Raw genomic sequence first — 144,179 nt, 5'->3', positions numbered from 1 at the left:
AGGTTATCTCCATGAATGGTCCTTGGTTGGAGTATCAGTCTCAGAAAAGAACCTTGTACTCAGAATTTTTGGTTCTGTTGCTCTCCTTGTGGAGCTCTTGTACCCTCCAGGTCTTTCTATCTCTGTCTTTTTTCATAAGATCCCCTGCACTCTGTCTGCCCAAAGTTGGCTGTGAGTCTTAGCATCTGTTCCCTGTTTTCTCCTTTTTCCAATGTCTGTCGCATTTACCTTTCTGAGTGAGGATTGATCATCTTACTGAGGGTTCTCCTTGCTTAGTTTCTTTGGGTGTACAGATTTTAGTATGTTTATCCTGTATTATAGGTCTAATATCCACTTATAGGTGAGTATATACTATGTGTTTCTTTCTGCTTCTGGATACCTCACTCAGGATGATCTTTTCTAGTTCCTACCATTTGTCTGCAAATTTCATGATTTCCTTGTTTTTAATTGCTGAGTAGTATTCCATTGTGTAAATGTACCACAATTTCTGTATCCATTCCTCCATTAACATCTGGGTTGTTTCCAGATTCTGGCTATTATAAATAAAGCAGCTACGAACATGGTTTGGCAAATGTCCTTTTTGTATACTTAAGCATATTTTGGATATATGCCTGGGAGTGGTATGGCTGGATCTTGAGGTAGCACTATTCCTAATTGTCTGAGAAAGAGCCAGATTGATTTCCAAAGTGGTTGTACAATTTTACATTCCTACCAGCAAGGGTGGAGGGTTCCCCTCTCTCGACATCCTCTCCAGCATATGTTGTCACTTGAGTTTTTGATCTTAGGCCTAGGCTTCTTCCTTTTCTCTTTCTGCCTGCTGATGAGGATGTAGCTCTCAAGTACTTCTAAAGCACCATCTCTGCCATGAATGCTGCCAAGCCCTCTGCCATGGTTATTATGTGCTAAGCCTCTGAAACTGTAAGCAAGCCCTGAATTATACGCTTTCACTTATAAGAGTTTCTATGGTCATGGTGTCTCTTCACAGCAAGAGAACACTAAATGACAGTAAGGTTATAGGAACTCTGCATTATATCCTGGAGATATAGCAGAGCTTCACTTTGCTTAGCTTTCATCATCAGGGAGTTGTAATATTTGACAAATCAAACACTGTCTCCTGATGCTTTTTCTTTTTTCTTTACCTCACAGCATCATTTAGCCTTCCTTCATCAGCTGGCTGCAGGGTCCAGCTCCCAGAAACTAAGTGATCTGATGAAAGTAATCTCAGCTAAAGTGTTTATCCAGCCAGCAGGTTAATGTGTTACTCTTCCTAAGTAATGTGTTCATTTCAAAAGGGGCTCTATGGAAAACATTAAGACATGATAGCAGGAAATTTCAGGTATCATTACAGCCCAGAGTAAAGGAGACCACCTAGTTGGGACCTGGGCTTTCAGAATTAGCATCTGTCTAGTTTTGAGGATGGCCTTTTGGGAAGTTTTCCTGGGGACCAAGGTGCCTCTCTTCTTGTGGCTTTAAGTATGTCACGCTCAAAGTTTGATTAAATGAAAAAAATTTCAATACCCCTGATTTGTATTTAGAATGTGTTCTTTTTGGAGTGTGGAATAAAATTCTCTTGAACACAGATGCTGTTTGCACCTAGATAAAATCTGACAGTGCTCAGTATCTGGTAGGCAACATTCCAAAAACCTTTTATATGCCATCTCATTTCATTCTCACCAGCAACCGTGGGAAGTAGACACTATAATTAGCTTACTTTTCAAAAAGGGACCAAGATATAGAGAGAAGTAAGGTGTACAATGTCATACTGCTATAAACATGACTTTAAATCACATACAACAGCATTTGGAGTCAAGTTTCCTTTAGTTGCATAGTATCAGCAGGTAGAGCAGAAAACCATTGGCTCAGAGAGACATTCCTCCCCAGGAGGGCATCTCTTTTCATCATATATCCCGAGTAGAGTGCTGCTCTATGATTGGTAACACCAGAGACAGGTCACTAGACTCTGCTCTTAAGAGCCTATTCTGATACTTTTCCCTAAGACTCTCTAAGCATCACCCAATGTTTGGTTGTGAGTCTCAGCATCTGTTTTTATGTGCTGCTGAGTAGAGTCTCTCAGAGGACAATTTTGTCAGGCAAGCTTAGCAGAGTATCGTTTATACAGTCAGGGATTGGTACTCTCTCATAGGGTAGGACTTTGGTTGGACATTCCCTCAGTCTCTGATATATCTGTTCTTTTTTTATACTTGCGCGTAGGCAGGGAGTCCTGTGGAAAAGTGGGAAGAAAGAGAAAAGAACCTGGAGGTGACAGGAGCTCCACAACCAACAGAGCCAACTAACCAAGGTCCAGATAGTCTTGCAGAGACTGAAGCATCGACTAAGGACCGTGCACCAAAGACCTAGGTCCCCTACAAAGATGTAGTAGATGAGCAGCTTAGGCCTCATGTGTGTCCTTTAAGTGGGAGAAGTGGGATTGCATTGGGCAGGGGCTCACTTGCTGGCTTTTTTGATCAATTTCCTCTGGTGGGACTGCTTTGCCAGGCCACAAGAGAAGATGACAAGCTCAATCCTGATGAGCTGGGGTAGATGGGAAAGGGAGCTCCCCTTTTCTGAGCAATATGTGAGGAGGGAGGAAGCGGAAGGGAGGTGAACTGGTAGGGGAGAAGGGATGGGGATACAACCAGGATGTACAGTGAATAAAAAAATAAATTAACTGAAAAAAGAAAAAAGAGCCTATTCTGTTCATCACTTGTGGCACCTTCTTCTCTTGTGTTACAACAGGTTTTCCCAAGAAGTCCTGTAGCACTCTTCTTTTCTCATACCACTCTGTTTCACAGGGGAAAGGAGAGTTGTACGTCTTGTACATACCTTAAGTACCAGCACTCAGGAGGCAGAGGCAGGTTGATCTCTTTGAGATCGTGCCCAACTCCCTCTACAGAGTGAGTTTCAAGTCATCAGGAGCTACATTTATTATATAAATGGAGGCATTGTCTCAAATAAAAAGGAGTAGAGGGAATGCCTAGATCTGGTCATTGTTTTAAAGTTTGCTAAGGAATATCCAAAGCATGACTAATATAACAAAAGTAAAATTGGGGGAGGGGGAGTGTCAGTGGAATGATGGCTTAGCAATTAGGAACACTTGTTGCTCTTGCAGAAGATCTGTATTCAGTTCCCAGCACCCACATGTGTCTCACAACTGTTTATGGGATTCAGTGCCCTCTTGGATCCCAGAGAATCTAGGCACACATAGTGCACATACATGCATGTAGGCAAAACACTCATACAGATAAAATAAGATAAATAAAAACTTTTCTTTTAAAGTAAAAGAAAGTTTTGCCACATTAACCCTTCAGTGTAGTATAGTCAAATCAGGTTTTCTCACAAGGCAATTTGTATGCTGTGCCTCTGAATCTACAATGCATCTTCCTTCTCTCACTAGTAGAGCACTTACTGTGTATTAAACATTGCATTAAGTAAAAACCACCACCATTATCAGTAACAACACCCCCTCCCAAACCTCCACCTTCTGTAATCTTTAATTTCACAGTGTGTTCTTCATTTTACTTCTGATGAATAGGAAAAGAGAAGCAATTTGCCCAAAGTCACTAGAATACCAATGAATGTTTACTAGCTTCTTGCTCGTTTTCTGCATTTGCACATTGTCATTCAGTTTCATCTCAGTTTCACAGTAACAGCACCCGTGCATATTGATATTACAAGCACAATAGCACGAACACAAACTACAGTGACATCATTAATGCATCAGCATGATACCTGAGGGCTAGAGCATGCTTCAGCATGATTATAGGTAGATATTTGGCAAATCAGAAATTGGAAAAGTAAGATTTTCTGTAACTGCAAATACAAATATTCTATATATGTGTTCATTGTTTTTCCTGTGGTAATAAATCTAGTGCAATTATGATATGGAATGTGGTCTACATGACATAGTTTAGGTATTTCAGGAAGATTTGGATTTACCCATAAATAATTAAAACGTAGTTCAATTGGGGTGTTGTTTTGAAAAGAATTTAAAAGTAATGATCCAGCTCATTCACTTTTAAAATGAAGAAAAGTGATGTTTTATTTAAGAGAAAAAAATAAAATACATTCCTGGCCCACATTTTAAACATTCAAAGAAAAGAGGAACAAAAAATAACTAAAAGGAATAAAAGGAAAACAACCCTGTAAAAGTGGTAATAAAGAACGATATAGATTGCTGGAATGGGGCAGAGTGAAAAGCAACATAAAGAGGCCAGAAAAATATCAAAAAAAGAAGGGAAGTTAGTATGATATGGAAAGGATAGGAGCTCTACAAGGACCAAATATATCCGGGCACAGGGTCTTTTCTGAGACTGACACTCAACCAAGGACCATCTATGGATATAACCTAGAACTTCGGCTCGGATGTGGCCCGTGGTAGCTCAGTAACCAAGTAGTTTTCCAAAGTAAGGGGAACACGGACTATTTCTAACAGGATCTCAAGGGCAGGCTGTTTGACCCCCCCCCCCAGGGGAGGAGCAGTCTGTTAGGCCACAGAGGAGGACTTTGCAGCCAGCCCTGAAGATACCTGATAAAACAGGGTCAGATGAAAGGGGAGGAGGTCCTCCTCTATCAGTGGACTTGGAAAGGGGCAGGGAGGAGACCAGGGAGGGAGTGTGGGGTTGGGGAGGGAATGAGGGAGCGGGATACAGCTGGGACACAGAGTTAACAAAATGTAACTAAAAAGAAAAATAAAATAAAAAAAAAGAAAAAAAAAGAAGAGAACTGATCTTAGTAATGCAAGGAAAGTAAAGGAGAAATGGCAAGAACATAAATAATAAACTCTCACAGCAAATCATTTATGTTCTTAGGAGTGTCTTGTTACACAACTTATAAAACTACTAAAAATAAATACCATAGTTAACTTAAAAAAAAGAACAAGCTCTCCTAATTGCTAGTCTCATCAATACCATACCATTTTAATTATAGTATATAAATAATTTCATTATATTTATATATAATAAATAATTTGAGTATTTCTTCCATTGGTGGGTGTTTAGATTATTTTAAAGTATCCTTTTAATATTAAAACTAAAGTTGCTTATTTTCTTCTTTTAGATTATTGCTTTAGGATCATTTCCAGGATCAAAATTCTGTTCTGAAGCTATGATCCTATTTAATAATTCTTGACTCAGTTCACAATGCCTAAAGTGCCAGAAATATACCTGTTATTTAAGAGCCCATATACTATTGGGTTTTGTGAATTGCTATTTTTGCCAGCTGAGTTAGGAGTAAATAATGTCTCGTAGCTTTGAATTTATATATTTTTTTGTCCATTTGCTATCTAAAAAGCTCTTATTGAGTTATAATTCTTCTTATGCAGATTTCATGTTATGAACTTATATGTAATCATGCTAGTATTTTCATATTTGTTTCAATACTAGCCTTACACTGTTATGTTATATTCTCTGCCTTATCTTCCCTTAGTAATATTTTTAGTAAAAAAATATTAAAGCCATATAGTTAAAAGTCAATTACTTCCAGATTTTTAAATGTTAAAATTTATTATTATTATTGATGTGTCACTATGTCTATTTGTTTGTGTGCAGGCCAGAGAACCAGTTTGTGGAGCCTTTCTCTCCTTTCATTTTTACATATGTTCCAATGGTTGAACTCAGGTTATCAGGCTTGTGCTTTTTTTTCTTTTTTCTTTTTTTTTTTTTTAATACACTGATCCATCTTCAGGCCATAATTTCAGGGTTTTGAGCTTTCTTTAAGTATTTATATTTTAATTCGTGTAATAATATCACATATAGCCACACATAAAATTTTATGTTCATTTCACTGCATATTTATGACTAATTACCCTATAGTAAACTAAACCCAACTTACGAATAGTAAAGTATGAACTGAATGATTGTGATGTGCCAAGGAAGGGTCTCATTGCAGTAATGAATCACTCTGGTTGAAGATGTCAGTCAGAGAGGTGACACGTGTGGGGGAAAGATTAAATACAAAATCTCTGTATCTTCCTCTCAACTTTGATTCGGGCTTAAACTGCAAAGAAATAAAATGCTAAATGAAAAAAAATCGTTATCTTTAATTTTTTTCCTTTCTCAAATATTTGTTACTGGTGAATTTTCATACTATGCCAAAACAGAAATTTCTCAGTAACACTGGACATACAAATGAGTAAAAGAGCTTTCTCAGCGCAGACCTAACTGCCTGGGGCCTGCAGCCACTGAGGCGGAGCCCCAAGCCCTTTATCGGCAAAGGCCAGCAGTACTGTGTCTCGGAGCCCCAGATTCACTCGCGGCGGCTGCACCATCCTCCCAGGGCCCGAGTCTGCTAGACGCCATACTAGCTCCGCACGAGCGCCATCACTGACGGTACGGCCCGCCCAATCCCACAGTGACAGAGAATACGCTATATACTCACCAAAACCAGACAAAAACGCCATACAAGCTAGACACACCAGGCGCTGGGCCTCCGAAGCTTGGAGAGCACAGTAAAGAGACCCCAGGACTTCCCAGAAAGCATCTGGACTAGCAACCCAGTCTCCAGTTACAGCGGGACTTTCTAACCTGGCGGCGGAGCAGCACTGAGCTGGCGGGGCACATCAGCCCTCCAGTTTAAGACTAACCAGGGCCAAACCAGAGAACAGAAAGGCTGATTACCCCGATTCCCACTGACGTGACCACCCTGAAATCTCCAGCTGCAGCAAGACCTCATAACCTGGCAGTGACAGCAGCACGGAACTGGCGGAGCACATCAAAGAAGCAGGGCCAAACCAGAGAACAGAGAGCCCAGATACGCCAATCTCTGCCAAGTGTCCTGCCTGTAAGTGAGTGCACCCTTGAGAATCTGCAGCTCCACTGATCCTGGGTTCTGCTTAAACAGAAGCCAGGCATCGAACCCCCTCCCACCCATATACCCACTTTGGGAAACAGAGGGGCACTTGGAACATTGAAGTTCCTGCTCTGTGGGTCTAATTGAGGAGTTAAGGCAGTTAATGCCAGAAATTGCGCTGCGATCATCACTAGCGCCTGCGACATATACATTGCAGAGCCCCTCCCACACACTCAAGGGTTCAACATTAGCCATCACTCTGTCCCTCGAGACACACGCCCACACCCACTTACACACACACACACATATACACACACACGCACGCACGCTTGCATTTGCCTCTGTTTGCGCCTGCGTACTTTCCTCCCACAGGTACAGCTAGTCCTCAGCATACGCTAAGGACACGGGACCTCTCTCAACTTCCTGAAGAATTCTCCAGACTCGAGAGAGAGACAGTACCAGTCTGATTGGCAGAATCCAAAAACAAACAGGGAAGGTCTCAGACAAGCCAATGGCCAGGGGTAGGCGAAAGAACACTTCCAACATAAATCAGGACATCATGACTTCACCAGCAAACCCCAAAACCGATGGATACTCCAATTCATCAGAAGCACAGGAAAATGACCTTAAAGCCATGCTTGCTCAATTATTTGAGGCTTATAAGGAGGAAATGAACAAATCTTTCAAAGAGTTGGCCAGTCAATTGGAGGTAAAGAAAGAAGAAATAGACAAAACCCTTAAAGAAACACAGGCAAACATAGCCAAACAAATAGAGGCACAAGTAGAGAAAAAATTAGTGGCATACAAAAAGGAAATGAACAAGGAAATAGAGTCCATCGTAGAGAGACAGGAATCCAAATTCAAACACATAAAAGAAATGGTGCAAGGCATGAAAACAGAATTAGAATCAATAAAGAAAACACAAAATGAGAAAACTCTTGAGCTGGAGAACTTGGAGAAAAGATCAGGAACCACAAAAGTAAGCATCACCAACAGAATACAAGAGATGGAAGAGAGAATCTCTGGAGCTGAAGACACACTTGCAGAAATTGATACTTCTCTCAAAGAAAAAGTAAAATCAGAAAAATTCCAATCACAAAATATCCAAGAAATCAAGGATGCTATGAAAAGACAAAATCTAAGAATAATAGGAATTGATGAAAAAGAAGACTCCAGGCTCCAAGGTCCAGAAAATATTTTCAAAAAAATTATAGAAGAAAATTTTCCCAACTTAAAGAAAGAGATGTCCATAAATATACAAGAGGCCTACAGAACACCAAATAGACTAGACCAGAAAAGAAACACATCACGTCACATCATAGTCAAAACACTAAATCTACAGAACAAAGAAAAGATATTAAAAGCAGCAAGGGAAAAAGGCCAAGTAACATATGAAGGTAGACCTATCAGAATCACACCAGACTTCTCATCAGAAACTATGAAAGCCAGAAGGGCCTGGGCAAGCATCATGGAGACTCTAAGAGATCACAAATGTCAACCGAGACTACTATACCCTGCAAAGCTTTCAATCAACATAGATGGAGAAAACAAAATATTCCATGACAAAACTAAATTTACGCAATATCTATACAGCAAACCAACCCTACAGAAGATACTAGAAGGAAAACTCCAATCCAACGAAAACGAATTCACCCAAGAAAACAGGGCATACAGATAACATCCCAACAAAAATGAAAAGAAAACAAGCAATGAAACAAGGTAAGATCATCGACTCCATTACAAAAGGAACTAACATGCATTGGTCAATATTATCTATCAATATTAATGGACTCAACTCACCAATAAAAAGACACAGGCTAACAGAATGGTTACGGAAACAGGACCCAACATTCTGTTGCATCCAAGAAACACACCTATGCAACAAAGATAAACACTACCTCAGAGTAAAGGGCTGGAAAAATGTTTTTCAAGCAAATGGTTCCAGAAAACAAGCTGGAGTAGCCATCCTAATATCTAATAAAATAGACTTTCAACCCAAGTTAATCAAAAAAGATAAGGAGGGCCACTATATTCTCATCAAAGGAAAAATCCAACAAGAGGACATCACAATTTTGAATATCTATGCCCCAAATACAAGAGCACCTACATTCGTAAATGAAACAATATTAAAGCTTAAATCATACATTGATCCTAATACCTTAATAGTAGGAGACTTCAACACCCCACTCTCATCAAGGGACAGATCAACCAGACAGACACCAAATAGGGAAATAAAAGCACTCACAGAATCCCTAAATCAAATGGACCTAATAGATGTCTACAGATCTTTTCACCCAAACTCAAAAGAGTACACCTTCTTTTCAGCACCACATGGAACCTTCTCCAAAATAGACCATATAGTTGGTCACAAAGCAAGCCTCAACAGATACAAATGGATTGAAATAATCCCTTGTATACTATCTGACCACCATGGACTAAAGCTGGACATCAACAACAACAGAAACAACAAAAAGCCGACACGCACATGGAAACTGAACAACTTACTACTCAATGACAGCTGGGTCAAGGAAGAAATAAAGAAAGAAATTAAAGACTTTCTAGAATTCAATGAAAATGAAGGCACAACATACCCAAATTTATGGGACACATTGAAAGCAGTGCTCAGAGGAAAATTTATAGCACTAAGTGCCTACAAGAAGAAATCCGTAACATCACATACAAACAACTTAATGGCCCAACTGAAAAACCTAGAAAAAAAAGAAGCAGATACACCCAAGAGGAGCAGACGGCTGGAAATAATCAAACTAAGGGCAGAAATCAATCAATTAGAAACAAATAAAATTATCCAAAGAATCAATGAAACAAAAAGCTGGTTCTTTGAGAAAATCAACAAGATAGACAAACCCTTAGCCAAACTAACTAAAAAGCAGAGAGAAACCATACAAATCAGCAAAATCAGACAGGAAAATGGGGACATAACTACAGACACTGAGGAAATCCAAACGATTATTAGGTCATACTACAAAAGCCTATATGGCACAAAATTTGAAAATCTAAATGAAATGGATAACTTTCTTGACAGATTCCATCTACCAAAATTAAGTCAAGATCAGGTAGAAAGACTGAATAGTCCTATATCTCCCAAGGAAATTGAAGCAGTCATTAACAGTCTCCCCTCCAAAAAAAGCCCTGGACCAGATGGCTTCAGCGCAGAATTCTACAAGACCTTCAAAGAAGTACTAACACCAATTCTCCTCAAACTATTCCATAAAATAGAAACAGAAGGAACACTACCAAACTCATTCTATGAAGCCACAGTCACTTTGATACCTAAACCACACAAAGATCCAACCAAAAAAGAGAACTTCAGACCTATCTCTCTTATGAACATTGATGCAAAAATACTCAATAAAATACTTGCAAACCGAATCCAAGAACACATCAAAGATATCATCCACCATGACCAAGTAGGCTTCATCCCAGGAATGCAAGGGTGGTTCAACATACGGAAATCCATCAATGTAATCCACCACATAAACAAAATGAAGGAGAAAAACCACATGATCATCTCCTTAGATGCTGAAAAAGCATTTGACAAAGTCCAACACCCATTTATGTTTAAAGTCTTGGAGAGATCAGGGATACAAGGCACATACCTAAAGATAGTAAAGGCAATATACAGCAAGCCTATAGCCAACATCAAACTCAATGGAGAGAAACTTAAATCAATCCCACTGAAATCAGGGACAAGACAAGGCTGCCCACTCTCTCCATATCTCTTTAACATTGTACTTGAAGTCCTAGCCAGAGCAATAAGACAACTAAAGGAGATCAAGGGGATACAAATCGGAAAGGAAGAGGTCAAAGTGTCACTATTTGCAGATGATATGATAGTATACATGAGCGAACCCAAAGATTCAACCAGAGAACTTCTTCAGCTGATAAACACCTTCAGCAAAGTGGCAGGATACAAAATCAACTCAAAAAAATCAGAAGCCCTCTTGTATACCAAAGACAAAAAGGCCGAGAAAGAAATTAGGGAAACAACACCCTTCACAATAGCCACTAATAACATAAAGTACCTTGGTGTGACTCTAACCAAGCAAGTGAAAGACCTGTTTGAGAAAAACTTCAAGTCTTTGAAGAAAGAAATTGAAGAAGATCTCAGAAGATGGAAAGATCTCCCGTGCTCATGGATTGGTAGGATTAACATTGTGAAAATGGCCATCCTGCCAAAAGCAATTTACAGATTCAATGCAATTCCCATCAAAATACCAACTCAATTCTTTACAGACCTTGAAAAAAAGATTCTCAGCTTCATATGGAGAAACAAAAAACCCAGAATCTCCAAAACAATCCTGTACAACAACAGATCATCTGGAGGTATCTCCATTCCCGATCTCAAGCTGTACTACAAGGCAACAGTAATAAAAACTGCATGGTATTGGCATAGAAACAGAAAGGAGGATCAATGGAATCGCATAGAAGACCCAGAAATAAACCCACACACCTATGAATACTCAATATTTGACAAAGAAGCCAAATCCATTCAATGGAAAAAAGACAGCATCTTCAACAAATGGTGCTGGACCAACTGGATGTCTACATGCAGAAAAATGAAAATAGACCCATATTTATCACCCTGCACAAAACTAAAGTCCAAGTGGATCAAGGACCTCAACATAAAACCAGATACTCTAAATCAGCTGGAAAAAAAAGTGGGAAACAGCCTAGAACTCATTGGCACAGGAGACAACTTCCTGAACAGAACACCAACAGCACAGGCTCTAAGAGCAACAATCAATAAATGGGACCTCATGAAACTGAAAAGCTTCTGTAAAGCAAAAGACACTGTCATCAAAACAAATAGACAGCCTACAGATTGGGAAAGAATCTTCACCAACCCTTTATCTGACAGAGGGCTAATATCAAGTATATATAAAGAACTAAAGAAGCAGAAAAGCAACAAACCAAGTAATCCACTTAAAAAATGGGGAACAGAGCTAAACAGAGAATTCTCGAAAGAGGAACATCGAATGGCAGAGAAACACTTAAAGAAATGCTCAACCTCATTAGCCATTAGGGAAATGCAAATCAAAACGACCCTGAGATTTCACCTTACACCCATCAGAACGGCCAAGATGAAAAACTCAAGTGATAGCACATGCTGGAGAGGTTGTGGAGAAAAGGGAACCCTCCTCCATTGCTGGTGGGAATGTAAACTGGTTCAACCACTCTGGAAGTCAATCTGGCGCTTTCTCAGACAACTAGGAGTAGTGCTACCTCAAGACCCAGCTATACCACTCCTAGGTATATACCCAAAATTTGCTCAAGTACACAACAAGGACATTTGTTCAACCATGTTCGTAGCAGCTTTATTTGTAATAGCCAGAACTTGGAAACAACCCAGATGTCCATCAACGGAGGAATGGATACAGAAATTGTGGTATTTTTACACAATGGAATACTACTCAGCAATCAAAAAGGAGGAAATCATGAAATTTGCAGGCAAGTGGTGGGATCTAGAAAAGATCATTCTGAGTGAAGTATCCCAGAAGGAGAAAGACAAACTTGGTATATACTCGCTTATATAGACCTACAAGACATGATAAACATAATGAAATCTACACACCTAAAGAAGATAATCAAGAAAGTGGACACAGGCGAAGGTGATTAATCCTCATTTAGAAAGACAAATGGGATGTGCCTTGAACTTATGACAGGAGTCTACCACAAAAGGCATCTGAAAGACTCTACCTAGCAGTGTTTCAAAGCAGACACTAAGACTCATAACCAAACCCTCGGCAGAGTGCAGGGAATCATATGAAAGAAGGGAAGTTAGTATGATATGGAAAGGATAGGAGCTCTACAAGGACCAAATATATCTGGGCACAGGGTCTTTTCTGAGACTGAAACTCAACCAAGGACCATCTATGGATATAACCTAGAACTTCTGCTCGGATGTGGCCTGTGGTAGCTCAGTAACCAAGTAGTTTTCCAAAGTAAGGGGGACACGGACTATTTCTAACAGGATCTCAAGGGCAGGCTGTTTGACACCTCCCCCCAGGGGAGGAGCAGTCTGTTAGGCCACAGAGGAGGACTTTGCAGCCAGCCCTGAAGATACCTGATAAAACAGGGACAGATGAAAGGGGAGGAGGTCCTCCCCTATCAGGGGACTTGGAAAGGGGCAGGGAGGAGACCAGGGAGGGAGTGTGGGGTTGGGGAGGGAATGAGGGAGCGGGATACAGCTGGGACACAGAGTTAACAAAATGTAACTAAAAAGAAAAAATAAAAAAAAATAAAAAAAAAAAACAATTAAGTGAATAAAAAAAAAAAAAAACAAATGAGTAAAAGAATCCTTGGTTTAGGAGCCTACTATAGAGGCTCCTCTGAAAGGCACCACCAAACAAACTTTGGGCAGAGCTCAGGGAGTCTTAGGGAAGAAGAGAGGGGTTGGGATAGAGGGGCATGGAGGGGCAGGAGCCTCACAAGGAGACCAACACAGCTAAAGGATCTGAGTCCAGGGGTTCCTGCAGAGAATAATGTATCCAATGAGGACCATGCATGGAGAGGACCTAGACTCCCGGCTCAGATGTGGTTGATTGGCAGCTCAGTCTCCACTTGGATCTCTGAGTGAGGGGATCAGGGGCTGACTCTATCATGAACTCGGTTGACTGCCCTTTGATCACTCACTCTTGATGATGCAGCCTTGCCAGCCACAGAGGGAGAGGATCCAGGCAGTCCTGATGAAACTTGACAAGCTATAGGCAGATGGCAATGGTAGAGAACTCCCCCTTTCAGGGGACTAGGGGAAAAGGATAGGGGGAAGAGGGAGGGAGGGAAGGTGGGTCTGGGGGGGAGTTGAGGGGGGGAGCTTTAATCAGGATATATAGTGAATAACTTATGAAATATAATTTTAAAAAGGTAAAAAAGTAATAGTTGAACAAAAAGAATTCCTGTTTTGATTCAGTTTTTACAGGAAATGATATTTTCAAAGAAGAACATTTAGTTTTTTTTGATACATAGGTTCATTTTAGAAACCTGGTTCAAAGCTGGGGGTGGTAGCATACACCTGTAATCCCAACGCTTGGGAAATGGAGGTGGATGGATCTATCATTCCAGCCTAGTAGGGGTTACAAAAAATGAGACCCTGTCTCAAAACAAGAAAACCATCCAGAAAAGAATAGGGTCTCTGCTTTTGGATGATATTAATCATATATTGAACTAAGTTTTATCAAATACCTTCTAAGGGGGTTGAATAAACAATCAGTCATTTTTAGTGAGCACCTGAATTCATCTGCTACGTTTTGCTCATGGCACTCAATGGGAGACGGTATGGCATACTAGGTAGAACAAACTTCTGAATGAAAATCCAGTCAGACCATATACCTTTGTTAAGTATTCTGTAGTAAAGCATGCACCCTGCTGTAAGATAGAAATAATTTGGAACACTTTTCAGTTGGTTAGTTGTTAGCTTGGTTAGTTTTTATTGTGGAAAACTTTTGCTGTATCTGTTGTATTTTTTTAATTTAATTTAATTTTATTAATTACACTTTATTCACTTTGTATCCCCCCATAAGCCCTTCCCTCTTCCCCTCCCGGTCCTACCTTCCCTCCCCCTTCTTCACGCATGCCCCTCCCCAAGTCCACTGATAAGGGAGGTCCTCCTCTCCTTCCTTCTGATCTTAGTCTAACAGATCACATAAGGAGTGGCTGCATTGCCATCTTCTGTGCCCTGGTAAGGCTGCTCTCCCCTCAGGGGGAGGTGATCAAAGAGCAGGCCAATCAGATTATGTCAGAGGCAGTCCCTCTTCCCATTACTATGGAACCCACTTGGACACTAAACTGCCATGGGCTACATCTGTGCAGGGGTTCTAGGTTATCTCCATGCATGGTACTTGGTTGGAGTATGAGTCTCTGGGAAGACCCCTGTGCTCAAATTTTCTGTTTCTATTGCTCTCCTTATGGGGTTCCTGTCCTCTCCAGATCTTACTATTATTTCCCACTTCTTACATAAGATTCCATGCACTCTGCCCAACAGTTGGCCATAAAGTCTCAGCTTCTGCTTTGATAGTCTGCAGGGCAGAATCTTTCAGAGGCCCTCTATGGCAGGTTTCTAGGTTGTTTCCTGTTTTCTTCTTCTTCTGATGTCCATCCTCTTTGCCTTTCAGGATGGGGATTGAGCATTTTAGTCAGGGTCCTCTCTCTTGCTTAGTTTCTTTAGATGTACAATTTTTAGTAGGTTTATACTGTTATGTCTATATGAGTGAGTATACACCGTGTGTGTCTTTCTGCTTCTGGGACAGCTCACTCAGGATGATCTTTTCCAGGTCCCACCATTTACCTGCAAATTTCATTATTTCCCTATATTTTATTGCAGAGTAATACTCCATTGTGTAGATGTACCACAATTTCTGCATCCATTCTTCAGTTGACGGGCATCTTGGCTGTTTCCAGCTTCTGGCTACTACAAATAAAGCTACCACAAACATGGTTGAGCAAATGTCCTTATTGTGTACTTGAGCCTCTTTTGGATATATGCGTAGGAGTGGTATGGCTGGGTCTTGAGGAAGCACTATTCCTAGTTGTCTGAGAAAGCGCCAGATTGCTTTCCAGAGTGGTTGTACCAGTTTACATTCCCACCAGCAGTGGAGGAGGGTTCCCCTTTCTCCACAACCTCTCCAACATGTATTGTCACTTGAGTTTTTCATCTTGGCCATTCTGATGGGTGTAAGGTGAAATCTCAGGGTTGTTTTGATTTGCATTACCCTAATGGCTAATGAGGTTGAGCATTTCTTTAAGTGTTTCTCTGCCATTAAATATTCCTCTACACAGAATTCTCTGTTTAGCTCTGTTTTCCATTTTTTAATTGGATTACTTGGTTTGCTGCTTTTCAGCTTCTTTAGTTCTTTATATATACTGGATATTAGTCCTTTATCAGATAGAGGGTTGGTGAAGATTCTTTCCCAATCTGTAGGCAGGCATTTTGTTTTGATGACTGTATCCTTTGATTTACAGAAGCTTTTCAGCTTCATGAGGTTCCATTTATTGATTGTTGCTCTTAGAGCCTGTGCTCTAAGAGTGTTCCGTTCAGGAAGTTGTATCCTGTACCAATGAGTTCTAGGGTTTTTCCCACTTTTTCTTCTAATCGATTTAGTGTGTCTGGTTTTATGTTGAGGTCTTTGATCCACTTGGACTTTAGTTTTGTGCAGGGTGATAAGTATGAATCTATTTGCATTTTTCTACATGTAGACATCCAGTTAGACCAGCACCATGTCTTGAAGATGCTATCTTTCTTCCATTGTATAGTTTTGTCATCTTTGTCAAAGATCACGTGTCCAGAGTGTGTGGGTTTATTTCTTGGTCTTCTGTTCAGTTTCATTGATCCACCATTCTGTTTCTATGCCAGTACCATGCAGTTTTTTTTTAATTGTTGCTCTATGATACAGCTTAAGATCAGGGATGGAGATACCTCCAGAAGATCTGTTATTGTAGAGGATTGTTTTAGCAATTCTGAGTTTCTTGTTATTCCATATGAAATTGAGAATTTTTCTTTCCATGTCTGTAATGAATTTTGTTGGTAATTTGATGGGAATTGCATTGAATCTGTAGATTGCTTTTGGTAAGATGGCCATTTTTACTATGTTAATCTTGCCAAGCCAAGAGCATGAGAGATCATTCCATCTTCTGATATCTTCTTCTATTTCTTTCTTCAGAGACTGGAAATTATTTTCATACAAGTCTTTGACTTGCTTGGTTAGGGTTATACCAAGGTACTTTATGTCATTTGTGGCTATTGTGAAGGGTGTTGTTTTCTTAATTTCTTTCTCAGCCCTTTTGTCTTTTGTATGCAGGAGGGATACTGATATTTTTGAGTTAATTTTGTATCTGGCCACTTTGCTGAAGGTGTTTATCAGCTGTAGGAGTTCCCTGGTAGAGTTTTTGGGATCACTCAGGTATACTATCATATCATCTGCAAGTAGTGATAATTTGACTTCTTCCTTTCCCATCTGTATCCCCTTGATCTCCTTCAATTGTCTTATTGCTCTAGCAAGGACTTCCAGCACTATGTTGAAGAGATGTGGAGAGAGTGGGCAGCCTTGTCTTGTCCCTGATTTCAGTGGGATTGCTTTAAGTTTCTCTCTGTTCAGTTTGATGTTGGCTATAGGCTTGCTGTATATCACCTTTACTATGTTTAGATATGTGCCTTGTATCCCTGATTTCTCCAGCTGTATCTGTTTTTAACATGAGAAAATCATCGTCAGCGTCATCATCATCATCATCATCACCTTAAAGCAATTAATTGGAAGGTTTAAGTGAGCTAACACTGGCACTGGCAATGGTGGCATACACTTTTAATCTCAGTACTCAGGAGGCAGAGGCAGGAGGACCTCTGAGAGTTTGAGATCAGCCTGTTCTACAAAATGATTTCCAGGATAGCCAGGGCTACACAGAGAAATCATATTTCTCTTGAAAACCAAAAATAGATAGATAGATAGATAGATAGATAGATAGATAGATAGATAGACAGACAGATAAATGAGCTAACACAGGCCTAGTATGAAGTAGTTTCTCATTAAATGGATAACATTATAATTATTTATTTGTAAGGAAGAACTTTTCTTCTTTTTCTTTTTAATAACATTTCTACCTTTTTGTTTTTTCTTTTTCGTACCATTTATTTGTGTTGTTTTTAGCATATTTCCCTTTAAAGATTCTTTTCATTAATCAAGGATAATTCGTATCATATATTCCTCAAAGACCTGGAGGAAAATTGCCTTGTAAATCTGTTAGGCCCCAGTGTATTTTAGGAGGTGTAATTCTTCCACATTTTTCTTGACTTCTGTATCTATCAGAATGTGTCCAGGAGACTCTGACAATTTTATGTAACTGAAAAAAAAATAACATTAAAAAAATTCTTTTCAGCTTGATTAGTGCCAATCAATTTATTATCTGTGCTTACAATTATTTTAGCATTTTGTTACTTACTGGATCACTTTATCTTTTCCTGTCTAAGAAATATAGTCTGCACTGTTTTGTAAAAGCATTACCTTGAAAGCCAACATTCATTGACTGTCTAAACTTTTTTAACAGCTAGATTCTGCTTTCCTTTCTGTCTCTTTATTTAGAAGCTTTGTGTGAACCACAAACTCCAAATTCCCAACTCTGAATGAAAAAGGCTTTTCAAGAATGGGTGAATGAATAATGAATAATGCCAATAGCTCTTGAACCACCCTTCAGTGAAATGACAAGTGTTGCTTCGAAGCTGCTGCCCACAGAGCATTTCTAGAGCACAGCAATAATTAACAAATGCTACTGTTGCTGATAATATAAGGCTGGTGAGAATAGTGCCACAGATTCAAAACGTGAGGGAGATGATTTTTCTTCAGAGTATGGCCTTGCTTCTATCTCCACCTGCACAGATTAATTGTCTCTTTAAAGAGAATAATAAATGAATTATGTTGCTTAGCTGTGGGAAAAAAACAGAAAAATTTAATACAATATGATAAAAACTTTAAAAATTCTTAAAACCATGGTACACTAATAGATAAGAGAGTTTAACTGTTCACTTATCCAACATCTTTAAAAATATGACCGTATTTTTTTATGGATTATAGTAATCCTTTTGTTACTTAATCATTACATAAGTTTTTAAATTTTTCGTAGTGCACCAGTCAAAGTTAATTATATTTTATTGGAAAAAATGCTACTTGAGGCTGCTCTACTTTTTGCCTCACATTTTTATTTTATATTCATTTCAGCTTTAAGATGCAGAAACAGCTCAGAAGGAATGTTACCAAGGTATGTTTAAATGTTTACTCACATGCTTCCATTTCACTGGTTGGTGAGACAAAGGGATAGGGATTGCAATTTAGACTCAAACACTAACCTTGGAAGATCTGTCAAGGTAATGACTCCAAGAAGACCCCAAAATGAAGTTGAGGAACAGATGGAAGTATTACTATATGTGAATGTACAAACATTAATGGTAAGAAACCATTCAGAGTATTGGTGAGGACACTGCCTTATTTGTCTTTGGTTATGTCCCCTCATCATGTGTAAGTAGGGCAGAAGTGAAAATGGTGAGTAGTTTCTAACCACTCCACTAAAGTGGAAACTACTTTGAAAATACTCCCCTGTGGATCCAGTGGCCTGAGAAGTTGCATCACTTTATTTGGTGAGGTTTTGCCACCCTGGATAAAAGGAAGAGTAGCTGTTTACTGGCTAAAATTTGTTTATAAGGCTGCTTTCCTCTCCAGTGTAGGAAAGAAAAGAATAAAATCTCAAAGCAAGAGACAATATTGAAACTATACTATCTCCCAAGTGGATACATTCCTTGGGATGTTCCATAAATTCATCATGAAACATTTATTTTGGCAGCTCAAGAACAGTAAAAGTGGTTCAGTTTGTGCAGTATTAAGGAAAACCTGTGTGTCCCACAGGAGATGTGGATTGCAATGGTGGACAGAGGTGAGGAAACCAGTGTTGCCCAAGTTCATGTAAAGACTCCTTTGTTAAGTCACTGACAACAGTTCCTCATTTGTTGGGTCACTGGTTATAAAGTTATTTAATTCCAGGCTCTTCAGGTAACCAATACCTCTTCAGTGTTCTGTGATGGCTCATGTACTGGTAAAGCCACTTCTTATATGCCAGATGAGTTCGACTCTTCACAGTAGTACAAGGAACTTGGCAAGTATGAAAGAAGGCATGGAAGATGCGGTTAGGAATTGTGAAGTAACCAGGAAATTCTTATTTTGAGTTATGCTAGGATTCTAGCCATAACTCTGACATGTCAGACACTGTCCCTGCACATTGTCCTTGTGTTTTCCACAGTTCTTGCCAAATGCCATTGCAGATTTTCTCAATTATGTGAAGGGCAGTTTCTGCCCAGTCTTCTAACCCTTGCTGCCCTACTATGGTTATTTTTCAGTTAACACACAGAAATTGATTTCTTGCCTAAAATAAGCTGAATTCTATTGGATCGGTTTAGCAGAATTAAAAAGTATAATTAGCCCGAGAATTCGCTCTACTCCACAACCTAACTGCCGCTTAAATATGTCCTGTGATGCTTTTGCACTTTCTGCAGCACTTATAGAGCTGAGTTCTAGGCTGAAGCAGTTGATTGCATGCAGGAAAGCAGCCATGAATTGCTATGAGCTTCTCGTTGATGATCCTGCATATGTGTGTGTTATCATCTACAATTGTCCTCATAAAATTAAATAAAAGCACGCATTTATTATTGTGGGGCTCCAATTAAGACGCAGCTGGCGCTCTTATTATGCTTGCATTAAATTGAAACTTGTAATTTAAATGCCCAGATGCACACTTTTAAATCAAAGTATAAAACTGCATTTGCTTTGTCCATTTTCCATTCAGAAGTATCTGGGAATCTTACCTCAGGGCTCCTCCTACCTACCCTGTAAACTCCCTTGAAGGAGGGGAAGCTTTTCCTCTGATCAACATTTTTCCTCTCTCAAGTTCTTAGAGGGAAATAAAAGATCTGGGCTTGTATGGAAGGCTGGAGATCCAGGAAGGCAAACAGTGAGTATTTACCCCTCCGAGAGTTGATGTATGTATTGTTCAGCTTCATTTTTGGAATTTTTCTACTTCACCTCACCTGTCTGAGAAGTGTGTAGAATCCTATAGCTTCGTGCTACATTGCCTTTCTCATTGGTGCTTCAGTCAGTGGAGCTAAGCTCTAGAAACTTTAGAGGCAGCTCGCGCTCCCCACCGGGTTGTGTGCTCTCTTCCCTCAGGCTTTGCTTTTGTATATCCTGAGCATTACGATTTCCACTCCCTCCCACCCGCAACACACACTTAATAAGGAAATGACAAAAACCGCTCTCAGAGAGGGTAGGCTTGGTATTTTTTTTTGGAGGGGGGGGTGCGCCACACACCTCTGAGAATAAAGCCCACGCCGGCCCTCTCTGAAAACCAAGCGCGAATGGACGAATCACACAAAGACTATATTTCACGACGCAACTGCGTCCTACAGGAAGAAAGTGCCCCCACTAGGAGCGTGATCAGGAGCGCGACTTTTTGGCGCTCTTTGAGAACGAGCAGCTAGGAGGCGGAAGACAGTCCCGGGCCGGAGCGGGAATCGGGGCAACAGGCGCCTGAGTTCCTGCGCGTGTCGCTGTCACAGCGAGACTAGGCTGTTGTCGCTCGCTCCCTCCCACGGCAAGGTGAGGTCAGAGGGGTGGCTGCGGCAGCGGCCAAGGCGAAGGCGACGCGGGGTGAGTCGTGCTACCTGGCCGGGCGGGGCGGGACTGGCCTCAGGCGAAGGGTGGCTGGGGGTGGCCGCTTGCCTAGCCTCCTGGCGACTCCGCTGCTTCGCGGAGTTTGGAGCAACTTGCCTTTTTGGCGCCAAAAAGGAAAAAGAAACAAACAAACAAACAAAGAAAAGGAAGAAAGAGAGAAAGAAAGAAAGAAAGAAAGAAAGAAAGAAAAAAAAAAAAAGAAAGAAATTCTTTCTACGGATTGGCTGAGTTCTAAGCGAGACCCCAAGGTGTCTGGTGGAGAAACACGGAGAAGCCCAGAGTTCGGGCACCCCCCGGTACGGTGGACTTTTGTGTTTGGGTGGGGGTGCACGGTGGAGTACGTGCAGGTCAGAACCCAGTACACGCCTCTGCCTAGGGGCCTGGCTTGGGTTGAGGGGGCGGTTGGGGGGGGCGAGGGCCGGTTGCCAGGACAACCGGGAGTCCGGTGCCTGCTTGCTCCTGCCCGCCCGCGCGCGCTGGCGGCGGGCGGCTAGGGAGCTGGGGCGCTCGGAGGTGTGCTCCAAGTGGACTGAACCAAGCAGATGCTAGCGCGGGGGGGAGGAGGAGGGAGGGTGAGCTCCCAGCCCCTCCTCCCAGCCAGCCTGCCAGCCCAGCGGGAGGGGTTGGGGGGCCGCCGAGGGCACGCCGCAAACTAGCAGTCTCCTCGGGCGGGAGGCGAAAGCGTGGGGGCTTGGGGGCGGTGGGGTTGGGGAATGGAACCTCGGGGGTTGCGGTCTTGGTCCCCAGAGTTCTCAGTGCGCGTAGCTAGACTTGACATTGAATACCACCACTGCCTCTGAGTTGGAGCCGGATAGCGCGTCCCAGCCCTGAAGTTATGGAGGTGGGCTGGGCTTTAATTTGCTTATATCTAAGGATTTCAGGAACCTCGCTTTAAAATGGCGGCATCCACTATACATCCCCGCTAAAGGCACTCCCGGCAAGGGGACCACCCCGCGCAGCGCTGGTGCTTTTTGCTTCTCCCGCTAACAGATGGCTTGTGCCGCTGTAGCTGCCTCTGCCCCTACCGCTGCCACTGAGAGCAGGGCCCCTTAGCCTTTGGGTTTGCGCTAGCTACAGAAGGTAAGGCTGGAGATGAGCTTGGGTTCGTTAAATTGGCTGTCTTGCTAGGACGCAGATGAAATGCGCTGCTTTTTAAACTTTTCCGCTCCCGCTAAATAAGAAAAGTAACACTGACTGCAACTTGTTGCTTGTTTTTATTGTTTTGTTTCTTTTTTTAGTTTTGCTTTTCTTATTTTTCTCTTTCTCCCCTCCCCCAATTTTCTTTTTTAATTTAAAGAAACTTCTTGCATGGCATGCCATTATCAAAGGCTTTAAATAACTAACTTTCCCATTTCCATAGGATCCCTTAGCAGGGCCACATCTCTTCCTATTGGGGCAGCTTGCGTTTACCACCTGGGGCTAGAGGGCCTGAGGTTAGTACATTGTAGGGGAGTATTATAAATGGTAGCTTTAATTTTTAGCACTCAGACGGAATGCTTATATGATAAGAAAATTAAAACTGGGGTACTATTGAAATTTAACATTAGCCTATCAGTTGTGCTGTTCTCTATGGTTATGGTAGACCTACTTTGTGTTTTTCTGAACGCTATTTGTTGATAAGTTTGCACACACCTATAAACATGTGAATTTTTTCTTCTAATGTGTATTGAGGGAGTTCTTTTTCTCTAGATGTTCTTATTTGCTATTTGTAAACTGGCCTTTGATCCCCCACAACCTCTTGATATGTGTATGTAAAGTTATTGGGAAAGCATCAATTAAAATAAAACTACTGCAAGATTTAATTTTGAAATGATTGCTGATTTATCACAGTCTTAGCTTCTTGGTTTAATCAGTAAATCTTTGGGTGGTTATTGATATAGTGGTTGGAAAATAAACTGGCGATATACCTGAACAAATGACTGGATACCAACACTTAATATAATTTACCCAGATATTTCCTCCTTCTGAAGAAAGGCATATGACAATGAGCCTTACCAGAGACATTGGCTTTTTCCTGATTATAGGTACATTTTCTCTATGCCTATGCAGATTTAGTCCTTAATACACATTAAATACTAAAACAGTTTAATGTTTTTGAATTTGTAATGCTTTGGGGAAATGCTTTCATATTTACAAAACATTCTCTCAACATAGCCCAAATAGACTTTTGTCTGTAATCCAGCAGATACAGTCTATTCCTGTGTGCTTTTTGCTTCTCCCAAGCAGTAGAAGTTGAAAAGGGAGGAAAAATACCGTTTTGTCCCCAGTAAAATCTAGTGTAGTTTTTCTTCCCAGGTGGTGCTGTTTACCTAGAGACAAAGACCCAAGCTCCTTACAGTGGTATTTACTGTACAATAATTTCACAATGCTCTCAGAGATCCATGTGAAGAAAATCACATTTGAAAAAGGAGGTGCTACAGGTAGAGCAATAGATACTTTAAAAAAATGGAGGGATGACAAAAAATCAACTTCCCTCCTTTTTCATGATTCCGAACTTAGTTCCCAGTTCTATAAGCTTCACCTCTGTGGAGGCTGCCTTATGGCTGAATAACTTTGGCCTCAAAGCATCATTCTAAAAAGTGAAAGTATTAAATCTTGGGGCCAGAGCATTGTAGGTGTGAGAGCATTTCTCACTTACTGTTATGCTGCCTTATATAGGGTTGAGACTGGGGACTTCACATGAAATGTAAGTGAGTGAGAATTGGTCCAGTGCTGGCCTGGAGGTAGTGAGTGTATGCTTAGCTCTACTTGGAAGAACCACTTCATTTCTCTGATTTCCATTGCTGCTTTAAGAATGCATAATGGGTCCCAGGACTGTTATAAAATAGCTTTTCCTCAACAGTCTTCTTCAAGCATTTCATAACAGCTTCTTTTTAAGGAATATAAAACCCATGACTATGAGCCGGTAGCCAAACTAGCCTGTGACTGTATTTGTACCTATCTAATAGTTAAATAATGTTTTGCATACATTACTGCATAATAAATGTTGAACTACACAGAAAAATAGGCAGTCTATACATTCACAAAAGAACAGATTTTGTGCACAGCCTTTAATTTAAACAGAAAGCCTTTTGTACACTTGCAAGAACCTAAAATATAAAGTAGATTACAATGTACATTCTCCTAATTGTCTTTTGCTTGACTCAAATGGGTTCTCTTGCCTCTCATTGTACTTCCAGGAACTTGTGAAAGTTATCCTTTTAGCCAATAGATGTGGTATTATTTGTCCAACCTTACACAATGAAGAAATAGAAAGCAGCTTGGAAAAAAAAAAGGTTTTGTCTTTTGAGTGGCTGTACAGTACTACACATTTCTGGAAAGGTGACAAGCTCTTAGCTGTTGTGCAGATGTTGGCAATATAGCCTCAAGTACAGTTCTGTTCTCCATTCAGTTGTCTTTGCATCTAGGAAAGAAGGGAGGGAAGAAAGGGAGTGGAAAGCTTTAAAGTAATGAAGCTATTCATTTATAAAATTTTACTTGTACTGTGCTTCTAATGAAATAAATTCATGAAGATGGCAGATTTTTTTTTTCAATAAAAGATTTTATTTACCAGGATTCGGGAAAGTGCAAAGAGTAAGTTACAGTGCATGTTAGACAAATATCTTGATCCTTTCCTGTCATTAAAGTAATGGCCATAGCCATGTTAAAATGTTCAAGAGTCTGAAACAGATACAAGTTACAACTTGAAGATTGTATGGTATACTTATATCTGGCCTCATGACAACCAGGGAACCATGCTAGAAAGACAATGTTAAGGATTAGGACAGATAAGGTATCAATTACGTTGAAAACATTTTTATAGTCAATTTTAAAAGGCACAGTGTAAACCCATTATTATTTTCTAGTTGCTATTAAATTGAGTGACGTTGCTTTAAAAAGATTGATGGGGAAAATAATACAGTGCTAGATGGGACCTTATTTTTGTTTCAGTAATGAAAATATTCCACAGGTGTCTGGGAATATAGAAACAAGCATAAATTTGAACACAAATGTACAAATTTATGGTCAATTAAGAACAATATATGTAGTCACACATTACTTTCTTCCTGAAATATAGAAAAATATCTATTTACAGTATTTTCCAAGGGCAAATAAAAAAAGAAAAGCAGTTTGTCAATAAACTATAGCAAATATATTTATACCAATGATGTGCCTTTATTGCTTAGAAATGTTTAACTCTAGGCAGTACACTTTCAGAAAAAGGGTACATTTCTTAGAACTAAAGAGGAAGCAACAATGAAATGAGACTTGATATGCGTGTGTGTGTGTAGGTTTTTTTTAATTTTTCTATTTAAATAGTGCTAGAATCATTTTAATCCGAGAACTCATTTTATAAAATGTAGTTGTCACTGGACCTTACTGTTTTTCCAAGACTAATTTTAAATTCCTAGGCTTAAGTGGTCTTATTCCGTCAACCTCCTAAGTAGCTGGAACTAGACGCATGCGTCACCATGTCCAACTTCTCTTTATAACAACCATGAAAAGAAAAGTTAAGGGGAAGAGGAGCCAGATTAGAAATTTAAGACTCCATTAGTCATGCTTGTTAAAATATTACGTCCACTTTCAAGTCCTTCTTGCAGCAGTATTAAGTTGGCTGACAAGTTGAAGTGATTTCTTTATGATTTTGGGCAGGAGTTTGTTTTATACCTTTACAATGAGTGCGTTTGTGTGAGCAGAAAAAGAATGCCTACAATTAGGAAAGGGCAGTCTAGATAGAAATGCAGGGGGATAGCAGTAGAGAATTTTGCCAGGCTATTTGATCTCCTCAAGCCATGGGAACATCCTAGAGACTTATGGTTGGCTGGACTGGACTTTCCATTTTAGGTTCTTCAAATTGGTTTTAATGTGCCCCTGTCCGAGTCTGAGAATTCTGAGCTTGTGGAAATTTTGGAAAGATTTTCTTGGTCTCCTTCAGGTGTTCTTGGTTTACGAGCATATCCATGGATCTCTTTACCTTATATACTCAATACTTTATCCTCTAAAGAATAGATTTGTGTTTCTAGTTTGCTCTTGCACTTTATGTATATTTTCTCTGTGATTTCAAGTAATTTTGTTTCTCTTTTTATTACCCCCCCCAAATGAGCAATAATCTATATTTGGTTGACTGTCTTGCTGAGACCCATACTAGTGACTCAAAATCAGACCAAGGATAATGTATTTAATAACTGCTTTTAGGATAAGATCTTAAAGAATGACCTGAAAACTGTTACTTTTCTGTCACCAGAAATTACATTTAATGTACATTCTTTGTTTCTCAGGTAAATCACCTTAAGCATGAAGTTACATAGATACAGTTCTTTTTAACACGTTCCACGGATTAAAAAAAGAATAGACAAAAGGAAAACTGTTACTCAGGTGCCTCCTGACATGTGTTTTTTAGAAAGTGATAAAGACACAGGTGAAATACAAAAAGGATACTGGATACTGTCTCTTTTTCAGACACTGTCCATTTGCAGGTTGAATTTGCATGGCTTTCTATTTACCAAGCTATGGGTGTGAATGGTGTCTCTTTTTACTGTATCTAGAAAGCAAAGCCCTCACAGAAAAGACAGGAGCTGCCATTTCTGACCCTCTACAATCACCTTTTGTGCTCAAGGGACTGTTGTTTTTTAGGTAGAGCTCTTGCAGTTTCTCCTTATGTGGAAATATGAGCAAACAATTATATAAGATTGGGGAACAGAGTGGGAGGAATATCTTATTAGAAAACAATGAAAAGCTTGAATTTCACCTTTTGGTTTTTAGACTTCTAACTTTATTGACAAAACAACAGGAATAAAAAAGCAGAGCAAAAGTGTCACATGCAGTATTAGAGTGTGTGTGTAAAATAGCAGAATTCCTCAGTTATTTTTCTTTACTAATGGAGATAATAAATCTGTTGCTTTATTAAGATTAGGTTTGTGTGGTGGAGCTGGAGAGATGGCTCAGTAGATAAGAGCACATACTGCTCTTGCAGAGGACATGTATTTGGTTCTCAGTACCCACATCAGGTGGCTAGCAACCACGTATGGCCCCTCAGTCACCTACACTCTAACACACAATTCCACTCACTCATACGCACATATAATTAAAAATAATCAAAATAAGTTTTTTAAAAAGATTAGGTTTGTGATCTGAAAAAAATGTATAAAAGTACCCGAGAAACTAATTAGGAAAGTAGAAAGGAATTGGAGAAGTGGAATATTCATAAGAGGAGAGTAATAGGGGATGAATATATACTAAGTATATTTTATACATGTATAAGTGTGTACTAATGAAATTTATCACTTTGTACAATTAATATGCTCTAGTAAAATATTTTTATTATTTATTCTTTTTGATTTTTCGAGGCTGGGGTTCTCTGTGTAACAGCCTTTGGTTGTCCTGGACTTGCATTGTAGACCAGGCTGGCTTCAAACTCACAGAGATCTGCCTGCCTTTCTTTGCCTTCCAGAGTGATGGGATCACAGGCATGAGCCACTGCTCCTGGCTGAAATACTTTTTAAAAAGATTGGACGTGTGTATTACAAAGTAGTTCTTCTGAGTTCTGTTTAAATTATGCATGAAGGTATGGCTCATACTCCCCTGAGTACTAGAGTCAAAAGTCTGTCTTTGTATGTGCTTAGCTAGTGGTGTGATTGTGGATACCGATATTAAAGGGCACATTGATGTTTCTGAAGTCTTGCTGTCTGGAACTGAAGAGAATCCCAAAGAAATTGGGTACCTATTTCTTCTCAGCAGTGATTTTAAGAACTTAAACTAACGACTCATTTATGCCAATATTTCTCCAGTTACTTAGCCAAGTGCTTGGACAACATAAAATAAATCTTTTTAGTTTATGCAGAAGTATAACTGAACATAGTGCACCTTATATAACCATTCTTTATGTCTACAAGCTTCAAATACATAAAAATTTGGGGTGGGGAGCTGCTTGGGTGCTGAGCCAGTGTGATTTGATCTGTTCTATGAATGCCTGCAGCAGTGGCCTCAGCTACAGACATACTTTGTGTCAGAATAGTTTTTAAGGTAAGCTTGAGGCTGGATTCAAATTAGCATGGATCACGAGAGAAAGCTTTTTGGAGAAAACCCTAGGTTTTTGCAGGATTGTTTGTTTGTTTGTTTTTTTATTCTGGTTTTTCAAAACAGGGTTTCACTGTGTAGCCCTAGCTGTCCTGGAAATTTGTGCACCAGGCTGGCCTCAAACTAACAGATCCACCTGCCTTTGCCTTCTGAGTGCTGGGATTAAAGATGTGCTACCACTGCTCTGGTTAGCAGGACTTTTGATCACTTTCTTCCCTTTTATTATGTGTAAATCCTCTTTATTTATTAAAGAGATAAACTTTGTTCTATGGAGGAACTCCTTTACATATACTGAGAATTTCTAGGTAGCAATAATACCAAGACAATTTTTTTTTCTTTATTACTTAAACTTGTCCCCTCCCCGCCAAATTCTTGAGAACTTGACTGGCTGGGAAAATGTACTGTAGTGCTTTTCATTTCACCATGCTGATAAAGAATACCTTTGTATTCTGTGCAGACTGTGATTTTTCCGAATTTTAATAATAAGTATCTACAAAGTGATTCATTTAATATATGCATGCAATGTTGAATGTTTACAAGTCGTTTTGTAGTCTACAAGTTCCAATACCTACTGATCAGGTGTACGAAAACTATGCTGCATAACATTGATCCTGAGTTAACAGGGAAGAGCATGCTATGTTAATATTTATAGTATTTGAGCTTAAATACTTTCACTAATTTCACCTACTAGTCCAGCATTCATTAAAATGCAGCAACATGTCCAAATGACAAACTGTGACCTCTGCTAAGTGCATGATATTTTGTAAGTTACATTTTTCATTTCAGTCATAGGTCATACAATAGCCCCTCTTGTTGTCTTGTGTCTATCTCCGGAGAAATCTCAGAAATATTTTTAGCTATCTAAGAAAACAGTTCAAATAAAAGTACTTAAAATGGTGACAAGCAGTGACAGGAAATGCTGGTTGCCCTGGTCTCCTTCATAACTAAGTGAGGCCCTAGCTGCCTGACTGGCTTTAAACTTCCTGTTTGAGGGTTGCTTGGGTCAAAAGTAGCTGTGTTTTCCATATAGAGATTTTTTTTTCTTTATTCTGTAAGGCCACAATAAATCTGTCACTGGACTGCATATTTTGTATATTTTATGAACTGAATCATGTGGTTTGAGTTTAATTTGGAAGGCAGTGCTTTTACAATCAAGATTTCTTTTTTAACCCTGACATGTGCAGCTTTGGGGTCTGAGATTGCACCGGCCTTCAAAAATTTATGACTTTATTTACACAATAGTGATTGCTGAGGAGGGCATTTCCTGCTAGTTAATGACTGGCTGGAAGGCCCAACAGTCCAAATCCAGGGGGAGAGGACCATTCATTAAATGCCAAGAAGGGGCCAACCTCCTTTTTCATGAAGTGGGAGGGAGAAAGTGAAACTGCATTTTACCTTTTGAATTACCCAGAACATGCAGAGCAGGTGGGGGTGGGGCCTCAAGGAATGGGGAATGGGGCCTCTTTTTCCTGACAGGAAAATGCTAAGTCTTTCCCTTAGGTTGTCAAACAGGGTCTTGGGCCAGGAGGGCATTTCCTTTTTGTTGTCATTGCATAGGGATCCAATAAAGTTGTGGGTCCCTAACTGGCCATTAACTGCCTGAAAATGCTCAACTAGAAGGTGTTACAGCTACTGTAAAAACTTGTAATATCACATGATTGAATTACTTATTTGGTTGAATAACTGATTATGACTAAAGTAGACAAGAAGTTAGAAAGGAATGGAAAGAATGGCCTCTTTCAAGGTCACCCTTGAAAGGTACCAGTAGGTGTACACATTGTATGTTAACTCCTAATGTAATAAAGGTAAGTAATATTCATAAAGCCTGCTTTAGCATTTGTGGAAGTATGGGGGGGTTGCTGTAATAGTAACCATTTAACCCATGACATCTCCAGGAAACAGTTTTGTTCTTCTGTAATTCTTGCCTGCTGTAAACCAGCTGAAGTGTGAAGAAGTTGGCATTGATTTAGAGCAAAACAGAATTAAGACTAAGGCTGAGTTCACATCTAGGAATCCCCGACTTCCTGGCCTGTCCTTCACTCCCCTTAGCTTGTTAAGCCTCCAATTTGCCGACTAGTTCAATGTTTATAAAAGATAAACATCTGTTCTGAGTTCTTTTAGTGGGTGCATCCACATGAAATCATTTTTTTGTGACACTCACCCACACCAGCACTTGGCTTGTTCCTTTACTTGAAATTCAAGTTCTTTTATATCTTCCAAACTTGGTGGTGAGGGGTGGTAGAAGGACTGAGCTGCAGCTCTAAACTACAGGCAATCACCGAAAACCAGACACCTGGATTTCACCACAGGATCGAGTAATTTGTCAGATGAAGAGCAAACCAAATATTAAGTTTCAGTTTTGTGTCTGGCAAATGTCATCTTATACTTTTCAAATATTCAGAAATCTAGGGATTGGTGGCCATTACCAGTTCAAAAAATGAAATGGGTTTTGAAGTTTTGAATGCTCTATAAATAAACTGTGTACCCATTATAGCTGTTATTCATAGATAGTTCCTTCAGCAGATTTTTAATCAAAAATGTGAATGATGAACTAAAAAGATGTGTCAAAACCTGATTATATTGTTTAAAAAATTGATTTCAAATCACTAAATTTTTGCTAGACTGAATTAATTCTTACCTACAAAGTGTTTTGGGCTAAGAGCCAAAATTTTTTTCCGTAGTAGTTATCCTATTGGCCTGAATATTATTTTCATGAATAATTAACAACATGGCTGCATTTAAACAATGACCCCAAAACCTTAGAGGTAGCTTGCTCTACAGGTTTAAATATACCTTCAATTTTCTTGACATTATTATTTTTTTGTTATTATAACAAATTTTATGTGAAACAAAATATGAAACATGGTTTAAAAACATAAAAAAGCATTATCTGTAGCACAAATTGACCTAGAACTCATTAAGTAGCCCAGGCTGGTCTTAACCACATAGCATTTTCCCTCCTCTGCTTCCAACTCATGAATCATCAGACCTGGCTAGTACAATTCTTTGTGTGTGTGTGTTTAAAAAATATTTTTATTTTTTTTTTACAATTTGTTAATTTTATATCACGATTGAAGCCCCCTCCCTTGACATTATAATTTTGCTTAGCAAATTCTTGCTGTATAGTTAACATAAAATTATATTTTAAGGTTCAAGTATTTCAGTCTTAATTACTGGTATCAAAATGTGAAGATTTGCCCTGTACATTTTGGGTCTGATAATATTTCGTTGTTCTATTTGCTTATTCTATCCTTGTAGTTTTCAAGTGTCAGGAAATGACTGATCAGCATACAATGAAATGCATGTAGTCAGTTTCAGTTAGCATCTCTTCAGAAAAAAATTGCGTAGAAAATACAAGAACTTATTATCTAATGAAGTTAGTCATTTTGGGTGAGGCTTCAAATTCATGCATATGTATTCTGAGTTAGAATATAAAATGTAGTTACTACTATCTGTTGCTATCAATAAAAACTTTACAGGTTGGTGTTTTAGGATATGTTAATGCAATCTAGGTCAGAATATGTTTTTTCTTTTTGAAATTTTGAGAGAACAGTGATGCTGAGGCCTTTGGTGGTGACATACGGAGTGATGTTGGTTAAGTGACTTAGAAGCTATGTGCCTGTTTGCAAATATCTAAGATATTCATGAGAATTGTTACTCAGAAAAAGGAAGACAATAACCATATTGCCTTTCCAGTAATTAAACCCAGGAGCAGAAAATGAAAGAGATTTACTCCCCCACCTGATACGATTTTAAGCACTGAGTGCAATCCATCAGGAGATTTAAATCACCCTCATAAGTTTTTACATTCTGTGTATATTCCATTGAATCAAATAATTTGTGAGAGGAAAACATTGTCTTCTAGGGGACTGATGTTTGTCTTGTAGAACCATACTATCTTGTCTTCACTCTCCCTATGTCTGTGACCATGTACCTTCCCAGTGCTATCAAATCCTTTTCTGTCCTGATGTATTGAATTCATTCCCAAAGGCCTCTTTTTATGGATATCCTTCGGAGCCTTAAAGCAGTACTGATTTGTCAGCTCTGAGGGCTTAAAATGCAATTAGGCCTTTCATCACACACATTTAATTGTTAAACTCAAGTTACTGTCCTAAAAATAAAATCTCAGCACTGATGATTTAGCACCTAAACTTCATGGGTTTGTAACTCCCTCTTCATAAATGCTACATTTAAAGCTTAAGAATAGGAAAAGACATACACCTAATCATTTAGTAATTTGTAATCAATTTATGAAAAGATATGTAAAAACACTAACCACCATAATAGACAAGATATCATAAAAAACATAAAATCATTGTATATGTTACTTTATTCACAGTGATAAAACAACTAAAATATGTTGATGAGTGATATTGCTGGCATTTGCAGACCCTAAGAGTGACATTTTTCTTACTATATTTGTTAAATTTCTTTTAGAATGTGAAATTATGTATGGTTGGGACAAAGAGGCCACTTTTTTTTTTTTTTTTTTTTTTTTGCCTATACTATATCTTTTACCACCAGCAACATTTAAAGAGTAGGTTGAATAAGCGGAAGCTAAGTGTGGATTATTCAAAATTTTCAGTTTCAGCAAGCATGCAGTTGGTTATGTATTTTAGGCAGACAAGATTAGTCATTGTTTTGAGTATCAGCTACACTTTTTATTAGCTTCTCGGGGGGAATGTTATGGACTGTGGTAAATTAATAGTGAGAAGCAAAAGTTTTGAAACGACAGCTAGCATTCATGTAAATGTATCCTTTCAGTTTTTTTTCTCAATCTGTTTAAAAATGGCATCGTGATCTGTTGTGAAACATTCCTTACAAATTACATTTGAAACTTTAAGGTTGATATACGGAACTTAAAGACTTTGGAAGGTGAGTCTGCTTACTGTGTGTGGTGACTAATCTCAGTAGTCAGTCAGACTTACTGTTTTCTAGAATGGAGGAACAGGAAAGGGGAAAGTGTGTGTGTGTGTCTGTGTGTGTGTTTGTGTCTGTGCAAGATTTGCTAATTTTGTTAGAGTCATTCTTTAGATCACATTCCTCATCTTTGTTGAACTTTTCTGGCCAAAAGAATGTTCTGATGTTGCTATTGTTGTTAGTGGACATTTTGTAAATTGTTGCAAGAAGATCATCCTTTGGTTCCAAGAATTGCAGTGATTGGGCATGAGGAAAACAAAAGCCTGATATCTCAGCTTCTAGGAAGGTGACCCTTCTCGTGTTATCCCTCATTTTGGATAAACAAAACAAGAAAAACCAAACCAAAATAAAATTAAAAACTCTCTCAAAATGGCAGGTTTTCTTTTTACAGTTGGTTCCCCCAGAACCCTATAAAGAAATTCTTGTGAAACATGTTTCTATAGTTTAGAGTCTAGATTTCCTTTTCCTATCTAGAACAGAACACATTTAGGATAGGAAGTCAGACAATAAACCCAAACAGTCATTGCTTCTGTGTTGCTACAAGTCCTTTCCTGACTTGCTTAATGTGGGTACTGCTGTAGAATATAATCACTGGAATCTAGGTGTTAGAGCCCCATTCTGTGGGCTGGCAGTCATGGTGATATTAGAGCACTTGGGTGGCAGGAGAATCAGTGTTTACAACCACCTTCACCTCCAGAAATGTATTAGACTTTTAAATCAATCTTAATAATTGTAGGCAGGAGTTTATATATAGGAATAAAATTTGAACCCCCATTTTCATACCCAATAAAAATGTCCTATAATAGGTGTTTATTCAGAGTCAACTGACATTTATTGAACAATTACTGTGTGCCAGATGGTCTGCTAGGTACTTTAATTTTGTTATGACAAAATTTCTTTTAGTATGAAATATAATTTGTTCTAGCCAATCAAGATTTCTCTTTGGTGTCTAATACATACCAGGATAAAAACTATGCCCTCAAGTCTTTGTGTACTTCTTATATATACCTCCCATGCAAACAATCGATTCTTAATCATTTCTCTTAATGGTTTGGGGACTAGCTCTTTATCTTTCTGTCTTTACTTTTCAGGCACTGGGATTATAGGTTGAATCACCCCAACAATCAGAAACCTCACATCTTTGAGGTTATTGTAGAGGTACCAATGATAAAAATCAGCATTTCTCACCACATGCCCCAGGGGAAGAAATTTCCTTTAAATTTTTAATTAGAACATGATTGTTTCATTTTTCTCTTTCCCTTTTCTCCCTCCAACTCTTATCGTACACCCTTTATAAATATATAAGTGCTGCTATATGATGTTATTCATAAGTGTATGATTTCAAGGATGACCACTTGTTATTGAATAATCGATTTGGTTTCAGGGGCATTCCTGGGGAAGGATGTTTCTCCTGCTCTTAGCATTTCTTAGTTGCCTGTAGTTCTTTATATGGAACCCGGGCCCCCATGGGATTTCCCCCTTTCCATGTTAGAGTGTCAAATGGTGTTGTCCTTGTCCAGCTCATGTTTAGGCAGTCGTATTGTTGAGACTTCCTGGGTATGACCTCCCTGTCATTTCTAAAAGATGTACTGTTACAGTGGACTTTCCATTCTTCTGGCTCTTATAATCTTTTTTTATTAATTTTTATTTTTTATATTAATCACTGGTTATTTACTTTGTATCCCAGCCATAGCTCCCTCCCTCATTCCCTCTCAATCCCACTCTCCCTCCCTCATCTTCTCCTTGCCCCTTTCCAAGTCCACTGCTAGGGGAGGTCCTCCTCCCCTTCCATCTGACCCTATCTTATCAGGTATCTTCAGGACTGGCTGCCATGTCCTCCTCTGTGGCCTAGCAAGACTGTTCCTTGCTCGGGGGGAAAGGGGACGGTAAAGGAGCCAGTGGTTGAGTTCATGTCAGAAATAGTTCCTGTTCGCCTTACTAGGGAAACCCACTTGGATGCTAAGCTGCCATGGGCTACATCTGAGCAGGGGTTCTAGGTTATATCCATACATGGTTCTTGGTTGGAGAAACAGTCTCATAGAGGGCCCCTGTGCCCTGAAATATTTGGTCCTTGTGGAGCTCCAGTCTTACAATCTTTCAACCCCTTGTCCATAATATGCCTGAGCCTTGAGTGCAGGAGTTGTAAATTTACCAGTTGGAACTGGGTAACATGAAATCATTTGTTCTCTGCATTTTGGTTAATTTTGGTTGTCTGTAATGGTTGCTGTCTACTACAAAGTGAAATTCCTTTAATGAGTCATGATAGCTGTGATAGTTGTGGGGATAAGGATAATTATTTAGAATATAATGAGAAATTATGCTGGTAAAATGGTGATTATAGGTTCTCCTCTAAGATCCATGACTTCATTAACCTCAGTCAGTTACCTAAGTTTCCAATAACAAGCATGATTTCTCCCTTATTGAAAGGGCCTTAACTCCAAATTCAGTTGGTTACTGCCAAAGTCTGCATGCCATTATTATACTCATAGGGTTATCATGCCATGTTGATTGTTGTTGTGGTTCATAGGCATCATAGATGGGTAAGATTGATTATTGATTGATTCCCTCCCTCGGAAGCTTGCATGACACCTTCTGGTGCCATGAAAGCTAGTACTTAGGGATCAGTCTTTTAGGTCATATCCAATGAAGGTCCTCTGTTTCCTTTGTCTGAAGTGCATAGTATCTTCAGCAATAAGGACTTACATTCAGCATCCGAGAAGCAACCAATGGCAGTAGCAAAGCCTATGTTGTTTTGGGAGTCTCTTGCATTCCCCTGACCAACAACTCAAAATGAGGCTTTTCATTTCTTGTGTTGGGGTTTTTGTTAGGTAGTCTATGACTATTGATGAAACCACTGTTAGTACAGGAAGGAAATTTTTGTTTAATATATATATGTATACACATAGACTTATATATATAATATGTAATTTTAGATAAATACATAATATTCCTTACATCTTTTAAGACATCCTAATGGTTATTTTACTCTCTTCCATTTTTATCTATCAGTATTGGCCTCCCTCTCCCTTGCTAGCTAAAGTCTTCTCTCTAGTTTTCCCATTTCTCCCTTCAAATCACTTATATGTTAGTATTCTCCTCTCTAGTTCTACCCTTTCCCTGGTTCCTTTTTACTTTCCTGGTTTCTCCAACTTATAAACTCATATCTGAATATTTGGAGTTAGGATCTACAAATGAGAGAGAAATATTCAACTTTTGTCTTTCTGGATATGGGTTACCTTTTTCAGTATAATCTTATACTTCTATTAATTTACCTGCTAATTTCATGCCTTCATTTTAAAATAAAATCAAAAGAATTCTTTATTTTCTTCTTTTTTTGAAATTTAATTTTATTTATGTATTTATTATAATTTATTCACTTTGTATCCCCGCTGCAGCCCCCTCCCTTGTTTTCTCCCAGTCCTACCAATCCTCCCTCTTCTCCCCCTGTGCCCTTTCCCTAGTCCTCTTATAGGGGTGGTCCTCCTCCCCTTCTATCTGACCTAGCTTATCAGGGCTCATCAAGGCTGGCTGCATCATCTTGATCTGTGGCCTGGCATGGCTGCACCCCACAGGGGGAGGTGATCAAAGAGCCAGCCACTGAGTTCGTGTCAGAGACAGCATCTGTACCCTTTACTATGCAACCCACATGGAAACTGAGCAGCCAATAGGCTTGCTTTGAACAGGGGGTCTAGGTCTTCTCTATGCGTGGTCCTTAGTTGGAGTATTGGTCTCTGGAGGACCCCCTGGACCCAGGTATTTTGTCTCTTTTGTTCTCCTTATGGAGTTCCAGTCCCCTCCAGGTCTTTCTATCTCACCCTTCTTCCATAAATATTCCTGCACTCTGCCCAAAGTTTGTCTATGAGTCTCAGTATCTCCTTCGATGCCCTGCTGGGTAGAGTCTTTCAGAGGTCCTCTGTGGAAGGCTCCTGTCCTGTTCCTTGCCTTCTCCTACTTCCGATGTTTATCCTGTTTGCCCTTCTGAATGAGAATTAAGCATCTTCCCTAGGGACCTCCTTGTTCTTTAGCTTCTTTAGGACTATAGATTTTAGTATGCTTATATTATATTATATGGCTAATATCCACTTATAACTGAGTATATACCATGTGTATTTTTTGCTTCTGGGTTTCCTCACTCAGGATGATCTTTTCTAGTTCCCATCATGTGCCTGCAAATTCTATGATTTCCTACTTTTTGATTGCTGAGTAGTATTCCATTGTGTAAATGTACCAAAATTTCTGTATCCATTCCTCCATTGAGGGACATTTAGGTTGTTTCAAGATTCTGGCTACATATAAGGTGCTATGAACATAGTTGAGCAAATGTCCTTACTGAATGGGGCATCTTTTGTGCATATGCCTAGCAGTGTTATACATAGATCTTGAGGTAGCACTATTCCTAATTTTCTGAGAAAGCGCCAGATTAATTTGCAAAGTGGTTGTACAAGGGTTACCTTCCCACCAGCAATGAAGGAGGGTTCCCCTTTCTTCATAACCTCTGCAGCATGTGTTTTCACTTGAGTTTTTGATCTTAGCCATTCTGATGAGTGTAAGGTGAAATCTCAGGATCCTTTTGATTTGCATTTGCCTGATGACTAATGATGCTGAGTATTTCTTTAAGTGTTTCTCTGCCATTTGATATTCTTCTACTGAGAATCTTTGTTTAGCTCTGTACCCCAGTTTTTAATTGGGTTACTTGATTTGTTGCTGTTTAACTTCTTGAGTTCTATATATTTTTTGGATCTTAGCTCTCTGTCAGATATAGGGTTGGTGAAGATCCTTTCCCAGTCTGTAGGCTGTTGTTTTGTTCTGATGACAGTGTCCTTTGCTTTACAGAAGCTTTTCAGTTTCATTATGTCCCATTTATTGATTGTTAATCTTAGAGCCTCTGCTGTTTGTGTTCTGTTCAGGAAGTTGTCTCTTGTACAAGTGAGGTCAAGGCTCTTCCCCACTTTTTCTTCTAACAGATTTAGTATGTCTGGTTTTTATGTTCATGTCTTAGATCCAGTTGGACTTTAGTTTTGTGCAGGGTGATAAGTATGGATCTATATGTGTTTTTCTACATGTAGACATCTAGTTAGACCAGCACCATTTGTTGAAGATGCTATCCTTTTTCCATTGTATGGTTTTGGCATCTTTGTCAGAAATCAGGTGTCCATAGGTGTGTGGATTTATTTCTGGGTCTTCTATTCAGTTCCATTGACCCACCAGTCTGTTCCATGTCATTTTAATTGCTATTGCTCTATCGTATAGCCTGAGATTATGGATGGAGATACCTCCAAAAAGATGGAGATATCTCTTATTGTAGGGAATTGTTTTAGCTATTCTGGTTTTCTTGTTATTCCATATGAAGTTGAGATTTTTTTTCAAGGTCTGTAAAGAATTGTGTTGGTAATTTGATGGGAATTGCATTGAATATGTAGATTGCTTTTGCTAATATGGCCATTATTCACTATGTTAATCCTCCAAAACCATGAGCATGGGAGATCTTTCCCTCTTCTGATATCTTCTTCTGTATCTTTCTCCAGAGACTTGAAGTTTTTTTTATACAAGTCTTTGAATTGCTTGGTTAGAGTTACACCAAGGTCTTTTGTGGTTATTGTGAAGGGTGTTCTTTCCTTAATTTCTTTCTCAGTCCTTTTGTTTTTTGTATACAGGAGCGATCCTGATATTTTTGAGTTAATTTTGTATCCAGCCAAGTTTCTGAAGGTGTTTATCAGCTGAAGGAGTTCCCTGGTAGAATTTGCAGTCTCCCATGTTAGTATCATATCATCTGCAAATACTGATTCTTTGACTTCTTTCTTTCCAATTTGAATCCCCTTGATCTCCTTTAGTTGTCTTATTACTCTAGCTAGGACTTCAAGAACTATGTTGAAGAGATTAGGACACTTGCCTTGCTCCTGCTTTCAGTGGGATTGATTTAAGTTTCTCTCCATTTAGTTTGATGTTGGCTATAGGCTTGATGTATATTTCCTTACTATGTTTGCTAAGTGCCTGGTATCCCTGATCTCTCCAAGACTTTAAACATGAACGAGTGTTGGATCTTATCAAATGCTTTTTCAGTATCTAAGGAGATGATAATGTGATTTTTTTTTCTTTTGGTTTGTTAATATGGTGGATTACATTGATGGATTTCTGTATATTGAACCAACCCTGCATATCTGGGATGAAGCCTACTTGGTCATAGTGGATGATATCTTTGATGTGTTCTTGGATTCAGTTTGCTAGTATTTTGTTGAGTATTTTTGCATCAGTGTTCATAAGGGAGATTAGCCTGAAATTCTCTTTCTTTGTTTGGTCTTTGTGGGGTTTAGGCATCAAGGTGACTGTGGCTTCATAGAATGAGTTTAGTAATGTTCCTTCTGTTTCTATTTTGTGGAATAGTTTGAACAGTATTGGTGTTAGCTCTTCTTTGAAGTTCTGGTAGAATTCTATGCTGAAACCATCTGGTCCTGGGCATTTTTTTGGATGGGAGACTTTTGATGACAACTTCTAATTTTTGAGGGGATATAGGACTATTTAATTTATTTACAAGATTGTGATTCAGCTTTGCTAAATGGAATCTATCAAGAAAATTGTTCATTTCATTTAGATTTTCAAATTTTGTAGTGTAAAGGCTTTTGAAGTAAGACCTAATGATTGTTTTGATTTCTCAGTGTCTTTCATTATGTCCTCATTTTTGTTTCTGATTTTGCTGATTTAGATATTTTATTTAAAGTATACAAGTGATTCACATTTGTTCTTTCTCTGAAAATTAATTGGCTCTTAAAGTTAGAAGCATACATAATTAACTAGGTAAAAAATGGATTGGTATATTATGAATAAATAATTTATTATTAAAAATAATATTTCTGTATAATAATTTAATAAATGAGGTTTATAATGTAAATACATTTTTTCTACCTGATCCTTTTTGTTTGTTTAGTTAGAAGTTATCTTTTTCTTTTACCTAAAATACTTTATGTATTCACAAGCCTGGAAGCTTGATCTAGGGCTGTGAGTCAATGGTATAACATTTGTCTTGCATGCACAATGACCAGGGTAACAAACTCAGACCAAAAGAAAACAAAATTCCTGAACAATACACCTATGTTCAATATGCCTACATACAAGTTCCCTACATTTTTTGCTTATAGTACTCGCTTCTCCTGTACTAGTGAATTATTTTCTCACTGGTTCTAATTGTCCTAAATGATTGATTCCCAATTTTAGATGAAATGTTAGTTTATGGCACATTATATATATATAGTAACCGTGTCATGTATTTAATATCATGTCTCAGTATTCTTATCTACTTCTCTGCCAACAGATATTAAGATTCCCACTCTTCCTTCTCTCCCACCACCATGTCTACACATATGCACATGAGTGCACACACACAAATGGGGTCACTCATACTCATGTACTCAAGCCCTAAGTATGCCCACCTGTGCTGGCTTTTAGTCCTATAATATACTCAATGTGGATGTCTGTTATGCCTTTCCTTGTTCTCTGGAAATCCCACTGTGTCTCTGGTTTCTTTTTAACTAGTTACTAACTTTCATCACCTGTTCTATCTGTAGCTTTCTTTTGGACTTGGATGCTTGGATTGACAGAAGAAGTAATTTACATCAAATAATATAATTTGTTGACTTCCCTAATAGGCTCCTTGTATTATAGTTTGATTTGGAAAAGTAGATCATTACTCTAAATATGACAAATTGGAAGTCTATGTATCAGCATCTTGTTGAAGTAAATAAATTGATTTTTAAGTGAAGACAGTGGTTTTAGCTCTATGACCATATGTATTGTCATGCCATAAAAACTGGGCTTGTGAGACAAAAAGAAGTGACAGGGGTGGAGGAAACATACTTGGAAAGGAGATGAGGTTGGGTTTAAAGCTTTCCCCATGGTTAAAAAAAAAGTATACAACTTGAATTGTTGAGTTCTTGACCTGACTCTGCCACTTATTGGGTTTTTTTTTTTTTTAATTACTAGCATAGTCATGTGTCCTCTGGAATGCTGTTGTCTCTGTGGGGAAATGCATCTTCACTTCAGGTCTTGTGTTCATGACTGAACCTTCCAAGAAAAAGCATCGACTCTTATGTACAGTGGAAATGTGGAGGTCTGTTCTTTGTATTTTTCATTTACTCATTTTCTGGACTTGCTGCTGTCAATGCAGTGCTTTGCATTTGGGAGATCTTCATAGATACAACTTTCCCATTCATGTTAAAGTAAACAAGAACCTTGCAGGGATTATTTCTTTTGTTAGCACGGATACAATCTTTGCAATTTACAAGGAGAAGAGAAGAGAATATTCAAATATGGCATAGCTTGTCATTGTACGTTTCTAGAAGTTTGTGGTTTATAAAGCAGTGAAATCCAGAGCCATCTCAACAAATTTCTAAGTGTTTGTAATTTCCTTAGTAGATTATAATTCATTAAGGAAGGAGGATGTTTTGTATTGTTATTTGGACATTTTTGTTACCCTAAAGCAAAAATCCAGCAAACAAACAAAAACAACAAAACAATACTAAGGACATAATACATGAGTTAACAACACATTTCCTCTCTGATACTCTAATAAAAAATATTGCAGATCTGGAGATATGTTTTACCAGTAGAGACCTTGTGTAGCATGTGTAAGGCCTCATGTACCATCCCCAAGCCTTGTCCAAACTCATAAAAAAATAAATATCAGTGACCACTGGCATCTTACGTTTATGTGATGATGATTTTATGTTTCTGGTCCAGCTTCCTATCTAAAGTGGCAGAATCCCAATGGTGGGAAGGAGTAGACGATGTAGCAAAATACTTCAACAGTCAACAGGATGGAGAAAACCAGCTATACTTCAAAGAAGGGGCTAACACCCAGTATTTACAAAGAATTGCAGAAACTAAATTTCAAGGAAATGAAACTGTCAATCTATAAGTGGGCAAATGAAATAATAGAGTTTTCATAAAAAAGAAACAAAATGACTAAAAACTTTAAAAGTTGTTCAGTATCCCTAGCCATTATAGAAATGCAAATTAAAACTTTGAGATATCACCTCATTACAGTCAGAATGGCTATCATCAACATATCACAATAAATATTGTAGATAATGTGGGGGGCTTTTATTCTCTGTTGATGGGGGTGCAAATTAATACATCCAGTGTAAAATCAGTTTGAGATTTCTCAAAAAAAATAGAACTATGATAAAACCCAGCTATACCCAGAAAAGTACATAACTATGTACTCCACGTTCATTGCTGCTTTATTCAGTATCACAAAGAATTAGAATCAAACTAATTGTCCATCAACAGATGAATGGATAATGAAGATCAAGAGAGAGACAGAGAGAGGAGAGAGAGAAAATGCTAATCAACTCTTAAAAAAAGGTAATCTACTGAGTGAGGTATCCCAGAAGCAGAAAGACACACATGGTATATACTCACTTATAAGTGGATATTAGACATATAATATAGGATAAACATACTAAAATATGTACACCTAAGGAAGCTAACCAAGAAGGAGATGCTCAATCTTCATTCAGAAAGGCAAACGGACTGGACATTGGAAGAGGGAGAAAACAGGGAACAGGACAGGAGCCTACCATAGAGGGTTTCCTAAAGACTCTACCCAGCAGGGTATCAAAACATATGCTGATACTCATAGCCAAACTTTAGGCAGAGTGCAGAGAATCTTATGAAAGATGGGGGAGATAGAAAGACCTGGAGGGGACAGGAGCTCCACAAGGAGAGCAACAGAACCCAAAACTCTGGGCACAGAGGTCTTTTGTGAGACTGATACTCTAACCAAGGACCATTCTTGGAGATAACCTAGAACCCCTGCACAGATATAGCCCATGGCAGCTCAGTGTCCAAGAGGGTTCCCCAGTAATAGGAACAGGGACTGTCTCTGACATGAACTCAGTGGCTGGCTCTTTGATCTCCTCCACCTGAGGTGGGAGAAGGCTTACCAGGCCATAGATGAAGACAATAAAGTCAGTCCTGGTAAGACCTGATAGACTAGGATCATATGGAAAGGGAGGAGGACCTCCCCTATTATTGGACTGGGGGAGAGGCATAGGAGAAGAAGAAGGAGGGAGGGTGGGATTAGGAGGGGACTGGAAAGGGGGATACAGCTGGGATACAAAGTGAATAAAGTGTAATTAATAAAAATAAATAAAAATTAAAAAAGAAAAAGCAATAAAAAGGTACTCACAGAATTTCCAGGAACATGGATTGATTTAAGATGTATCATATTGAGGTTGCACAATCTCACAGACAAAAAAAAAAAACAAAAAAACAAAAAAACAAAAAAACACTTCGTGTTCTCTCTTACATGTGTAACATAGCCAATAAAATATGTATGTGTATATGTAAACAGAACATGTGGGTTCATATAACATGGAGAATAGAGAACAAGACAGGCTATTAGGGAGTGAGAAAGGACTGACAGTAAGAAATGGACACCAGTAATAAAACAGGATATAAACCTAATTGTCTCTCTAGTTCTAGGTCAGTTATGGATTTTTATTTGTTTTGGTAGTAGATAAGTACATAAATATATATTCAATAGTGACCAAAAGTGTATGAAGCCATGTAAAGCTTCACAGCTTCAGCATAGATGTTTAAACCATTTATGGAAGGAGGTTTGTTGAGATGTATAGACTTTGAGTCTGGTTAATTTTGGTATGTGATATTTCCTATTTGTAAGTTTTTATAATAAAATGTATAAACCTTTAAAAAATACTTAATGTTTAAGTTTCATGAGACACTGGTGTAAATGCATTGTAATGTTAGCACATTATCAGTCTATGAAACAACCTTGTGAAAGAGGTACTACTAAAGATACAACATTATGAATCTCAGCATATGCATTTATACACTGTTGGGTAGAGTCTTTCAGAGGCCCTGTGTGGTAGGCTCCTGTCCTGTTTCCTGTTTTCAGTGCAGGGAATCTTATGAAAGGGGGAGATAGTAAGATTTTGAGAAGACAGGAGCTCCTCAAGGAGAACAACAGCATAAAAATATCTGGACACAGAGGTCTTTTCTGAGACTTATACTCCAACTAAGGACCATTCATGGATACAACCTAGAACCCCTGCTCAGATGTAGCCCATTGCAGCTCAGTCTCCAAGTGGGTTTCCTTGTAAGGGGAACAGGGATGGTCTCTGACATGAACTCAGTGGCTGGCTCTTTGACCATCCCCTCCCCACCCCAATGGAGGAGCAGGCTTGCCAGGCCACAGAGGAGGACAATGCAGCCAGTCCTGATGAGACCTGATAAGCTAGGGTCACATGGAAGGGGAAGAGGACTTCCCCTATCAGTGGACTTGGAGAAGAGCATGGGATGACATGAGGGAGGGAAGGTGGGTTTGGAGGGAATGATGGAGGGGGCTACAGCTGGGATACAAAGTGAATAAACTGTAATTAATACAAAAAAATAAAAATTTAATTAAAAGATACTACATTATGGATGAAGAAACCAAAACATAGATTGTTTTTGTAACTTGGATCTTTGAATTAGTAAAGAAGAGTTGGTGTTATGAATGAGGCTTCTGTTTCTTAAAGCCTAATTGTAATTACTATGCTATGTTGAGAATCCTTTTATGTATTAAAAAAAAACCCCAAAAAACAGAGACATTTAAATGTTCTCTTTTGTTCTCATTAACAAATACCCAGATACCTAAAGTTTTCATTTTCAGGCATTATTTATTTTAAAACTAATCTTCCCTTTTTAAGAATCTGTAAAAGATATTCTAAAAGCCTGGTAAAGGTTATGCCATTGTGTATTCATTTTATGCCCCTGGAAGTATCATACATTTACTTTGAGTATATAGAACTCCACCAGATTTAATGAACTGGCATTGCTAAGACCTGGGTAAGTTTTTTCTTGTGTCTCAAAGGATGCTGTTACATCACATGAGCTCTGTGCTATGTCCCAAGAGTACCTGTTTACTTTTTTCCATCTAGGTACTCTCAGACTGAATATTCTAATGTTCACTTTGGTGAGAGTGAAGTCTAAAATACCAAAGTTTTGTTTTCGATAAATTCCTACCAATCCACCTATATGCCAGTTTGATGTCACTAACTGGAATTTTGGGTTTATTGAGCACCTGCTTTATGTCATGGATTTACAAATCTGTCATGTTTTTCTTTCTGCTGAGATTCTTATCAAACATATTGACTGATGTTCAAATCCAAGCCACATTATTCTTTTTTATTTAATTTTTTATTGTTTTATTAATTACAGTTTATTCACTTTGTATTCCCCCATAAGCCCCTCCCTCTTCCCCTCCCGATCCCACTCTCCCTTCCCCTTCTTCACACATGCCCCTTCCCAAGTCCACTGATAGGGGAGGTCCTCTTCTCCTTCCTTCTGATCTTATTCTATGTGATCACATCAGGAGTGGCTGCATTGTCATCTTCTGTGGCCTGGTAAGGTTGCTCCACCCTCAGGGGGAGGTGATCAAAGAGCAGGCCAATCAGATTATGTCAGAGGCAGTCCCTCTTCCCATTACTGTGCAACCCACTTGGACTCTGAACTGTCATGTGCTACATCTGTGCAGGGGTTCTAGGTTATCTCCATGAATAGTCCTTGGTTGGATTATGAATCTCTGGGAAGTTCCCTGTGTTCAAATTTTCTGGTTCTGTTGCTCTCCTTGTGGAGTTCCCGTCCTCTCCAGGTCTTACTATTTCCTACTTCTTACATAAGATTCCATGCACTCTGCCCAACAGTTGGCCAAAGGCACATTATTCTAAAGCTTATTATATGTAATACACAATATTGGGCTTTCTTCTCTTTTTGGACCTTTGTTTCTTCACTTAGCAAGAGGTGAAAGGGTGCATTGAGAATCTGCTAAGTGTCTGACAAGAGACTATACCCTGCTGTGAAGGTGCTCATAGAAATAAAATTACAGTTATGACTCAGTAGAGAAGTCTATTTCGGCGAGTGTTTTGTGCATCTTTTGGTTTCTTTTGCTTACTAGAGTTGCGAAATTGGACTCTAGACAAATGAGTAGAGTTTCTGTTTTGGGGGGGGGAACGTATATTCTGTAATTCAACCTGGCCTCAAAATATAAATTTGTATGTAGTACTTAGTATTTAAAAAATAAACACAGGAAATTGTGTGGTTTTTATAAGTAGCATCAACTGGCATTTTGAAGTCTTATTTTGATAAGTAATCAACAGGTAATACATATTGCTACTTTATTATTTAGGAACCATTATATTTAGTATTAACCAGTAATTTAATTGTGTCAGGATGTTATCGTATTTGTAAATTTTAGGTACATTTCTAAACTTAGCAAAATTGAAATCAAATTAGTGTCATTCTTGGCTGCAGTTCCTGAATCTGGGCAGTTTGTATGAAATGGTGACCGTGGAAGCCACACAATAGTGTATGCAGGAGTATTGGAGGGAGAAGTTGTAGCAGGTGGAAAGCATTCATGCAATGAAGGTTTTGGAAGCATTCCTTGAGAGAGGAAACACTGATAACCAAGGAAGTCCCATGGATGTTTATTGCAGAGAGAACTGGAGCTTAAAAGATAATGAGACAATCTGTGGGTAAAGAATGAGGCGGTTCCTAATAATAGTATGATTGAACCTAATCATCAGTAAGCTTTTAGGTTTAAACATATTCTTTTTAAAAAGGGAAGTTTATAGCTTTGGAGTTCTTGAAATTATGTATTTTACTCACTGAGGTTTTCTTTGAAAATGTGTTTAAATACACATTTATCCCATATTGAAAACTGGGATAAATGAGGGGCTATGGCTTTTCCATGTTTGTATACTCAACATCTGGTTATGTGTTGCTATGGATTAGTTCTTCCTAAATGTTTGTTTAGAGAATAAAATGAAAAATTAATTGCGAATAAGTACTCTTTAGATGAATTCAACAATTGGTTACTAGTCATCTAGTCCAAATGACTTAATGACCTTCATTTACTTGTTTACAGCCTACAAACTAGAACTTGTCTTTGAGTATTGCTTCTACTCTAGAATTATTCAAATCCTCATCCCTTACCAAATGGTCTTATTTGATTTTAACAAACATGATAACACACACACACACACACACACACACACACACACACACAAACACACACACACCTGTGTGAAAATCAACTAAAGATGAATGATTTTCATATGGAATTTGTGTTTTATTGAGAAGGATTTAAAAATAATTGTCATGTAATTATTAAAACTTCATTCTAGATTACATATGATTAGATTTAAGTATATTAAAGAAGAGATTGTAAACTTGAGTGAAAGTTGATTTTCACTAGTCCATCTAACACTACAAATCTTCCAATTTACCCAAAAAAATGTCTTGCTGATGTTTAAAAAAAATGATACTGGAGAGTCATGTTGCAGCCATTACTAATTTGAAAGCTTTGTCGCTTTTAGCTTGACTATTTTTAGTGGAACAAACAATTGGTAGTACATATAATAATAACATCCACATTAGGACTTGGGGGGGGGGGCAATCCCAAACTTTGTCAGTGTAAGTTGAAGTTTGTATTTGCCAAGAAGCTCTGTGGTTTTCTTTTCTTTTTTTTTCTTTTAATTGAGACAAGGTCTTGCTATGTAGCCTTGGCTGGCTGGGTAGTCTCTTTGACCTAGATTACGTAGAACTCACAAAATCCACCTGCCTCTGCCTCCCTAGTGCTAGAGTAAAGCTATGTGCTGTCATCCCTAGCCCTTTTTGATCTTTTGTGGGATTATACTGTTCTAGACTTTTTTGTTCCTTTCATGTAGATGTTGTATAACTGTCAAATTTAATCACTTAGCTCTCATTCAGTACTTAGTGATATAGATGCTATGTAATGTTAACCTTAATTGCCTCCCCTCCCCTGTAATGCTGTATATACTATTATAAAATCATGAATTCAGCATGGTCGCTTTAGTATGGGTTTTTATCTGCTTTGTTCAATATTCCCCTCACCTCCACATCAATGTAAACAGAGTCTAATTTAGTATTTCATTTAAGCCCTGCTTATTCCTTTTGTCTTTCCCAATTACTCTGATTTTATTTATGGCATTTTCTGTGAATTTTTTTAAAGCAGTCTTTTTTTCTTTGACATTTTCATACATATATAAAATACTTTTAAATTAATCTCACTTTCCAGCCCTGTCAAACCGGTTCCTTCATCTAAATGCCTTTTCCCACATTCAAGTCTTCCTGTATGTTTTTGAAAATATACCTTGTAATCTTACAAGCTTGTTCTTACTTGTTGACACTTAGTGTACAGACTCTCTAACTGGGTCAATTTCAACATTTCCTTCGAGCTACGTTTTCTTTGTATGCATTGTAAACTTTTTATTTATTTAATGTGTATGGGTGTTTTGTCTACAGGCATGTCTGTGGAGCACATGTGTGTAATACCTGAAAAGTCCAGAGATGGCATTGAATCCCCTGGGACTGACCCAAAGATGATTTTGAGCTGCTGTGTAGGTGCTGTGTTCTCTGGAAATGAGCCAGTGCTCTTAACCACAGATCTATCCTTCCAGCACCTTGAGTTTTATTTTCAAGTCCCTGCTTTCTTTGAAGGTTCTTACTTAGATTTTTCTCAAGTGTTACAATCTTCTTTTATTTTTCCCTCTCTGAATGATCTACATATTCTGGGTTTTAATATAGAACTTTAACTGGTTAGCAACAAAAGAGTTGCGTTTTTGAAGGTACTGACAACCTAGTTGTAATATTATAACTTTATAGATTTTTTTTTAATAATTCCTAAAGTTTGGTTCAAAGTGTTCAGTTTGGTTTGGATGGCTATTTTGGGGTCCATAAATTTTGTTACTAAGAAAGATATTTACTAGGCCCAAAGGCTATTATGCTTCCCCTCTCCAGCTGGAAACCAGATTTCCAGACCACATGTGCTGTTGATTGTGATTTTTAAGGCCATTGTGTGACACATTTTCAAACACATTTGCTAGATATGCATGAGAAGATAGGCCCTCCAAACTATAAGCAACCCAAAATCTTATGGGTTCCACTGAATAATATACTTTCATACTATGATTGCATGAACTGAGAAGACAATGGAAAACTTGGAGGACATTTTTGGTATCCGTGACACTCATGATTTCTGAGGAACTGGAAAACTCAATGCAACTATTTAACACCAAGTCTAGAATTTAAGTTTCTGAGAGATTGTGCTTTTAAATTAAACTTTACTTTTCACAACAGTACACACTTCAGAAAATATAGGAAAGAATTGATCGAGGTAGTGACTATAAATTAATAGCATCTTGTCTGGCACCAAATAAGAGTCTCATAAATGTGAACTATCTTATTTTTATTTTATTTTGTGTGTATGTAACATGTGTGTCTGTGTGGGTTATGTGCATGTGTACATCTATGTGTGTGCATGTAGGGGATAGAGCTTGAGATTTTGTATTTTTCCTGATCACTTTTTACCATAATTTTGTGATAGAGCTGCTCACTGAATCTGGAGTTCACTAGCTGGTGACCCATTCCTCCCCAGTACTGGGGCTACACCTCTATGCTACCTCTTCATCTTTTTTTTGGGTAGGAGTAAGAATTATGGTCCTCATGTTGCAAGGCAAGTGCTTTACCCACTGAGACATCTCCTCAATGTTAACTGTTAATTAACAACTACAACTGAGGACTATTTAACTGATTTACCAGTTTTGTGTGCTTGGTAGAATGTATTCAGCTGGGCAAAATACCTTCATGTTTTATTGACTATTTTGTGAACCCTAAACTCACTCTTGGAGTTTTTACTCAATACAATTCCCAGTATCCTACTTGATTAGAAATTAATATAGAGCACATTTCATATGGAACCTATTTATCCTGACCAGAATGTTGTAGAAAAGAATGAACTCTTACAAATGAGAGTAAGGTGGAAATGTGCCAGATATTAAAACTTGGGGCAAGTGTAGCATGAAATGGAAGAAGGGTGTCAGTGAAATTGCACTGACATTAGTGGAAGACACAGGCCTCTAGTGTCAGTAAGTGGTTATACCCTTAGAAGGAAGGGATTGCCTTTCCTTTGGGAATTCAAGGCTGCTGAAGATACATTTTTGGTTGTCAGCACTGTGTGAAAATTACTCCACAGCCAGGAATTAAGCTCCAACATGGATCTCATTTGTTAGTGAAAGAAACCAAACAAACCAGGGATATTGAGTTCAACCACCCATTTGGAACAGAGACTGCCAATATGTGATGAAATTAGATTGTCAGCTCTTCATTTGTACATCAAAATTTCAGGTGTCTTAGCCCAGGAGATGAATGTTTTTTAGTCTCTGTTCAAGAGTGGAATAATTAGTAGTCTACTTTATCTCTCCCTGGCTTTTGATAACTACTGGGTGCCCATTTAAAGTTTTTTGGAGTGTTTTAAATATTTGACATGTACTTAATTTCCCACATCCCTTGTTTAAACCAGAAGTCTGAATTTAATTAACATGCCTTACAAATGTACTCACAAAAGTTATGTCCCAACTTACTAAGGCAAATGAGAGCTGAAACTGATAAAGTTCATAGAATTGTTTTGTTGTTGTTTAATTGGTGTGTTTTTTTCTCCCTCTTTTTCTTCTAGTGCTGGAGGTAAGCCCAGGTCCTCAGACATGCCAGGCAATGTACTCTGTCGCTGTGCCATATATCCAGACCTAGAAAACTGTTTTTTGTTGGAAGACAACCTAAATTACAGAGTTCAGATGTTGCTTTCCAATAGTGTTAACCCTATTTTGGAGACAGGGGAGGTGGCTCAGCAGTTAAGAGCACATACTGCTCTTGTGGAGGACTAGGAGTTCAGTTCCCATACCCAGCCTGTAAACGCTTAGCTCCAAGGGATCCAACTCCCTCTTCTAGCCTCTGACTCCCTCTTCTGTCTTCTAAGCGCACTGTACTCACGTGTACACACCCAACCACATAATAAAAATTCTTGAAGCCTCTTTTAAATATAGCTTTCTTCTACTGTGGAGGTCTTTAAATATTTCCGTTGAGGCTTGTTGAGTTTGACCCTGTGAGAGAGAAGACAGCTTCTCGCATCTGGGCTGAGCGATTTTATTATGATTTCATTGTAGTCACACAGCTTTCTTTAGCATTAGCAAACACATTGACTACTTATCTAACATTTAATTAAACACTATTTAAAAGCCAGAATATTTAAAGATCTAATTTTTTTCCATAAAGTGATATTCTATATAGAATTAGTTTTGCCAATCTAGTATAACTGTGGGATACGAAGAATATATCAAATTCCTATTTTAGGAGCCTTGAGAGAACAACCTTAAGCTTGTATAAAGACAGAAAAATCGAGAACTTACTATGCTGTCTATTTGTGCTTCCAGTATTTCACTCTTCATTCTCTCTTAAAGCAGCTATTGTTCAAATATATATGAATTATAAACAACTGATTTATAGGCACATTTTTTCTTCATATGTGTGACATACAGCCTCTAGAAATAGAAATTTCAGACACCAGGCTCAGCACACTTGGTTATACATTTCCACAGAATTCATTTCCATAGCTATCTCCCTTCATGCCTACTACAAAGTTCAGCTCTGGTCTTTGACAGGATGGTACATTTGGGACTCTACCAATATTTTCAACTGCAGTCTCTCTTCTGTTTTTATAACTGCTCCTAATAAAAAAGGGATGTTAACTATTGAGATTGAGAGGCTACGTTCATTTATTGGAATGCTGTGATGAATTCAGGTAGGGAAGCCCTCACTGGAAGACCTGGGTTTAGTCTTCAGTACTGCAAAACAAAAGAGACTTAGTGGAGTACTGGGGCTGTTTATAAACTTTCATAGGATAAATAAACATTATTTGATAGATTTTTATTATTATTTTTAATTTGAGGGTTAAAGGGGAAAATGCCAGTGGAAAATCTGACTTTTTAAAACAGATTTCCTCATTATAGACAATGAGATTTTTTAAATTGAGTATTGGGGAGATAATAGCTCAGTAGATTAAACCACTTGCCATGCAAGTCTGGTGCTCTGTTATAGATCGGGTACCAGAACTTGTTCTTTGAACTCCACATGTGGGCTGTGACATATTTTCATGCATGTGGACACACACTAATGAATAAATATTTTTGAAGTAGGCATAACTGCATAAAAAAGATGAGCCTATTTGACAGAATGAGAATCATATAACAGTAATAATCAAAAGAAATCATTATATTTATCTTTTTCTTCCATGATTATAGATATGAACTGAGATAGGTTATTTAATGGGTTTATGAAACCTAATAACTTGACTTAACTGCCTTTTGAAAAAGACTATGTGAAAAATTGGGTTGGGAATTTGATAGGAATTGCATTGAATCTATAGAGTGCTTTTGGTAAGATGACCATTTTTACTATGTTAATCCTGCCACGTCATGAGCACGGGAGATCTTTCCATCTTCTGATATCTTCTTCTATTTCTTTCTTCAGAGACTGGAAGTTTTTGTTTGTTTGTTTGTTTGTTTGTTTCAAACAGGTCTTTGACTTGCTTGGTTAGACTCATACCAAGGTACTTTATGTCCTTTGTGGCTATTACGAAGGGTGTTATTTTCCCCAATTTCTTTCTCAACCCATTTGTCTTTTGTGTACTGGAGGGCTACTGATTTTTTTGAGTTAATTTTGTATACAGCCACTTTGCTGAAGGTGTTTATCAGCTGTAGGAGTTCCCTGGTAGAATTTTAGGGTCACTCATATATGCTATCATATCATCTTCAAATACTGATACTTTGACTTCTTCTTTGTATCCCCTTGATCTCCTTTAATTGTCTTATTGCTCTAGCAAGGACTTCAAGAACTATGTTGAAGAGATATGGAGAGAGTGGCCACCTTGCCTTGTCTCTGATTTTAATGGGATTGCTGATCAATCCTCATTCAGAAAGGCAAACGAGATGAACATAGGAAGAGGGAGGAAACAGGGAACAGGACAGGAGCCTACCACAGAGGAATTCTGAAAGACTTTACCCAGCAGGGTATCAAAGCAGATGCCGAGGCTCATAACCAAACTTTGTGCAGAACAGGGAATCTTAGGAAAGAGGGAGAGATAGAAAGACCTGTAGGAGACAGGAACTCCACAAGGAGAGAAAAAAAAAATCTGGGCAGAGGGATCTTTTTCTGAGACTGATATTCCAATCAAGGACTATTAGTGGAGAGAACCTAGAACTCCTACACATATGTAGCCCATGGCAGTTCAATGTCCAAATGGGTTCCCTAGTAATCGGAACAGAGACTGTCTCTGACATGAACTCAGTGGCCTGTTCTTTGATCACCTCCCCCCGAAGGAGGAGCAGCTTTACCAGGCCACAGAGGAGGACAATGCAGCCAGTCTTGATGAGACTTGATAGACTAGGATCAGAAGGAAGGGGAGGAAGACCTAACCCATCAGTGGACTGGGGGAGGGGCATGGGAGGAGGTGACAGAGGGAGGGTGAGATTGGGAGGGGGCGAGGGAGGGGGCTACAGTTGGGATACAAAGTAAATAAAGTGTAATTATAAAAATTAAATTAATAAAAAATGAAAAATTATGTGGTTTTTGTTAACCTGGCACTACTATGGGAAGCAACAAAGAAAAAAGTATTTGAAAATGTTCTGCACAAGGGTGAAATATCCTTTTTTTTTTTTAATGATCTCCTTTCTCTGAACATTAGACTTGAGTGTTCTCTAAGATACTTGTGAAATCTTGGTCACCATCTGCAGTGCTGTGCATTTCCTATATGCCCTAAAGGGTGCAGTATTGGGCCACAAACCAAAAGGAAGGAGGTAACCAGGATGTGAAGCAAATTTGAAAACTTGAAGGCTTTTAAAACTTGTTAGCCTGCCAATTCAAGCAGTGTATGGCAGGTGTGTTGGATATTTGTAAAGCCAAAATAAATAGCCACAAGAAATTCAGAGCTAATATACATGTTAAGGAAAGCTAAAATGGAAAGAAATAAAACCCTGTGTTCATTATTCATTCTGGAGTCCTATAAAAATAATTTAAGGAGGCCCTCCTTAGCCATTGTTATCTTTGTGGTCTTAGGAACTAACTAGGCATTGGCCATGTTTCTATGTTGTTTATTGGCTTGTAGAGACAGAGTGGAGAGAAGGAGTAGGTAGGGAGAATTTAGGACAAAAGTAGCTTATGGTAGTGAGCTTGTACTCTTTCTGGAATGCATTCCTATTTCTGTCATATCAACAGAACATAGTTCTTCCTACTTTGTCTGTGTGTGGGGTCTGTGTGTGATGATTTTTTTAAGGAAAAATGAAAGGAATCCATTAAAAACATAGTGTACTTTTTCAAAAGATGTACCATTGGTGAGGTCGTTGTGTACACAGCAAGTGCTTTTACTTTACTTAATGCTCTTATAGACGAGCATTATTTTGAAGTTTATATTGTGAGAAAATACTCAGATTTACTGTTTCAGTGGATTCAAATTCTAGAGAAATAAACAGAGCTCTGATGCTTATAAGAGACTCAGTGATGATATTCCTTTCTAGCAATGTACAGCTTCTAGACTAATGTTAATTTACTGTGCCACCTTAATATTCTTTGTACTAGGAATCCTTAGAAGCACAACAGTATTTGAAATTCTGATGAAAAATAAAAGGCAACAAAACAGAGAGGCCATATTCTTTATTATCAGGGAGTTTAACAGAGCAATGTTAGGTTGTGCAGTCATCCAGAATAATGAAAAATGTGATTTGTGCCATAAGACCCAGTGTTTTGATATGGTCTAAAAGGCTGGTTATGGAGTCATACAGCCTAGCCTGAGCCACAGCTCTATGACCTATTTTAGTTAGGTGAAGTTGTGCACTTTAATTACTTGTCCAATCTGCATTTCCCCATCTGTAAGATTAGAGCAGTAGAAGCTTCTCCAGGAGGAATCTAGGCAGAGATAAATTTTAGTGTGAGTAATTCCTTATTATTTGTCTTCATGACTCACTTCTCTGCAAGTGTTCAAGGGTGGATTTAAGAGTATTAATTAAGCCATAGTACCTGGTGTTCCATTTATGGTGAGTTAGAAGACTGTGTTGAATTCACAATACCTAATGTCTACTGGTTGGAAATAGATATTAGACTCTCTAATAGAATCTCTCCAGAACTCTGGATCTTAGATTAGTTCTTTATCTAAACGAACATAGGAAATTCCACAAAGCCAGAGATCTTATCAGTATCCTCAACAGTGCCTGGCACATTGCAGATACTGGATACATGTTGGTTCAGCACAACTTGGGGATTTTGTGAAAGGTATGATATATACCAGGCAAGAATGGAATGTTGTGAAGGAAGCATAATGATACCACAAAATGACTAGCTTTCCTCGTTTGAGATTCCCAGGGGAGATAAATGCCCTCTGTTGAGATCTGTGCACAAGACTTGGAGTCAGAAGATACTGCCTTGAGTCATGGCTCAACCACTCAGAGCTTAGTAATGTCAAACAAATGGTTTAACTTTATGAGTTTCCTTTCTTTCATCAGAATATTTCAGCTATCACTCATGGCTTAGAGTATTTTGAGATAGCATGAGAAAGTCTTAGGGTTCCATTCTCAGCACTTCAGGAAGAGCCTAACAACAACCAAAAACTGCAGTTTTTTTGAGAGATCCAAAGATCAGTGCAATCCAAGCATGTGGAAACTGAAATATAACAAATGCATTAATTTCATGCTCTGCATTAAGAACTCTTTTTTTTCTTTTTTAATGATGAATATGATATGTTATTTAATAAGTTTTCAATTATAAAAATAATTCTGATTTCAGAGAGATTAAATTTTTACGTAAGTATCCTAAAATTTGTAAAATCTTTAAATACAATGACTTCAGATTTTTTAAAAAGATGTGTTCAAAAATTAAATTTCTATTGTACAGTTTCTGAGACCATCATATATCCATTCTTTTTTTTTGTTTTTTTAACTTTTATTAATTACACTTTATTCACTTTGTATCCCCCCCCCATAAACCCTTCCTTCCTCCCCTCCTAATCCCAACTTCCCTCGCCCTTCTTCACGCATGCCCCTTCCATCGGAAAAGGCCAAACTGGCTATTACAAATAAAGCTGCTACAAACAAGGTTGAGCAAATGTCCTTGTTGTATACTTGAGCGTCTTTTGGGTATATGCTTAGGAGTGGTATAGCTGGATCTTGAGGTAGCACTATTCCTAATTGTCTGAGAAATTGCCAGATTGATTTTCAAAGTGGTTATACAAGTTTACATTCCCACCAGCAATGGAGGAGGGTTCCCCTTTCTCCACATCCTCGTCAGCATGTGTTGTCACTTGAGTTTTTGCTCTTAGCCATTCTAATGAGTTTAAGGTGAAATCTTAGGGTTGTTTTGATTTGCATTTCCCTGATAGCTAAGGATGTTGAGCATTTCTTTAAGTGTTTCTCTGCCATTTAATATTCCTCTATTGAGAATTCTCTGTTTAGCTCTGTAATCCATTTTTTAATTGGATTGCTTGATTTGTTGCTGTTTAACTTCTTGAATTCTTTATATATTCTTACTATTAGCCCTCTGTCAAATATAGGGTTGGTGAAGATCCTTTCCCAGTCTGTAGGCTATCATTTTTTGTTCTGACAACAATGTCGTTTGCTTTACAGAAGCTTTTCAGTTTCCCAGGTCCAAATGTATTGATTGTTGATCTTAGAGCCTGTTTGTATTCTGTTCAGGAAGTTGTCTCTTGGGCCAATGAGCTCAAGGCATTTCCCCACTTTTTCTTCTAACAGATTTAGTGTGTCTGGTTTTATGTAGAGGTTTTTGATCTATTAGTAATGGGAACAGGGACTGTCTCTGACATGAACTCAGTGGCCTTCTCTTTGATCACCTCCCCCTGAGGGATGTGCAGCCTTACCAGGCCACAGAGGAAGACAATGCAGCCAGTCCTGATGAGACCTGATAGACAAGGATCAGATGGAAGGGGAAGAGAACATCCCCTATCAGTGGACTGGGGAAAAGGCATAGGTGGAGAAAAGGGAGTGAGGGTAGGAGTAGGAGGGGACGAGAGAAGGGGCTACAGTTGAGATACAAAGTTAATAAACTGTAATTAATTAAAAAAGTAGAAAGGTTATAAAAAGACCTAACAGTATTCTTGTTGCTTGGATATAAAGCACTGAGGCTAAAGTTTTACTGTCTCCCAAACTAAGTGATTTTAAGAGTAGAAGGAAAGGCAGTCTTTTATGCTTGGTCTTTCAAGTACAGCTGCATGAGAGAACTCCACATTTTCACCAATTCCTTTTGTGTTGTACCTCATTTCTTCTGAGCCAGCTCCCCAAATTTTTTCACCCTGAAGGAAGAACCATATGAAGGAATTGACCAAGGTCCTGTCCAAGGTCATAGGCAAAAAACCAAACAAACAAAAATCCCCATTTTCCCACTCCTGATGTTGAATAGAGTGCATGGCTTGAGGCCAGTTCCTGTTTCATTTATGTAAGTTCAAAATTAAAATTTAAAATTCCTATCTGTGTTTCTATATGATGGTCCTCTGTAGAAAAGTCTTTCTGCAGATCTTCACTTTTTTATGTTCTGAGCAAATCCTGAACCCTTATAAATATACTTTTTGTGGTTTTTCTTTCATATATGCTCAGGCAGCCTATGAAATTTAGGTGTAGGACTAAGTGTGAGTTTAAACTTACACACTCTGGAGCACACTCTTACAGTGCACTTTCCAGTGCACAATGTGTGAACTGGCTTTTCTCTTGGAAATACTTAATTAACTAACAGTGCTGAGAATCAATGTCCAATGTGAATACAATAAAGCTTGGGATAGCCAATCCCATTACTCAGTAAGATTGCTTTTTTTTTTTTTTCTTTATATAGTTTTGTTATTGCTGCTGCTGAGTCTCTTTAGACTTAAAAAAATGTTATAGCTTTATTAGGCCATATTTAACATACTGTCCAATATTTTAATTTAGAAGTGGACAATTGTCGGGGGTGGTAGCACACTCCTATCCCAGCATTTCAGAGGCAGTGGCAGATGGATCTTTGTGATTTCAAGGCCAGCCTGGTTAAAATACTGAGTTCCAGGACAGCCAGAGATTTATGGAGAAACACTGTGTCAAAAAAAAATAAAAATAAAACAGTAACAAAGTACACAATTCAGTAAATAGGTTATTGCTTGTTTTAAAACTGTATGAACATAATAACCATTATTTTATTACCCCAAAAGGAGGCCCCTATACTCATTAACCAGTAATCTATTTTCTATTTTTGTGGATTTTACTATAAGCAGTTTCCATAATGGATTCATGATATCTGGCTTGTTTTCTTACTACAATGTGTTCAAAATTCATCCATGTTACAGCACGAGTCAACACTTCATTCCTTTAAAAGGCAATATAATATTTCATTATGTAGATATACTACATTTTGTTCATCCTTTTATCTGTTGGTAGGCTTATTTGACATTTTTCATTTGTAAATAGTGTTTTTGTAAACATTGCCAGAATTTGAAGTTTTTAAAAATTAATTAATTAATTTATTCACTTTACATCCTGATTATAACCCCAATTCCTCCTGTCCTCCTGGTCCCACTCTTCCTCCCTCTTCTCCCTATCCTCTCTCCCTTAATCCTCAGAAGAGGGGAGCCCCCACCAACCCACCTCAGTACATCAAGTCGCACCAGGACTGAGTGAATCCTCTCCCCCTCCCATTATTTCAGATATAACCGAGGCATTGAAATGCTAGTTAATATAAGTCTCACATGTTGAGGAACTATCATAACTTTGTCATAACCACTGCACCATACTTTGTTTTCATTTGCCCAACAACTTAAAAACTTTAGAACATGGTTGTACATGTAACACGATGTGAAGGGACACTCAGAGCAGTGAGAGGAGTCCTAGAGCTTCTGTTGAAAGCCTACACAATGCCTTGAGGCCCATTACTGAGTAATTAACCGTAATTTCACATTTACCATTAGCCATTAACTGTTCCAGAAGGGGACTAGAAACTCCACTGTGGCTAGCTAGATAAGCTTACTTGCATTCCTAGGCATTTAATTTCCCAGTGATAACTGGAAAGTTCAGTGATGTTGACTTTCCTCTGGACTGTGGAAAAGACAAACAAAAAGTGGTTAAATATGTTCAAAAACTAAGTGAAAGATTTTCAAGACTTTTAAGTCCTCTTTAGATGATGTTAACAAGATAGTTGCCTCGCTGGCTACTCAGAGCTGACTTTTGCTTTACTGTTACTTCAGGTTATGTGCATGGCTTATCATTGGCAAATTACCTTTGCATGTATCTTTTCAGCTGAATTGCTTGCCACTGATGCTGGCTGACAGTGGGATAACTGCAAATCTTCAAGCTGCATAATATCATACCTAACATATTGCTTAGCAGTACTTTCTATCTTATCTACTTGTGTGTGTTGAAATCTTCCTTTCATAAAGACTAAGAAATAGCCCAAGAAGTACATCCAGGAACAACAGTCCCATCTGCTCAAGGAATTTTCTAAAATCGAAAGCACATTTTATATTTCCATTCCCCATTTTACTTCATACGAATTAAGTTTTCACCTAGTTGTGTTATGACTGCTTCATATATATGTTTCCCATGCATACATGTTACCTTTCAGAGCAGTATATGTTGCTCTGAAATTCCTGTGTTCTGAACTTTGAAAACAAATATTAGAGGCTGCACTCAGACAATGATAACTTTCATTTAAAGACAGATTCCCATAGCCTCTACAAACCAGACTCTTGCAAGTAAACTAGCTGCCATGACATTTTCTGCACAGTGGACAGCAAAATTAATTTTTACTCTGAACATACCAAAAACAAACTATAATTTTGAAGAGATTTGGATGTTGCCCAGTTATGCACTACAAATTATCTAAACAATTGCTGCTTTTACTCTAAGACGCCTAACACTGGGAAGTGGCCTTTCACTGAACATAGCTTACAGTGCTGTGCCGCAATCTCAGTGTGTAGCTGCCTCCTGTTTTACATGAGACAGTTACTCTTCTCCTCAAGTCTAGAGTTGGAAAGGAAGCATTGTAGTGTTTTAGCTAATTTCATTTATTTTTTTCTTGCAGGTTCTGAAAAGTGCCTTTTCTGAAAACTCTGCTGCTTGGATTCTACTCTAGAGCTCTCTTTCCAAGCCCTCTCCCCACACACCCTTCCCCACTCCTGCCCCTATAAAACCTGCTGTGCTTGTAGTTCACTGTCAGCAACTTGCCCGTTTAATTTTTCTCTCATTCTCAGTTTTCTTAGTCATTTTCCCTCCCCTTGATTTTACAAAACTATTTTTTAGATTGTAGCATCCTCCCAACTCTATTCTTCAGAGCAAAGAATTGGGGAGATAGACTTTTCTCTCCCTGATTTGAGACCATTCCACAAATTGAAGGGCAGCCAGCAACATATGCTTTTTGTAAGAATAATTGAAAACATCAACTAGGCAGCATAGAATTCTTTTGAAAGTCTGCCAGTTATTTGAAGCAAATTCAGCAAAGCAACAAAATATAGCAGTCAATATCTTAACCGTTATAGTTGCCTTCTTAGGACTTGGTCTCTAATTTGATTTTTGGTTGTTCTGATACAACGTTGACTGAATAAGTGACTTTTTTGTGTTTGACCAGATCAGACGTGGCTTCAGTGAGAACCTAAGTGCTAACAAACACACTCCACCAAAGCAACCTGCTCTCACTTCACATTTGGTTCAGATTCACTTAGACTCCTTGAACCATCCACAGTCATATTATTGTCCGAAAGAAGGTGCACTTAATTACCATTTTGCTTTCAGTATGACAGCTGTCAATGTTGCTCTAATTCGTGATACCAAGTGGCTGACTTTAGAAGTCTGTAGAGAATTTCAGAGAGGAACTTGCTCTCGAGCTGATGCAGAGTGCAGGTTTGCCCATCCGCCAAGAGTGTGCCATGTGGAAAATGGCCGTGTGGTGGCCTGTTTTGATTCACTGAAGGTGAGTGTCATGTGCGTGCACATAATTCCTTTAATGTGTTGATTTCTAGACATTTGAAAAGAAGGTGTGTTAGAAAAGAGTAAAATTAATAACATCATAAAATGATGTGTTACTTGGGTTACAACAAGATGTAAACTTTCTGTGTACTTAACTAAGCCAGTTGAAGGCTCATTCTAGTAAAGTGTACTGATCAAGATAGATTCACTTTATAAAATGAAAACTCATAAAATTTTGTAGGACTGAGGTAAATGTGCTGAAGTTTAAGCATGTTCTCTATATGTATGTTTGTCTGGTCTGTATCATACTATGTAGACTAGGCTAGCCTTGAATTTTTAGTAACCCTTCTGCCTCTATTTTCTGAGTTGCTGAGATTACAGGCATTTAGCACCACACTTGGCTAATTTACTATCTCATTGGGTTTTAGTTTCTATACAGAATTTAGACTTTAAATTTTTTATTAGAAAATTTTGTTTTATTTAATCGGTGAATGTTGCATCTGCCTGTGTGTATGTGCAACATGTGTATGCTTGGTACCATTGGAGGACAGAAGAGGGCATCAAATTCCCCACACCTAGAGTTGCTGATGCTTGTGAACCATCACGTAGGTTCTTGAGATCCAACCTGAGTCCTCTTCAAGAGCAACTGGTGCTCTTAATCACTGAGCCATCTCTCCAGCTCAGAGAATTAGGATTTTTGATGTAGTGATCAAAATTCTCATGCAACAAAGAAACCCTTTGATGGATTATGTTATAAATATAGCTTATTATGCATGGTAGTAAACTATGGTCTCAGTAAATGCCTGGGACCAGTCAACTCATAGAGGATAAAGTCAGACAGAGCATCTAAGTTAAAACCTCACTGTTCAGGAAGACAAGGCATATTGTTATAAAAGTAACCTCCCTGCATTTTCCTCTTAAACACACAAGTGAACAACTTCTAATTTGTAAGTACCAGGAGAGTCTTAATGCCAAGGTTGTCAAGCTTAAATATAGTAAAATATGAGGACTGGTGAGATGCTATATACAGTAGGACATAAATCATTATGTATCTTGAGAATGTATTCATTTTTATGTTTTATTCATAAATATCTTTAAGTAAGGATAAGAATATCCAAATTAAAGCAGAGAAGCAAAAAGTGTAGATGGATTCTTGGTTTAATTAATACATTTGTCATCATGCATTTGAAATGATTCATGAGATTCAGTCAAATGAAATAGTTTTAGCAGGAGTTTTAAAAAATTTCATGATATTATTATGTGACTGTCATCATGATCAGCTTTACCTCACTAACATTTTTAGGTGCATTCTTTTGTGTGTTAGTTTACTCTGAATACATTTTCAAATGCTTTCCTATGAATGATTCTTAGAATTCGGACCAGAAGTGATTTAGAGTTCAGAGTTCTTCAGGGTTAGGATAGTTTCATGTACATAATGACATATCCTTGGGATGAGCACCAACCTTAAACAGGAAATTCATATATGTGTGTGTATAATTTTATTTATATATAATACATAAATATATACGGAAAGAGTAAAGTTTATATGTACATGGTCCATAGGTAATTTTAATGCAATATTTTAGTTCATCTGTTCTTTGAATGCAATATGAGGTCATGTATGGAATTTTCCAATTATGACATTATATTGGAGCTTTTTGGTTTTTCAAGTTAGGGATGTTCAACATAAAATGTAGTTTTACTTATTTCTTGGTTGCTTGGTTTCATTGTGGGCCATTCCAGTTCAATAATGGAGACTCATTATGGTAAGACAAAAGGTATTTACAAAAGGTAAAACTCTGAACTAGTTTTATTTGAAGCAGATCTAATAATTAAAAGGGTTGTTTTTGCCCAAGCCTGGTGGCATACACTTTTTATCCCAAAATTCAGGAGGCAGAGTCAGGTGAATCTCTGTTGAGTTCGAAGTCAGCATGGTATACCGAGCAAATTCCAGAGCAGCTAGCACAACATAGTAAGACCCTGTCTAAGAAAAAGAGCTCATTTGTTTCTTAATTTTTTGCACATTTCATGCTGGATTGGTGGTCATTTTCTGTGTATTAGTTTCAGTCTACTGCTACCCGCCTGGGCTGTGCCCTAAGGCAAAAACAAGCACTGAGCTAGTTAAGTAGAAGTGCCTTTCACCCAGAGCACATGCAAGTCTAGGTATTGCACTTGGCCCTTTTTCATCTTGCTTCTGGAGATTTAGAATAAAGTCCCAGCCCTACTAATCTGATCATTCAGCATCTTTTTCTTTCAAACCTTGAGTGATTTTGTCTTTAGTAAGGACATAATGCCTTCACTATCTAACTTTTACAGTGTCTATGGAGATACCAAAGAGACAATACAAACAACAAACAAAAAGTATAACTACAAAGTGAATCAAGCATAAGGATATCTTCTTACTATTAATGAATGTTTGTTAGAGGACCTATTAAAAAGGTTCCATTTAGGTAGACCTTATTACTAAGTGCTGCAAGCACTTGTGCTCAAATCTATTGCTATGAGAGTGATTTTAGTCCTATACTTTACATATATCACTGTTCTGTTCTATGTGAACCTATGATAGGGCATTCATAGTGGACTATAGATTCTGTCCTTTTAGACATCAGAGAATGAGTGAGATGTGTGATCTCGGTAATCTTTGATAATTCTTCAGGTCAATGTTCCTCTTAAAAGCAAAAGAGTACTTACTATAAAGTAAATACATTGAGGAAAATAATATGAATAAATCACTTAATTATTTTCATATGCTATAAACTTTTCCAGATCCATTGCTCTTAAAAAATTTAGTCATTATGTTAAAAATCTTGATGACCAGTCGCAGTAGATAAAGATGATTTGTATAATTCCTACAGTTTTGACTTATTTTCATGAAAACCTCAATATTTCAAATATACAAAGCCTTTTACATAATTATTTAATTTGCTGTTTAGATAGAACATTCACCAGAGTTTCATATCTGCACAAAAGAACTTTGTAGTTCTTCTTTTATGTTGCATAGCCGAGATATGCATGAAAGCTATGCTAAGATGATGGTAATTGACCTATGTTGGTTGTACTCCTATCACAGCACACAAAAAGCACACCTGAATGATTGCTGACACATTTGTTGCTTCTCTTCAATTTGTATAATTGGAGTTTCACTGAATTTATCTGTGTACTATTTTGTTCGTCGATGGCTAAATAAATTAAGCAATCATTTGATCATCTGTAGTCTGTGGGTTCTTTTAGTCACACATGTGTGTATGTGTGCATGTGTGCGCAAGTGTGTGTGTTCCACTCGCACTAGCTACTCTAACAGGTGATGGTTGTTTGCCTACATAAAGGTTACAATAGAAACTGTCCTATTCTCACCAATAATGACGGGAGGTCATGAAAAGAGGAAGGATGAGCTGAATGGATGATCATGCATTGTGCTGAAGGCCTGTGCCCATAACTACCTGAATGCTGCATCTTTTTTAAAATTATTCATTGTATTTCCATTTCTTTTTTAATTTATTTATTTTTATTAATTACAGTTTATTCACTTTGTATCCCCCCATAAGGCCCTCCACCCCCCTCCCGGTGCTATCCTCCCTCCCCCTTTCTTCACGAATGCCCCTCCCCAAGTCCACTGACAGGGGAGGTCCTCCTCTCCTTCCTTCTGATCTTAGTCTATCAGATCACATCAGGAGTGGCTGCATTGTCATCTTCTGTGGCCTGGTAAGGCTGCTCCCCCCTCAGGGGGATGTGATCAAAGAGAAGGCCAATCAGATTATGTCAGAGGTAGTCCCTCTTCCCATTACTATGTAACCCACGTAGACACTAAGCTGCCATGGACTGCATCTGTGCAGGGGTTCTAGGTTATCTCCATACCTGGTACTTGGTTGGAGTATGAGTCTCTGGGAAGACCCCTGTGTTCAAATTTTCTGGTTCTGTTGCTCTCCTTGTGGGGTTCCTGTCCTCTCCAGATCTTACTATTTCCCACTTCTTACATAAGATTCCCTGCATGTTGCCCAACAGTTGGCCATAAGTCTCAGCGTCTGCTTTGATAGTCTGCAGGGTAGAGGCCCTCTGTGGCAGGTTCCTAGGTTGTTTCCTGTTTTCTTCTTCTTCTGATGTCCATCCTCTTTGCTTTTCGGGATGGGGATTGAGCATTTTAGTCAGGGTCCTCTCTCTTGATTAGTTTCTTTAGATGTACAGGTTTTAGTAGGTTTATCCTGTGTTATATGTCTATATGAGTCAGTATATACTGTGTGTGTCTTTCTGCTTCTGGGACAGCTCACTCAGGATGATCCTTTCCAGGTCCCACCATTTACCTGCAAATTTCATGATTTCCTTATTTTTCATTGCAGAGTAATACTCCATTGTGTAGATGTTGCACCATTTTCAGACAGGAATTTAGCCCGTGAAGGCTGTATCATGTTACTATGCAGCTGTTTTTTACTCAGTTCCCTTATCTTCTTGGCAAATTTATTTCAAAACTTCGCTTTGACATTGTCTAACCCATTCTTTACTGATTCCATGATATTACACATTGTCATTGATTTAGATTGGCATTTTCAATGAGTTCCCCCTTAGAGTTAACAAATGATTGTCTGTTTGTGATTGCTTTCATAGCCAGCTTACCCTGCATCAAAAATATCAGGCATATCTTGAACCTTCCATTGTATTCTTGAAACATATGTGATCCTGAATAGCTACCTGAGGTTCAGGAAATATATAAATGCAACTAGTATTTTATTACAACAGATTAACAGCAATTATGTCTACCTGTCACAATCACTACTTTGGGGAGTTTTATAACAACTACTTTGTAGTTAGGCCATAAGAACAGTGATAGTCACAGGAAAATTATGTCAGGCAATATATTTTCCTAAATGATGGGAACTATGAGAGTAATGCACATAAAAAAACCTCTAAACAATGTCTTCAGACTTCATATATTATTATAAGCACAATGAAACTATGACAAATAAAACTCGTCATACAAATATAACTCTATCCTTGTAAGTAATTATTGGCCATAGGATACATATGTTCTATATTTAGAGTACTAATCACAGCAGTTTTCACTTGCAAGCAGGGACTGTCTCTGGCATGAACTTGGTGGCAGGCTCTCTGATCACCTCCCCCTGGGGGGTGCAGCCTTGCCAGTCCACAGAGGAAGACAATGCAACCAGTCCTGATGAGACCTGATAGGCTAGGGTCAGAAGGGTAGGAAGACCTCACCTATCAGTGAACTCTGGGAGGGGCATAGAGAGAGAAGAGAGAAGGAGGGTGGGATTTGGAGGGAATGAGGAAGGGGACGATAGCCAGGATACAAAGTGAATAAATTATAATAATAAAAAAGGAAAAAAAAACATAAATGATTTGGAGCTAAGGCTGTAGCACAGTGGCTGTTTGCCTAGCATGATCAAGGCCTTGGGATTTATTTCCAGGCCCCCACAAAAAAAAAAGACTATTTTGATTGAATATTTGCTCATCCATGTGTACTTATGTACAGCTTGCCAGATGTCAGACTCTTAGCAACACGACCCCAAATATTACACAAGACATAGAATCATGTATGAGCTCAAGCAAAGAGATTTGCTTGTTCTGTAAAGGCTGTCTTTCTGAGAGTCATGGAAAACAGTTTTCTTTAAAAAAAATCTTCTTCAATATTGCCCTCAAAAAGGAATACCCCTTCATCTATAACAGTCTTTGGGGGAACATTTCAAAAATCTCTTTTGAATGAAGACTACATTCATGATCATTACCAAACAGACTCAGTTTATTTGAACTTTTTGTTTGGAGATAAATTTAGATTTAGAGAAAGGTTGCAAAAATAATGGAAACACCTCCTATATACTCTTCACCCAGGTTCCCTGTAGTGTCAGCAACTTACATTCTACTCATAATACAAATTATTAAAATAAAAAATTAACACTAAGCAAAGCTCCTAAAGTAGGGACTTAATTTAAATTTCCCCAGCTGGTTCCCAAGGACTCAGTGGTTCAGACAATTAATTTAAAGAAGTTATTTTGTCCATGGCATTTAAAACAAAACTGGAAAGGAACAGTTTGGCTGCTGAAAGACTATTCAATTAAAAATGCTTACCATTTACCATGAGAAAACTGAAGAATTAATAAGAGAGAGAAAGTTAATTCCTCAAGATTACTACAAGGTTATCTGAAGAGCCTGATGATTCTAATCATTTGAGTCTTTATTACAACTGAGAAGAAAAAAAAAAGAAGCAAATATCAAAAGGGCATTTAAATTAAAGTTTATGGTTCATGCGAGGTTCTTCTTCTGGGGTTGTACATTGAGACAGGACCTTAGAAGTAGCCCACATGAAACCTAAGCTGCCCATCTGCTACATCTTTGTAGGGGCCTAGGTTCAGTTCCTACATGGTCCTTGGTGGATGCTGCAGGCTCCACATGCCACTCTGGTCCTTTGTTAGTTGGCTCTGTTGGTCTTCTGTTGGAGCTCCTGTCACCTCCAGGTCCTATTTTTTTTCCTCCCACTTTTCCATAAGACTAACTACACATAGCCCAATGTTTGGGCTGTGAGTCTCAGCATCTATTTTCAGGCACTGCTGGGTAGCCCCTCTCAAAGGACAACTCTGTCAGGCTCCTGTCTGCAAGCTTATCAGAGTATCATTCATAGTGTCAGGAGTTGGCACTCTTTGGTTGGACATTCCCTCTATCTCTGCTCTACCTGTTCTATCTTTATCTCTGCACATCTCGTAGGCAGGGTAAATTTTGGGTTTAAGTTTTTGTGGGTGGGTTAGTGTTCCCCTCCCCCTGATAGGAGACTAGTCTAGCTCAAGGTTGCCCTCTTCAGTCTCTATGGCCTCTACTACTAGGAGTCTCTGCTTGAGTGTTGCTCATATCCTCCAGAAGCCTACCCTGACTTAGGTATCCAGCTTGTCACAGAGATGACCCCACCCACATTTTACTTATCTCTACAGTCTTTCTGTTCTCTATCCCTTTCTCTCCCCAGGTCTGATCTCTACCCTCTTAATTCTCTATGTCCTCTCTCCTACATTATTCCTCCACAAAGAGAACAACAGAGCCAACTAACCAGGGCCCAGAAAGGTTTGCTGAGACAAAAGCATCAACCAAGGACCATACATGAACTAGACCTACCCCCACCACCACACAAAGATTTAGCAAACGGGCATCTTAAACCTCATGTGGATCCTCTAGTAAAGGAGGGGGGGGACTTTATCGGACACTGACTCACTGACCAGCTTTTTGATCACTTTCCACTGGCAGGACTGCCTTGCCAGGCCACAGGGGAAGAGGACATGTTCAGTCCTGATGCAACTTGATGAGCTGGGCTGGATGGGAAAGGGAGCTCCCCTTTTCTGAGGAAAAGTGGGGGGGATGGTGGGACTGAGAGGGAAAGAGGGATGTGGCTACAACAAGGATGAAAAGTGAATTAAAAATATATGAATTTTTAAAAAGTAGCCCAAACTTTTCTCTAATTCTCAACAATTATCTTGACTCATCCTCCCAAGTGCTGAGACTACTGATATGAGCCACAAAGCCTGACTCATACTCTAGTTTGTTAATCATTTAGACTGTTTGTTCCAAAATGGAGAACAGAAATTGGATAATGTTGGTTACAAAGTTATCTAACATGATGATAGCTTTCTCCATTCCCAAGCATCAGGACACTGAACTGTGTGCCTGTGTCCATTTTTTTTTCCCCAAACACTGTACTGTTGGGTTAGCTAACCGCATTGGTGGCTGTTTTTTTTTTTTTTTTTCATAATGCTGTCTGATGCTGTTATGTACTTACTAGTAAAGTGCCCTGACTAACTTGTGTTATTTGTCATCAATCACCTGCAAACACTGTAGTAGTTGTTTAACCTAAGAATGGATTTTTAAAAAATTGAACTCTAATCGACATTACTTAAAATGCTTTATAGGTCATGCCCATTTCTCTCCTACATGCAGCCAAGTTGCAATTAGGCACTTTAGTGACATAGTTCAGGGTAGGTCAAGAATGTATTTGCTAATTGAAATTTTGATTATACCATTTTCTTGTGATAGAAGAAACTTGAAAATTTGAAATTAAACTGTATATTATATTTCAACTTCTGGTTATGAAGAAACTCTTTCATGTTAGGGGAATATGGAAATAATTTTGTTTCTGTTAGCATCGCTTTATGAAGTCATTGCAAATACTGTCCTTTTCTAAACCGTAATTTTACATGTACTTTTTATTTTTTATTGATTACAATTTATTCACTTTGTGTTCCAGCTATAGTCCCCTCCCCTCGTCCCCTCCCAAACCCACCCCCTCTCCCTTCTCTCCTCCCTTGCCCCTTCCACAGTCCACTGATAAGGCAGGTCCTCCTCTCTTTCCCTCTGACCCTGGCCTATCAGGTCTCATCAGGACTGGCTGCATTGTCCTCCTTTGTGGCCTGGTAAGGCTACCCCCCCCCTCAGCGGGGAGGTGATCAAAGAGTGAGCCCCTGAGTTCATGTCAGAGACAGCCTCTGTTCCCCTTGCTAGGGAACACACTTGTAGACTGAGCTGCCATGGGCTACATCTGTGCGGGGCTTCTTGGTTATCTCCATTCATGGTCCTTGGTTGGAGTATCAGTCTCAGAAAAGACCTCTGGGCCCAGATTTTTTTATTCTGTTGCTCTCCTTGTGGAGCTCCTGACCCCTCTAGGTCTTTCTATTTCCCCCTTCTTTCACAAGATTCCTGATAGACTAAGATCAGAGAGAAGGGGAGGAGGACCTCCGCTATCGGTGGATGTGGGGAGGGGCATGTGAGGAGATGATCAAGGGAGGGTGGGATTGAGGGGTGAGTAGGGAGGGGTCTACAGCTCAGATACAAAGTTAATAAACTGTAATTAATAAAACAATAAATAATTTTAAAAAAAGATTCCCTGCACACTGCCCAAAGTTTGGCTATGAGTCTCAGCATCTGCTTTAATACCCTGATGGGTAGAGTCTTTTATTGGCCCTCCGTGGTAGGCTACTGTCCTATTCCTTGGAGGTAGTTTTTTTTAGGAACATGACATTGTACCCAGAACATCATTTACTTACTGTTCGTCTCCCCCCCACCCCCCGCCCTGGCCAAGAGATGAACTTTCTGCTTGTACCATCCTTGTACCTCATTCTCTAAATCTTATCATTTGATCTTCAACTTACCAGCTTATGTGTTTCAGAGGAATCATAGCTGTCTGTGGTCATTATCTTTTTACCTTTCTGTGTATATTTAACTATGTAATCCATGTTTTGATTTTTTTATATTTTGGTTTTTTAAAGTCTGTTTTTGCGATTATTGTTGTATAATCTGGATTTGTAATCCTGTTTGAAGTTTCAACATTGTTTGGTTTTTCTTTTATTATTAATTTAATTAACTAATTTATTAATTTTAGAAAAGTTTTCTCTATGTATTCCTAGCTATTCTGAAACTCACAGTATAAATCCACAGTCTCTGCCTCCTGAATGCTGGATTAAAGGAGTGGGCCAGCATGCCTTGCACACTTCAGTGTTTTATACTGACAGTTACTTTACTCAAGGTCAAGTTTACTGCCAGATATAGTTATATATTTAACTTATGCTTTTTGTTGTCTTGATGTTGCTCTCTTTAAAATGTCAATAAATAGCTGGGCATGGTAGCACTTGACTTTAATCCCAGCACTCAGGGAGCCAGAGGCAGGCAGATTACTGTGAGTTTGAAGCCAGCCTGGTCTACAAAGTGAGTCCAGGACAGCCAAAGCTACACAGAGAATACCTGTCTCAGAAAAAAAAATCAGTAAATGTTTCCATTTTTATCAATGTTTTATTTTCTAAACAATCTGACCTATCTGGATTTAAGCACATAATCACTGGAGATAGACTGTCATGCCTAATCTGTTATATGGTTAAAGAACATATAAGAGCCATCCATTAGAAATAGTTTTTCCTCTCCCATCAAGGCCAGATAAGACAATCCTCCCCTTTTCTGAGGATAAGGAGAGGGGAAAATGGGGGTGGGCTGAGGCAGGAGGGTGATGAGGAACTGGAAGGAGAGGAAGGAGCCTGTAATCAGGTGTAAAGTGAATAAATAAATAAAAATGTAAGAAATAAATTTCCACATTAAAAAAGAACTAGTTTTCAGCTATGATTTTGTCAGAGGCATTTATTAAATGTATGCCTTTAACTGGAAGTTTTCTATTAATAAATGGACATTTTTTAAAACTCTAGAAGTTGGAATAAAAATTAACCTTTGTTCCTACCCATATTCTTAGGGGTAAAGAATAGACAGTGAGGGTACTTTCCAAATAGAGCCCATAGTAATATAACTGTGTTAAATACAACAAATTCCCTGAACCAAAGCATAACTTGTGAGTCAGCCACAATTTGCCAACAAACTACATAGTAGCAATATTCTAAATTTTCCACAGGCAAAAATGCACATATTGTGTTGTCGCCTTTTAGCATTGCTGGGAATGGAATCAACTGGCAGGTAGAAGCCAGTTCTGCCAGTGATCTGTTTTTGTAGCCTGTGTTTTCTGTTGTTTCGTTTTGTGACAGAGTCTTACTGTGTAGCCCTGAGTGGCCTCCACTTCTAGTCTTCCATCTTTAGCCTTTCCAAGTGATGGGAACACAGGTGTGCACCCCTGTTTTGGGCTTCAGAAATTTTTTCCTCTATGAGTTCACACAATTTATCTAGCTTTTTAATGCCCTGAAATGGTTTGTATGGGCAGCATTGTATTATCACTAACCTTTTACCCAGAGATGAGATTGTTTTCAGACTACATTGTCATATTGTCCTGAAACCTTTGTTCATGAGCCTACTTGTGAAGGATAATAGCACTAATAATAACAATTTCAGAACTTTTATTATTTATTATTTTTTTTTATTTTAATCACAGGTCATTCACTTGTATCCCAGCCGTAGCCCACTCTATCATTCCCTCCCTCCCTCATCTCCTCCCTGCATCTTTCCAAGTCCACTGATAGGGGAGGTCCTCCTCCCCTTCCATCTGACCCTAGCTTATCAGGTATATTCAGGACTGGCTGCAATGTCCTTATCTGTGACCTAGCAAGGCTGTTCCTCCCTGGGGGTAGGGGGAAGCTCAATGAGCCAGTCATTGAGTTCATGTCAGAAATAATCCCCCTTACTAGGGAACCCACTTGGGTACTGAGCTACCATGGGCTACATCTGAGCAGGGGTTTTAGGTTATATCCACAATTTCAGGATTTTTAACATCTTAGGGAACACTGTGAAATTAAACATTTCATAAATACCTAACCTCAGAAGTTATTTTTGCTTTGTTAATGTTTATGGATATCACTTAGGTGAACTTAATTTTTTCTAGCTTTTCTGATAGCATAGTTTGCAGTTTTTGCACTTTCTTGCTTTATTCATATTCAATAGCCAAGAAAGGACCTTATATGAAAATAAGTTCAAATGGCTGAAGCTAGATAATAAGGCAAAGGTTTCACACATGCAAGACCCCAAGTTCTATCCCCAAATAGAAAAAAAAGTTTTGGAAAAAAATTCATTCTTTTTTATGATATTTCACTAATCTCCCATATTCAAATATTATATTAGTTTATTTGCTACAAATTTAACCATAAATGTAAGAGAAGAACATGGAAATTGGACATTTCATTCTACCGGCACATTCCATTGAAGAAAAGATTTCATTTTGGGGCACTGTCTTAGTATTACAAGGAATCCTGAGAATCAGTCTTCATAAATGCTTCTTTCTTTGGTGAATTACAAATGTAACCATTATACTATTTGGAATGTGACATGGTATCAGTAAGTGACAATACATAGAGAAAATGTTTTTCTTAGACTAACAATTCTGAGAAGGTCTTACTATGTGGCCTCAAGTAAATCATGAAAATCTTATCACCTGTGTTTCTCTTCAAACAACAGCCTTTGATAACAGGTACTTTGGAAGACTATTTGTAGTTTCGTTAACCGAATTTTTATCAATGCTAGGGGTTATTTAATGCTGAACATTCTGTTATATCCACTAGAAGTTGTATATGAATTAAACTTTCAAAGACATGATTGGGTTAATAAACACATACTTAAACATCTTACTTGTTAGACATTGATTGGGTTCAGTATTATGCAGAGCACAAAATTATGGAAGACATGACTCCTGCTTGATCTCTTAGTACAGGCCTCTTAGTCACGTGCCATAAGCCATGTGTTATCTCACAGTTACAAGAGTCTACAGGAATGAGAGGACTGGGATTATGTCCAGCTATAGAGGTTAAAGACACAGACATGGAAGAAGTGGTGTTTGAAGTAGTCTTTGAAGAAGGGATAGGCAGATATTCCAGGCAGAAGGAATAAGCTATGCAAAGTCAGAAGGCGAAAGCTGTGTGTCTAAGAAGAGTGTTAAGTTTGGACATGCTGGAGCATGGAGGTTAAATTGGAGAGGAGTGACCTTAAAATTGAGAGAGCTGGAAGAAGAATGTGACTCTATGGTAGAGTCATGCCTAGCATGTACAAGGCTCTGAGTTCTGTCTTCAGCACAAACAGAGACAGTACAGAGTTAGGACTGTAAGCTATATTTTGTAGCAGTGAGAAATCCAGGGTTTTTTTTTTTTTTACCTCTCTCTCTCTGTGTGTGTGGGGGTATTTGAATCAGGTAATGGCAGTGGTAATAGAAGGTCATAAAGGGTGTTGGACATGCAGATGAAGCCATTTGGGTACATATTTATCAATCTGTTGTAGCCCATGAATCATGTCTTCAACTTGAAATTAGGTTGCTTGGACTAATTTACAATTACTGAATCTTTTAAAAGTGAAGAATTCATTTCAAAGAGTTTTAAGACAACATCATTTTGAATATCATTGGGTTATCACACTAATAAACATTTAAGAATTATACCCAATGGTAACCACTTAGGGAAGTTTTTAGACTGGAGCTCTGTTAGGATTTCCCTGTAGATAAGATCACTCTTGCAAAGGACCCAAGTTCAATTTCCAGCATCCACAAACATCTGTAAATTCCAGTTCCAGAGTATCTGACAACCTCTTCTGTCCTCTGTAAACACCAGGGACGAACATGATGGACAGACATACATGCAGACACAATTCCTATTCCAAAAAATGGTTGGTGAATATCCTTTCTCATTCTCTGGGCTGTTGTTTTGTTCTGAAGACAGTGTCTTTTGCTTTACATAAGCTTTTCAGTTTCATGAGGTCCCATTTATTGATTATTGCTCTTAGAGCCTGTGCTGTTGCTGTTCTGTTCAGGAAGTTGTCTCCTGTGCCAATGAGTTGATGGCTCTTCCCCACTTTTTCTTCTAAGAGGTCTAGTGTGTCTGGCTTTATGTTGAGGTCTTTGATCCTCTTGGACTTTAGTTTTATGCAGGGTAATATATATGGATCTATTTGCATTTTTCTACATGTAGACATCCTGTTAAACCAGCACAATTTGTTGAAGATACTGTCTTTTTACTATTGTATGGTTTTGGTTTCTTTGTCAAAAATCAAGTATCCACAGGTATGTTGGTGTATTTCTGGGTCTTCTGTTCAATTACATTGACCCACGATTCTGTTTCTATGCCAGTACCATGCAGTTTTTATTACTATTTCTCTGTAGTACAGCTTGAGATCAGAAATGGAGAAACCTCCAGAAGATATTTTATTGTACTTGATTGTTTTAGCTATTAGATTTTTGTTTTTGTTTTGTTTTTCCATGTGTAATTGAGAGTTGTTCTTTCAAGTTCTGTAAAGAATTGTGTTGGTATTTTTTTCTTTTTTAAATGTAATTTATTTTTATATTAATTACAGTTTATTCACTTTGTATTCCAGCTGTAGTACTCTCTCTTATTCCCTTCCAAACCCTCCGTTCCTCCCTCATCTCCTTCCATGACCCTCTCCAAGTCTACTGATAGGGGAAGTCCTCCTCCCCTTCTATCTGACCCTAGCCTATCAGGTTTCATTAGGACTGGCTGCATTGTCTTCTTCTGTGGACTGGTAAGGCTGCTCCCCCCTCACGGGGAGGTGATCAAAGACCTAGCCACTGATTTCATGTTAGAGACAGCCCCTGTTTCCACTACTAGGTAACCCACTTGGAGACTGCGTTGCCATGTACTACAATATGTGCAGGGGTTCTAGGTTATCTCCTTGATTGGAGTATCAGTCTCAGAAAAGACCCCTGAGACCAGATTTCTTGGTTCTGTTGCTTTCCATGTAGAGCTACTGCCCCTCCAGGTCTCTCTCTCTCCCCCTTCTTTCATAAGATTCCCTGCACTCTGCCCAAAGTTTGGCTATCAGTCTCAGCATCTGCTATAATACTCTGCTGGGTAGAGTCTATCAGAGTCCCTCTGTGGTAGGCTCATGTTCTGTTCCATGTTTTCTCTGTCTTCCAATGTCTGTCCCGTTTGCCTTTCTGAGTGAAGACTGTGTTGGTATTTTGATGGGTATTGCATTGAATCTATAGATTGCTTTTGGCAGGATGGCTATTTTTACTACGTTGATCCTCCTGATGTATGAGTATAGGAGATCTTTCCATCTTCTGATATCTTCTTCAATTTCTTTCCTCAGAGACTTGAGGAAGTTTTTTCATTTTCTTGGTTAGAGTCACCCCAAAGTACTTTATGTTGTTAGTGAAGGGTGCTATTGTGTAGTTTCCTGAATTTCTTTATCAGCCCTTTTCTCTTTCCTATACAGGAAAGGTAGTGATTTTTGGGGGGGGGGGTTAATTTTGTATTTAGCCACTTTTCTGAAGGTGTTTATTATCTGAAGGAGTTCTCTGGTTGAATTTTTGGGGGTCACACATGTATACTATCATATCATCTGCAAATACTGATACTTTGACAGAAGGCTAATATCCAGAATATGTAAAGAACTCAAGAACATAAAAAGTAACAAATCAAGTAATCCAATTAAAAAATGGGGTACAGAGATAAACAGAGAATTCTCAATAGAGGAACATTAAATGGCAGAGTAACACTTAAAGAAATACTCAACGTCCTTAGTCATCAGGGAAATGCAAATCAAAACGACCCTGAGATTTCACTTTACACCTATCAAAATGGCTAAGATCAAAACCTCAAGTGATAAAACATGCTGGAGAGGCTGTGGAGAAATGCAAATCCTGTTCCATTGCTGGTGGGAACGTTAACTCGTACAACCACATTGGAAATCAGTCTGGTGCTTTCTCAGATAGTTAGGAATAGTCCTACTTCAAGATCTAGCTATACCACTCCTAGGCACATATCCAAAATATGCTCAAGTATACAACAAGGACACTTGTCCAACCTTGTTTGTAGCAGCTTTATTCCTAATAGCCAGAATCTGGAAACAACCCAGATGCTGATAGAGGAATAGATACAAAAATGATGGTACATTTATAGAATGGAATACTACTTGGCAATTAAAAACAAGGAAATCATGAAATTTCAAGCAAATGGTGGGAACTAGAAAAGATTATCCTGAGTGAAATATCCCAGAAGCAGAAAGACACACATGGTATATACTTACTTATAAGTGGATATTAGAATCTAATATTATAGGATAAACATACCAAAACCTGTATACCTAAAGAAGCTAAGCCAGGAGTAGGACCCTGGATAAGATGGTCAATCCTCATTTAGAAAGACAAATAGGATGGACATCTGAAGAGGGAAAAACAGGTAACAGGACAGGAACCTACCACAGAGGGCCTCTGAAAGACTCTGCTCAGCAGGGTATTAAAACAGATGCTGAAACTCAAAGCCAAATTTAGGCAGAATGCTGGGAAACTTATGAAAGAAGGGGGAGATGTAAAGACCTGGAAGGAACAGGAACTCCACATGGACAGCAACAGAACCAAAAATTCTGGGCAAATGGGTCTTTCCTGATGCTGATAATCCAACCAAGGGCCCTGCATGAAGATAATTTAGAACCGCTGCACAAATGTAGCCCATGCAGCTCAGTGTCCAAGTGGGCTCCTTAGTAATGGCAAAAAAGACTGTCTCTGACATGAACTCAATGGCTGGCTCTTTGGTCACCTCCTCCTGAGGGGGCAGCAGCTTTATCAGGCCACAGAGGAAGACAATGCAGCCAGTCCTGATGAGACCTGATAAGCTAGGATCAGATGGAAGAGGAGGAGGACCTCCCTTATTAGTGGACTAGAGGAGGAGCATGGGAGGAGATTAGGGAGAGAGGGTGAGTTTGGAAGAGAATGAAGGAGGGGGCTACAAAGTGATCTAATTAATAAAAATAAGTAAATAAAATTTTAAAAATAAGGAAATAATTTTTAGAAGACTCTACCCAGCATGTATAAAAGCAGATAATGAGACTCATAAACAAAATTTGGGCAGAGAAGCACTTAAAGAAATGCTTAACCTCATTAGCCATTAGGGAAATGCAAATCAAAACAACCCTGAGATTTCACCTTACACCCATCAGAATCGCCAAGATCAAAAACTCAAGTGACAACTCATGCTGGAGAGGTTGTGGAGAAAGGGGAACCCTCCTCCATTGCTGGTGGGAATGTAAACTGGTTCAACCACTTTGGAAGTCAATCTGGCGCTTTCTCAGACAGTTAGGAGCAGTGCTACCTCAAGACCCAGCTATACCACTCCTAGGTATATACCCAAAATTTGCTAAAGTACACAGCAAGGACATGTGTTCAACCATGTTTGTAGCAGCTTTATTTGTAATAGCCAGAACCTGGAAACAACCCAGGTGTCCATCAACAGAGGAATGGATACAGAAATTGTGGTATTTTCACACAATGGTATACTACTCAGCAATCAAAAAGGAGGAAATCATGAAATTTTCAGGCAAATGGTGGCATCTAGAAAAGATCATTCTGAGTGAAGTATCCCAGAAGGAGAAAGACAAACATGGTACATACTCACTTATATAGACCTACAAGATATGATAAACATAACGAAATCTACACACCTAAAGAAGATAATCAAGAGGGCGGACATGGGGTAAGATGATCAATCCTTATTTAGAAAGACAAATGGGATGTGCATTGAACCTATGACAGGAGTCTACCGCAGAAGGCATCTGAAAGACTCTACCTAGCAGTGTTTCAAAGCAGACACTAAAACTCATAACCAAACCCTCGGCAGAGTAGAGGGAATCATATAAAAGAAGGGGAGTTAGTATGATATGGAAAGGATAGGAGCTCTACAAGGACCAAATATATCCGGGCGCAGGGTCTTTTCTGAGACTGACACTCAACCAAGGACCATCAATGGATATAACCTAGAACTTCTGCTCGGATGTGGCCCGTGGTAGCTCAGTAACCAATTGGTTTCCCATAGTGAGGGGAACTAGGACTATTTCTGACAGGAACTCAATGACTGGCTCTTTGACCTCCCCACCCCCCAAGGGAGGAGCAGTCCTGTTAGGCCACAGAGGAGGACTTTGCAGCCAGTCTTGAAGATACCTGATAAAACAGGGTCAAATGAAAGGGGAGGAGGTCCCCCCCATCAGTGGTCTTGGAAAGGGGGAAGGGAGGAGACCAGGGAGAGAGTGTGGGGTTGGGGAGTGAATGAGGGAGCGGGATACAGCTGGGACACAGAGTTAACAAAATGTAACTAATAAGAAAAATAAAACTTAAAAAAAAGTGAAAAAAAAAATAAAGCCGTGATTCAGGAAGGCACTTGACATCAAACTCTGTCCTCTGTATATTTGTGTACACATGTGCATCCTTCCAAACCTGTGCGCACATGTACCACACATATATTACATGCACACATACACACACACACACACACACACACACACACACACACACACCTCACATAATTTAGCCTGGCTGTGGTTTCATATACCTGCAGTCCCAGCACTGAGAGCTTGAGACAGAAGGATCATAATTTTGAGGACAACCTAAGCGACCTCCTGATACCCCGTCTCAAAAAAAAATTTTAAGTGAAGTTTCAGCAAAGGTCTCTCCTTTGCGTTCTTTAATTTGTTTAGCATTAGGTACTGTCTTACTATCATATCTTTTTGTGAGTAGCACACAATTGGGTCTTTAAAAGTACTTGTGCCCTTTGGGGAGGCACAAGAAAGCAGATCTCTGTGAGTTCAAGGCTACCCTGGGTCTACAAATCGAGTCCAAAACAGCCAAGGCTGCACACAGAGAAACCCTCTCTCAAAAACCAAAAAGATAAATAAATAAGTAGCTAAATAAATAGATAGATAGATAGATAGATAGATAGATAGATAGATAGATAGATAGATAGATAGATAATACTTATTCAGTGAAAGAGAAACACTTTATGGATGAAACTTTTATGTAATTATATGTAAACTCCCTTCACTCAGTCACATTTTAGCCTAAATTTGAAGGCCGATATACTGCAGATTTATTACAAATGGAATTCTTTTCCTGAGAATCATAGAACTGTTCTTCATTCAAATGTTGTTGGATAGTCTATAAATGTTGCATTTTGTGAACTTCTGTCTTATATTAGGCCCTTCAATGTTTTTCTCCCTGGCTACCATTAAATATTATTTTTAAATAATTTAGGAAATAATCTAGTAAAATTTAAATGTAAATTTGTATTAAAATGTTGGGAATTGAGTTGATAGCACACAGGTAGCTCACCAATCAAAGTATTATTAGAAGCATGATTACTGATAAGGATGTCATTCTTATTCAAAGGATTTTATGAAAACATGACTGTCTACTCCAGTAAAATCATATATATGTATATATAATCATATATACATATATATGATTTTATATATATATATATAGTTCAGTTGATAACGTATTCAAATACTCCATGATATTTAGAATTCTTGGAGTATAAACATAGAAAGACAAAATTTTTAATAAAGAAAATCCATGCATTGACACTTTAAAAAATCCTCAGTAACTGCAATTTAGTTTGAAAAAACATCTATGAAAAGAGATAGAACGATACTAAGAGGCAGTCTGAAGATATACTTTTAAGGAGGGTATCTATTCAGGCTTATGAGCTATATCTTTAAGTGTTTTAAGTCATTACCATCTTTTGCACTTTCCCCATCTTTATGACCATTCCTGGACAGCAATGTCCGGTATTCAAAATAAGATATTTTGAGGCTCTTTAAAATCATCAGTATCCAAGATATGAACCATTTTAGGCAGCTGACTGCTTTCTTTTCACAAACAGGAAAGATAAGCTGAGCATGGTGACCCATGCTTGTAATTCCTGAGTTTGGGTGTTGGCAACAGAAACATCACAAGCTCAGGGTCATCTTTGGCTATATAATGAGTTCCTGTCCATCCAGGGCTACATGAAACCCTATCACAAAACATAAAAGTAACAACAGACAGACAGAGTCAAGTTCCTGGAATATTTTAAAAACTGTTTCAAAAGAAGAAAATAAGTATTTTAAGTATTCAGTAGCTTTCAGCTAATGTCAGCTTTGACAATGACTTCCATAACTATAATTTGAATGTGTTAATGGACAAGTGACCTGTCAAGAGAATCAAGGCTCTTTTCTTCAAACTTATGATGTCTTGATTTGATGGCACATGACATCTATTTCATGTTTGAAATAACAAAACATTTTAACACACTTTTCTCATTTTTCTCCCAATTTTTCTAATCTTCCACCAAAGAAACAGGTAAAAAGGAAATGATGTTGCTTTAAGTCAGAGATCATAAAAGGTGGAGAAGGAAGGGAAACAAGAAAGGAGAAAAAAGGAAGAGAGAGGCACAAAAGGACAGTAGAAATCCCCTATTTAGGCAAACTATTAATTTTTTAAATAATTTAGCTCCAATATTACTGTGTTTGAAACCAAACTAAATTGGAAATGTAATGAACAAGTCACATCCTACAATGTGTCTGTGTGGGTGGTGGGTAATAGAGAAAGGCTCTTCTGCCTAAGAGAGAATTAATTATTCCATTTTATGATACTCTTTGGTTTAAACTGCTCTGCTTTCCACAAAATGCAAAAGCAGAACTGTGATGAGTGATGCTTCAGGGAAATCCTAAGTCTCCCTATTAAACTTGCTCTTCCTTCTTCTCAGCTACCCTTCATCATCTTGGTCACCTTTGCTTCCTCTTCTGTTTTCCAAAACCCTCAATAGGCTTCAAGTCCTAGAATCATCCCCACCAGCCATTTCTGAGGCTCTTCAACTTCAGGAAGATGAGACTGACATTCATGACTGAGTTCCATGAGTTCTTTGGAGCTAAGCTAGGTCCCCTTTGTTTCTTCTTCAGTGTCTTAGTCCAGTCTTTTTCACAAGACAGGTGCTTAACTGTCAAATTATTTCTTTGATCAAGGAGAAAGAAATGTAATTCAATAGTTTTCCTATTTATTTACAGTTGCCTGAAAGATCTGTGTTAGTTTTGGGGCCCAGTGATGAACTTTACTGTAGATTTGGGATATTGTGATATACTTATCAATTTTTAAAAGAACATCCTGAATCCCTACTATGTCAGACTTACTCTTCAGGCACTTTGTAATGACCTTATTGGAAAAATAGTTTTTTGTAAGTCAATTCAAAATTTTTTTGGAGGAATGTAGCTTTATAAATAGAAATAAAGCCAGGCATGGTGGTGCATGCCTGTAATCCCAGCACTCAGGGAGGCAGAGGCAGGTGGATCATTGTGAGTTCAATGCCAGCCTGGTCTACAAAGTGACTCCAGGACACAGCCAAGGATACACAGAGAAACCCAGTCTCAAAAAACCAAAAAATAAAATAAAAAATAAAAATAGTGCAGGTCAGCATGGGAATAATATGATTCAGTATCTGAGTTGCTTTTCTTTTCTCCTCCTCCTCCTCCTCTTCTTTTTTTCAGTTTGTTAAGCTCCTAGATGGTTTTCATTTAGACATGTTATTGTGTTGTGAGTATACCAGTATTGAGAACTGAAGATCTCAGTTTAAAAATGGTTTCCACTGATACTCACAATTGTCATTTATACAAAAATAACATCATACTGTACCTCATGCATCCAGTACAATTATTTTTTCAGTCTAAACGAAAGTAAAAAAGAAATGAACTAAGTGCAACTGCAACTAATCTTAATATAAAATGAAAAAATAAAAAAAATATGTGCAACTTGAAGAATGGGTATTGATAATTTCTTCACTATGTGAAAGAGAGTAACTGAGAATGTAGCTCAGTGATAGCATGTTTAAGGTTTTTGTTTTTACCCAGCACTGTGGGGAGGGGGAATGTAGCATTTGTGTGTGTGTGTGTTATTCATATATAAATATGTCCATGTATGTACATGCAGAGCAAGACTTTGGATGTCTTCTAGTTCTCTTTGCCTTATTGCCTGGAGACAGAGTTTCTTCTTGAACCAGAAACTGGTGGTTTCACCTAGTCTGGCCAGCTAGGGAACTCTCAGGATCCTTGTGACACCAAGGTTACAGATGAACTTTGTATCCAGTGCTTGCTTTGAGGGTTAGGAATCTGCTGATCCTCAGTTTGAGATTATCTATATTGAGGCTGACTATATCTATAGTAAGCATTGGGCTATTTGTTTTGAGGTGAAAGCATTTTCTTGCTTTTACCTCATATTTTCCAGATAAATGTCTTTGGGGGGTGAAGAAAAGGAATAATGTTTTCAAATGACTCGGGCTTCTGCAGCCAGTGAAGGTATGCATTTAAGGAGAACTGGGAGGGTTTTTTCACTTCCATTCAGGTCATTAGCAAACATTCAGAAAAACACTCTGGCAATGCTTGTAGAGCAAACATACTCACCTTGGAACCAGAGCTCTCATGTACTTACTGGCCATTATAACTAATAGCTCTATTTTTGTAATTAGAAAATGAATTTATTTCCTAGTAATTCTGAGGAGCCGAATCATTCATTTAGTGAATTACATCAGCTTCCATGTACATTACTGCTAGCACTATAAGCAATATCAGAGTCATGGAGTAAAAATGTACAGCTCTTCACTGTGGCCTTTTAGAAGTAGAATTATCAGTAACAGGAAAATGCTTGATAAAGAGCTAAATCTATTGTTTGATAAATAGAACAGTATTCCCTGAGAACAGAGGTTCATAGAAGTATAGTGTCGGCCTACCTTTATGCGAGCACTTGCTGTAAATGTATGCTCTCTTGCTGTATCCCACACCTCCTGAGGAAGACATAAGGAGTAGGCTTGGCTTACTATTTTCAAGAAAACCTACTAGTGGTTCTGATGAACACTAATATTTGAAAAGCTTTAGTTTAGAGAAAGCTGTTAACAACTCAAGATGATGTTTCAATGTTGCAAAACCTTTACGGATGTCTGTTGTTCTGCCCAGTGCTTTTGTTCCTCCCAATTTGTTCAAATGTGGGAGAAAGCGGTATCTGGTTCACAAAATTCCTTTACCATCGAAAAGCCTGGTATATTTCTCCCTATAAAAGTATAAAAATGCTGCTCATGAGGGAAGGCTCTGAAATGTTCTTCATCTAAGACAGTAGTTTATAGCTTCATATCCTGATATTTCTTAAACTTTTTGGACCACAGAATTTTATTTTTGAGGATCATGTAGAATCTTATGAAATATTTCGTAGGTGATTAGCCAAGATGCATATTTTCAGAGAAAAGTGTGAAACTGAAATGAAATAAAATTACTCTAGCTACCCTACACAAAACTAAACTCCAAGGGGATCAAAGACCTCAACAAAAAACCAGACACACTACATCTGCAAGAAGAAAAAGTAGGGAAGAAACTTGAATTTATTGGCACAGGAGACAACAGCACAGGCTCTAAGATCAACAATCAGTAAATGGGACCTCATGAAACTGAATAGCTTCTGTAAAGTAAAGGACACTGTTGTCAGAACAAAATGACAGCCTACAGACTGGGAAAGGATCTTCACCAACCCTGTATCTGACAAAGGACTAATATCAAAATACATGAAGAGCTCAAGAAGTTAAACAGTGACAAACCAAGTAATCCAATTAAAAAATAGGGCACAAAGCTAAACAGAGAGTTCTCAATAAAGGAATACAGAATAGCAGAAAAACATTAAAGAAATGCCCAACATCCTTACTCATCAGGGAAAAGCAAATCAAAACGACCTTGAGATTTCACCTGACACCCATCAGAATGGCTAAGAGCAAAAACTCAAGTGACAACACATGCTTTAGAGGATGTGGAGAAAGGGGAACCCTCTTCCATTGCTGGTGGGAATGTAAACTTGTACAACCACTTTGGAAATCAATCTGGTGCTTTCTCAGACAATTAGGAATAGTGCTACCTCAAGATCCAGCTATACCACTCCTAGGCATATACCCAAAATATGCTCAAGTAAACAACAAGGACATTTGATCAATCATTTTTATAGCAGCTTTATTTGTAATAGTCAGAACCTGGAAAGAACCCAGATGACTCTCGGTTGAGGAATGGATACAGAAATTGTGGTACATTTACACACTGGAATACTACTCAGCAATTAAAACCAAGGACATCATGAAATTTGCAGGCAAATGGTGGGACCTGGAAAAGATCATCCTGAGTGAGGTATCTCAGAATCAAAAAGACACACAGGGTATATATTCACTCAAATGGATATTAGACATATAATATAAGATAAACCTACTAAAATCTGTACACCTAAAGAAACTAGTCAAGAAGGAGGACTCTTGCTAAGATGCTTAATCCTCATTTAGAAAGGCAAAGAGGATGGACATCAGAAGAGGGAGATAACAGGGAACAGGACAGGAGCCTACCATAGAGGGCCTCTGAAGGGCTCTACCCTGCAGGGTATCAAGGCGGATGCTGAGACTTATAGCCAAACTTTGAACAGAGTGAAAGGAATCTTATGAAAGAAGTGGGTAAGACCTGGAGAGGACAGGAGCATCAAGGAGAGCAACAGAACCAAAAATTCTGGGCCCAGGGGTCTTTTCTGAAACTGATACTCCAACCAATGACCATTCATGGAGATGAACTAGAACCCCTGCACAGATGTAGCCCATGGCAGTTCAGTGTCCAGGTAGGTGCCATAGTAATGGAACAGGGACACGGGAGGGGACTACAACTGGGAAAATGAATAAATTGTGATTAATAAAAAATTAATTAATTAAAATCACTGCTGTAGCTATGTATCTTTTATAATGCTTTGGAAAGGTTAGTGAATTTCTGTACCTCCAAAGCTCTATTGTGTAATTACAAAACTTTATAAGCAGCAAATATGAAGACAAAATTGGTGTTCATATTTGTCTGTGTTTGCATATGATAATATATACATATATGCAAATATGAATTATGTGTATATAAATATTTTTGCAATTTTACATTAATATGAGTCAGTCTTAGTTTCCAAAATGTTGGCTTGTTTGGAAAAACGGAAAAAGAACTGAATCTTTTATAACCAGATTAAAAATGAGACTGAAATTTTATTTTAACCTCTTTGTATAATATTTAAAAATCCCTTTGCTGTACATAATCATTGGTATTTTACCAGTTATTGTCTTCTTTTGCACTCTGTTTGGCTAGCTCAAAGGTTTTTATTTGGGATTCTCAAACATGTATGTAACATATCTTGATCAATCTGTCCCCGTTTCTTCCCCTCCGATCCCTTCCTTATGCCAACAAAATTACCTCCAATTTAATTTGTTCTTTTTATTTGCTATTATAGAATCTGTTCGTTGCTTTTTCCTTTTCCTTAACCATAAAATACTAATGACTTGTCTGATTTTGTTATCTTTTTAATAAACATTATAAATAAAATATAATACCGATCACAAAAATGTTAGAAAAACGGTCAGTCAAAAAGAACTGTTATGTTCTATGCTTTTGTGTAAAATGAAGATGATTTTGATATATTTTGTTAGGATTCTAATATGAATTTCTGTTATGCTGATTTTCAGAATTATTGTTTTGTTTGCTGAGTGCTGGGACTAGAACTTGGAGCCTTTGGCATGCTGGCAAGTGCTCTAGGATTGAGAAGCACTCTAGCTTTTGTTACCGGTAAATCACAATTGTAGGGTGCTTATACTACTAAGAGAATTACTAATCTGTTAAATTCTAGTTTTTTGATAGTTCAAGAGGTTATTTGAAGTTATTTAGGAGAATAAGAGTAATATATAGCTCTGCATCTTTATCTTCTGCTCCTCTACTTACTAAAATGCTAAGATGTGGTAGCAGCAATTGCTTAACAGTAATATTGGATTCTCATTTGAGAGATCTCATTTTTCAGCATGTTAAATTTTTGTCTAAGTATATGATAACTTATTTTACTTATATAATCAAGAATTATGTAGATTATTATGCATTACTTCCAATGGAGAGCTAATAATTTGTTAGATTATTTATAGTTAGTTATAATCAGGTATTTTAGTTTTATGGAAGAGCAATAATAAAATACATTGTTGCCTATGATAATATTTTATTCCAAAATTTACAAAATTTTATCCAGTACCTATAGTCTTTCAAATAACCCATAAAATATATGGGATTAGAAATTATTTGAAGAAAAAATTAATTAACAGAATTTGAAGTATAATCTAGTGCACTTGGATTCCACTGTAGTGTTCTTTCCAGTAGAAACAGCATTCATACTGAAATGTATTCTTTTGGGGGAGGGGAACCATAGGAGTTTGTTTTATTTTTATTTATTCATTTTACATCCTTGCCATAGGCCCCTCCCTCCTTTCCTCCAGGTCCCACCTTTCTTCCCTATTTTCTCTATTCCCCATCCCCTACTTCTGAGAGAAGGGGAGGCCCCTCAACCCCAGCATATCAAGTCTCATCAGGACTGAGCACATCCTCTCCCTCTGTGGCCTGTTGAGGTAGCCCCATCAGGGGAAAGTGATCAAAAAGCGGGCATCGGAGTCCATGTCAGAGTCAGTCCCCCTTTTCCTTACTAGGGAACCCTCATTAGGACTGAGCTGCCCATCTGTGTAGGGGGCCTAGGTCCAGTCTATACATGGTTGCTGTTTGGTGGTTCAGTCTCCACAGACTACCCGGGCCCTGGTTAGTTGGCTCTGTTGGCCTTCTTGTAGAGCTCCTGTCCCCTGTGGGTCCTTCTATCTTTTCCCCACTTTTCCAAAAGGCTCCCTGTGCTCCACCCAATGATTGGCTGTTGGTCTCAGCTTTTGTTTCTATCCATTTCTTGATGTAGCCTCTCAAGGTATGCTAGGCTCCTGTGGTGATGAGGAGGCTCACCCAGTGAAGAGCTTACTATGCTAGCCTGAGGGCTGAACTCATCCTCTGACCCAAAGGATGGAAGGAGGAAAGGGACTTAAAGTTACCCTCTGACATTTGCATGCGTCTGCTGACATGCACTTGTGTGCCATGTAGCATACACACAGAGAGAAGGGGGTTCCACCCTGCCTGCATACACAGATAGGAAGTGAAGAGGGAGTCCCACTAGTCATATATACACACAGAAAGAACAGGAGATCCCACTATGCCTGTATACAACAGAGTATGAAGCGGACCTACCATGCCTGCATACAGACAGAGAGAAGGGGCACTCTTTCCATGACTACATACACACAGAAAGAAAGAGCAGGCCTGCCATACCTGACCATACAAAGAAAAAGGGGTCCCACCGTGCCTACATACACAGAGAAAAGGGGGGAAACCCTGCCAGTTCCCCTCTCACATCTCTCACATCTGTCCAGAATAGTTCATGCTTCATATACCCTGAAAAATTCTCTGGAAATTCATGAGGCTGGTCCCAGTAAGGTGGCAGCAGCTCCTAGAAGGCATCTTCCTCCCACTGTCTGTCTTTGGATCTGTTAAGTCCTGTGATGGAAAAGCTTTTGATAAAGGTAAGCTGCCCATCTCATGGCAGCCAAGAAGAAAACAGAGCTAGCTAGCTAGATGATAGATAGATAGATAGATAGATAGATAGATAGATAGATAGATAGATAGATAAATAGATAGATAAAAAAGGGGAGAGATAGAAAGCTAGAAAGAGAAAGAGAGATTGATTGACTGAGCTCTCAAAATTGATATGTTTACAGTAAGCATTCCAAATGATCAGAATTGGACGTAATATCTTAAAGTTATGTCACCTCCCAGTAGAATTACCATCTGGGTATCAAGATTTCACACACGACACTTTCATGAATATTGCGGATCCAAACCAAAGTAATTAGTTATAAATGGCTGATTCTCATAAAATGAATTTATGATTGTTATTTTTTTTCTGTCATACTGTCTTTAAAAGTATGTTTTCCACTGAGTGTGTTCAGTCGTTCTGCCACTTATCATATAAGCTAGATTCTTTTCATCAGCAAATGTCTATAGCATTTAACGTCTTCAAAGTTCTGGAAATGAACTAAATTATAAATTGAAGAGTTGATATGTGTCCATCATGGATGCATTGGCACAGTGTAGCCACAAAGTTCACAGAACTGAGCTTTTGGTGGGGAAGGTGAGGGTGGTGTGCATATACTTTGAGTTGTCATTTATCTCTGTTCTCAGAGAAATAGAACACTTGAGAAGAACAATCTGTACTGTTCTTTTCCAAACAAGGTTGAACTTTTGTTCTCTTTGGAGTTTTTCTCCAGTTTGTGATAATGTTGAACATACAGTACTCAAACACATGTGATCAAAAAGCCTTCTCCAGAATGAAAACACTGTGTTTAAAGTTCTTCCCTTAATGTGGCAATAATGGTCACAAAGTGCTACTCGTTCTCTATTGTTTCTCTGTCAGTAGGGTCTTGACGAACTGTTCCTTTTGCTAGGTCTTAGTGGCTTGTGCTTAAGCTCCTTTCACCTAGCTCTTGAAAATGTAACATCGTTTCTCCCAGATAAATTTACAAAGGCCTGAAACTTGTGTTGAGAGAGGGTCATGGCCAGGCCATAGAGGAAGAAGTTGCAGGTGGTCCTGATGAGACTTGATAGGCTGGGGTCAGGTGGTAAGGGAGGCAGACTCCCCCTGTCTGAGGAATAGGGGAAGGAGAATGGGGGTGAGACGGGGAGGAGACAAGGGGGATGGCGGCTACAATTGGGATGTAAATGGAATAAATTTTAAAACATAAATTTGAGTTAAAAAATAAATACATAAAAGAAAGGGCTAATCATTTCGCTTCAGAATCAAAGAAAACTTTATTGTTTTATGACTGACTGGTTGCTACATGTTTTTATTTCTTCTCCATTTTAAATGTGTGTGTGTGTTTGTGTGTGTGTGCGCTCGCGTGCACACTCATGTTTGTGTGTGTGTTGGATGTGCACATGCATGTGTATGTTGAGGTCAGAAGTTGTAGACCAAGCTGGCCTCAAATTCAGAGATCTGTCTACCTCTGTCTCTGCCTCTGCCTCCCAAGTGCTGGGATCAAAGGTGAGCACCACCACTGCCTGGGATTGAAAAGTGCTTTTTTAATTATATTTATGTGTATGTATTTGTACTCCTGTATGCTATGCAGTGCATGTGACAACTTACAGAAGTCAGTTGTCTCCTGCAGTATGGGTCCCAGAGATAAAATTAGGTCATCAGGCTTGGCACCAAGCACCAGTAAGCACCGAGTCACCCAAGGAAGGCTATATTTAACATTCAGTTACCTTGTCTATTTATTTTCTAAAAACCACAAATACCTATATACTTAATAAAGTATCTCACTCTACATATAGTTGCATATTAAATAGTTTCTGGCAATACCTAATATCAATTAATATTTAGTACTTGCTAGATGGAATGTGGAGATTCAATTAAAAGAAATATTGGAAATTATATATTAAACTAGGTTCAGTTTACCTCTACCAAAGTATTACAAGGCAATAAGGTGTCTTGGTCTTTAGAATGTGTCCTGAGGCTAGGATAAAGTGCCTAGGTAGAAAGTCCACACTCTATTCTTTTCTTTTCTTTTTTTTTTTTTTTCTCTGTCAGGCTGGGCACATTCTTCTTTCTGTAGTTCAGTTCCCTTCATTAAGAGGAATCCAAAAGTAATGCATTTATAAAACTTTTACCAGTACATGGTAAGTACACAATCAAGGCAGCCACCTATATTAAGATGGACACTGTGAAAAAATGCAAACCAATTGGGTAGGGCACACATCTGTAATCCCAATACTCCAAAGCTAAGGTAGGAAGTTTGCGTTTGAGTCAGATATGGATGTATATGAATCCAGACTGGGCTACATGGTAAGACACTGAGTCAATTTGCCAAAATTAAACCAGTTCACACCACCTTATAAATCCTTCAAATGACTTTTTGCTGTGATGGGGTCAGTGGAAAACCTAAATATGTGTTATCCATAGTTGCATGGCAAATAATTTAAGCTAAAATGGTATGTACAACTTTCCACCAGCACACTTATAAATAGTATGAACTGCTTGATACTTCAGCACTTATCTGTACCTGTCCTTAGAGAATCTAGTATGTAATATACTCACTTCAAAACATGAAATAGTATAAGTCAAGAAAATGCTCCAATTACCATTAGGAGAAAAATCCATGTGAAAGACATGCATACTGATGTTTTTATATTACCTAGCTTATTTTACTTTATTGGATTTGTAAAATAGTTTCTGAAATGGAATTTCACTTGCATAAACAAACTCTAATTTTTTTTCAAAGACCCATTTTTTTAAATTATATGTTGATTGACAAAGAAGACACAATGTAGCTAGGGTAGATTCCTTTTATTTTGTTGTTTCTTACCAAGTAAAGTATGGTTTACACTGCACTGTGGTGTGGTAACACCCTTCTGTGCCGAATGTAAAGTTTTCACCTTGTAAAAAGTACCACCTCCTTCCAAGTACATCAGTCTTCTTCCAGACCTTGAAGTTGACTCTGGGAGTAAAGTTGATAGATTTTAACACAACTAATTAATTCTCTCTGTTCTTTGCTTAATGTTTTTCCTTGTTTGAGATTTGGAGACAGGCATCTATTGGCAATGATCATATTTAAACTTCTTCTCTGTAAGGGCATGAGACATTTATGGTTGAGGGACTGATTTATTTAAAAACATAAAACCTTCCTTAATCTCATTATTTTACTTAAACTAATATATGTTCTAGTTACAGTGTTTGTAGATGGCCTTGTTTAGGTCTTTGACTAGTAGGAACTTTCATCATTGTCAAATACTAACAGCTCACCAAAAGCAGAAGGTGAATTTAATGAGATTGCCATACTTTCTGCACCAGTCTTGAAGAGGATCATGTAAAAACACATTTTAAAAAATTACAGCAGCAGTTTCATTTAGAAATTTTTGTTGATTCAGTTTATATCTCTGAGAAACGTATCTCTGGATTTGGAGGAAAGTTAGTGGATGTTAAGGCAAGACAGAATCAGCTGTTTTTATATCTACAGAACATAGCAAGCAACTGACCTAAGTTTTAGATGGATTTCATTTAAATATAGTACATGTGGAATGTGGAGTTTTATTTTAGAGTTTGTATAACACTCTAAACTACTGTGATACTAGATCTTACAGTTTTAAGTAAATTTTAAATAATGGACTTAAATTTTATAGATGTCAATAAATATATATGAAATGACTAACAAAATGTGCTATAGTACATGTTGCCAAGTATTTTAGAGGTGGTCCATGTCACCAAGTAATACCTCCTGCTTGGAAATTACATTTTGTTATTAGTTGTTGCATGGATGATAGGAGTGTGAGGAGAATGCTTATTTTAATGAGAATACATTTGTCTTTTCTCAGGTTTGTAACATGATCTCACACTTGCAAACTTAACAAACACCTGTAAACGTTTTGATACTATGCTCTTAAAATTCTTTATCTGAAGGAATGTTTACCTTTAGCACAAGAGAAACTGATTGCTATCTTAATGTCTCTAATTTTAAAATGCACTAGCTAGTCCGTAATTGTATGTGCCCATTAAACAACTTTCCTATGGATGGATGGGTGGCTGGATTTTGAGGCATAATTATCAAACTTATTAGCAACACACTGAAGTCTTGCAAAAAGCTAATTTGTTTAAATCTGAACAGTAATTAGCATTTTCTCATCTTATGTTCTTCTTACATGTTTGAAAGATATTTATCTAAATTAAATCCTTGTTTGAAAGTTGTATTTCACATAGAGGCAGGAAATTTCATTTTGCTAAATGGAAACCCCAAAGTTTAAGCATAGCACATAACTAAACCCCATAGGAATCAAGAGACTTGCCAAATACCTTCCTTCTTCATGAATTTTAGTACAGTTAAAACTCACTTGAGACCCTTAAGTCATGGAAAACCTGGAGTAACTGGCTTGCTTCCAGAGGAAAGAAGTCACAGTGTAGGAAAGCCAGTTTGACATAGGTGGCTCACAGTTCTGATTTGAAAAGTTGCCTGGGGAAGCCTTCACACAAAAGAAAGCCACAGCAGGCATGGCGGAATTCCTGATAAAGCTAGGAGAGGCTTGGGAAAATGATAGGGGGATGTTGTTTTGTAGCAATCATAGTAAAACATTTCTATCTTATTGGCTTTGAGGAGAGCCAGTCTAGGCAAAAAAAAAAAAAAAAAAAGAAAAAGAAAAACCTGAACCAAACTAAAACTAAAACAACAACAAAATGAAACAAGCAAAAACTATCACAAAGGAAAATCACTTTTTCAATTTAGGACAGAAATAAAAATAAAAGCAAAAACAAAACAGCCTACACAATGCCATGAATTCTAGTTTGATCTTCAGGCTGTTTATCTGTAGCATTAAGAAGATGAATTTGATTAATGTTTTCATGAGGCACTCTAAAGAGCGATGGTAGTGGGCATTTGATATAATGTGATAGTTTTTGTTAATTAAACAATGTTGTAAAATGCTAACTGAGCAAGAGTGAGCAGATTACTGTAGGCCGTATAGGACTTTTGTATATTTTCTCTCCGAGAAAGGCATATATTATGCCTTTTCTATAAACTATTTGATCAAGACTTCTTGTTTTTGATGATCCTGTCTTGGAACTAGTGGTCTGTAGTATACATCCTGGCAAATGCTAGACTAAATGATTTTCAAGGGTCTTTCTAGTTTTGTCATTAAATGCTTCTGTTACATGCCCATCAATAAATAAAGTTCCCCAGCATAGTATAACTTCACTCATTTAGAATTTACTAATTCTGGATCTTTGATAATTTCACTCAAAAAGTCTATATTAATAACGAATAAAATAAATTCAGGACTGTGACTAGAAATTGATTCTTAAATTGATTGTCACTTCAGTAATGTGAGCTTACCATTTTCTGGAATATATTATTTTGTTTGTTAGAATTTGTCATGACCTTGACTTTTCCTTGGTTTTCATTGTATTTTTATTTTATGTATATGGGTGTTTTGCTTGTATGTACGTCTGTGCATCAGATGCATGCAATGTCTATGGAGGCCAGAAGAGGGCGTTGGATTCTGGGACTGAAGTTACAGGTGGTTGTGAATCACCATGTGGGGTGCAGGTATTGAATCTGGGCCCTCTAGAGGAACAGCCACGGCTCCTAACCACTGAGCCACCTCTCCAGCCCAAATTTTTTTAATGATTCCTTTTTTTTTTAATGTTCATTAGTGTTTTGCCTTCATTTATGTTTGTGTGAGGGTGTCAGATCCTCTGGAACCGGAGTTATTACAGACTGTTATGAGCTGCTATATGGGTGCTGGGAGTTGAGCCTGGGTTTTCTGAAAGAGCAGCTTGTAGTCTTAACTTCGGAACCATCTCTCCAGTTCTTTTCATTGTTTTAATAGGAATAATCAATCATTGACTGAATTCCAATTTCGTGTTTTGTGTATGTACTTGCATAAATTTATGTGAGTATATATAGTTACATGACACTAATCACTCATTGTTAATTGATGAGTTCTGCTTGAATTTGAGTATTCTACAGACAGGATTTAGAAAGAAAAAGTTAGCTTCCCTGTTTAACCTCTCCCTAGCCCATAACGTGAAAAACCATAAAAAAATAAAATAAAAGCCTCGTTTTCGTGCAGTATCGTGTGTGCTCAAAAATCTCTTGTATAAATTTGGAGTCAGGTTAGGAGTGTAGCTCAAAGGTAGACCGCTCCACAGGAGGCCCAGATTCCTCCACTTGCTCCACAAATAGCCTGTCACGTCTCATGTGCCTTCTCATCCTAAACTAAAGAGGGAGCTCCAACAGGCATTGCAGTCACTTTAATATACAAATAACTAAGTGTACAGTTTTGCCTCTGTGGCTTGGAAGGTGGAGTGGCTGAGAGAGAAAGTGATTGGTGTGAGGCTTGTAGTGGGAGGAGCTCTGGAGAGAACAAATTGCCTTCCCCAACAGCCAACTTCCTTCAGTTCCTCGCAGCTGTTCAGGTAAGCTGGAGCCTAGCATTCCTTCCGGGTAACTGGTGTACGGATCCTGGGTTGATGGGTCCCGTAAGACAGAGCTTCTCCGGCCCTTTTGGAAAAGGGAGAAAAATGGGTTTGGGAGGTTTGACTTTATTTAGCTCAATTTACAGCCTAGAACAGATGTGGAGAAATTTACCAGATAAAATATTGAATGGAGCATACGTATATGTAGATTGTTTATCTAAAATTCAAACTAAATTAGGAGTCTTGTATTTTTATTTGATAAATTTAACATTCCCGGGTAGGATTCGAAGCATAAGCCTTAGCGGGGAAGAAATGGTACAAGCAGCTGGCGTTCTTTTTGTCCTGGCTTTCTAATTGCTGTAGTAGATGCTGAAGGGGGTGTCCAGACAAAGAAGGTAAAGGAGCTGAAGTGCAGTAGATTCCACTGCTGGGAAGAGACAGGTAGCCTTTTATATTGTTTCCTAACAAAGTCTATGTAGTATGTAACAGTTGTATGGCTGTGAGTGTATTTTGTTCCTTGTGGTAAGACACTAAGTTTTCCGTATTTAATGGCATTTTAAGTTCGCTGCCACCAGATGCTGAAAGCCAGCTTCTTTGACTACTTACCATCAGAAGTGCTTCTGAATTTGATGATAGCTTGCCACCAATGTGTTTCTTTATATTGGGAGTTTAGTTTGATTCTGGCTATTTTAAAAATAGAAATGATTCATTCACAAGGAGTTTGTTATTGACTACGCATTCAGTTAATATTTTATCTAAAATGAATGTAGGTATTCGATTAGAACAGAGGCAAAAATTTATGATTAGTTGTGGGGAGGGGCAGCAGAAGTAGATTCTGGATATTGGTGAGGACAGCTTGCTTTGACTCTGGACAAAGTAGGTTTTTTACTGTTATTTACCATTTCAAAAATTTCAGTGAAAATATTCAAGCTCATTATTATTCGGAAATAAAAATCTTTAATGTGAACTAAATTGAACTTGGGTAGAATGTATTTCTTAAAAGTTGGTATATACAGTAGAGAGCCACAAAAAGGCACATGCTGTGATTTTCCTAAAGCCATGTATTCCACCTTTGTCTACGTAGCTTAGGGGCATTTGACCTACAGCATACTCTGAGCAATTCTGGGTAGGGGTGGGGCAGGTAGAGAAGCACTTTGTTGTTAACTGACTCTAGAGTTCCCCTTGGGCAGGCCCAGGTGCTGATTAGATATGGATCATTGACTGAATTTTGTTGTTGCTCATACAGTGCAGGCCTATATTCTAGGGGATCTTGAGGCTCTTGGGATTAGAACTAGGCATCATGTCTGTGTGCGTAGTGAATTCATGTGACTTCTGGTTCAGTCATACTAAATTACTAGAATGTTTCAACCATGATGGTCATACATTCCTCAGAGTTCATAATCATAGCAGAAAACTTACTGAGTAACCATTTTGTAGACCTTGATAAAATAATAGTTTATTAAGAAAATTCAATTAATAGTCATCTCAGTCACGTGTTCATTATTGTCCTGTTTCTTGAGGAAGAAGGATCTCTTGAAAGAAAACAGAAAGAGGATAGAGGAGAAGGTTTAAATGTGATACTCTATAAAATTGTCCTCCCAGAGTTTACCAAACCTGTATGGCAACTACTCACCAGGCGCTCACCCCTGGGGGATTCAAAGATCAGAAAGATAGAGTTCTTCTCTGAGATAGACTCCAAGTCTGGTAGAGGAGAGAGGCATGCAAACAATTAATTGATATATTTAGTAAGTGCTAGGGCAGAGCTGAATATACAGTTGCAGGCACAAAAGTGGAATAGATAAGGGGTCATGGGTTGGAGAGAAGACTTCAGGAACAAACTTTGCAAAAACAGTTATTTGAATACACTCGATATTGGGTAGGGAGAATGTGTAAATTTGGGTTTTGTGCTTACTAAGCTGTTTGTGAATTAGGACAAATCCCTTCACCCGTTTGGCCTTCACTTTCTTTCTTTGTCAGATAGGGGTGTACAGGATGTTCCTTTAAGTCTAAAATGTTTCAGTTCTCAGAACCAAATTATCTTAGTGGGCTCTACTAGAACAACAGACAATTGCTGAACCTAATCCTCCCTTTGTGCTTTGGAGGTCAAAAGATACAAAGCTCTCTTGAAGAAGATAGGCCAGAAAATTCTACTTTCTTCCCAGAGTCTTGCCTATTCAGATGTGATAGCTGTTTCAAGATTGCCCTGAGAAATGGGGCTTTGGATTGTCTCAAGAAAATGGGATTCTAAAATAGTATAAAGAAAATATGTTGACGGTTTTTGTTCTTTAAAACTTTCTTTTCCAGGTAGCTTACAGCATCTCAAATTAATTGTAAAGTTGGTAAGCAACATGTTAAGAATGATACATCAATACTGCTTGATTTCAATTGGTCTGTGATGGTTGCAGGAAGACATCCTAGTGCCTGGGAAGTATAAATTCTCTATTTACTTCTGCATCCTCTGAGAAGCATGGTCTATGAATATACAGATGTTATAGTGTTACATCACAGATCAGGATTTTTTTTTCTTCACTTAAAACAGAAGAACTTCTTGAACAAATCATCTATGTGATGTGTTTAACGTTTATTTTTTTAGCTGTTGATAGCACAGGTCAATAAGACTGTGTCTTTGAAAAGGTAATTCAAATATAATTGTATTTGAGAGAGGTTATTTTCACCTACCACCATCCGTAACTCCAAACGTATATGAAGAAGCAAGTTATTCTGCAAACAGCTGTTTTTGTTAAAGATACAGTAACTGACAGAAGGTAGTTTTCAGCTTCCTACGGTCCTTTTCATATTTTGATAGATGGCAGGGCTTTCTCATGAACATAGAAAGTACTTTTCATAGTTTTTTTTTTTTTCCTACCAAGTGCATAGTGTTCTGTTAGCTGACAGAACTCTCATAACTCCCAAGACTTAGGTAGGATTTGAATCATTACAATGCTACTTTTCTTTCTCGGTTAAAGGCTTTCTATTCACTTGTGAAAGCCTAACGGTACAGGAACGGCAATAGATTGAATTTTGGAGGTTTTATAAATGCTCTGCAAGTTTCTCCTTTGTCTGTTATCAACTTTTGGATGCGGATGTGATTCACAGATGTCATCAGCCATTCCCTGGCCCTGCTGCTTTTTGGTTGCATTTTCCAAGACAGAGGTGGGGGAAGAGAGAACTGGAAGATTCATCAGTGTGGGAGCACTTATTTCAGCAGAGAACTACTTTCCTTCTAGAATCATTGTGCTAGTTGCTTAGCTTAATGACATAATGACTAGCAGGTGAGAATGACATGTTTTTAAGGCCAAAAGAAAGTAGGAAAAGAGGGAGATTGAGGCAAGCATAAATGAGCTCACTCTTTAATCCCCTTATTTAAAAAAAAAGTTTCTGTGTGTGGTTAAGGGCTAAAGGACATTTATTTACATGTCTTGGCCAGCCTTAGCTGCGGTTTTTATGATAAAGTCTCTTAAGCCGAAGGATGTTGTCTCCTAACATTTGCGACGTCCTTCAGGACATGATCTAATACTCACCGTATTAAGACATGGCAACTCTGACCCTCTCAGTCTAGATAAGAATATACAGGGCTTGAGACACCATTGACTTGGCTGCGGAAAATGAGGGGCTGTGTTTTCAGTACTGGGTTATTATGGATCTATTGTGGAAGGACATCCATGGGAACCTTTCTAATCTGTAGTCATTTTTTCCCAGAGGGCAGCAGCAGACTTTGGGGGCAGTCCCCTCCCAATCCTCATCCTATCCTATCCATACATGCTTTATCAAAGTCGTTTTACTACTAAGAATGAAAAACAAGAGTAACCAAATGTCAAAAATCTACGTTTATATCCCCCATCAAACCGATTAAAATATTAAAACCTGTAACTAAATTTGGGGCTCTTGCAGAATGACTCTTCTCTAGAGGTTTATTGTCACCAAGTGTTCCGCATACAAATATATTACCCTGAGTTCTGAAGTGAGTTTTGAAAAATACATGAGAGTCTTGGTTTTTCTTTGTACCATTGTATTCCACAGATAACATAAATATTAAATTACATGGTCTCTTCATCTATTGTTTTGATTTAAAAATGTAGATTTGTATTTTATAAACTTTCTGTGACACAGGCAGCTGTCTCCAGTAAGGTGGTATTGCTATGTATTTGCATTATTATAGAATTTAATTATGGATTCTGTCATTCAAAAAAGAATGCTTTCTAAATCAAGTAAAATCTCATAACTAAAACGAATAAGATTTTTTTTTCTTTTTACTTTCACGATGCCTCATATCCCATACTTTGGTTTTATGTAATTTTTAACACTGCAATTTTTTTTTCTATTTCTGTGTACTGTTTTGCTTTGTAAAAAGAAAATCTCATTAGTTTCTGAAAAAAAAAGAAGTTTAAGGAAAGTTATTATTTGTAATAGACAGTTATGTAAATTCATCAAGATATGCTAAAAAAATTTTCTCTCTGGACTGGCAGAAAATATGACAGATACACTGTGCTTCTTTTCTTCCTTTGTTCTTTCCATTTCTTACATTACAATAAATATAAATGATGTTAAAATTCTATAATTTTAAGCAAATGCTAAGATTCCAATCAGTCCTCTTTCTTTCCCTTTAAAAGACACTCTGTTATTTGGAATTCTGAATAGAAAAAATGTATTTGTATGTTTTTTCTCTTTTGCAGAGGGGTTACAAATCATATCCCATAGTTGGATAATACTAATTGTCTTAAGTTATTTAGGCTTTGCAATGCTGGGCAGTCCTTCTCAGCAGATGCCTGATTTCTTTTCCTCACTGCTGCTATGTGACTGCCCCAAACCATAGGAATTGATGCAATGTCCCTGAATGGGAGTATGCAGCAAGATGAAAGATAGGCAAAGGGTCCAAAATAAGGTATTTGCACCTGGCTAGAAGGCAGGAGCCCCAAATGCAGCTGCAGCTGCTGATGGAGAGGACTGCACTTCAGACGAGAGGTTAGAGATAGATCAAGACTTAAGATCTGGACAATTACAGGGCTGCTTGCAACTTTGGAACATTCCTTTTCTCTGGGGAAATGAGATGAGAGAAGAACAGGATTTAGGTCTGAGCCTTGGGGAAATCTTTGCTGCTGCGGTCTGGAAAGAGCAGAAGTGGAATCAGGAACTGCCATGCCATGGTGGAAGTCACCAAATGTTATGCATCTTCTACACTGGATTTTTGAGCTAAATAGCCTTAGTTTTGTTCCTGGAGGATAAAGGGTCTAGGCACTATAATCCTCATGACTGTGTTAGCCTTTACAGGAGATATAATAGATGTAAAATGATGTTTATGGTTTTCAAGGAAGAGACCCCTGAGATTGGATTTTAATGTGGGTAAAAATCATCTTACAGACCTTATATGAGTTGAAATTGTATAGTTTTTCCTAAGCTATTTGTGTGAGTCCAGGAGAATCAGCTTAATAACATTTCTAACTCTTATTTATAATTGCTTCTTTTTCCAGTGGTTATGAACAAAATTTAAATATATTTGAAGTGAGGTTATTATTAGATTTTATAAATTATTTTAATTTGATTAGAAATAAATTTACCAGTGGAAGAAACAAAAGAGCAAATGGTAGAAAACAGTAAGTGTATTTTCAATTTTTCACACTGTGTTTTAGGTCATGCTCTACCTTATGAATATGTGCAATGGTCATGCAAGTAAATTTTATATACGTCTATAGTGGAATTGTTAGTGAAGACTCTACAAGAAAAGAGCAGTTACAATGCATTCAAGTTTGCGTTATCTGTAGCTTGGTAAACATTTTGAAGTACATGCCATGTTTCTCAGTGAAATTGTAGGAATGACTTCATAGAAAGATACCGAAATAAGTTAATATATTTATTATTTGTGTCTTGCATAGAAGTAAAACATGCACTGATGTGTAAAATGAAAATTCTTGGTGAACTAACTCTCTTTTCTCTTGGGAATTCAAGTGGCTTAGCAACTTACATTCTTAGTCCAAAATAAAAAGATTCTATTTTTTTTTTCATTCTTCATCTTCCTCCTCTTTCATGCACTGTAAAAAAAAAAAATCAACATCTGTGGGAAAATGTTTTACTTGCAGTTGCACTTATCTTAGAAAGATTAGGGTGGATTTAGTAAACCAAACAGGATAGCTGTTGGTTGCTTTCTGTCAGGTTCATAGTTGAATATAGTGGTAGGTCATATTAAGACCTTGCAATAAACAACTTGTCCAGTGACACTCTTTGATACTACATAACCAGCAGCTGAGTCATGATTTAGGTGACATAAAAGGCATGTGGGATTCTGCTTTTGATTTTTTTTTAAACAGGCCCTACTGTGTAGCCTAAGTTAGCCTCAAACTCATGGCAGTCCTCCTGCCTCCACCTCCACAATACAGGGATTAAAGACATGAGCTACTATGCATGGTTCAGTGGAATTTAAATATTTTCTTCTTTGAAAATGCTTAAACTATGAATTAAAAAGAAATGATTGGAATCCAAGCATACTTTAGTATCTAAAAAACCTAAGGACTTTGCAGCTGGAACCTCAAGAGCAACGTGACTGCCAGGCATACAGATTTTTTTTCTCAGATTCTCAAAACCTCATTGGATTTGAGGATATTTTTCAAATCATAAGACTTTGAAGAAAAAGAAAGCCTTGGAGCCTAGAATGTACCAGGTAGTAGAGTCTAGAAGTTATATTCTTGTATGTGATTCCTAAATATCTTTCCTGAATTTCCTTAATTACTTAAATATGTGGATCCACATCCCAGTCTTAAACTTATGACTTTTGCATCTCTTGTTGAAAGAATTTTATTTAACTTCATAATTTCTACCTACATTGTATGACATACATTTCCTAATATTTATTTTATGTTCTAAATACAATATGATTTATTATCAAAGAAGAGCAAAACAGAGCACTAAGAAAGTTCTGGAATAAGATCAACTAGGTTTATTTTTTATTTTTTATTAATTACACTTTATTCACTTTGTATCCCCCCATAAGCCCCTCCCTCCTCCCCTCCCAACCCCACCTTCTTTCCCCTTCTTCATGCATGCCCCTCCCCAAGTCCACTGATAGGGGAGGTCCTCTTCTCCTTCCTTCTGATCTTAGTCTATCAGATCACATCAGGAGTGGCTGCATTATCATTTTCTGTGGCCTAGTAAGGCTGCTCCCCCCTCAGGGGAAGGTGAGAACTCTCTGTAGAGGAATATCGAATGGCAGAGAAACACTTATAGAAATGCTCAACCTCATTAGCCATTAGGGAAATGCAAATCAAAACGACCCTGAGATTTCACCTTACACCCATCAGAATTATTTATATTTTTATAAATTACAGTTTGTTCACTTTGTATCCCAGCTGTACCCCCTCCCTTATACCCTCTCAATCCCACGCTCCCTCCCTCATCTTCTCCCATGCCCCTCCCAAAGTCCACTGGTAGGGGAGGTCCTCCTCACCTTCCTTCTGACCCTAGCCTATCAGTTCTCATTAGGACTGGACATTGTCTTTCTCTGTGGCATGGTAAGGCTGCTCCTCCATCATTGAGAGGTGATCAAAGATCCAGCCACTGAGTTCATGTCAGAGACAGTTCCTGTTCCAATTACTAGGGAACCCAGTTGGAGACTGTGCTGCCTTGAGCTACATCTACGCAGGGGCTCTAGGTTATCTCCATGCATGGTTCTTGGTTCGACTATCAGTCTCAGAAAAGGCCCCTGGGCCCAGATTTTTTGTTCTGTTGCTCTCCTTGTGGAGTTCCTGTCCCCTCCAGGTCTTTATATCTCCCCATTCTTTCATAAGTTTCCCTGCACTCTGCCCTATGTTTGCCTATGAGTCTCAGCATCTGCTTTGATACTTTGCTGGGTAGAATCTTTCAGAGGTCCTCTGTAGTAGGCCCCTGTCCTATTCCCTGTTTTCTCCCTCATCCCATGTCCAACCTGTTTGCCTTTCTGAGTGAAGATTGATCATCTTATCCAGGGTCCTCCTTCTTGCTTAGCTTAATTAGGTGTACAGATTTTAGTATTTTTATATTATATGTCTAACAACCACTTATAAGTGAGTATATACCATGCGTGTTTTTCTTCTGGGATTCCTCACTCAGGATGATCTTTTCTAGGTCCCACCATTTTCATGATTTCCTTGTTTTAATTGCTGAGTAGTATTCCATTGTGTAAATGTTCCACAATTTCTGTATCCATTCCTCAGTTGAGGAACATCTGGTTTGTGTCCAGATTCTGGTTATTACAAATAAAGCTTCTATGAACATACTTGAGTAAATTTCTTTGTTGTATACTTGAGCCTCTTTTGGATATATGCCTAGGAGTGCTATAGCTGGATCTTGAGGAAAAATTAATCCTAATTGTCTGAGAAAGTGCCAGATTGATTTTTTAAAGTGGTTATACAAGTTTACCTTCCCAGCAGCAGTGGAGAAGGGTTCCCCTTTCTCCACAACCTCTCCAGCATGTGTTGTCCCTTGAGATTTTCATCTTGGCCATTCTGATGGGTGTAAGGTGAAATCTCAGGGTCGTTTTGATTTGCATTTCCCTGATGACTAAGGATGTTAAGCATTTTTTTAAGTGTTTCTCTGCCATTTGATATTCTTCTATTGAAAATTTTCTGTTTAGATCTATACCCCATTTTTAATTAGATTATTTGATTTGTTGCTTTTTAATTTCTTGAGTTATTTATATATTCTGGATATTAGCCCTCTGTCACATATAGGGTTGGTGAAGATCCTTTCCCAATCTGGGGCCTATAGTTTTGTTCTAATGACAGTGTCCTTTGCTTTACAGAAGCTTTTCAGTTTCATGAGGTCTCATTTATTGATTGTTGCTCTTAGAGCCTGTGCTGTTGCTGTTCTGTTCAGGAAGTTGTCTCCTGTACCGATGAGTTCTAGGCTCTTCCCCACTCTTTCTTCTAACTGATTTAGAGTATCTGGTTTTATGTTGAGGTCTTTGATTCACTTGGACTTTAGTTTTGTGCAGGGTGATAAATATGGATCTATTTTCATTTTTCTACATGTAGACATCCAGTTAGACCAGCACCATTTGTTGAAGATGCTGTCTTTTTTCCATTGTATGGTTTTGGCTTCTTTGTCAAAAGTCAAGTATCCATAGGTGTGTAGTTCTATTTCTGGGTCTTCTATTTGATTCCATCAATTCAATGCAGTTCTTTTTAAGTGGTTACATCCACATGTGCAAGGCACTTCATGTCTCCTAGTCTCAGTTTCTTCTGTTGGGAGATGAAGATGAGAAGAGGATCAATTTTACAGGGCTGTCAGAAAAAGAACATGGCTAGCCCTTGTGATTGTTGGCTCCTAAAAGCTCAGGCAATTTCTTTCAGCATATCAGAATTTTAGAAATACTAAATAAAATTTTGTCTAAATTTTACTATTAGGGTCGGTGCATTCGCGAGAACTGCAAGTACCTGCACCCTCCGCCACACTTAAAGTCGCAGCTGGAAATTAGTGGGAGAAACAATCTGATTCAACAGAAGACTGCCGCAGCCATGTTCGCCCAGCAGATGCAGCTTATGCTCCAAAATGCTCAGATGTCATCCCTTGTAAGTGCATGTGTGATATCCTAGCTGCTGTATGACTCTTCTAGTACAAGCTGCTCTTGCATACCAGCACCATGTCTTTTGTGAAAGCCTGTATGCTGACATTGGGATAATTCGGCAGGCCCTTTTTAAAGTGTGGTACTACAAGATTTAGGACAGTGCTTGTGTGCTGATTACCAGTCCAGAGCTGTTCCTATGAAGAAAGCAATCACATGTGTTGGATTAAAAACCTGGCTGCATTTGTATAGGGTGTGAGTTTCTAAAAGTACATTAAATGAAAAGGAGCTTTGTAAAGATGAGGAGGAGATGAGCTTTGTGAAGTTTATTGCACAGAAACCTTTGACCTGTAGAACATTAATTCAAACAAAGTTCTATATATTTGGTAATTTTGTTGTTTGTTGCTGTGTTGTTGGTTTTGAAGTGAAGCTTCATTATGGTCTCAAAACATGATATCTTCCTGCCTCAGCCTCTCAAACACTGGAATTTATAAGCATGTGCCACAATGCCTGGATTTGTGATTGCTTTTAAATAAACTTTCTTTTAAAATAATTTTAGATTTAGAAAAAATTCAAAAGTATAAGAAAGAGTTATTGTTTTATTTTTTAATTTTTGCCCAGTCTTCTTTCTTTTTTATTTTTTTGTGAGGTAGGAGGGATTTGAACATAGTAGGTAGGAGCTCTAGTTCTGGGCTGTACAGCTAACCTTAAAACTTGAGTTTTTATCAATGGGTGTAATGAAATCTAAGGCCTTGTGCATGCTCTACAAGCATAATACTATTGGGCTGTATTCCCCGTATACACAGATAATATTTTTATTATATATACCCTATGTTTTATTCATATTTCATTAACCTTTTCCATTTATGTGCTCTTTATTTCAGTGTCCAATCTAAGGTAGCATGATGCATTTATTTAATTGTTCATTTTCTGTCCTGTGGTCATTTCTGTCTGTTATCATTTCTCAGTTGTTTCATATTTCCTATGAGCTCTACCTTTAAGAATGAAATTATGCCCTATCTATTCATATTATGCTTTTAAGAATTAATCTTGTCCTGACACCTTAAAATACAAAGTTTTGTCTTTGTCAAGCACCTTAGAGGAGAAATTGAAAATTGTCGCCACTCTGCTACAATTTTTCGCATCTCCAATCTAACTCAGTGGTTTCTCATTCAAATTCCGTCTAGCATGCTTCCTTTAAACCATTAACAAGACCAATTTGAAAGGACTGTGCTTCTTTTGTTACTCATTCATCAGTGACTATGCCTGAAAATTGATAGTTATCCATGGCATTTAGATGAAGTAAAAATATGGGAGTGGGACAGTCTGCCCTCAGTAAAGCTCATTAGAGAAAGGATTCTGGAGGCCCCACACATTGCCACATGCCTGTAATTCCAGCACTAAAGGAGGCAGAGGCAGGGGGATCTCTGTGAATTCAAGGCCAGCCTGGTCTACAAAGTGAGTCCAGGACAACCAAGGCTATACAGAGAAACATTGTCTTGATTCCCCCCCCCAACAAAAACAAACCCAATACCCCAAAAACATAGATTCTGAGATTTTAAGAAGCAGCATGTAAATATAACCTTCTGTCTAGTATATCTGTGAACATAAGCCCAGACATTGGAGGCTATTGAATACTTGATGTTTTTCTTCATGATGTTTCCAGACTATCTGGAGAGATTAAAATAAGAGAGATTCCATGTTCTGCACTATTAGTTTGCCAAATATATTTGCCTTCAAAGTCGGTGCTGATAATTACATTGATCAACTAATTCTCATGTAACCAATGAGGTCCTTAAAGCTCATTTGACCTTCAATAACGTTTCACATGAACAAAGTCTTTCTTGAACGCCTCTGGGCTTTTGTATGCTGAAGGATCACAGTTCCTCCCTGCTCACCCGTCTGGGAAGAAGCTGGGAATAAAGTTCAGTGAAAAGTAGATATGTTTGTTGAATCCAGAAAATGTAAGTACATGGTAATAAACCAAAGCAATTTTTACTGTTTTCCACCTTATTATGCTTTAATTGACAAAATGCGTATACTTCGGGTATAAATGTGATGATTTATACATATAATGCATATATACTTCTTTTATAAAATGAGACAGCATGGATTAACCTAAAGGATATAATGCCATGCGGAACAGATCAGATTGAGAATGACAAATACTGCATGGTTTCACTTATATGTAGAATCTCAAAAATGTTGAGCTCATAGGAACAGAGAATAGATTGATTATTGCTAGAGTCTTCAGATGAGGGGAGGGAGAGGTTGGTCAAAATTTGACTATGACAAAGAAGTATTTAATTCACCATTGCTATTCTCAGACTCTTATGGGAATGAGCAAGGAATGCAGCAAGATTTTACTAACACTTGAGCCCAGCATATCCTATAGTGGCAGAGCAGATATTTTTTTAAAGGTTGTGGTACAGCCTCAGAGCACCAGTGTGATGCCTTGTTTCCGGGAACCAGAAAGCCAGGCATAGGGTGAATTAGGGGGAAGAAAGAAAGACAACTATGTTCTTTCTATTCAGACTGTGAGACCCTTTCTCTTTCAACTCTTCACTCCTTCATGTAGAAATTATTAAAGTGGCATATACTGGGAAAATAGGGGGAGGTGCTTTAAAAGAAATGAGTAAGAGGACATTCATTCAGTTTTGAAAGTTCTTCAATTGTGCTTTCTAATTTGCTTCTCCATGAGTTTCATAATAGGTTATATTTCCCTTTTTTCTTCAGTAAGGATAATTCCAGATCTCAGGCTTAAGATAACTCATATGACTCACCAGAGTACAATTTATTTTATGACATATTACAATATATAAGAATTATATAGAAGATCCATGAGGAACAATTAGAAATTGCTTTCTTTCTCCCTCATATTGTTTAGTGATAGCTGTTGTGATGTGATAAGTTAATATAGATTAATTTCTGCATCTGTTATGTATACAAAAATCTAATCTTGAAATGGTTGATATGTTCCTCCTCTACGGTTTAGGAAGTTGCTTTGTAGATATGCTGTAATTGAGTTGTAAATGTGCAGTTTTAAGTGAAATTTATCAGTCTCATCTGGAAGAAATCTCTTTAATATGAATTCCAATCTCAATATTACAGAGGTAATGTATGATTTTGCTTAATTTCGGTGGTACCGACTCTTCCTATAAACTGTTCTCTTTCTCTCTTTTAATCACTCCCTTACTACTAATTTGATACTTATCCTTAGAATATATTTTGTTTAAAATTTTCTCGTCTTGTGTTTGTTTGATAGCACCTTAATAACCATTTGTATCGCTGGCTTGAACTTCAGGTCTTTCCACAAAGCATACTTTGATTTGTTTCTAGGATACCAGAAAAGTGCTTCTGCCTTTGGAAAATTGAATATAGCTTGCTTATTATAAACCCCAAGATAAAGGGAATGTCAACTTACAAAGAATGAGAGTGAGAGAATAGATTCTGTTCAGTATAACTGAACAATGAATAAAAACCACACCTAGACAATTGAGGTGGAATGCTTGCTATACCAGGCGAGTTTGTTCACTGTGTTTAACAGGTCTGTACTGACATTCGATACTGTAAAGATCTACCTTTGAAAGCTTTTTGTTGGCTTTATTAAGAAATTTTAGCAGGTGGAGCAAACAATGTGGCTCCCTAGCATTTCCCAATGAGTTTAAGAAGCCATTGTTCTGATGCTCAGACTCCATTTGTATTGTAAGAAGGTAAAAGAATACTGTAGAAGACAGTAGTAGGCCTACCGGAAAACCCTCAAACAAAGCAAAATTTTAAAAAAAGATTCAGCTTCACAATGAAGATTTTTACTCATAGGAAAGGATTCTCACTACTGCAGATGACGCATATACATATAAAGTAAATTTAATGATATATAATACTATAAACATTTTCTTTAGACATGCTATATGCCTGGACCTATATCAGGAAATTCCTTTACTTCTTCTTGGAAGAAGTAGTAATTGAAATAAAAACAGATCTTGACATACAGGTGACCTTGACCTAGTGAAATATAGTCACCTGATGATTAATGGAGAGGGTGTTGGCTCAGCACATCTGAGGTCCCATTGCAGTGTGCCAGGCTCTCTGGCTCTGGCTCTTTTATATGCTTTCCATGGCTTTCATTGTGACTAAGTTAAGTCCAAAACACAAATGCTATAACTAGTCCATGGTTTACCTTCATCTTGGGTATCTCAGATTGAGTCTGTTGTGACCCATGCCCAACATTTTAAGTCATAGTTATATGTAATACACATATATTTCTCTAAAACAATATTGTGTGTTAATGTAATAAGAAGCAGGTTTTGTAGCCTTTCGGGAACAGGCAAAAAAAAAAATTGAAAGTTGAAGGATAAAGGGGGATGTACTAATTAACTCTGTCCTAGTAATTGTGGACTCCAGTATTTTCACTGTTTATCCTCTTAATGTTTTAGAACAGTTTTAAGTGGAAATAAAATTGGAGAATATTTATTTATTTTTCAATTTTTGAAAATCAGTAAATAACTAACAATTTGAACATAAGAAAAATCCCCATTTTGAAATCTTATATTAGAGTTACAACTTTGTACTTGATATAAACTCTCTTTATCTACTAATAGGTTGATGCTATAAAGAGTAGTTATTGACATGGTCCTTTTATAAAAATATCTATGACAGGATGAGCCAGATATTTTCTGAATTGAATGGAAAATGAAACTAGGTCCAGTTAGCACCAGAACAAACTTTTACTAAACTAGAGCCAATGAGGGCCTTCCCTAAATGCTGTAATACTGAAGACATAAATACTCAGATCCACAATTGGATACTATGTAGTTTGTTGTAGGACTTAATGACAAATGTGTAATCATAAATGGCAGCCAGACCAGTTAGAACCCTGAGATTTGATTCAGAGGAAACAATATACATATTGGTTAAGTGAATAATTTTAGTCTAGGAGGAATATGCGTAGTTTATCATAAACCAGTACCAAAAATCCTAGCATATTCCCACTGCCAGGTCCAACTTGTAAATGGTTTTATCTAGTTATATTTTGCTAAGAAACTATACACAAAAAATCTAGTGATGACCCTAAGGAGATTATGATGATCTTGATTCAAAATGGCTTTGGTCATGTCATGTCAAGCTGAATCCAAACATCCAACAGAACTCAGATTTGAATACACACACACACACATACACACACCACATATATAACTAGAATTTGTAGGAAGGATGATTAAATGTAATAAGGAAAATAACAGCAAAGTATAAACATATATAATGCTATCTAATGTCTTAATGAAACCCAATATTTTGTGCAATAATTAAAATCTAGCAAAACATTAAGTAAAAGGAGTTACAATATATTTTAAGGAAGGTTCTGCAGTTTAGTACTTAGTTTTCCATTTTGACATGGTAACATTAAGTGTTTTATAAAATGATATTTTTGCAAAATTTTTAATAGTTATTATGCACTTAATAAGTTCAATGTGACATAAGATAATTGTGATTGTTCTTAACATGTTTGGTGCCACAGTGAAGTTGAACAAATCACATCATGAGCATTCCAGAGTGCTACTGTGATTTAACTGCATTTTCTAGACAAAAACCAAAGATTGTGTTATTTGTTGGTTCAACTTTATTTTCAGAGGTAGATTTAGCATTGAAACTAATTAAGGATAAAAGCTTCTCATTTGCATAGCTTTCTTCAAGTGTCCTTAGAGGAGCTCTAGCAGTTCCATCAAAAGGTGTGGGGATTTGTATGCCCACCTCTCTCACTACATAGTCTACAGAGCCTAGAGTCACTCTGCTAGCAAATTATTGATCCAAAGTATTTGTTTAGGTCCTTCTTCATCACCTTTTATGTTATGTACCTTAAAACTCCTTTATATTAAAATGAAATTTATATCAAATAACAGCAGGCTTACTGCTATACCTCAACTATGAGTAAGCAGGCAATATGAATGAGATATGCTCCTTTAAAAAGTTGAATGAAAATGCTACGTTTTTGTTACCCAGCAGAAGTGCTTATGCATTGTATTGTTTGCAGTATCCAGTTTCTTCGATAGTAACATATCACAACATCCTTCCTTCCTCCTCGTAGTATTCTCTTGAGATAAATTAGAGGTAATCTGGCTGTGGCCTGTTCTGCCTCCTCCTCTGGGGCTGGTTAGCTTAGTTTGTCACAGCTTGATACTAATGAGACCACATGGCCTCCTGGTTTCACTACTCTGCTCATAGTTTAAACTATGAACCAACTACCTCGAGCTTGTTTGCTGTTGATCACAAGTGAAATGAAAGGTAGTGGATCAAGATGGGAGGGGAGGTGGTGCTAGGGAACTGGGAGGAGCGGAGGAGGGGAAACTGGTTGGGATGTACTGTGTGAGAGAAAAATGAATTAAAAATGAAAGGCAGTATTTTGGTGGGTACGATAATATCTTTTCTCCTCGATAGAAATTAAACAAAGCAACTTGACAGTATCATTTATAAATAATGTTTATTTTTTGTCAAAATTAATGTCTTGCATAGTTGAATATGGTTTAGAAGTGTTCCACTGAGAGGACTTCCAGGAGACCATGTGTGGAAAACTATGTTTGTCCTGGTAATTTTAAATGTGTAACACTAAGTTCTTAGCTTGCCTTTAAGGGGTGACTCAATATTAATTTAAGTTCTTCATGTACTCTTTTAATTTAAATATCCAGTAGATACTAGTTGCATTAGTAAGGTACTAATCTCCTAGAAATGCAGTTTGTAGTGAGAAGTTGTGTGTTTTACCATATGATCTCATTCATATATGGAGCCATTGAAGCCATTCTCATAGAAGTAGAGAACAGAGTCGTTTTTACCAGGCGTGGCAATAAAGGGAACAGATGAGGAGAGGGGTAAAGCAGTGGTTAAAATTTTACAGTACTGGAAGGAATGATATTTGTATGTATTATATACACGAAGTGCATACTATCACACATTTGTACAATTCATGCCATGAACTGTATCTTTAAAGTAGTTTTCATTTTCTTACTGGAATATTAAATTTAATTGAATGTCATTATCACATGGTAATCACCACCAAATAATTTTTAGATCCATTCTTGCTCATTCCTTAGAATAGTCAAAATTGCCTGGCTTACAAACTTGCCTACAGAAGTACTCATTTGCTTTTTTCCTATGTTAATCTGAGTTTGGGTTTCACTGTAGTTTCTAGCTCTCTATTGCAGGTACTCCTTCCACTAATAAAAGCATATCTGAACTGTGGTTTGTGCCCTCATTTGTGCACCTCTTTACCCCTTATACTCACAGTAGTCTACCAATCATTTGTCTACCTAACTACCTTTAGTGTTCCTTTTTACACAAAGACATCTATAATTACTAAGGTCAGAAAAGTCAGGTGTAATTGAGGACAATTATTTACTTTTGAACCTTGAACTTTTTTTTCCTTACCTCTCCCAAGGGCCAGGGTGGCTTAGTATTAACAATTATGATGAGTATATAAACACTACCATCAGTTTTCATTTGTTTATAAAGTTACCTCATAATTGTTAAGGTAGCATTTAACCAGTCTGGAGATTATATGAGCTTTCTGTAGCCTGTCTTTTGACTGCTTCTGTCCCTAGAGAACAACACTCAGTAGGTGACAAAGTAAAAAACTATGAAACACAGGCTATACAGCTGTGTTTTATGTGAACAGTTAGTAAAGTTGGATGGAAACTAAAACTGTGCATTTCATTGTTCTTCAGATTTTCCTGACAGAAATAAGCCCATTAATGATGAAAGGGCATAATACTTTTATAAAACATAAATGTCTTCATATGTAAACAGTAAAGGGAAGGTAGTGTGAGTGCTAGTAAAATTTAAGTGAACTCTTTTCTGGTACTAAAATTGACTCAACAAATTGCTAACAAGTGTTTACCATTAAGTAAGAGAAAATGCTGTCGTCTGCCTCTAGATAGAAGCTCAGAAACGGAAGACTGAAGTTATTCTGTGGTGTCCAGGCCATGATGTCTTTTATATCATTTCAAATCTTTTGTATTCATCTATAATTGTAACTGATGTTGGATATTATTAAGAACAAGGAGTTCTATTTTGTAAGAGGAACAAAGCAACGGATTTGACGTAACATTTAATTTCCATTTCTTTATACTAACTTGATGAATAATTCATTTTAAGTAATAGATTAGTGTCCCAAAAATGTTTATACACTAGACACATGTACTTGAGGCATAACTTTTGCTATTTTCTTAATTTTAAATTGAAACGTATTTAGCTACCTATTTGAAGTACACTTCAATAGTTTTATATATGCACAGAATGTGAAATGCTAATTGATGTAATTAGCATTTTCATCTCATTGCTTTTTGGTTCCATGTATTGGGAACCTTAGGAGTATCAAAATTTGTGTTGGGCTGTTACTCAAATTATTATATGAAATAAACACCTATACTAACAGGTTTATTTCCCCACTTTTCACAATAGCTAAGATATGAAATCAACCAAGATCATTAACAAGTAACTGGTTAAGGAACCAGAATTTTTATTGAATTACTTTACTATTCAAAAGGTGTTTCAGAGTCCTTTAAGAAAAATATTTGCCGAGTTCTTAAAATTTTACCTTGGTAGGTTTTCAACTATTGTCTCCCCATAGTTAATGACTGAGTAGCATCTTTAAACATATCTGTGTATGTTTATACATGTATGTATATGTATATATATATGAGAATTCTTCTGTTTAAGGAAAATTAAATGTCCATAATTTTTTGTAGTACAAGTCTACAAAGGAACACAGTGAAATCAGTGAATAGACATTAAAATAAAATGTAATTATGGTAATTTCCCTGTGTTATTAAATATTATTCTTTTTAATATTTTAAACATTTAAAATGTGAAAAGTAAGTTGTTCATACAAAAATAGGAACAGGTCACATCTGGCTTGGGGATCTTGATTTGTGGATCGTTATTCTCCTGGGCTTGTCCAACCTTTTGCCATGTGACAAGACATTGTCACCTACAAAATTTATGTTTTAGAACTGTAAAATCCAGCCAGTCCTGATGAGGTCTGATAGACTAGGGTCAGATGGAAGGGGAGGAGGACCTCCCCTATCATTGGACTGGGGGAGGGACATAGGAAAAGAAGAGGCATGGAGGGTGAGATTAGGAGGGGTTAGGGAGGTAGCTACAGCTGGGATACAAAGTCAATAAACTGTAATTAATAAAATATAATAAAATTTAAAAAATCACAAAACAATATGATAATGTCCAACCTCAGTTTTTGATTTTGTGTTGGGACATTTTCCAACTTCCTGTGGTCTGTGGGCCATGAGTTGGGCATGGCTATGAGGAGCCAAAAACCTGCTCCAGGGACAGATGTCATTGGACCTTTAAACTTCCTAGGATCCCAGGTAACCTTTTGTGTAACATGAGTTTTTCAGTAGACAGTTCCTGCAGCTTTTAGTTGTCTCTCGGAGAATCCCAGATGAAAAACATTAGAAGCCATATTTCTGAAGACTTTCCCCCAGCTTTTAGGAAGTATTTCTTGAATACATGGTAGTTTCTAGACTCTGTGCAAGTGTCCCAGGAGTCTTAGAATTTTGTATGATAGGAGAAACGCTACTATTCACTGAGGACACATAACTGCCCAGAGATCTTGTTTCTTAAAGTCTTTGCCTTCACTATTCATGCTTTGCCAGAGGCAGAAGATAAAAATACAAACCTCTAGTTCTGAGAGAAAGCATCTTCTCATATTATCAAATATTAGGAGATAATTTCAGCTTTAAACATCATTAGGAAATAATTTCAGCTTTAAACATCAGAGGCAATTGAAATGTCTACACTTCCAGGCTATCCAGAGAAATAGGATTCCATGTATTAAAAACATTTTCTTTAGTACTGGGGGATGTGGTTGAGTGGTAAAGTGTGCATAGCATGTGTAAAGCCATGGGTTTTATTCCTAGCATACATACATACATACAAACCTCCTAACCTCTTCCTCAAAATAAACAATATCTTACAGATGGGTTTATGTTAGTTCGATGGACATGAAGGCTGTTAAATACATAGAAGCAGGATTAAGTTACTTAGTTTATTGCAACTGAATGCACAAGCTTATAGGATGCATGACTTAACCTGTGGCTGTTAGTCAGAGCGAAGCCATTGAATGTTCAGATTCATAAAATACAGTAGTTAGCCTGGGGCAGAGGTGGTGTTGAGAAACTAGAAATGCTTATTTGAAAAGAAATAAGCAGTTCAAGAGTTCCTGCCTCTGTTCCAGGGTTACAACTGGAAGAACATGCTTCTCAATAAAGTGTTAGAGAATGAAATTTATACCCAAAGAGGAAATGGCCATAAAAGCTGCAACACTAATTTTAAAATCTAATGACAACCTAATATAGTTTATAGCTAAATCTTTAAAAACAACTAAACATCTCCAGGAATTATTTTACCTTTTTAGATAGGCTAAGTATTTGCAGATTTTTTTCGTACTCTTAGAAGAAATAACATACCATAAGTAGATTTAAATAGTTTTAAAATGGAAGAAGTTAAAAAAAATTCCCTGGCAAAAAGAAAAAAAAAATAGAGAGGTTAGAACCACAAAAGAAAGCCTTGTTTATGTAAACATTAGGTTTAACTTTTAATTGAACATTAATTAAAGAACTTATTTTTTAGTCTGGAAATCCAGCCACCCCTCAGTCTTTGTTTAATAGATTCTATTGTAATGTCTGTTTTTCAGTTTTAGAAAAATCAAAATTTAAAAAAAAGTATCTACCATTGGAAGTGACTTCAGTGAGAAATTTCTATAAAAGTCTGAGAGAAAACAAATATATGTAAACAAGACTACTGTGTGGTTCAAATGTGGAGTTTTCACTTTCAAAGTTTCTAGCTGATTTTGAAATGAGTATGAATCATTGAATTAGTAAGACCTGACTTGTCAGGTCTAATTCTTGAAGATGTTGAGAACTTTGATAGGTTCCTGAGAACTGTTCCATCACAAGACTTAGCTGGGCTTGGTCAGCCCAAGGCTATCTGTCCTCACCTCAAACCTGAGAGCCCCTCCTCAGACTGCCTAAACATCTTTCTTGGCATCTAGTATGGTCCCTTCATTCTGAGAGTGCCTTCTCTGTTACCCCAGTGAGTCCAGTTTCTTTGAGCTAGATTCTTTCTTCCTAACAGAGTAGTCAGCTCATTTAATAAATGTGTCTAAGGTAGAATGCTAAACCAGGAGCATTTCCATTTCTGCAAACTTGGACTTTGGGGCTTCTTCAGGCAGCTGTACTAGTGGAAATTTGAAGCATGGAGAGTGAGGTAGGGATTATATATATTGCCCCTGCCAGACTCCACAGATTCCTATTCTCCCTGCATTTAGAGGAAGCCCCTTGAATGCAATTTTGCAAGTATGGGTGAAGCTTAATTTCTTCCAGTTGAAAGAAAGCAAAAGAATGCAAGAAAGAACACATGCACTTTGTAAAACACAGTGAGATACCACCAGCTATTCACTTACTAAATTACTATTAGAAATATATAAGTAACATATAGTATTCATTCATTAAAATTTATTTTTATATGTATCTTCAATTGTATCTACAAGTCGTTCTATAAGGATTCATGACTCTAGGGAGGGCAAGAACACTCTCAATGAACTGATAACCATATTGAAAATGAAAGGCCTGAAGATACCTGATAAAACAGGGTCAGATGAAAGGGGAGGAGGTCCTCCCCAATCAGTGGACTTGGAAAGGGGCAGGGAGGAGAGGAGGGAGGGAGGGTGGGATTGGGAGAGAATGAAAGAGCAGGATACAGCTAGGATACAGAGTTAATAAAATGTAACTAATAATAAAAAAATTAAAATTAAATTTAAAAAAAGAATAAGAAAAACTCATTGTCATTGGGGTGACAGGAGCCACAAGAACACATTGACCAGATTGGTAATCTTGTATAATGGAAAAGTAAATAAATATTCTTGCTTCATAAAAAAAAAAGAGAAAAAAAGAAAAGAAAAGATGCACACATGTGCCATGAACTGGGAAACATCACAGTAAAGTGATCCTAAAGGTAATACACATGACCAACCTCTATGATAACAAAAATTTTAAAGAGATACAAACGAGCAAAACTCTTTATATTTCTAAGGATTTTATTTACTAGTTATACTCTAAATTGTGAACCATATAATCCTGTTATCTTATCTCTTCTGCCCTAACAGGGATCCTTGTAGCATTTCTAGGGCCTCCTTTTAAACTATGAGTATCATCTGGCCCCTAGATAAAGACAAGACTGGGCAAATCACATTCGTTTCTGAAACGGGACCTGCAGTTAAAAAGAAAATAGTACAGTAAAATAACAGTGCTTTCCTCATTTTTAGATGGATAGTAAATTGTTAAAGCATTCACGTTTTGTAAATTACCCTTTTCATTTTCAAGTCTTACATAAATAGCAGTGGGCTGAGAAAAGAAAGAAGTTCAGGGCACTGTTGGGTGATTGGGACATGTGGCAGGACAGGCAACCTTAGAGACAAGAGTTCCAGCTGAGATGAGGAAGGAAGAGGTGGGAGAAAAGGGGTTTTCAGGAGTACACCAAGTCTACATTTAAAGACATGGCTATGTAACGAAACTAGGAAAAAAATATGTGTCTATATACTGTCGTTCATTGATGAAATTGTGACTTTTTCAAAAATCAGATTATCTCTAAAGTTATTTTAAAAGAACCTCCTATATGGGAAATAGGAAAAGACAAAAAGAAATTAAGAAACTGGTAATTATGTTTAGAACACACACACACACACACACACACACATATATATATATATATATATATATATTTCATGTAACAACAATTAGTGAAAAAAGGACATAAAGATTAAAGAGAGTAAGAAGGGGATATATGGGAGAATTTGGAGAGGGGAAATAGAATGGAGAAATTGTATAATGATATAAGATATAAGTACACATGATTTAATATAATTACATAATAAATATAAAACGGTAAAATTATGTAATTTTAAAAATAAAAGAAAAACAGAAATAGTGACAAATTATCTTAGGAAATGCTATAATTCCTTTGTGTAATAAATGGTAAGAAGGATATGTTTAGCTCTGATGCCTCATTTTCTCTCTTTTGAACACAGGCATCTTTTCCTATGAATCCATCAGTTGCACCTAATCCTGCCATGCCTTTCAATCCTTACATACCTCATCCTGGGATGGGCATGGTTCCTGCTGAGCTTGTACCAAATGCTCCAGTTCTGATTTCTGGAAACCCACCTCTTGCGTTGCCAGGAATTCCTCTTCCAAAACCGACTCGTACAGATAGACTGGAGGTATGTGTGAAGACATATATAAATGCTTGTAGAATGAATATTAACTCTATGCATAATGTACCATTTTCAGAGCCTAATTTGTTAAATGTTTTAAATAAGTATCTCCAAGTACTTTTTTAGCATAAGGAGTCTGAGAAAGAACGTTAAACATTTTTTTTAACTTCAGTTAGACCTTGATCTGAAAAGAATGAATTTCTGTGAAGTAGGTCAATGTTTCAAATATACCCAAAACTGAACCATTTCATAGGAAGTCTGAGTGAGAATGTTCTCTCTACCTCTGCTTTCTAGAATGGTAAACTGAAAAAAAAAATGCACCTACAATTCTACAATTATGGAATGTAACGCTAAATGAATGTAGGTTGTAATCTAAGGGAAATTTCAAATAGCCTTTGATTTACTGGCATCCTTTAGTTTTTCTTTAATTGAAATTCTTTATACACTAAAATAGAAAATTGGATCCACTGGCAACCAATTAAATAACTGGTCATGTATTATAATGGAATCTGAATATGCACATGACTTAATGTGCTTTACAAGTTGACTGTGTGAAACTACCAGTGCATTGCCATGTGATGAACACCCCAGGCCTTAAAGAAATAATTATACTTGAGGCTATACGTTAACTTCAGGATTCAAACACATTCTTCTGTAATCCTTTAAAGTCCTTCTATGTTTGTGTAAGGCAAATAGACAGTCTTTGTAGAAAATGTGCTTTTCCTTCACTTGGAATAGAAATTGTGTTCTTTATTTTAAGGTGAATATTGCTTTGTATGACCCTTCATCTTTTATGGATAGTTCCTACATAAGTGACAAGATGTGCCAGTGACTCTCATATCTTCTAGGAAGGTAAATAAAAACCTTCCTGTCATCACTGGAAAATGTATGTTTTTGTGTTTTTCTTTTTAAGGTTTGCCGTGAATTTCAGCGTGGAAATTGTACCCGTGGAGAGAGTGAGTGCCGCTATGCTCACCCTACGGATGTTTCCATGATTGAAGTCACTAATAATACCGTGACAATCTGCATGGATTACATGAAAGGCCGATGCGTCCGGGAGAAATGCAAGTACTTTCATCCTCCTCTACACTTGCAAGCCAAACTCAAGGCAGCTCATTACCAGATGAACCATTCGGCTGCCTCTGCAATGGTAAGAGCAGGTTGGAACCGTGGGCTTTTTGCTTGTGCGTAAATGATTCATGTAAGCCCACTTTGTGTAATATTCTGTATACATGAAAGACTGGCTACTCACGAGTGCATCTTAATAAAAATAACCAAAGTTATATGCTAGAAAAGAGAGAACAAATTTATTCTACTTTATATCCTAAGACTTTCTAAAGATAATTATTTAAAAGCTTTATTAATGATTTCAACCTACTGTTCTCTTTCTACCAATCTTAGAAAACGGAAAATTACGTGATTTAAACAGTAAATGATTTTGAGTGCCTCTTATACTCTGACTAGTGTGAATATTCAAAAATGGCAGAGTTGCCTCTTTATTCCATGAGTCACTTTTATGGGCACTTTGCCACTCACATCCTTAATGCCTTTTGAAAACACAACACTTGAAAGATGGGTTATTAAGTAGCTTCTAATTTCATAAAGGTCAAAAATTACCTTTCCTGTCTGGTGGCATAGTGCAGGCAGAGGGAAAGATCAAGGCAGAAGCATGCCATAGCTTCAGGGAGATTTTGAAATGACTGAGAGAAAAAGGCCTTTCTTTTGAGTTAACCTAACAGTCAGTTATGGGGAAAAGTTAGTTCTAATTGATAACACTAAAAAGTAGCAAGTAGAAAAAGTAATTGTGTGACACTGTAGTGTGAGAAATCAAAGTTATATGCTCAAGGGTTTCACAGCTATGAATTATTTTGATCTGTTGCTTGCCATGCTCTTTGCTTGTTTGATTTTTGCTGCCAAGGATCTTCACTCATATTCTCAGTGAGGGACAAAACCGAATAAACTTTAGCTTACCCATGTAACCCCAAAGTCCACAATCAGTGTGAACCAAATTATATGTGGATGCATTCTTTAATTTGAATGATAGAAACTGACCACTACATCTGGCTTACTGTTATGAATCTTAATATAAATACCTGTTTTCCAGGGGTCTTAGACAACTCCTGTGAAGGGTCATTCAGCCCTCAAAGGTTAGAACCACAGATTTGGAGGGTTTTATTTATTCCAGTCTCCTACCTCTTTAGCAACTAGGTTTTTGATGAGTCCATGAAGGCCCAAAGCATTGATAAGAGAAATATTTAATATTAGTATAAACAGCCCTGAATCAGAATTAGGCACAAATCTATGAAGACAGATCCTAGTAGTAAACAGAGAGTACTGCCTTACCAGGATATACAAGATGAATGATATAGACCTTGCCATAGTTTTGAGTTTGCTGGGTAATACAGCTTTAGTTCTGATGTTCCTAATGTTCCAGAAAAAGGAACAGCCTCCACTTATACCAAAGAGAAATCTTTAGGTAACCAAATAAAGAGTCTCCTGTTGTGTTCTGGTAAAATCTTCAATGAATCCATTTCACCTCCAGAGTATAAAAAAAGAAGAAAGACATTTTGATTTTGAATGATAAATTACAGTTTTCAAATTAGGATTTGTCATGAATTTTGCAATTTGTTCTTCTCAGAGAAAGTTGAAAATTGTACATCTCTAAAACTACTTAATTTTCATCTGACTTACTTGGGCGATCAAAATAGTGTGTGCATCAAAGGAAGGGTTCTCAGAAGAAAATGTAGATTACTTTAGGCTTTTAGTACCCATGGGCATCAGGATGTCATGGCATGAATCTTTGGTGCCTGGAAGGCCAGTTCCTTGGCAGAAGTGTTCCTGTTTCATTAGGAATTTGGAGCACACCTCAGTGTTGCTGGCACTTGTTGAAACAGCACACAATTTGCTAAAGGAAAAAAATGCAAAATAATATTAAAATTTTCCAATGATTCTGGTCTAGGGACAGCTTTGGATAGTAAAAGCACAGATCTGAAAGAACGTTACACATAAAAGGGCTTAAATTGTGATAGGTCTTAAAGATAAAAATTAGAGATAGGTAACAAATCAAATGTTACGTACTAAACTGTAGAGAGCCTCTACAGAAGAACACTGCGTACATTTAATATCTCATTTAAATGTATACGATACAAGAGTGAGATTGGTGGTAGGAGAGGAATGATTCATCTGCTGTTTCCTTACAGGTGAGGATCTAGATACATAGTAGTAAGATTTGAACCTAAGGTCTTAGTCTAAATTATATTTTGTTTTGTGAGACTATAGTATTATAATGCCAATGTCTGTTTTATCGCCCACATGCCATTTATTCTCTACATCCATGTTGGGACTTCAGTGGGCAGAAGACTTTTTCATCTTCTAGCTGTCACTTCTGTTCATCTCAGTTCTGTTGTTTACTAGATAAGCATATGTGAGAAGTTAATTATGTATGATGAGTTGCTGTTAGAATTTTCTGCCACATCCTGCCCTAAGTGTTATGGACTGAAGACATTAAAAGACCCTTTCTCTTTATATTTTTTTTTGTTTTTTTATCTTATATTATTTTATTTACTTTATACCACTCCCTCCCCTCTTCCCAGTCTTCTCCTTCCCTTCCTTCGCCCTTCCCTTCTCCCTTTCCCTCCAGGAAAGGAGAGCCCCTCCCCCCTATATCAACCCTCCCCAACACATCAAGTCACATCAGGACTGATCATATCTTCATTCCCTGAAACCAGACAGGACAGCCCTGCCTGGAAGAGTGATCCAAAAGCAGGCAATAGAGTGCATATTAGAAACAGCTTCTCCCTCCGCTCACCAGGCATCCCATATGAAGACCAAACTGCCCATTGACTACATGTGAACAGGGGCCCTAGGTCCAGACCATGCATGCTCCTTAGTTGATGTCTCAGTCTCTGAAAGCCCACATGTGACTGGGGTAGTTGTCTCTGTTGGTCTTTGTGTAAGGTCCCTGTCCCCTCCAGGTCCTTCCATCTTTCCCCCAACTTCCACAGGACCCCAGAGCTCTGCCTCATGCTTAACTGCAAGTCCCAGCATCTGTCTTGATCTGCTGTTGAATGGAGCCTCCCAGACTATGTCAAGTTAGACACCTGTCTGCAAGCATAGCAGGGCATCATTAATAGTGTCATGGGCTGGCTCTCTACTGTAGGGTGGGTCTCAGGTTGGGCCAACAATTGTTTGAGCTTTCCCTTTATCTCTGTTCTCTCATTGTCCCTGCACTTCTTGTAGACAGGGTTATTTTTGGTTCACAGGTTTTGTCAGAGGGTTGTACTAACTAATTTTGCACTGAAACAGTTAATCTCTGTAGTTGTTTGCCCTGATGTATGTCCACTACTCATAGAAAGTCTTGCTTAGTGGATGCCTTTGTGGTGGCTTCCCAGGCTATATCTTAGGAAATTGACAACTTTCTTGGTTTGAGTACATTTTTACTTCTTCACTGATACTAGTGATCAATTCATCCCTTCTCCATAGGCCCTGCCACCTGGTACACTTCAGCTGATACCAAAGAGGTCAGCCTTTGAAAAGGCCAATGGTGTCACCCCGGTCTTTAATCCAAATGTTTTCCACTGCCAACAGGCTATGGCTAACATGCAGATTCCGCAGCCTGCATATGTCCCTACAGGTGAGAACACAGCTCTGTGAATCTTGAGTTTAACAGTTTGAGTGTGTACACTGCAAAGCATCTTCCAAAGGGCTTTTGTTGGAGGACTATTGCCATGTATTTATACTGCAAGTAAAGTAAAGCAATTGCATTTGATTTTCTATTATCTAGAATAACATATATTATTTTGGAAATGAATGGATTGAAATCAAAATGAGAAAGATATTAATGTTTTCCTTTTTAGTATGTCTTATTATTTTGTGCTTCAGAAGGTTGATTCACTTAGTTTAATCTCAACTAATTCCTTGGCTCTTAGTTATTATTTCACAGATAGTAATTATTTGTCAAAAAGAATTTTCCAACTTTACATAACTATGATAAAACAAAGTAATTTTTAAACTCTTCAATGTACAGTATATTTAAAGCAGGTAGTCTTAGCCTCTACCTCTTGGAAACTATTAAGTAAAAGTAAAGCATTGGAGACATGTGGAGAAAGAGAGAGCTTGTTGAGCTTGTGCAAAGCCACAGATTTAATCCCTACTACTGCCAGAAAGCCTGGAGAATTTTTCTTAAAAAGAAAAAAGCCTTAATAATTGAAGGTACCTAATTGTCTGAGAAAGCATCAGATTGATTTCCAGAGTGGTTGTACAAGTTTACATTCCCACCAGCAACGGAGGAGGGTTCCTCTTTCCCCACATCCTCCCCAGCATGTGTTCTCACTTGAGTTTTTGACCTTAACCATTCTGATGGGAGTAAGGTGAAATCTCAGGATCGTTTTGATTTATATTTCCCTGATAACTAAGAGCACTGAACATTTCTTTAAGTGTTTCTCTGCCATTCAATATTCCTCAATTGAGAATTCTCTGTTTAGTTCTGTACCCCATTTTTTAATTGGATTACTTCATTTGTTGTTTCTTTAACTCAAGATCGAGCTATACCACTCCTAGGGATATATCCAAACTATGGTCAACTATACAAAAGGACATTTACTCAACCATGTTTGTATCAGCTCTATTCGTAATAGCCAGAATCTGGAATCAACCCAGATGTTCCTCAACTGAGGAATGGATACAGAAATTGTGGTACATTTACACATTGGAATATTACCCAGCAATTACAAACAAGGAAATCATGAAATTTTCAGGCAAATGTTGGGAACTAGAAAAGATCATCCTGAGTGAGGTATCCCAGAAGCAGAAAGACACATATGGTATATACTCACTTATAAGTGGATATTACACCTATAATATGGAATACTAAACATATTAAAATCTGTACACCTAAAGAAGCTAAGCAAGAAGGAGGGCTCTGGGTAAGATGATCAATCCTCACTCAGAAAGGCATACTGGATGGACATCAGAAGAGGAGGGGAAACAGGGGACAGGACAGGAGCCTACCACAGAGAGCCTCTGAAAGATTCTACCCAGGATGATATCAAAGCAGGTGTTGAGACTCATAGCCAATCTTTGGGCAGAGTGCAGGGGATCTTATGAAAGAAGACAGAGATAGAAAGACCTAGAGGGGACAGGAGCTCCACAAGGAGAGCAAGAGAACCAAAATATCTGGGCACAGGACTCTTTTCTGAGACTGATACTCCAACCAAGGACAATTCATGGAGATAACCTAGAACGCTTGCACTGATACAGCCCATGGCAGCTCAGTATCCAAGTGGTTCCCTAGTAGTGAGAACGGGAACTGTCTCTGACATGAACTCAGTGGCCGGTTCTTTGATCACCCCCCCTGGAGGGGGGGTGTGCAGCCTTACCAGGCCACAGAGAAAGACAATGCAGGCACTCCTGATGAGACCTGATAGGCTAGGGTCAGAGGGAAGGGAAGGAGGACCTCCCCTATCAGTGGACCTGGGGAGAGGCTTGTTAGGAGATGTGAGAGGGAGGATGGGATGGGGAGGGAATGAGGAATGGTGCTACAACTGGGATACAAAGTGAATAAATTGTAATTAATAAATAAAATTTTTAAAAAATGAACAGGAAAAGGAAAAAAATTGAAGATACCATTTACTTTAAAAATAATTTTTAAGACTTATAAATGACATAAACATGCCTAGATGTATAGTATTGAGTATTTAGACTTAGGGAAAATAAAAAATTGATCAATTAACTAATTTTGAAAGGAGCCATTAAAAACAATAGTATTGCTAGGATCAGATGGAAGGGGAGGAGGACCTCCCCCATTAGTAGACTTAGAGAGGGGCCAGAAGGAGATGAGGTAGGGAGAGTGGGATTGGGAGGGAATGAATGAGGGGGCTACAGCTGGGATACAAAGTAAATAATCTGTAATTAATATTAAAAAAATAATAAAAAAAGAAAAGGAAAAAAAAGAAAAACAAAAAAAATCCTGCTCACTCAGAGCTTAAGGTCCCACTTTACTGCTGCGTCAGTGAGACTTGGGTCCTGAATTCGATAGCTCTTGTAATACAGCTCTCTTGCTATTGCAAAAACAATAGTATTTGCTCACTGACTACAATCATTCACAGGTCACCATGTATAAAACATAGGTATTACACACATATCAGTTTCTGGAGAGGAAAAATTAAGTTTTTGATATATTTCTGTTTCTTAGAAAAAAATGACATGTTTAATGACTTTTATCTTAAAACTAAGGAAAATATATAATGCCACAAAGTAAAAGAGAAAACCCAAATGATGTGAGGTAGTTTTTTCTTTCTTCACCAATCGTGGCAATTTCCATTTATCAGATCATTCCATTTTGGCTACTTTTCAGTTTTTCTCATCACTATGGAATAAATTTGGTAGCCCAAAAGGTCAAGCCAAGGATGGTTGAATGTGGAAAAATTTAAATTGTCCATTCTCGGTTTTCTGTCCAATTTTATAGTGACTGTCTATAGAAGTTAGATATTTGTTTTTTTCAAATTTGGCACATATAAAACCTAGTTTTATTTGGGTATGGTGATGTATGCCTGTAATCCCAACATTCAGGAAGCTGACTCAAGGAGATCTTTTTTGAGTACAGAGACAGCTTGGACTAGCTAAATAGTAAATATAAGGCCATCCTCAAATTTACTTTCTCAAAAATAAAGTATTTAAATGTACAAGAAATTCCCCAAATCCCCTTCCCTGAATTAATAGCAAGACTTATAGCCAACTTAGCTGAGACCCTCACTTAATGGAAAGGCAATTGCCAAATAGACTACTCCTCAGATTCAGTGAAGTACAGGAGACATTGTTAATAGAATAATTTTCTCTAAAAAACATGGCAACAGATTTGAATTCTGGAAAAAAGGATGTGTGGAGTAAACAAAAAAAGTCTCCTTTTATGAATAAACTTTTGCAGTGTATTTGCCTCGAATAAATATATAATTTAAGTGAAGTTATTTCTTTAAAGAAAAAGTAAAGATCTTTTTAAATTTTCATTTGTTTTTTATATTAATTGCAGTTCACTCACTTTGTATCTCAGCTATAGCACCTCCCTCATTCCCTCCTAATCCCTTCTTCCCTCCCTCCCTCATCTCCTCCCATGCCCCTCTCCCAGTCCATTAACAGGGGAAATCCTTCTTCCCTTCCATCTGACCCTAGCCTATCCTGTCTCATCAAGGCTGGCTGCATTCTCTTCCTCTGTGGCTTGGTAAGGCTGCCTCCCCCAACTCATGGGGAGGTGATCAAAGAGCAAGCCACTGAGTTCATGTCAGAGACAGCCCCTGTTCCCCTTACTAGGGAGTAAAAATCTTTTGTAATCTATGAATTACTTTTATTACCTGGGTCTGTGGTCTTAAATTTGACCTGTAATTATAAGCATGGGTGATTACTGGTTTGCATGTGCTAATTAATTGATATTGCAAAAAAATATCTTTCTAGTTAAAATTCACTTCTCTCTATGAAGCCTTAAAATAATGAAATCTCTCTTTTCTTTACTTTCCACGCTTTTCTGCATGGTGTACAGGGACAGTACTGTGCATGCCACCCACTTCAACTTTTGGTAGGTTTTGTACAAAAATTCTAACTTTCTCTAACCTAAAAATGTTTTTCTCCTATGACTGTGAAAACATGAGTGACCAAATGATGTGAGTGGACATTTCCTGGATATTTACATTTTAATATGGTGTTTTCTGGAGTTAAAAATAGACCTATTTCTCGGGTCCTAGTAGGTTGCCACTTTAGCCAAATTCTAGCATTACCATTTTCATTTTTATTCTAAAAATAGAAATATTTTTAAAATGTTTCCTTCCATGGTGAAGCAGGATTTTTTTTCTTGGCCTTGCATCTATTATTTGGAAAATATATTTCCAATGTAAAATTTATTAACTACAGTAAAACAACCCCCTCCCAAAATTATCCTTACAGTATAATGCATTCATTACACAGATGTTGAGAAAGGAAGATTTATTCAAAGCTAGAACATCCTGTAGTGTTCTGTGATGTATTCTATAGCATCCAAGAAGGAAGCATCATCTGCCCAGAAATTAAGCACAACAGAATCATTGAGTAGTTGTGTAATTTTAAACTACCACTCACATCCTCTCAGCCCTTTGGCTAACATCAAGCGGAACAACCAGTTTACACATGAATTCTTTAGATAGCCACCACCATGATATGGTAGCAATGCCTAAGCATTTTGCTTTTCACTAATAGAAAAGAAGATGAGAAAGTCACTGGAGAGGTCACAGTTCCTATAATCTTCACAGGAACCACAGATCGTGAGAAATTAGTTTTATTTAAAGTAGGAAAGAAGGAACACATATTTGCATCTCCTATCAACTCAGTCGCTCTTGTGCTAGAGAATTTGCAGCAGCCTGACCTCCATCCCTCTGATGGACTAAAGATTATGGGGTTATCAAAATAAGAAGGAGACATCAAAATGATGACCACATAGAAGCAACACAAATGCAGCCAGATCTGAACCCTGGCAAAGGGATGAGGCCTGTTATTGAAGGACTAGCTATACCTGTAGGAATTAACAGACCTTAAAATGAACAGGAACATTCTGAGGGTAAGTGAAAAGAACAGACTTCAGCAAGTTTGAGAAACATGTCTCTGTTTTCACATTTTGTGACCTGGTTCTTGAGGCTGCTTCCTTGTCCTTTCCCTTTCAGAGCTCTGCTTGTGAATGCAATTGCATGCTTTGGTACTGCTGCTTCCTGCACAGTTGCTGCACTTCCAATGAGAGAAACATGAGTGTTTTAGCATTAGCACGTGAGACAATGAAAGATGGCTTTAGGAAATAAGTAATCAGGGATGGGTAAAGGGGACAGCTATGGAGTTTCAGTTAATCACTATTTGGGGGACAGTTTTGCTTACTTTGGCATTGGTTTTGGGCATTCACTTTGTCAGTAGACTTTTGGGAATACTGGATTTAACTGAGGTAGACATGACAAATTATCATATGTGTGTGTCTCCCATTCAAACATTAGTTCCCTGGTTAGCTTTCCGAAATAAGCTAGAAATTAGAAAAGCATCCACAAGCTTTGAATATGAAATAGAAAGTATCAAAAGCAAAGGAAAACATCCCAAAAGAGATTTTTCAGGTGCTAGACATTGTAGTTCTAATATTTGCTGTGAAGACAAGATTCACTATAAAGCAGTTGTGTATTTGACAATAACTAAAATTTCCAAGGAACTTACCAAACTGAGTACGCAGCCCATTGTATTCGTCATACCTATTCTAGTACCACATACTTATCAACAGAAGCACATACCTTTTATATATAGGCCAGGTAACTACACATGAAAATGCCATTTGTACCCAAAAATCTAGTAACAGTCTAGTCAGTGAACCCAAACAGCAGTTGACAATTCCCTAATTAGTTTCGACTATGCAACCCAGTGACCTGTCTGCTTAACTAACTTTCATAGGTAGCCCTGGTAACAGAGATTTTTTTCATATGCATTCATTATTTCCTGAAAATTCAGCCTTTTGAATCCATGACAGTGTTCTTTTGCTCAAAGTGTTAAGAATGACTCCGTTTTTCCTCAATGGTAACGATAATTGGCTTTCCCCTTTTCTCTTTTTAAATTTCCCTCCATTCCATGCTGTGCTGCTTTGCACTGATTGCATGCTGCACCCTGGTGTATACGTCATGATGGTGTTCCATGGCTTGTTGCTGGAATATCTACTGTGTCCCATTTCATCGTATCTGTCATGGTTGTGTAAATGCTCCACCCTTCCGTGTGTTGCTTCCATGATTTCCTACTGAAAGTGCCCATGATGCACAGTGCTACACCTTCCACTGTGCCTGCAGCAGCAGCGCCTGCCACCAGCGTTCCCTTCGTTCCAGCAGCTACAGGCAATCAGGTTTGGCCATTTATTTCATCTGTTCGGACCTAGATAACCTTGTGTTGAGAGGGCACAGTATATGCCTTTGGATTGGTGAGAGTTACTGGTCCATATTCTTATGTGTTTTTTTTAACCAGTCGTTAGATTTGAAACGTTTATTTTCATGTGGCATTAGAGTACTGTGTAAGTGGTTTTCTATTCATCTCAGAGTTAATTGGCAGCATTTTACTTATTGTTAATTAGTAAACAGATGTTACTTTTGTTATTCCATGTCAAATTATTACTACTACACCAATCTTCAAATGTATATGCTGTTCTAGATATGTCTTAAAATGCTTTCTCATTCTGATCAAGAGGAAAACTTACGTTCCTACCCACTCCTCTTTTGTGTTTGAGATTTGATTTAGTAAGCATATCACCTTTCCTTGCAGTTCCACTGGAAAGAAAGCATGCTATCACATTTCTTTCCAAGGGATGCTTATCTTTATCATCACCTGGTGATAATGTCAGAAATCCCTTCTCATGAAGACATAAGATGTGCTTGTGTTGTTTTGATTTTCATTTGGTTCACATTTTTTTTTCATGCAGAGTCACATACAAATGACCAATATTTAAGAAATCTTGTAGTTGTGAGGCAATTAGTACAGTAGCTCCCGAATACTGTGGTGCCAGTTCTGCCTCATTAAAGTAAATGACTTGCCCCCACCCCCCAGGCTGCTGCTTCAATTTCAAGCATGATAGCCATGAAGCACACAGAATTCACTTGGTGCATAAGCCACACGCCAACCTGTGTTCTGCAAAGTTGACATGGTGGAAATAGAAAATATACTTACACTTTTCTGTGAAACTGATCATCATTGTTGACATGCCAAACTCAAGCAGTGAACAAAATAAATGGGATTCTCCTAAGAAACGATCTTAATCTAAAATCTTTTTTACTACTATAGATGCCCCAATTATCAGTAGATGAACTGAATAGGAGCATGTTTGTTTCACAGATGTAGAAGTTACCAGTAGAACAGTAAGTTTCTTTAAGTATTAATGGATGATATTCATAGGTTGTATCTTTTCTTTATTCACTTGTTAAAGTTTATTTGTTAAGGTTTGATAAACATTTTCTCTTAGAAACATTGCATAGAACTTGAGTTTGACTGTGCATTCAAAAGTTTCCAAATGGAAACTGAAATGTGAGAGAGATGATTTTTTGCATCTGGAGATGACAGCTATAACTACTTTGCTAATTAGTTTATACACTCAAGAATGTTTTTCTATTTCAAAGTAGCAAGATATTTTAGCCAAAAACACGAATCAAATTTGAATTTTATATTCTTTAAGCTTTTTTGTTTAGTTCAGTTTTTTTTTTCCAAGACAAGATTTCTCTGTGTAGCCCTGGCTGTCCTAGAACTCACTCTGTAGACCAGGCTGCCCTCAAAACTGCCTTAAAAACAAAGTAATTTTGTCAAAATGTGGCTGATATGATTATCTTAAAGACAGTGTGTTTAATGTTTTTTTTTCCCTGAGTCAGTATAGAAAGCTATGCTCTTTCTATATGTTGCATTATGTTGCTTTCCATGTAAGCCAAGTAGCTTTGCTCCAGATGTTTTGAAGTATGAATGACATACAAAATTATTTTTATTTTTTTCCACTCTTAACCCCTGACATCTACTTGACCTGATTCAGGGACCCATTAGTAGCACACACTGAAATTTAATCAATCATTCACATTAACCTTATATATTGAAGATACTTCAGAATCCTAGACACCTAATAAGAGAATATGCTTTGGAATACATTATCAGTGTAGAAAACTTGAGGGCCTCCCACCTGAAGTCTGGCATTTGGTTGAAGGAGGCAATTGATATGCCTGCTGCAGGCTTAGTTCCCCTTTTCCCAGGTCCCTAAAACTGTTTCAGACAAAGTCCATAGCCATTGTACACTAGAAGAGAAGGTCCCCACCCCACCCCCAATCATAAGGAATGATTTTCAAAAAGGCAAGAAAAAAAACTGAAGGAACTTGAAGTTAGAATTCTTTTACACGTGTTATTTGGAATAGTAGCAACTTGTGAAAGCCCTAGACATAACAATGGTGGTTTGTCCAATGCTTGCTCAGTTCTCATAGGACACTGCACATCAAGGTAAAGATAATTCAAACATAATTAGTTTACATAAAATATGTTTGGGAAGATTTTTTTCTACTTGATTCTTTTACAAAATGAGGTATTTGACAAAGTATAATTACTTTCACATGTAATAGATGTTCGGATTTTCTCTAAATATAAAAAAATGTCACTTTGTATAATAGTGTATAACTTAGGATATTTCTGCAAGGGTGTAAGATATTGAGATAAAAGTTTAGTATTGTTTTAGTATTCGTTTAGTATATCTTTTCAAAGTGTGTGCTATTAAGTATATTTTGGGGGAGTACATGTCTCTTGAATGAGGTAAACTTATATGTCTGTTCAGTGAGTGTTTGTGTAAGCCCACTGCCACAGTCTGTTGAGTGAGTGTGTTAGACCATTGTCATAGAGGATCTGAAATTCAGAATGAGCACTAACTTGGTTTAGTTAATTTATCGAACTGTGATAAGAACTAGTCTTCTGACATCTTGTTCAATAACCCTTCAGTGTTTCTTACTGACTCTCTTGTTTTGTTTTCTATTTCAGTTGAAATTCTGAGCAGCAGAGGTACAGAATATCAGGATCTCTCAACAAGAAACTCAACATGGCCTTTCTATATATATTCTCATATGTCCTTTTCTACCAACAGAACAATAAGCATGGTGCAGTCAATATATTAAAGCACATATACCAGTTGACAAATTCAAATTTTAAAAATCTGTGGAGATGTTAAAGCAAAGAGAAAATTAACCACTATATGTTATCTTATCTGGATTAATTGCATATGATTTAGCATATAGAATACAAGCTTTGTCGTGTATATGAATTGTCAAATCCATGTTATATGAATTTGCCATCTGATATGAATTACCATATTGAATATAACCATAAAAATTTGTGATTTTCTTCCAGTAATGATTTATGCTAAATGAATTCCCACAGTGTACTGTAGGCTCACTGTACATTCTTGGTGGATAAATTCTGGTTTTGAAGTATTACTTTACTGTTTTGTTTACAGGATAGTCTATTGGATTGATATAGAATGTAACTAATATTTCCAGTACCATTTCCTCCATTGGTATATTGTATTAAATTGGGCTCTGTTTTGCTTTTCCATGCTATAGTGTTTTGTTGTTTATACATGGTGTTTGATTTTAATTAGAATGTCATAAGTGGGGAACAGAAGTGTATGTGATTGAAAAACATAATAGGTTCATGTTAATATGCTTTAAAACATTCTGTAAGTTTCATGAGGCATACATTTAAAAGGCCTCACTTTTGAATGTGCACAGAAGTGTTCATAGATATGTATGTATAGAATCTTACCTGTAGATCTGGCCTTGCACAGTCAATAATATACTAAATTTTTAAAAGAGAAAACAATTGCCTACATATGATAGGAAAGTTCAAATGTTAACCTCAAACTGTCCTCTTAAATAACTTGAAAAGTATTCACATTTTAATAAATTTCTTAGTACTTATAAAGATTAAGTAGAGTAGCCATTACATTTATTGTGTCACAGGAATCCTATCTCTCAGCTTGAGTGTCTAAAATTGTCATTTGGCATCTTCAGCTGAGAGAAACTGGTACTTACTAGTTTAAATGTATGCTAATCATAGGTTATAAATGAAGCGGAGAGATGTGGGTGTGGAGACAGTTTTTAATGTACTGGCACAAAGTGTGTAAAACCTTCACATAGTAACCTTTGCACAAGTGCCATTTTCCAAATGCAAATGGCTCATGCTCTTTAAACTCTTCTTTGAATAATAAATAAGATGCAGCCTGGCAAAAGTCAATCCAGGTGGAAAGAGAATTGTTTCCAAATGAGGCCTTACCTCCCCAAATGGACAGTCGTTTTTATTGATCACAGAAGGAGGCTGAGTACAGCTTTGGGCAAATGGCAGGGATGGGGGCAGGGAGACATTTAAAATGACTTTGAATATGCAAAAAGAACTAGAAAGGATTTCCACCTTTGTCTTTCATGTTAGTTTAGCTGAATTGCCAATATTTCTAAAAGCAGTAGTAAAGTAGCAAGCATTTGTGCTATATTGGCAAGTGTTTCTCTGCCCAAACTTTAGCATCAGAGATTTTGTGTGTGTGTGTGTGTGTGTGTGTGTGTGTGTTTGCTTGTTTTTGTCTCAGAACCAAACCTATTTTTGTCATATTTGAACTTATTTTGTGTGTTTCAAATTGTAGTCAGTTTTAGAATCCTTTGGTTAATAGAAAATAGCAATATCCCATGGAGGTGTGGTATGAATTCTTCTTACTAATACTTATGAAATAATCCTACAAATACAGTAATCCATCTATTTCTGTGACATATCGTGTACCTCTTCCACTCTACAGAGTTATTAACATTACTATTCTTATAAGAGGGAGGAAACATTGTCTAACAGCTTAAGTAGATTTAATATTTTGTACTCAATATGTATTCTCCCACTGGAAAGTATAAAAATCATCAAATTTTTGTATGTATAAAGGTTGTTTTTCAACGTCAAAACCAAAGAAAAAAACATTTGCGATACCACAAGACAGGTAGTTGGATTGATATGCAGAATAGTGGAGTTGGAAAAGACTTTATTACCTTTTCCATGGTTTTAAAAACAGAGGGTAAGGCCATGGGACTTGTGTAAGGCTACCTAGCCATTGTGGGAATCAATTGTTTCTCCTTTTTACATTTTGCTTTGGAACATTTGAGACTCCAACTTAAAGCATGTCAGATTGGCAAAAAAAGCAAAATTACCTCTAGTTGTTGGTATCTATTTGATCTTAATTATCTAGGTGAATCCTGGTCACCAGTGATTTCTATAGTCTCTTTTTTTGTTATGTTGGGCCTCTGCCCTCTATTGCCTGAAGTTAGAGATTGAAACTTGTCTATCCTTTTACCTGTAAGGTCTTTGAATCACTTAATTTTTGTTTTCCAAAAATCATAATTCCAAAAAAAATTTACTTGGGCTAGTCTAGATATAGTTCTTAATGGATGTGGGAATGTTTTGTGCAAAATGAACTTTTTGTAGTTTGACATTCTGATGCAACAAAATATCTCATTTAACTTCTTAAACTTTTGACAAAGATATATGTAAATGATAAACTTAGAGTAGAGCTGTTCTCATGTTGCTCTAAGCACTGGAAGATATTAACGTTGACTTATTTTTAGGAGGAGATTCAGCGAGGAGCATTCAGGGTAGTTGTCTTTTTGGTGAGATGAGTTTCTGTAACATACTGTTGGCATTTTAAAAGTTGCTAGGTATGTGAAGTTTAAGAAAGCAAGCTTAAAACTTGAAATTTCTGATCAAAGTTAACGGAGTTTAGAGGGAGATGAAACTTTAAGATAGCACTCTTTAGTTGTGCAATGACTGATGATCTTATTGAAGAAAAGACAAGTCATTTGACTATAAATTGAGTTAACAAGGCCAGTCACAATGATCAGTGACTCTAAACAAAAATTAACTGAATCATTTGTAAATAAGCCAAATTCTAATCAGTTGTGATTTTTGGTTAGCATTTTGCAGTCTTTGTATTTTACAGTGACCTCTATCTTTACTTCTCCAAAATTATTAATTTTGTCCATCTTTTCAGCATTTTGCCAAAATTTGCAAGAACGCTGAACTTGGATAAAACATGTCAAATGAGATAAGCAACCTACACTTGTTCTTTAAGAAGAGCTTAGTAGTTTCAGTTCTTACAAAAAGCACTATGAAACCATATGAGTATATTTTAAATAGGGACTAAGATTAAATTAAAAATGGATTCATAAATTGCTATTTAAATATAGTATATACTTTTGAAACTGTATGAATCCACACCCAGCTGTTCCTTTTGATTTCACTTCTCTAGCTTAATCTTTCATTTTCATCTAGTCATGAAAGTAATCTGCTTCCTACACCATCAGTCTTGCTCATCCATTTCTGAGCATTGTAAAGCACTTTGATCTTGCCAGAGGTGTTGTGCTATACCACTAGGCTTTGTCCACTGATGGGAGCCCTCAACTCCCCTGATCTGCACCTCAGGAAAAAAACCAATACCGCTCTCAGCTCTCAGAAGGAACCAAATGAAATTAGTGTTTTCTACTTGAATTAACTTTGAACAGCATGACCAGTGAGACAGTGATGTGTGAGGGAGGGACAGGATCTACAGTGCATTGTAGGAAATGATCGAGGCGGCGGAGGCACCTTATTCGATACTTGGAGTGCCAGTTGGTTCTTTTCCTTGTCTTTGGTCAGTGTTGTTGAGGATGCCCTTAGGTGAAATGCAGCCCAAGTTTGCTAAGATCTGTCAGTCTGTGGGATAGGCTATGGTATGCAGAATGCTTAGTAACTGTAGTTCTTTTCCCCCCTTTCTAAAAGCTCTTCTAAAACTAGGTGAGTGGGGAGAGGGAATCTTATTTGATTTGATTCATTTGATGGATTTTATTCCCAGTTTTGGTTTGTAGATTTAATAAGATAGTGACCTAGTTTTACCAGTGCCTGTCAGAGGTAACAGAATAAAATAGCAGATAAGAGAGTTTAATTTTTCTTTGCAAGTTTAGCAACTAGTGTAATCAAACTGTACATTTAATTACAAATACAGGCACTGAGTACCAAGTCATTAATTGGTGCCCTGTTTGCATTTTTCTTATTGTTAGTTTTTAAGGTTTTTATTTTGTACTACATTTTTATATCTAAGTAACTAATGAATTTAATTTTGAAGGAGAGTTAGAGAAAGTTTAAGTTTTTACTACATATATTCAGACCATCTCTGTAGGCTCTAAACTGACACTGTAGCATAACACAGGATAGATTACAGTCCATAACCACACTCTACAATTCAAAGTTTAAGAACAGATTTAGCTTTGTACACAAATAATTGTTGTCAGCTAAATATATTTAGTTGTTGCTTTGGCAACAAAACTTACAACATGGCTACCTTTAGACATGTATGCATGTAAAACTTTTATTTGTAAGCTATACATGGTTCATGACAATGTGAACATAGAGAAGATACAGCTCAAAACTCAGAAAATTGATGATGTTTTGAAGCTCCATGTTCCATGTAAAATTTTACTTTGTTTCCTCATGTAGCTTTTTGTTCAACACATGGATTCTGGAGGCACACTTTATACTTTATAGAATTGGTTGTGTTGATAGGGTTATTCTACAGTATTTTGACACCAGAACATACACAGCATAGATATTACCTGGCATTTATTTTTCACTTCTTTACTCAAAAATTATCTATTCATGTAGTGTCTGTAGCTATAAAAAGTTTCTGTTTTCTGGAATCGTATACAAAAATATATGTGAGGATTAAAGCATAACTAAACATTTGAAATTAACTGGTATTTGTGAAGCCACACATAAAGATACTATAGAATGACCCCAAGCAGTGTTTAAGAGGCATATGCTGCAGCTACCCGACTGCCTCAGTTAGGGTGCGAATGTGTGAGACACACCTTTTTTGCACTTATGTACATAGTCCATGGAAGTAATCCTTGGAGCTTTTTACAATATAAGAAGTCTGGTAATAGCGGAAAGTTAGTGAGAGTGGTTTCTGAGGGTCTAAGATTAGTGAAAGCATAGTGTTGCAATGCTGTTGTGGAGGCTTGCTAGCTTGCTACAGCTCATCAGAAGCTCAGACTGCTAACAGATGCCAAATCCCCCTAACAGCACTGAGTAGGAGTACAAAGCACTTCTTTTAGTAATGCTACTAGCAAAGAATATTTGCTTTTTGAATGAATTCCCACTGTAAACACACACACACACACACACACACACACACACACACACACATACACACATACACACAATGGGTAAAATTCCCAGCAGAGGCTTTCTTTGATTATAGAAAGCAGAGCAAATACTCTGTACATTACTAAATATTTACTCTCAATCTGATTAAAAAAGATTTCATCTTTGATAGATAATACACATATTGATTAACATGGATTTATGTGACAAATTGTTAAGGTTTTAACAGAAGAGAACCAGCCCAAATCTTACATAACGTGGATGCTGGAAGATCTTAATTTAACCCAGTTTTCACTCCACACTTGCAGATAGCCAAGGAACTTTTTTGCTGCCCCCAAAACAACTGAGGCTTAGCAAAGTTGGCAGTTTGTAAGGTTAGAGGATGGATCATTCCTGGCAATTTGAGTCCTTCCCATCTTAAGGCAGGTTTTCTTCACACTGGAGAAGGACCCCATCCTAGGCTAAAGGAAGTTGTGAAATGTTGCTATCCATATACTGCTAACCCTCTTGGTGACAGAAACCTAGAACTGCAGCCATAGCTCAGTGAGTGGTACAGCACTTACCTGGATGAATGAGGCCCTGGACTCCATCCTCAGCACTGAAAAAAGAAAAAAAGGGAAAGATGGAAAACAGACCAAAGCCAGAAGCAACCCAAGCCTTACTTGTATCCCATAGCTCAGGGCTAGCTGGCTAGAAATTACTTTTATTTTCCCCTCAGCTGCTGATCGCTTGAGAGTCAGCCATGCAACAAGCCCCATGACAATCAGAACAGCCATCTTTTTTGGCCGATAGAAAATGTTCACCTACATTCATTTTATACTTAGGAACGCCCACTTCAGCCTTTTTACCCCCATAGTTTCACTATTTAACCAGTGTCTTCACATGGGCATTCCCTTGTGAATCTGTAAGTCATAAAAATGTGTTTTCATGAGGACAAGAGAAACATGAAATTCTGTGTGTGGCACTGGGAATACAACCCAGGGCTTTGTGTGCTATACAAGTTCTCTAACAACATGTCTAGCCAGCAATAAGATTTTAAGTCTGAACTATCAACCACAAATAAGTAGGGATGAGCATGAAAGTATCACAAAATATAGCCAATGAATTTGTAGCATGCCCATCTTCAGAGCCACTTGGTCATGTGCAGAAGCTTAAACATGTGGCTGTGTTTAAATCAGTAAAACATAGTAGAGGATTAAGCATAGCAAGTACAAATGACTCAAGCCAAAAGATTAATTGGGATTAAGTTTGACTAATTCAGAAATTTGAGTTCCTCTGCCTGTCCTTGTCTGTAAGTGAAGTTCACTGACATTAAAAATGTGGATTATCCCACAGAAATTTTATGTTTTCTAGAACCCTTCCTCAATTATAGTGTACCTAAAAATGAAAAGTGCTTTGGTCTGAAATAAGTTGCCACTCTTTATAAATACTGCAAGAATCCTCAGTAGTCCTCTTTTACAACATGTTACTTTTTTTAAATACCTCTGTAGCAAGACCTAGATGAATTGAGTGAGCTTCCTCCCCACACACACACACACAATCTTAAGACTATCTGTCATAGAACTGCATGGTTCCAAAGCTTTATTTCTGTATGTGGATGCTATGTGTTAATGATGGAAACCAAATTGTTTGTTGCTGTGTCTTTTGTGTCTAGCAGTTGAGTAAATGGTATAACTGTAATTTCATTAGATTCTGGAGATAACCTTTTCAAAATAAGTTTCTTTTTATTATTATAGCTGTTGCGTTAGTTATAAAATGAGCCATTTTCACCCAAATTACAATAATTAAAATGAAGTCCATTTTTAAGAGGATGAGGTCTCACTCATTATATTGTGTAAACTAGTCTAAATTCCATGGCCCTAAATAATTTGATTCTCCAATGTCAGCCACCTGGGTGGCTTATTTTGCTTTAACATGATGAGCTAGGTCACTCCTTTGTGTTATTTTAAAGGGATAGTTTATAGTTTCAGCTAACAATGTTCTGGATTATAGAAAGTGGAAACATTTGTCTTGGGCAGAAAATGGCAATTTAAGAATGCTACAATAACAAATTTCTTAGCGCTGTGCAACAAATTAAGAACTTAAGTAATGACCAAAATATTTTGCAAATAAAAACTGTTCACATACTATTTTGTCCCCAAATGCAGTAAATCATTCCCTCAACCACAGATGTTTGGACTTTTTCAAGTTACAGTGTTGTATTGCCTGTTTGTCATTGGAAGTGTGCATTATATAGCTCATTTCAGTATGCTACTTTTATTGTTTTTTTATTCTTTTAATAAAGTTTGCAAATTCCTTGGTTTTGTCTTTTATGAATTCATGTTCACACAGACATTCAGTCAAAAGTTACTCATATTCTAGTATACCAACATGACATTAATAACTCTATTATAAACTTTGTAATTTGCCTCAGTGTTATAGTGCACACACACAGTAAGTTAAATGCTTTCAGTATTTTGAAATAGGTAGAAGACATATTCATTTTCTTTGATGTATTTTTCCCACGAGATTGTAGTTAGTAACACAAAACATTACAGTTTACAAAAAAATTAATATCATGGTTTCTGTTGTCCTTTAGAAAGCTTGAGACATTCAAAAATACACAAAAAGCTTGAGTGTACCAGTTATCCCTTTTTAATCTACACTTTCAGTGTAGCATATGAAACTACTGTGTCCAGTTCATTCTTCTCAGGATGGGCATCAGTGGTTTCATGACAATGAGTTGCATGAATTTTTCCATTAAAATGTTTTCTAGTATTTTAAACTATTCATCTTTAAATAATGGCATTGGAATGAAAGGATACTCATTTTTGTTCATTAAGAAAACAAATGTAAACAGGACAGTAGCCTACCACAAAAGGCACCTGAAAGACTCTACCTAACACTGTATCAAAGCAGATGCTGAGACCCATAACCAAGCCTTTGGCAGAGTGCAGGGAATCATATGAAGGAAGGAGGAATTAGTATATCCTAGAGGGGACAGGGAGTCCCACAAGGTCCAAATATATCTGAGCACAGGGGTCTTTTATGAGACTGTTTATCCAACCAAGGACCATGCATGAATATAACCTACAACCCCTGCTCAGACATAGCCCATGGTAACTCAGTATCCAAGTGGGTTCCCTAGTAAGGGGGACAGGAATTGTTTCTGACATGAACTCATGAGCTTCCCCTCCCCCCTGAGGGAGTAGCAGCCTTGCTAGGCCACAGATAAGGACATTGCAACCATCTTGAAGATACCTGATAAGCTAGGGCCAGACGGAAGGAGAGGAGGACACCCCCTCTCAGTGGACTTGGAAGGGGGCAGGGAGGAGATGAGGGAGGGCAGGGAGGATTGGGAGGGAAAGAGGTAGTGGGCTACAGCTGGGATACAAGTGAATGTATAAAATTATTTAAAAATAAAAAAATATTAATATAAAAAATAAAATAAAAAAGAGACTTGATTGTAAAAAAAAAAAAAGAAAGAAAAAAAGAAAAGAAAAAACAAATGCAACCTGGCAATAATCTATTCTGTCAGATCTTTAAAAGTCTCAAAAACTCTAATCTAGGAGGCCTCTGAGTTTGTCATCATTCCATAGTTGAGCAATAGAAGACTGGGGTGAAGAACTTTTCTGTCAAAAGCTGGAGTAGAGCATGATATTGTTCACCTGTCTGTGACAATGACCAGAGCCAGAGAGGAAGTTAAGTCCTTTCTGGTATAAACTATTACCGTATTCCTTCACCCTTTGTGCCTTATTTTAACTATTTCTAATGTGATCTTCACTTTGGCATTTCACAATAAGCCACTTTTAAGCCCGTTGATGTGTCACATGTTTCTGTGAGCAACAAGTCCAACACTAAAACTGGTTCAGTATATCAACATTTATTAGAGGTTTGAGACCTCTCCCAAATTTTATGTCCTCCTCTTTGGAACTACTGTGTTATAGGTAGTAATTCATGGCAAACATGTTCAACTATTGTCAAAATGGAGACATGGGGTTTCTATTGGTCAGAAGTTGACCCATAGGCAAAGCCAGATATCAACCAAGATTATCTTGGGAACTTTCCTCTTTATTCCACAATATATTTTTTTGAGACCTACCTTACTCATCCCTAAAACTTGTAGCCTCTTAAAAATCCCCATGGCAGACTTGGAAGGCCTACATCCTCAGGCGCATCTGGAACCATCCCTAGTAGAACCTTACTGTTGGGGTTCCATGTTTCAGAGAGCTGTCCACAGCTGACATTTAAGAGGAAAATTACGATCTATATTATTGTGTATACCACCTCTCCTGGGGAAGCTTGTGCTTAGAAAGGCAAAGGCACGGTTCTCCAGTGGTACAGTATCAAACATCTACATGCATAGATAACAGGGGTATATATTATCGAAGCAAACCTCAAGCATCCGGTCTCAGCATGTAGGAGAAGCATTCAAATTTCTGTACATAAATAAGTCAGTCAGTTGTCAACTCAAGAGGCCAAAAGATGAAAATGCTTGTGTTTTTTAATTGTCTGCAAGCTTCTTAAATAATGATGAACCTAAAATACTAACTAGATACTGAAAACCTGAAGATTCCAGAATGCAGAACCTAGTCATGTGATTTGCATCTTAAGAGTATATCGCACTGACCAGCCTCTTGCAGGATTACTTTCTATCATAATCTGATGCCTATACTTAATATCCAAAAGATAAACACACATTCTCTCACTGAAAATAAAATAAAACAACAACAACACTTGCTGGCTGTGGTGGCACACACCCATAGGATTTGCTGAAGGAGCCGGAGGCAGGAGGATCACAAGTTTGAGGCCAGTCTGGGCTACACAGTTGGGAGTTGGAAAGATGACTCAGTAGTTAAGAGTTCTGAATACTCTTCTAGAGGAACTGGTTTCAATTCCCATGGCAGCTCACAACTGTCTAGCTCCAAGATCTAAGGTCATATACTATACCCTGACACCTTCACACAGACATACATGTGTGAAGCAGGCAAAATCCCAATGAATATAAATAAAAACCATTTTTTAAAAAGATTGACTTTTTTTTATACTGGAGATCTTTCTTTAACTGACTCAATGAAGATTTTCCTATTTTGTACCTAACTCATATTTTTTCCACAGGCAGGAAGGCAGTGTGTAGATGGAGAAAAATGACAAGAATACTTCAGATAGAAGGAGTAGCCACCAAGACGTGGGGTATGGTTTGTTAGAACTAAACAAATACAGTTGTCACTCACAAAATCAGAATAGGCAAGTAGATGCAGAAGTCAGTATAAAAAAATCACATTCTGGCGAGAGCACCTCAGGGTTCTGTGTTATGTATGGAAACACCACAGGACAGAGTGTTTAGTGCAAAGCACAACAGACATACATGAAAAAGTGATAAGATTGGCTATGTTTCCATGTATATGATGTAAAGACTTCCTTTTTATATAAGTGCACCAGGAGTTTGGTGAACACAATATGTAACAGCAGATAAATAGCAGAAACACTACCTGCTAAAGCAGATGGCATACATGAACATCTGGATCTAGCAAACACAGAGGGAAGCTGAGGGGGTCTGCAGTATATGTGCAGAGACTGGCCACGAATGATACTGATCCACCCAATGAGGATTGATATAGTTCTCAAGCACAGGATAGTCAAGAATGAAATCCTTACCTCTTGTGACATAAAAAGTTGAAAATTGACATCTGAAGTAGGAGAAGACAAGGAACAGGACAGGAGCCTACCACAGAGGACTTCTGAAAGACTCTACCCACCAGGTTATCAAAGCAGATGCTGAGACTCATAGCCAAACTTTGGGCAGAGGGCAGGAATACTTATGGAAGAAGAGGGAGATAGAAAGACCTGGAAGGGGTCAGGAACACCACAGGAGAACAACAGAGCCAAAATACCTGGGCACAGGGGGGCCCTCCGGAAACCGATACTCCAACAAAGGACCATGTGTGGAGAGGACCTAGACGCCCTATTCAAAAGAAACCCGTTGGCTGTTCAGTTTCCAAGTGGGTTTCCTAGTACGGAGAACAGTAGCTATCTCCAACATGAATTCAATGGCTGGCTCTTTGATCATCTCACCCTGGGGTTTGCAGCCTTGATAGGCCACAGAGGAAGATGATGCAGCCAGCCTTGATGAGACCTGATAAGCTAGGGTCAGATAGAAAGGGAGGAAGTACTTCCCTATGATGGGACTAGGGGAGGGCCATAGGGGGAGAAGAGGGAGGGAGGGATGGTGGGACTGAGAGATGAAGGAGGGGGCTACAACAAATATACAAAGTGAATAAATTATAATAAATAAATAAATTAAATTAAAATTTTAAAAGTTGAAAATTCTGTTAGAAAACTTGGCAGGTAAAAACTGTGACTATCTTAACTATACAAATTTTATGAGGACAGCCTGAACTCACCTGAATCCTGGATATTAACAGTTAGAATCTGGAGCTCTAGTCAGGTGCTGCCAGCAAATGTGGCATCTATTCAAATAAACATCCTTAATGATTTTATATAGAAGGCCTCAATGATATCAAGCGAGTGTTTACCATGATCTGAGCCAGAAGCCAGGGACAGAGACCCTATAAGCAACTACTTTCTTTTGATGGATATCATAAGAAGTATTCTAGAACCTAAAGATGCAGGTCATGTCAAAAACCATTGGGATGTTAGTGTGAGCCCAGAATTGTTGGTCAGGAGGTGTCTATGCAATTTGGTGACTCTAGATTCTAAGTGAGGATTTCTGTGAATGAGCTCCAAGGCTCCCTGTGTGTTTTTCTGTGTCTGTGTAGGCATTACTGTGTGTCTGAGAGAGAGAGAGAGAGAGAGAGAGAGAGAGAGAGAGAGAGAGAGAGTGTGTGTGACTGTGTGTTTTCCTGAGGCTGTGTGTGTGTGTGTGTGTGTGTGTGTGTGTGTGTGTGTGCATGTGTGTCTATGAATAGTTTTTCTTTCTTCCATGTACCAACAATTGCCAGGTCCCTTGGGTGTGACAGCAGATAGAAATGTAATTCTACAAGAGTAGCTTTGACTTGGCTGTGTATATAATTTCAGCAGTGATGTTCTTGTGCTAAGAAAGCATCCTGAGAGGTGCTTCCCAGTGCCTCATGTTGCAAACAGCCAAGGACATTCTCCACCATCGAGGGAGGCAGTTAGCATGGATGGAGGCAGGAGCCTGAAGGGCCCAAGACACAAGGCATTCCACGAAGAAAGAACCTAGTCAAGGGCTGGTTTGCAAAGACACAAAGTCCCCAGAATCCCCCAGTCTGATGGTCGGTATATTCATATAGTATATACTTCTGGGAGCAGACTGGCCATTGCGGCTGTGTAGGTATAGACATTCTATGAAATCAGGCATAATATTGAGCAAGAGACAGGAGCAGTAGCTACTTGCTACATTTCCCATATGCTGTCCCTAGATTTTGGTGGGGGGGGGAGGTTGGAACACTTCCATTGGACTGGAATACTCTATTGAGTTTTCAGGATGTCAATGGAAGAGAGAGTGTTTGAGGCACATAGGTCCCTGAAAGTTCTTTGGTTGGTATATTGTAGTCCCTGACAGCCATGATTGTCCACTTTGCATTGAAAGTCCTTACAGATTTCTTTGTCCTGGAGGCAGGGTGTGTCTTCTAACCCCCACATGTAACTGTGAGAGTCATTTTTCCGAAGTCAAAAACTTTATTTTCTTCACTATGTTATATGAGAATCTATTTTAAATAAAGAAAAAACAAAATACAATACAAATACATAATCACACATACATGATATACCAACACATGTACATAAATATGTACACAATACATTGTTTCTTCATTAAAATATTTCTATTTTCAAGTATGAATGCATGTTAAATACAACAAAGTACACAACAATGTAACTCTTTTGAGAATTATGATCATAATGGATTTACTATGATATATTTTTAAATATTAGATCACAATTGTGATGGTAATAATAATATGCTGCATCAAAATAAAATTAAAAAAAATATTCCACATACCTACAAGATGGGCACATAAAGACAAAGATAGAGTAGAGATTGAGGGAATGTCCAAACAATGCCTTGTCGAACCTGACACCTACCCCATGGGAAAGAGCCAACCCCCAACACAATTAAGCACACTCTGGCATATTAACAGGCAGGAACCTAACTTAACCTTTCTCTGAGAGGCTCAACCCAGCAGTTGATCAAATCACATCCTGAGACTCACAGCCAAGCTTCAGGTAGAGCTTGTGAAGTTTTGTGGAAGAGTGGGAGGGAAGGAATGATTCTGCAAGTAGACCAGCAGAGTCAACTAACCTAGATCCATGGAGACTTACAGAGGTGGAATCAACAACCAAAGAGCATGCATGGACTGGACCTAGGCCCCCTAGGAGCCTATGTAACCAATGTGCAGTTTGCTCTTCATGCGGGTCCTTTAGTAAGTCGAGTAGGTGCTGTCTACGACATGGACTCTGTTGCCTTATTTCCATATATCAAGTTGCCCTAGCTGGGCTGCCTTCCCTGGCCACAGTGGATGAGGTTGAGCTCAGTCCTAATACAACTTGATGTGCTGGGGTCCTTTTCTGAGGACAAGGGGAAGGGAAAAAGGGGGAAAGAAGGCAGGAGAGAAGGACCAGAAGGAAAGGAGGGAGGGGACTACAATCTGGATGTAAAGTAAATATATAAATTAAAAATAAATTTAAAAATATTCCACAGTATCTCAGTTCCTATGGAGTAAATTATACATCCTAACATTGCTACCTTTTTGTTAAATAATATTTTTAATTTTTAAAATTGTCATGTATTCATTGTACTTACTGATGGGTTTCATAAAGACAATATCTTTCAAGC

At 37.8% G+C, this 144,179-nt stretch overlaps 1 protein-coding gene across 1 annotated transcript; it reads left to right on the top strand.

The window, feature by feature from the left end:
- The first annotated feature begins 60,560 nt into the window (after positions 1-60,560).
- Positions 60,561-131,796, top strand: Mbnl3 (muscleblind like splicing regulator 3). The gene is made up of 7 exons (XM_055618082.1): positions 60,561-60,818; positions 103,241-103,405; positions 116,492-116,683; positions 117,591-117,827; positions 121,160-121,310; positions 127,462-127,556; positions 130,202-131,796. The coding sequence occupies exons 1-7, from the start codon at positions 60,642-60,644 to the stop codon at positions 130,211-130,213; spliced, it is 1,029 nt and encodes a 342-aa protein (XP_055474057.1). The 5' UTR covers positions 60,561-60,641; the 3' UTR covers positions 130,214-131,796.
- Positions 131,797-144,179: the final 12,383 nt, after the last annotated feature.

This window comes from Psammomys obesus, unplaced genomic scaffold, assembly GCF_907164565.1.
Source record: "Psammomys obesus unplaced genomic scaffold, mPsaObe1.curated_primary_1811, whole genome shotgun sequence".
NCBI classification, from domain to species: Eukaryota; Metazoa; Chordata; class Mammalia; order Rodentia; family Muridae; genus Psammomys; species Psammomys obesus.
The sequence above is the reverse complement of the archived record's forward strand: the minus strand, read 5'-3'. Positions and strand labels throughout refer to the sequence as shown.

Coding starts and splice junctions, on each gene's coding strand:
- Mbnl3 (XM_055618082.1), top strand. CDS start 60,642: ATGACAGCTGTCAATGTTGCTCTAATTCGTGATACCAAGTGGCTGACT. Junction 103,406..116,491: donor ATGCTCAGATGTCATCCCTT/GTAAGTGCATGT, acceptor TTTTGAACACAG/GCATCTTTTCCTATGAATCC. Junction 116,684..117,590: donor CTCGTACAGATAGACTGGAG/GTATGTGTGAAG, acceptor TTTCTTTTTAAG/GTTTGCCGTGAATTTCAGCG.